Source organism: Crinia signifera, chromosome 12, assembly GCF_055691185.1.
Source record: "Crinia signifera chromosome 12, ASM5569118v1, whole genome shotgun sequence".
Lineage (NCBI taxonomy): Eukaryota > Metazoa > Chordata > Amphibia > Anura > Myobatrachidae > Crinia > Crinia signifera.
Genome location: NC_139228.1, coordinates 58315492 through 58455129, shown reverse-complemented (window position 1 = coordinate 58455129; position 139638 = coordinate 58315492). Strand labels below are relative to the sequence as shown.

The 139638-nt window shown below is 47.5% G+C and overlaps 2 protein-coding genes and 1 long non-coding RNA gene across 8 annotated transcripts; 2 read left to right on the top strand and 1 right to left on the bottom strand.

Annotated features, from left to right (window-relative positions):
• The first annotated feature begins 6369 nt into the window (after positions 1–6369).
• Positions 6370–19511, top strand: LOC146049636 (extracellular tyrosine-protein kinase PKDCC-like). The gene is made up of 7 exons (XM_083166199.1): positions 6370–7056; positions 8594–8716; positions 11841–12112; positions 12460–12539; positions 12612–12713; positions 14247–14426; positions 18236–19511. The coding sequence occupies exons 1-7, from the start codon at positions 6505–6507 to the stop codon at positions 18358–18360; spliced, it is 1434 nt and encodes a 477-aa protein (XP_083022325.1). The 5' UTR covers positions 6370–6504; the 3' UTR covers positions 18361–19511.
• Positions 19512–21385: 1874 nt separating this feature from the next.
• Positions 21386–113697, bottom strand: LOC146049623 (cholesterol 24-hydroxylase-like). 6 transcript variants are annotated; one of them, XM_083166185.1, is made up of 16 exons: positions 113404–113697; positions 88306–88421; positions 75906–75983; positions 74922–75003; positions 62917–62987; positions 61530–61616; positions 59458–59596; positions 58649–58759; positions 58181–58337; positions 57611–57673; positions 55657–55729; positions 55335–55419; positions 53846–53956; positions 53472–53560; positions 52342–52408; positions 50549–51270 (listed from the first exon to the last, which is right to left on the bottom strand). In XM_083166185.1, exons 2-16 carry the CDS (start codon positions 88365–88367, stop codon positions 51124–51126), a joined length of 1422 nt encoding a protein of 473 aa, XP_083022311.1. In that variant the 5' UTR covers positions 88368–88421; positions 113404–113697; the 3' UTR covers positions 50549–51123. The 6 variants fall into 6 exon arrangements, with proteins under 6 accessions (XP_083022310.1, XP_083022313.1, XP_083022311.1 ...); XM_083166184.1 differs by lacking the exons at positions 50549–51270; positions 88306–88421; positions 113404–113697 and adding exons at positions 21386–21520; positions 76977–77119; XM_083166187.1 differs by lacking the exons at positions 50549–51270; positions 88306–88421; positions 113404–113697 and adding exons at positions 21451–21520; positions 76977–77119 and having other exon boundaries at positions 53856–53956.
• LOC146049968 (uncharacterized) lies at positions 78496–79961 on the top strand. The gene is made up of 4 exons (XR_014466244.1): positions 78496–78538; positions 78640–78694; positions 78793–78826; positions 79926–79961. It is a non-coding gene; the product is annotated as an uncharacterized LOC146049968 (long non-coding RNA).
• Positions 113698–139638: the final 25941 nt, after the last annotated feature.

Sequence of the window (139638 nt, the reverse complement as noted above, 5' to 3'; positions counted from 1 at the left end):
TGGGGACGGTGGAGGTCCATCTTGGTCTAAAAATATAAGGAAAAAGAATACATTTTAAAAACATGCTATAATACAATGGATTAAAACAATACAACGCCACCTTTAACACTTACCTCCTAGTTCAGCAGCAAACACCTCCACTGGGAGCTCGCTGTCCATATTGGCTACTCCCCGGATCTCCTCCATTGTGACACAATCTTGTGCCTGGAGTTCCAGGGAGGTCAGTTGGTGGTTTCATAATCTGACATGGATTTCTTGTTGTTGTTTTGGCATTCTGTCAGCCCCGGAACTTTTGAAATCATGCCACCTAAGAAATACAAATGACCACTGAATACATAATATACCAATTGATCTCATTTTGTCAACATCATTTGCATTCAATGTAAACCATGCACATAGCATGTAATATGGTGTCTTTGTGGCGTTTACTTATTACATCCAATCCAAATACACATAGTTGTTGACGTGTTTAACCTGAACAAACCAATATGTTTCCTCCCATACTTAGAATCTTAGGACAGTAAGATGTGATACAGGCCATAGGCTCTTATTTGGTAACATGTAAAATAAATTTAACAGGTCCTGTTGGTATGGGCAACCAATCACATCCTGCTGTGACTGGGCCTGAGGTGCGTTGCCGCTCACTGCAGACGGCAGAAGCCGAAGGACAGGAGATGCCTGGTTCTGGCTCCTCTGTGCCCCCCCCCCTAGTGGCTAACGCCCAGCGGCCTCCATTGCCTCCAGGAGTTATGCCACTGTACACAACTGTCCTACATTATGATAAGAGATAGTATACATACATATATACGGTTGTAAAGCGCTAGTGCGGTGTGCACACAATGATATCCACGGAGTGTGGTTGTTGTGTGTGCAGAGAAGTGCAAGTATGCAGAGAGTATAACATGTGTGTGCAGCAGGCGACTGAGGTAGAGTGTGATGAGGTAATCAGTGTGTGTGTCGGGTAGATCTGAAAAGAAAGATTTTGAAAAGAAGGTCCCGGTACTAGGAGGTCTGGTTGAGGGCACGAATGGCCAGCAGGAAGAAGTTCCTTCTCATTAATTCTGTGATTGCCTTTAATGAACGGTAGCGTTTACCTGAACGCAACAGAGAGAAGAGTCCATTGTTGGGATGGCTGAGGTCCTTCATTATCTTCCTGGCTTTGGTCCAGCATCACTTGCTGTATAAAGTGTCCAGGTCTGGAAGCTCGGTAAAGCTGCCCATACACGGTCCGTTTAACGGATCCGTTCAGGACTTAAATAGCACACATCGCATTGCATGCCTTGTGCATGCCGTGTGCATGCATTGCGATCCGATGTGATGTGTAGCTAGTACAAAAAGTATGTGCAGCACATACTTTTTGTACCATACTATGTGATGCGGGGGAGCGCGCATCGCATAGTACAGAACGGAGCCGGTCCACAACAGACCGTGTATGGGCTCCTTAAGGATGGTACGCTCTGCTGATCGCACAACCCTCTGGAGAGCTTGCCTGTCATGTTTGGTGCTGTTTTCGAACCAAGCAGTGGTATTACCTGTCAGTATGCTCTCAATGGTGCAGGCATAGAAATTCTTTAGTACCCTTGAGGATAGTTTAAAGTCCTTCAGTCGTCTAAGATGATAAAGACACTGCCGAGCCTTCTTCGCCAAGGAGTTAACATGACAGGACCATGTCAGGTCCTATGAGATGTAGACACCTAGGTACCTGAAACTGTGTACTCTCTCCACTGGGGTCCCGTCGATGGTCAGGGGCTGGTAGCTCCTCTCCTGCTTCGTGCTGAAGTCCACTATTAGCTCCTTAATCTTGCTGATGTTCAGGTAGAGATTGTTGACATGGCACCAAGATTCCAGGTTGCTAACCTCCTGTTGTTAGAGATCAGGCCCACCACCACAGTGTCGTCTGAAAACTTAATGATGTTGGTGGAGCTCGAAGTGGCCATACAGTGGTAAGCAGGGCTATTTTTGTGCAGGCTCCAGCAGGAACTGTGGCCCTTATTCTAGTTCACTGTTTCTGACAAAATATTCCTCAGATGGACAAAACCATGTGCACTGCAGGTGAGGCAGGTGTTACTTGTGCAGAGATAATTAGATTTGGGTGGGGTTTTACACCTGCCTCACCTGCAGTGCACACGGTTTTGTCCATCTGAGGAATATTTTGTCAGAAACAGTGAACTAGAATAAGGGCCTCAGTTCCTGCTGGAGCCTGCACAAAAATAGCCCTGGTGGTAAGTATATAGAGAGTACAGCAGGGGGCTCAAAACACAGCCCTGTGGAGCTCCAGTGCTGAGGGTGAGCGAGGGTGAGACATGGCTGCCGACCCGTACTGCTTGTGGTCAGTCTGTCAGAAAGTTGGAGATCCAGCAACACAGGGAAGGGCTGAGGCCCAGGATCTCCAGCTTAGTGGTGAGTATGGAGGGAATTATTGTAGTAAATGCTGAACTGTAGTCAACAAACAGCATTATGCCATAATTCCCCCTTTTGATGTCCAGGTGGCTCAAGGCTGCATGATGGAGGTATGCAATGGCGTCCTTAGTAGATCGGTTAGGATGATATGCAAACTGTAGAGGGTCCAGGGTGGCCAGTAGGGAAGAAGTGATGAAGTCTATGGGCGGTATTCAATGACCTGAATCGTTGGTCACAGCGATTCAGATTTTACATTCGCCAGCCAATCGCCGGTTTTTTTACGGCGATTCGCCACGCGTAGGGATTCGTCGGAAGTCGCCGGGACTAGCTGTGTCACCCTATTCAACGTGGCTGAGAATCGCCGCCCCCAACGGCGATTCTCAGCCAATCCAGCGTTTCCCTAAACAGCTTCAGTACTGTAAGAAATTGCAGTGAAATGCAAGAAAAATGCAAATTACCCTGAAAAAACGATTCCAATACAGCAGACTGCAAAAGCTGTGTAATCTCCTCGAAGGCCAAACGAAGGAGTGAGGTGGGGAGGAGAATCATGGGTAAGTGAGGTGCACCATGGGTAAGAACAGTGCGTTGTGGAAGAAAAAAAAAATACCAGAAAAAATTAAATATATATTTGTATAGCACTTCTACAACCATCAAATCATACAAGGGCAGCAAATAATATTAGATTACACTTGCAGAGTGAAATTAAACACTTAAAACCAATTATTTCACAGGTTCATAACAAAGTTCACCATAAAAAGATGACGAGGGACACTCGGTGAGGAACGGCGATATGAAACAAGAAATAAGAATCGCCAACTTCTCATTGAATACACTTTTGGCGATTCATGGTGATTCCCGTCGACTACCGGCGAATCCCCATGAAAATTCCTATAGACAAAAAACGGCGATTTGTAGAGAATAACATTTGGCGATTGGTGGTTCATTCACCGGTCGTCATCGGCGAATAGACGTCGTTGAATAGGGTGATTCGCTTTTTCAGCTCAAAAAAACGCCGGCACACACGAAAAAAACACAGAATCGCCATAAAACTTGGCGATTCTGCCTCATTGAATACTGCCCTCTGACTAGTCATTCGAAGCACTTCATCACTACTGAGGTAAGGGCCACTGGGCAGAAGTCATTCAGGCAGGCAGGCTGTGGTTTCTTGGGAACCGGAACAACGATGGACTGTTTGAAGCATATCGGGATAATAGACTGATCCAGGGAGAGGTTGAATATCTCAGTGAACACTGGACTTCAGGACCTGATCCGTAATGCCATCTGGTCCTGCTGCCTTCCTCATGTTGTGCTCTGAGATGATGAATGAGTTAAATGAGTTAACCTCTCCAGAGCGCTCCACTAGTTGCGTTGGCACCGCTGGGTCTAGCCATGTCTTAGTGAAGCAGAGGAGATTGCAGTCCCGAGTGTGTCTTTGGAACTTTACCCTGGCCCTGAGGTCGTCGAGCTTGTTCTCCAGGGACTGGATATTGGCGAGTAGAACGCTAGGCAGAGGTGTGCGGTGTGCACGATCTCTCAGCCTGTTCCTGGTGCCGGCTCGTTTCCCCTGTGGCCGTTGCTTCGGGTCCCATCCTTTGTTCTCCCTCAGGATCTTGGGCCAGCTTGGATCTGGGGCTAAAACCGCTGAATTCGCTGAATTGTGAGTACATCGTGCACCGATTGTAGTAAGATTGTCTCTGCTGTAGCGAATGCACTCCATGCCGATTTTCTAAACTAAAAATTAACACAAACAAGAAAAGGTGTAGGAGCAGTCGTGAAGGCAGCCTACTCCGCCAGTGCCATTTTCAAAAACCGGGTTAATCTAATTACTCTGTGTAACAGTACATGCAAATAAAGTCAGAAACATGTATGGATGACGCAGATGTGTATTGATATGACAATGGTCTAGTACAATTTACAATGCAAAACACATAATTGAGTGATGGGCGCTTCTTTTAATGGAATACAGTTCTAAAAATCAAAAGTCTTTGGTAAAAGGTATTTCTGGTACTGCTAACAGAAAAACAGTTTTGCAGCCCCTATGCTGGGAACATGATTGGGCTGCATCAGAGCATATAATTATGCAAAAGATTAGCCAATATATTAACAGTTAAATACATTAAAGTGTATTATGATGTAATAAACAAATACATCTAATGTTTAGAAAATGAAAATCAATTGATTCAATAATAACAGGTTTCAAAGATGTTGCACATATAGTATTGTCTTCTTATTTTTTAATGTTGTGTTTCGAGTTCAGTTTTATACAAACCAATTGTGATTGATGTCCACTATTATTAGACTGTTAAATTGGGTCAATAAGCCCATAAAAAGGAAATAAAGTATTGCTGATCAATCCTGCCTGGTAATTAACACAGTGAATGGCATATATGTACTGCTGGACACCAGTCATACAATGATTAATCTGTTATTATTGTATCAATGTTCTTGATTTTATTTTTCTAAACATTAGATGTATTTGTTTATTACAGCATAATGCACTTTAACATATTTAACTGTTAATATATTGGCTTATCTTTTGCATAAATATGTGCTGTAATGCAGCCCAATCATGTTCCGAGCATAGGGGATGCAAAACTGTTTTTCAGACCAATTCATGTTTAAAATAAACTGCCACAAGTAAAGACAATAAACATAAGTGTTTAAAATACTAAAGAACAGAGTGTAATGCATTGTTACTGAACTTACTGGAGCATTCAGTAAAGAGTTTGTAGGACATTAGAAGACACAAGTGTGAATTATTCTATTAAGGGCAAACAAAAGGGATTTACCCTGATTTTTTGCCCCAAGATTTTATTCTTGGTCTCTTCAATTTCAGAGCATCCTCTCCAAAAAAAAAAAACACGTTCAGGAGAAAACACAATATTCACAATTGTGACCATGATGGGTTAATTATCAGGGATTTTTTTTCTCCCATCAAAGTCAGTCACTTTGCACTAGGACAAGCTCGTACTTTCTTTTCCTATGCTAAAGTATATTAATGAACCACTCTAAGACATCATGACAATTTTAACTAGATCGGAGCATCTTCATAGGTCACCTAAAAAGCAAAACTTTATGTCTCTTGCCAGAACAGAAGATGTTGACTCAGATCAAAATGCTTTTGCACGTTTCTTATTCCGGTCAAGTCACAACTTTTCCACACAAGCGATTTTGAATATCTCAATTTCAATTTTTTTACTCCGCCCTAATGACCATACTGCTTCCAGGGAAGCCTGCATTGGCCACTGCGAAACATGTCCAGCGTGCATCTGGCTTTGCGGCTATGCTGAGCAGCCAGTCATGTGCGAGCAATTGTTTCTGCACTTTAGCGATGTGCCTGCAAAATTTTGCTTCCACATTATGGGGAGGGACTCGAAGGTTCACAGACCAGCACATTATGGGGAGGGACTCAAAGGTTCACAGAGTATGAATCAGACCCTTTGGTGGGAATTCAATTGTTGTGCTCCTGTTCCTGCCCCTGTGCACACCCGCTGCCGGTATTCAAATGTTTCTGGAGAAGGGCACTCACAAATCTTTTCAGCTCGCTGAATATCAAAATATTTTTTTGCCATTCGCAAATTAAAGTCAGCCTAGACAATGACAAATGACCAACACAAGCAATAGGTCAACATGGCAATGGTTGACACACGAAAATGTTTTTTTTTCTAAAAAAAATTTCCTTCAGCCTTCATTTTTTTCCAAAAAATGCGAAAGGTATACACTACACTCAGAACTAATGTCGACTTAATGCATGTCGACTTTTTTATATGTCGCCTGTTTGACCCATCAACCAATAGTGGTCGACCATTTGACTGTCGACCTAATGACCACACTGAATCATCAGCCTTTGCCAACATGAGAGCTGCATTGTGCTTGTCGACCACTTGGTGGCAGCAGGGAGCTTAATTAACTGAAGTCAAGGTACTACAGAGCATTTAGGATGAGGTCAGACAGGGGGATGAATGCTCCGTGAGGCACTCCTCAGTGGGTGTCCACCCAGTCCTATTAACCCACCCATTAGCCAAACAGGGACAGGCAGCCCCCTCCTAATGAACTCATTTACAGTAAAGGCCAGAGGTGAGAAGCTTCCCTGAGCACAGCACTATGAGGGGACACTGTATATTCTGTGGATTTGCCCTCACCCTGATTGTGGCTTACCTGAAGCTTTCATCCTATGGGAGTTGCCCCCACAATACCAAGCGCAGGTCGCTGCTGCATTCTCACCCCAGCATGGAAATGAGAAGGGAAATCATGGAGTGGCAGAAGAGCTTGCTTTTCTTTTATAAAACTCTTCTGGGACTTAGATATACTTCGATGGAGCAGGAGGATGTCCTGAGGTTCCTGGAGGAACCGGCGGAGATGGACCTACCCGTCCCCCTGGATAGAACTGTGCCACCTGGGGCATTGACATGCCAGGATCTCGCCCGCATAACAGGAATTGATTATATCGGGTCTGGCTTTACCAAGCTAGTGCTGAAGGGAACACTAGGGAATGGCCAGGCGGTTGCCCTAAAGTCTGTCCACGCTGAGGGCAACGACATGAAACGTTGCATAGAACTCTACGGTGACTACGGCGGCTGCCACAGACTGGCCACCTACAAGCTGCAGAAGGAGGTGGCACTATTGCAGATCCTACATTCTCCCGGCATCATCCAGGTAGGACATGTGTTTTTTGGGGGGTGGCACAGGGGGTGGAGGGGTACAAGAAGCAGGCGGGATTACTGGGAGAAATTATTTGCAGGAGCGGAGTCCCCTTAGCAATGTGTTATCGTCAGTAAGCAAAGGGGATCTAGATAATGCTCTCAGGGGTCTGTGATATAAAGTGCTCATTACGGGTCACCCAGATTCAGTTTGCAGTCATAATGCCGACACTCAGAACTTCGACAGACACAATGGGGGTTATTCTGGTTCATTATTCTGGTTGAATAACCCCCAATGTCCGCAGCCCATGTTAGTGTTATGTTAGGGCTCAAGTACCTAAAACATGCTATGCAGACATTCCAGCTGTCGACACACGCACACAGTGGGCCATGTCGGCATTCTAAATGCTGCGCACCGGTCAGGTCCCTGTTTGGTACTGTTATGCGGCCTGGCTATGCCACGCGGCCAGTTTCCATCATTTGGGAATGAATACGGATAGCACCACGCCTAGGGGCCCGAACTGACCTCTCTCTCTCTGGGCAGCGGAGGAATGTGCACTCACTTGGGGTACATCCAAAATATCATCTTGGGGAAACATATATGGAAAATAGATTCTCATGGGAAGTGTACATAATACATAATACAGAGAGAAAAGATTGTCAGCTCTTTGGCACAGCTCAGCATTGGGCCGAATAATGATATACTATTAGCTTGACCTAGCAATGGCAGTGCCCAGAGATTGCCCAGGGTGGGAAGAAGTGACCAGAGCTATGTGAGATCTCACCAGGCAGAGGCCTTACCTCCATCTGACCTCACCTCGCGTCACCTCCTTACATAAACATGGGGCCTGGCTACTTTACATGTGTCACATTCTGCAGGAGAAACCTCACCAAATGTGAGGGATTCCCAATCTGGGACTTCTACACCCTTGCTGTCACCATGGCTGCATAGACCTCGGCTGTAGATACGCAGAACGGGCACCGTTGGATTGTGCCATGCTTGGAGATATGCACACATGTAGATAGCCGGGCAGCATCCATGTAGATGGGCACACACTATGGGGACATGCAGAGGCCAGTCAGCCTGGCAGGCGCACCTTGGCCATGCTCTGCAGCCTGATCTACACTTTGGGTGGGCTGAGCGATGTGTCACGGCCAGTGTTCTCTGGTATAAATCTAGTCAGGCGATGGTGACGCATGGGACCGTGCATCGCCATCACTCGGGGCGGCCTACACACGGAGTGATCCGTGCTTCAATTATAAACAATCTAGTCAGATCGCTTAGAAATAGCCTTTAGATCGTCCTGTGTGTATGGCCCATAACTCTGCACATGTTACATCTTCCCCATCTGCAGCGCAGCAAGTTTTTTCCCATTTTCAGAACAAATTTGTCCTGCTATCAGGTCTGAATAAGGCCCATTGTACTTCATGCCTCATTAATGCCCACAGCATGGTTGCCAATGTGAATGCCCACTGATGGGCTGTCTGATTGCTAACGATGTAACCCCCACAGTCACATTTGCATTGTAATCACCCTTCTCTTCTGCCTGCAGCTACGTGGACAGTGCTATGAGGACAGTCCACCCTCTGGCGTTAGGGTCACCGCTATGCTGGAGCTCGGCTCACCCCTGGAGATGATTCAGCTACTTCAGGCCCCCTGGGAAGAGAGATTTAAGGTAAGAAAAAGAGCAAACAATGGGGATTGTATCAGTGGCATTATGCCGTCAGCTGCTGGGGGCTACCTGCGGCTTCTAATCTCAGTGCATCTCTCTCCAGCTGTGACAGGGTTAATGAGCAGAGTCATGTGTGCAAACAGCCCATAGGTGTAACACAGGAGGTGTCCCTGCCACACACAGGTCACACCAGAGGTCACCACATACAGGTCACACCAGAGGTCAGAGGTCACAATGCGGCACAGCGCAGAATCCGCTATAGTGTTGCCCCGCGCCTCCAATTGCAGCGTAACATTGTATATACTGATGTGAATGTTCAAATATTCTCTGTAAAGCGCTGCGGAATATGTGTGCGATATATAAGAAACTGGTAATAATTAAATAAATATAGTTAGGAGCTGATTGGATGGATCACCATTTATCATTGATAATGAGTGATAACAAGAATATCACTCGTTAAATCTGTCTCCTATTCTGATCATATTTACACGCAGGGGGTTATATAATAGGTTCTGCGGTTACAGAACCGGTGGGATGCAGCGAGTTTGCTGCTACATTTAAAGCTGGATGTGCTCTTTAACTGATTGCCGCTTTAAATGTAGCAGCAAACTCTCTGGAATCCTGCTGGCTCTGTACACTCTGAACCTATTACATACATCCCCAACTCTGCACCGGGATCTGTATGTTACCTTGCTGGCCTGCCGTATTGTATACTGACCGCAGCTACCCTATACTGCCCTACTGTATACTGGCCATAGCTACCATATACTGCCCTACTGTATACTGCCCGCAGCTACCATATACTGTCTACTATACACACTATACTGCCAGCAGCCACCATATACTGTATACTAGCCGCATCTACCATAAACTGCCCTACTGCATACTGCCTGTAGCTACCATATACTGCCCTACTTTGTACTGTATACTGCCCGCAAACTACCATATACTGCCCTACTGTATACTGCCTGTAGCTACCATATACTGCTCTACTATATACTCTATACTGCCCACAGCTACCATATACTGCCATACTGTATACTGCCCGTGGCTACCATATACTGCTCTAATATATACTCTATACTGCCCTACTGTATACTGCCTATAGCTACCATATACTGCTCTACTATATACTCTATACTGCCCACAGCTACCATATACTGCCCTACTGTATACTGCCCGTAGCTAACATATACTGCCCTACTATATACTCTATATTGTCCACAGCTACCATATACTGCCCATAGCTACCATATACTGCTCTACTATATACTCTATACAGTCCACAGCTACCATATACTGCGGTACTGTATACTGCCCGTAGCTATCATGTACTGCCCTACTGTATACTGCCCGTAGCTACCATATACTGCCCTACTATTTACTATTTGCTACCATATACTGCACATTAACCACAGCTAAGATATACTGGGTATGGGTAATTGGGTCGCCCTACCAAAGGTTGACATGCATAGGTAGATGACAGGAGGTCGACATGGCTTAGGTCGACACCTCAAATAGGTTGACATGCTTAAGGCCGACATGGATGGGAGCTTGACACAAGCATTAGGTCCACAGTGTCTAGGCCGACAGTCTAAACATCAACGTGGGTTCTTCCTTTTTTTGTTTGTCCCGAATGTTGACATGGTCGACATGGACCCCATATCGGTGCACTGCGTTCCCTCGCCTGGCGAGCCATGCTCGCACACTATTCTATTCTCCCTCCATGCCGTAGTGGATGGTAGGGCATGAAATACCGCCTGTCGGCTCAATTTTTTTTTTACTCATGTCGACCTTTTGACTGTCAACCTGATGCTTGTGTCGACCTTTCAACCATGTCGCCCTTAAACATTCGACCTAAAGTGGTCGACCCAATGCATGTCGACCCAACGACCGTATACCGATATACTGCCCTATACTGTATACTGCCCGCAGCTACCATATACTGTATACTGCCCGCAGCTACCATATACTGTATACTGACTGCAGCTACCATATACTGTATACTGCCCGCAGCTACCATATACTGTATACTGACTGCAGCTACCATATACTGTATACTGACTGCAGCTACCATATACTGTATACTGACTGCAGCTACCATATACTGTATACTGACTGCAGCTACCATACACTGTATACTGACTGCAGCTACCATATACTGTATACTGACTGCAGCTACCATATACTGTATACTGACTGCAGCTACCATATACTGTATACTGACTGCAGCTACCATATACTGTATACTGACTGCAGCTACCATATACTGTATACTGACTGCAGCTACCATATACTGCCCTATTTGTTGTGTCACTGTAAACAGGTTCAGAATGTTTAGTTAACATTTAGATTATCGGCAGTCAAAATGTAGACTTCATTATGTTGTGTAGTCTATGTTGACATGTTCAAAACGACGGCACCCAATGTTATTGCTAACCATAGCTCTAATCCTAACACAACGCTACAGCTAACCCTAACATTGGTCATCATTTTGACCATGTAGACATATCATATGTCAACGTTGCAGGTGCCAACGTGTTAAATGCTGACATATTAACTACAGCGACATGGAAAAAAATTGACATTCTGGTGTCGACCTTTTGACTGTCTACGTTCTAGTTGTACAGTTGCTGACGCTATTCATGCCAGCACAGCACATAATGGCCCTTATTCAGATCTGATCGCAGTACAAATTTGTTCTCAAAATGGGCAAAACCATGTGCACTGCAGGGGGGCAGATGTAACGTGTAGAGAGAGTTAGATTTGTGTGAGTTATTTTGTTTCTGTGCAGGGTAAATACTGGCTGCATTACTTTTACACTGCAATTTAGATTTCAGTTTCAACACACCCCACCAAAATGTAACTCTCTCTGCACTTGTTACATCTGCCCCACCTGCAGTGCACATGGTTTTATCCATTTTGAGAACAAATTTGTACTGCGATCAGATCTAAGTAAGGGCCTGTGACCGAGGCCTTGCAATCAATGATGCATATATAGTAGACCTATACTGAGATATCAGGGCCACTATTGCCTTATCACCCCACACGATACAGTGGTGACACCACCCAATGTGTTAGAGATGGGGACCTTATATGACGCTGTCTCTCTCTCACTTGTGGACAGATCTGCTTGGAATTGGTGCAGCTGCTACATTATTTGGCCAACTCCCCCATGGGGTCCATCGCGCTCCTGGATTTCCAGCCACGGCAGTTTGTCCTGGTGAACAGGAGTCTGAAAGTGACGGACATGGATGATGCCACCAGCGACGAGTTGGCATGCAGCAGCGACGCTGACTGTGCCCTCACCTTCCCCGCCAGGACGTTCGCTGTCCGGTGCTCCGTCAGCGGGGTGTGTACAGGGGCCAACGAGAAGCGGAACCTCTACAATGCATACAGGTATTGCGACTGCAGTAAACGGCTGCTGTAAACACTCTGTGCTGCAAACCCTCTCAGGATTCCTTTGTTCATAGAGCATTAAATAACAGTGTCACTTTCAGTAAGTGAAGCCATCACCTTCATACAGTGTCGTGATGCATTATCTGGTTCGCTAGTGTGCCTCAACCCCTAGTGCCTCGTGCCTCTTGTTGCTAGTTCCTAATTAATCAACACTATTGGTGGAATCCACTATCAGAGTGTCTGTTCCTGCAGTGGGCGCTGCGTACAGGTGTTGGCGTCAGTTTATATTTGTTTTAATTAAGTGATTTCTTGGATAATTAATGTGCCTGTATCGTTTCACCTTCCAGATTCTTCTTCACTTACCTCTTACCTCACGCCTCACCTCCTGCCCTTCGACCGTTGCTCCAGGAGATCATGAACGCCACAGGTACGAGACAAAACAGTTGTCTGTGTCTCCCCATAGGTGCGGATGGGCCAATTCATGTATATTTTATTGCAGGTGATCTACGCTTTGGGATACGTGACACACTAGAGGCTTTTGAGGAGGTTTTGGATTTTTACAAGTCTGGGATGAATCGGAGCCAGGGTCCCGCAATGAGCGGTGAGTTACACAGTGGCCCATATTAAACGTATTTCCTTTACCTTTCCTCGCTACGGGTTATAGAGCCCAATTCATGTTTGTATGCAGAGGCTGATGTTCACGCTACTGCTGTGCAATTATCAGCAGACTCTGCCTGCGCCGCGATCGCAGTAGGTGCCAACTAAGGAACTTTTCATGGAGGATTATATTGCAAAATGATTGACAGGAAGGGCCTGGTTGGGGTGGTAACAGGAAGGGACCGGTTGGAGGTGGTAACATGAAGGGACCGGTTGGGGGCAGTAACAGGAAGTGGCATCAAAAAACAGAGGCGTAATATGGCCTTCAGCTTAAATCATGTACATCTAAAAACATGGCCCCATAGTTGCTGCTTGCACGGCCATAGACTCCCTCTGGGCTGTTCCTCGTTATTACGTTGGTACTGCCTATGGGCCTTATTCTGGTTCACTCCTTCTGGCAAATTCCTTCTTAGATGGACAAAACCATGTGCACTGCAGGTGGGGCAGATGTAACATGTGCAGAGAGAATTAGATTTGGGTGGGGTTTTGCTTCAAAGTGAGATCTATATTGCATTGTAAAAATAAAGCAGTCAGTATTTTCCCTGCACAGAAACAAAATAACTCACCCAAATCTAATTCTCTCTGCACATGTTACATCTGCCCCCCTGCAGTGCACATGCTTTTGTCCATCTAAGAAGGAACCTCCCCCATCATTCGATGGTCGCCGATAGCTGTTACGTTGACAAGTGTCATTGTTGACAGGTTTAATAGTGTTTTGCACACTGCACCCCTATGTACCCCTATACCCAACTAAAATTTAGACGCGGTAAGGGTCTAAATTTAGATGCACCCTTGTTAGCAGTTTGCAGAGCATTTATCTGTGGAACTACAAGTACCACAATGACCTGTCGGCGCTGGGCTGCCGTGGAGTCACTACGCTGACAATGTACTTCAAGCTGGAGCCATGAAACTACACAGGTAACGCTGACAGGTCATTGTGGCACCTGTAGTTCCACAGATAAATAGTTGAAGCTGGCGCCCATAGTTCAACTACGCTAACAGCGTACCGCTCAATCTACCAGCTGACTGACTACGCTAACTACGTACTTGTTAACGGACGCTGATAACGTAGATTACACAAGTAAGACAGACTCGCGGGATGCTGATAACGTAGATTACAGATGTAAAGCAGTTGGCAAACTGCCAGGATTCAAACAGGCGCTGCGCTGATAACATAGCTTAGTAAAGTAAGGCAGTCTTGCAAGCAGCCAAGTTTCAAAGACAGAGTGGCGCACGCTGGCGCCGTGAAACTACACAAGTACCGTCATTTCTCAAACACAGCCTGTAACATGGCAGTTACGAGCTGATTGGCTGGTGGTTTATCACTCTCCATTTTATCACTTTTCAAGCTTAGTACATCTGGCCCCCAATTAGCTGTGATCAGTGCAGCAGATGTCAGACTGACCACACCACGGTCCCATCGCTTGCAGTAGCGACCAGGAATGAACCTAATGGATATTGTGCTTTCATTACCCAGACTATACCGCGCTGAGAGGATTCCGGATGAATGACAGCGCCGGAGATTTCAGGTGCTGGCCGTCCTATCACTACCAGGGGTGCCTGCTGGCCGTACACGATGCCGCCGAAGCTGCGGAGATCTGTAACAGTCGCCCTCGCTGCCAGAGCTTTGTTATTGGTCAGCAGCGAACGTGGACCGGTAAGTACCCCGTGACTTTCAGACGTGATCGTTGCTTTACAAGACTGAGGGGGAAATGTACGAATATTGGAGTTCTATATCACATGGGATGTTGCTATGGGCAACCGATCAAAAAACTATCTATTATCTTCTAGAAGGTGCTAAATAAAGAAGTAGATTCTGTTTGGTTGCCCATAGCAACATCCCATGTGAAATAGAACTCATATTTTAGTACAATTTCCCCCTAATAGGTGTAGCATAAACTGAATATATTAATATATTTCTCTGTTATGGGGTTCAACTACAGTCTGCAAATACTCCCAGCAGGACATGTTTTCAGGATTTATGTATGTGGAAAAGTAGGGATAATTACTGGCAAGCAATATAGAATAAATCACCTATACCTGGTTAAAGAAATACAGAAAACATGACCTGTTTCTGGTATGTCAGATGCCTATTACACATCATCTATAAGCAGAATATAGGGGTGGAACGTTTTCTCAGCTGAAATCCCCCCCCTTTTTTTTTCTACTCCACTCCAAACTCTGCTTATCTACATTTAAAGACTCCACCCCCCAGCACCTCCCCCTACATCTAATCTAATAGCTATAACCTCATTACCTCTTCTGAAAGCAGTGGATACCTTATCTAGGGTGTACAGTAATTAGCATTTGGATTTTTAAGCCAATTTCCTTTTTCTTTTCTGCGGCTGAATGCCAACCTCATTGCACAAGATCCCCGTATTCCCAGTTACGGCGGCTGGCTTTCCCGGCAGCTCTCTGCTGTTCGGATCCTTATCTAAGCAGTTATCGCCTCTGTTATACGATGGATCATGCAGATAAGTGCAGGCCGGCAGTGAGGCATTGTGAATACATTTAAAAGGCTTTTATGCAATGCCAAGACTTATCGTGCCACAGGGCTTGTTGTGCTGACAATGTCGGAGAATTACTGTACACACTCTTAATCTTTGGGAAAGTGCTTAGTGTAGAAGACTGGAAAATCAGCCCCCAACTGTCTTTTTTTTCAATCCCCGACTGAAACATGACAGTAAGGAGGTGATTGGCTGGTTGATTATTACTCACTTAGGGGGAGATTCTCTAAGAATCTCCGCCCCCCTTCGCCGCCCATCGCATTTATAATTATCGCATATGTTGTAACATATGCGATAATTATAGCAAAGGACAGCTCTTGCGTTAAGAGCTGTCCTTTGCGGTGAGAGTCGCCGGGTCCCGGCGGCTCCCCCCTCCCTCACACACCCGGCGCTGCTGCTGCTGCGCCGGGCTCTCCTCCTCCCTGCACCCGGAAGAGGATCAGTGCAGGGAGGAGGTCACAGGTCCGGGCAGCACAGCTCTGTGCTGCCCGGACACAGGTGAGGGGGCGATGCGGGGGGTCGGCGCGGGGCGGCGGAGGGTTGCGGTAGAAGCCCATTGGCTTCTATGGGGCATCGCGGTAACCCGGCGGGGATGCTTACTGCATCCCAAAATGCGGTAAAAACCCCGATAACTGGGTTTTTACCGAACTTTTCGCTTAGAGAATCTCCCCCTTAATTTGAAGCTTGATACATCTGATCCTCTGTGTTGAAAATATGCACGTGTACAGGCAGAGTATCTGTACACACCAGCAGATACCTTACAACTACGAACAGCCCAGATACTTACTCATTGGAGAGTATAACAGTGAGTACAGCTATACTCACTGCTATACACACTGGTAGATAGAGAAACTGAGCTGTTGAACAATTGTCATACATCTCACCATTTGATGAGTATATATACAGTAGGTATTGGGTAGCTAGTGAAGGATGTTGGAACAGTGGTTTAATCAGCAGGTAATCGCAGGTCTCACTGGAACTACTGTGGCAATGTGGCACTCACACAGTCCCAAGATGGCACCGCACATGCTCATTAGTAGCCTCGGCGGCCATCTTAGTGCAGGAAATGAAACTTCCCTGAAGGAACAGCAACACGGCGGCTGCACAGTAGCATACCCTCCAACATGACCCATTCCATTAGGTACAAAATGCTCTGTTCCTGGACTTCCTTGCCAGTGGCAGTTGCAGAGGTTGGACTCCAGCACAGTCCAAAATTCAAAGAGGGGGGGGGGGGTCACATCAACTGTCAGTGAGCCCAGGATGTTTGGGGTGGCAGTACGTGTGGCTCCCCTTTTTGAATATTGGACTGTGCTGCAGGCTCACATCTGCAACTGCCATTGGCAGGGAAGTCCAAGAACAGAGCATTTTGTACCTAATGGAATGGGCCATGTTGGAGGGTATGCAGTAGGGCTGGGGCAATGTATGGTGGTGCAGCCAACGTTGCATCTCAATACGCACAGCAGCATGGGCATTGTGGCAGGAAGACAGAAGAAGCAGCTGCAACTGTGTCCAGTTCTAAATCATGATCTTTGGGGGAGATATATCCAGCCTTGGGGGTCAATTTACAAAAGCGCCTGAAAATGAAAAGTATTGGTGATGCCCATAGCAACCTATTAGATTCTAAGACCAAAATTGACTAAGATGGGAGTTCTATTTCACATGGGACATTGCTATGGGCAACCAATCAGAATCTACTTCTTATTTATATTGCACCTTCAAGAAGATAAAAGATAGTATCTGATTGGTTTCCCATAGCAACATCTCATGTGAATTAGAATGCCCGTCTTAGTACATTTTAGCCTAAGTGTCTTTTCTCTATTATATCCTACAAAATGACAGCTAGAATCTGGTTGCTATGGGAAACAGCCTTTTTTCATTTTCCAAATCTTTAGTGAACTTACTATTGGAGAGAGATTAAATAGAACAGTTGTCTATAGCAACGAATTAGCTTCTGTCTAGATCAGCGGTTCTCAAATTGTGGCTCCTGCTGCAGCCCCTCCAGTCAAAATCCCAACACCAGAGACACAGACAGACAGCACCAGAGCTCCGGTGCTTCACCCTGCGGGCAGGGCAGGCGACAGGGGGGGTCAAGGGGACACCTGTACCGGGCCCCAAGCTTGTGAGGGGCCCCAAAGTTCTGATGGGCTGTAAGCGTAGCTGCAGCAGTGCAGTGCCTAGAAATGGTTTATAAAGGCACCCACCTGGATTCCTGTAAGGGTACTTAACCAGACACCCCTCCAGTATTAGTGAATATTAATTGTGTCATTTATAAAAATAAAAAAAACACATTCAATAAGCGGTATACTAAAAATGTTCTGCTCAAGGGGGCGTTGTTAGGGGGCCCCAGAGATATCAGTGTACCGGGCCCCACCCCCACCTCCGGAGCTCTGGTGCTTACTGGCTGTGTCTCTGACATGCTGGTAACCTCCTCTCACCAGGCTCCATGAAGCAGCAGTGCAGACACAGCAACAGCCCAACCCTGTGGGGAGGAGTTCAGCATGTAGTAGATTCCTACTATTGGAAGCTGCTACTGCTCATCATGCACAGAGCCACAGGGCTGGAAACTCCTCCCCTTCTTGGGCTGTCAGTACATGAAGCGATGACAGCAATAGCTTTCCAGCAGGAAGCCATTCTGTGCAAATCTTCAGAGCTACAGTGCTTCTATGGGCTGCTGCCTGTGCAGCCCTGAAGCAATTCTCTACAGTGAGCATGCCCAGACTTCAGTGAGTCACTCAGTGTGATGCAGCTGAAGGAAGGTATGCATTGCACCAGAGAGGTGCATGGAAGTTTATTTTATTTTAACAATATTTATGTGTATATCTTTATTAAGAGTATCATTTTGTGTACTTTAATTAATATGAAAGTTAAAAAAAGTGTGTAATTTGTAAAAACTGGATGACACAAATGTAACGTTACTACCCCCAGCATTCAGGGTAACAGTATCTTATGTTGTTCACAGGTCGCTACCTGGTCGCGTTCACAGGGAATTTAGCACAACTGGTTCCCGACGAGGACTCCTGCGTCTACGTGAAACGGTCGGGGGACAGGGAAACGCTCTCTCCCCAGGACACACAGCATGGATGAAGTACAGCATCACTCGCTGGAACATCACTCGCTGGAACTGGAACATTAAGGGAGATTCACCCATTTTAAATATGATATTTTCCAAGAGCGGATGTGTTTATAAAACAATGGCTGGGGTACAGAAATGGAGACAACTGCGGATTTGTTACGTGATTGTGACATTTGGATATGTTCTGGAAAATTTCCGGGCAACCCAATACACCTCATGGGCCACATCAGTTCCCCTGTAATGTAAAACAGTACAATCAATCTGCTCCTTACTGCCAAGATGCCCCTTACAGCTTTCTTTACTCACCCCCGATTATTGTATATTTAATTACAAAGTGGGAATTGTAAACATTTGGTAACCCATAGCAACCAGTCAGCCATCTTGTCCTATTGTCTTGCTTGCACTAACTCTCTGAAAGCTATTGGGTGACTTGTTGCTATGGTTACTGCACTTTATTAGTACGAACACCCAGTTGCTTACTTGGCATAAACCTGCTGACACAGCATATGTAAATAGTAGCCTAGTATCCAGCATGGGGCAACCTGAGGTAGGGGGGGCATCGACCATCGAGAGTAAGCAAACATCGATGGTGACTGCGGCCCTTGTTACGCATATGTGCTGGGCTCAGTCTATGCATACACATAGCCTAACCACCAATAGTGGAAACCGATCGATCATCGGTTGTGGAGCTGTCGATGGTCACCCCTAACTTGAGCAAGCCAAATTTAGGGGGACAGCAGATGCCTAAAAATGCTAATATTTGTACAATTGTCCCCAACTCTTATCCAGATGTTTCCGGAAGTGTGCATGTGGGTTGGGCAGGGTGCCATCTGAGCATGCAGCAGAAGTAACACTGCACTGATTTCCCTGTATATATGTCATATTACATATCATATATGTATGCTGTAGGGGTATTTTACGAAGGTGCAGGCTTAAAAAAGACTAGATGTAGCAGCCAATCAGATTCTACTTATTTTATAGCACCTTCCAGAACAGGGATGGGCCCTCCAGCTGTTGTTGCCACTTGACATCCCAGGATGCCCTGCAACAGTGTTAGCATGGCCAAATAGCAAAACTGGAGCAGGGCATGCTGGGATGTGTAGTTCAACAACAGCTTGAGTGTGAAGGGTCTTCATCCCTGTTCAAAAGTGATAAAATGGAGAGTGACAAACAGCCAGCCAATCACCTCCTACCTGCCATGTCACAAACTGTGTTTGAAAAATGTCAGGTAGGAGCTGATTGGCTGGTTGTTTATCACTCTCCATTTTAAGGGCGGGATTCTCTAATACACATCGCCGGCATTCGCAGTTTTAATAATCGCATATGCAGTAACATATGCGATTATTAACGCCAAAGCGATGGGCGGCGATGTGTTGCGGTTCCCCCCTCCCTCCCTAAACCCTCACGGCTGTGTGAGGGCTCCTTTTCCTTTTCCCTGCACCCGGAAGCTGTGCAGGGAGGACAAGATCACTGGTCCGGGCAGCACAGCAGGAGGCTGCCCGGACACAGGTAAGGGGGGTGCGTCACGAATCGGCGGGGGGCGCGCAGGGGACGCGAAGGGAAGCCCATAGGCTTCCATGGGGTTACGTCATCTAGAACTGGCGTAACCCCCCGCAGCGAAGCCCCGGCGGTGGCGCTTTGCTGCATACGAAAATGCGGTAAACACTCCGAAAACAGGGTTTTTACGGCATTTTTAGTTTAGTGAATCTCGCCCGACACTTTTGAAGCTTAGTGCAACTGGTCCAATAGCTGCAACCTGATTGGTTGTTAGCTACAACATCACTTCTATAAAACTCCACCTTTGTAAATATAACCATAGATGTCTTATTACCTCATACTTTATTGTATTGCCTTATAGGCCGAAAATGTACTTTCAATGAAAGATGTTCCATGTAACAGAATAAATAAATATATATATAGCAATAAATTCTTTTTGTATTCAAAACCTATTTCCTGGTTCTGATTTTTGGAGCGTCTCTGACTGATATATGGAAAATGTTACCCACAGAGCCAGTCCTGCAGCTGGCAGGCTCACTGACAGGGAAATCTGGCCCCATTATAGTACAGTATACTTTTTCTTTGCTTTTCCCCGTGAATATTTCATATTGCTGATCCCACCAGATTTCCTCCGCTCCCCGTCTGTTTCTTTTCTCTACAACAGGATGTTAGTTAATTAACATCGGCTAAATTCAATTATCGATGGTAAAATAAACTTTCATTATTTCAGTAAACCAGTGTAAAGACACTGGAAATGTATTGGGCAGGCCAGGGGGAACTGTACTTGCCAGCTGGCGTGGTTGCAAAGCCGTTGTAAATAAGGTAAGGTGGGGGCCAACCACTGGGGGACACGCGGGGCCGTGACGATGTGGGATGGGGGTGAATGAACAGAGGTTGCTGGTTCATGACTGAAAGGCCTGTTAGTTCATTTGAATTAAATTGGGCTTTAAGCTACTCGGGATGAATGAGGTTTCCAGTTGCCCCACGTACCGGTATTAGCCGCTTTATAGAATGCAGCAATTTTTTTTTATTGTTTTTTTTCATGAGGTATTTTATTTTTTATCTTATTTTTTGACCCTACATTTAGTAATTTGTGCAATTAATGTACATTTGGCACTGACTGCAGGGAGCACGTGTAGAAAGTACCCGAGCCCAGGTTGTGTCCCCAACCCCTCCAGAGACCATGATCCCCTAGTACCTGGGCCCATCGCATGCCTCAGCAGCCCTGAGTGCACCTAATAATTCAGCTTGTGTATAATAAAGGGCTCATTCACAGCGCGCCTTCACTTCAGATTAAAAGAACAAATCGTGGGGCAGGTGCATAAGTCTTGGAGAAAGATAAAATGGAGAGAGAGAGAAAGCTCCCAACTGTCATTTTTTTCAAACACAGGCTGTAAAGAGATGATTAGCTGGTACTTTGAGACTGATTCAGATCCAATTATCGAGCAACCGCCCATGCACATGCTTTATAGTGGGCATGCACAAGGCCACCTTGCGATGACAGCCAGTGGTGGCTTTTCATTGCTAGCAAGATGATTGACAGCCGGCCGGCGATTACAGGGAGTGTCGGGGAAAACGAAGACTGATTCCGGTGCTGGAAGGTAGGACCAATGACGTCAGCTCCAGCCCCAGATCTTCCATTCTTGTTGAGAGTGGATTTCTGTACATAGGTGCCTAATATAATAACAATATAAGGATAAGTCACATTGAAAAATCTGCTAGAGAAAAAAAAAAGCTGCAATCTGAATTGTTGCTATGGGTTACAGCAAGTGCTTTAAACTGTTTCTGTAAGAGGTATCTAAGTATGTAGATTTGGACACAGTAATTATATGATACAGTCACAACATGTGCATATGGCTGAAGGGCGTGATTAATCAGCTTAATAGGTGCAAGCGCTTGAGCATTTTAGCCTCCAGTAATTAACTAAGATTACAGAATTAAATCAAAACCTCCCAAACTAGCAATAATTAATAGTGTAACCCAGTGGTTCCCAAACTGTGTGCCGTGCCACCCTGGGGTGCCTCAGGACACTTGTTGGTGTGCCACATGTGGGTGGTCCAGGACCAATTCTAATTATTTATGGTAAATGTAACAGGCAAAACCAGTGCTTGTGGCTTCCAATAATAACATATGTGGGCAAATCCTGTCCCTCTCCAGGTAACTGACCCTGAGGTGACCATACGCTTATACCATATGGCAGCTTTTCACACAATTTCGACCCATTGTGCCGATAAATCGCATGAAAAGTGCCATTTAGTTCAGTTTTTCCTTCAGATCTGGGGCGAGATTCTCTATTACAGAAATGCGGTAAAAACCCCGTTATCGGGGTTTTTACCGCATTTCTGTATTCTCTAATGTCCCTCCGCAGTGTCACCGCTGCGGAGGGAAACGCCAGCAAAAGCTGGCGGTTCCCTGCAGAAGCCTATGGGCTTCTTACCGCAGCAGTGTGTGAGGGATCCGTCACGGATCCCTCCCAGCATGCCCTGCGGCCGGCGCGTCAGTCTGCGCATGCGCAGACGGACTCCCGGGTCATAGACCCGGAAGTCCAGCAACGGCGCCGCATCGCAAGGGACAGCTCTTATCGCAAGAGCTGTCCCTTGCGTTAATGACCGCATATTTTAGAGAATATGCGGTCATTAGAAATGTGGTGGCCGGCGATACTGGGCTGTGGATTTTAGAGAATCCCGCACCTGATCTGTTGCGTGGTCCCGTTCTTATCGGATTGAGATTGCCATGGGTACCACAATGATTTCTCAGGTCCTGTGGCAGTCAGTGGCATCGCATTTGATACACTGTATGCAAAAAGAGTGTTATTATGTGACGTATGTGATCCTGCTGCCCGCAAAGCCTGGTGGCTTCCAATCGGGCAGTAGCTGAGGTAACGCATGTTAGTCTGTATGTACGTGTATTTAATTAATTTAATGTTTGTGTCTGAATTTTTTTCAATAACTAACATGCCGGCACGCGCAGGCTTATCAGTGATAATTAGATTGCCTCAGACATCCCCCTAAGTGAGTAACACCACAAGTAACGCACAGAACTCCATACTATTATGGTTTATATACATAGCATGACCATTTTATGGGCGTGGCCAGCCTCCAGAGTTCACAGTCTGTACCCTGATTCCTAGAGGAAGGGGTGGGTCTTCAGTTACTGAGCTCTCGGGGGAGTTCCTCTGTGTACCAGTGGACCAATCCAACCCTGCATTTAGCATTTTGCTTCTTGATGATGAGTGCACATGACATATAGTATATGGAATGTTTGGACATAAATTGACGCCTTATAAACCAACGTTTGTTCACTGATAAAATGTATAACTATGTGCCACGTTGCTGGGAAGCTCTTGCATAGCACACAATGGGCCTGATTCAGACCTGATCGCTAGGCTGCGTATACTCAGGGTTGCCGACTTTTACAGTCTCCTCTCCGGGAGAACCCTGGAGAGGAGACTGTCAGCAGCACTTCTGGGGGCAGGGCCTGGAGACATCATTAGTCCCTGCCCCCAGTAATGCATATCCCGCAATTCGCGGGTCTCCGGGGAGGGGGCGAGGCTAAATTGGCTTAATTTGCATATTTAGCCTCATCCCCTCTGACGGAAAGCCGCGGTTCGCGGCAATTTAAAACTCTGCCACCGGGGAACTGCGAGGGCCCGCCGGTATCCAGGAGGGTTGCTGTCCTTTTCAGGGGGCCGGGAGGGGGATCCGATTTTCAGGACCGGGAGGGTAGGCAACCCTGCGTATACTCGCAGCCCAGCAAATAGGTCAGCACCACCCGCTACCCCATGAAATGCGTGGAATACGAGTCTGAATGGGCCCCAATGCTGGAACCTGCTAATATGTAAATGTCTTTATATGTAATTAGTGATATTCTCAATTGTATTCATTCCAATTCTTTTCTTTCTATATGCAATGCCATTGGCTGTCCTCACTGCAGACAAACATCCAAGTGCCTCTATAGTTTTACAGAGTGTTCCTCATTGGCGCAGGATACACTATTAACAGTTCCAGGGCAGCACTTCTGCAAATGCCTAGTGCCAAAGTAAGCTTGGGAGAGCCAATGTTCCAGCGGACAGACGCCTCGCTGCTGGTGGCACTGTACTGGCTGTTCCTTACTGCAAACTATTGTATTTCAGCATCACCGCAGAAGTGCTGTTCTAGTGCATGGGAATTGTTATTAATACATACAGTGAAAGGAACAAAAAAATATCAGGACAAAGAGAAGGAAACGTCAAATTAAATTGAAAATAAGTTCTGCAACAATTAATTTCTTGTTGTAAAAAAACCCATTGCTTATTCTTTAAGCTTCAATGATTCAAGAAAGTTTGGGGAACCACTGAATTATTCCATAGTCGTTGCACTTGGGATTCCTTCCACCCTAGGAGATATTAGATGGTGAAGTCCCAAGGACAACGGTGGGGTGCGGAACACTGTGAATCACATCATAACGGACAAATCAGCCCACCCCACTGACTGCACAAAGCACATTCACTGTATTTTGTGGCAGGGGGCGGGGCTAATACATATGAGTGGGCGGGTTACGCTGGAGGAATGTCTCCTCTCCTGGGATTCGAGGAGGGCTCCCCAAGAGTCACTCTGAACAGAGTACTTCCCTTTGTCCAAATACCAGTATTTACTAACAATGAGGGGCGGGGATGGGAGAGTGCTTTCGATATAACAGCTGGAAAAGGGTTAGAGAGACCTACTCAGCAGCACAGAGTGAGAGACCCTGCTGGGCCGACACTGCTAGCCCACTACAGATCCATCCTCAGCTGGTCACACGTGGGTGATATCTACCGAAAGCCTTCCCCTCTCATGCTGAGTATCCCAACTTGGGGATGGCAGCGACAGTGGCTGCTGCTTTGCAAGTCTTCTCTTAATGGCTGCCAGGGGCCGCTTCTGGGTGCGGGTGGAGAAGTTCTGCGTTGTCGCCATTATCCTGCTGTGAGAGCCCCTCCCCCCTGCAAAATATAAAATGTGTCGACCACTGTGGTGTCAGTCTTTTTGAACCTGTTGAACTTTTATACCTGTCGATCTTAAGCACTGTTGACCCAACGCATGTCAATCATAGGTTGTTGACCCTTTTATCCATATAACTAGCCAGGTATCATACTATCACATACCCTGGTTGTAATGTGCGGTTTGCCAATGACTTATGCCAATGGGTTTTCCACTTTTGCCCGTATGGTGCCAGTATATAGCAGTAATAAAACAAGATATCTGGATGGCTGATAGGTAGGTTGACAGTCAGTAGACACCATATGGTCAAAAGCATGGTCTATGCTCAGCACGTGAAACGGTCAACGGGAGTTTTTTGGGATCTTATTTCAGTTCTGGGTGCATCGGGTGCAGCGGTACAGCAGCGAGGTTTTGGCAGAAGAGGGATGTTCCAATTTTTTAGTACCTTCTAGAAGACAATAGACACTGATTGGTTGCTACTGGCAACATCCCAACTTCAATAGAACTCCCATCTTAGTACATTTACCCTATGAGTGTAGCTCTGTTTATCTCTGCCTCCAGTAATAATACAAGACTACAATACAGGGATACAGTCAAAAGGTCGACAGGAGTATTGAAGTTTTTTTGGAGATGACATGTGTCGACAGGCGGTATTTCATACCCTACCATCCACTAGGGTGTGGTGTGAGAACAGAATAGTGTGCTGAGCGCAGTGAGGCACCGTGCCGGAACCATGGGGAGTTCAGCAAGCCAAGCAAGGGGACGTGGTAAAATTCAACGGTGTTCATGTCAACTATGTCGACATTTGGGTCAAAAAATGCAGGGGCAAAACATGTCGACTTTTTGACTATCACAGTGTGTGTCAACCTTCCAACCCTATCGACCTTAGTCATGTTGACCTATTTCAGGTGTCGACCTAAGCCCTGTCGACGTTCAGGGGTCAACGTAATGCATGTCGTCCTTCATGCAGTCGACCCTATGACCATTACCCAAAATAACAGACAAGGGGATCTATTTACTAAGCTTTGGAGAGAGCAAAAGTGGACAGAGATAAAGGGTCTGATTCTGGTCCACATGCAACGCTGCGAAAGTGTTGCATGTGGATGAAATGCTGCTCGCACCGCATGGCTGCGAATGGATGTTTTGCATAAACATCAATTCGCAGCTTTGCGTGCGGGGGCCAAATCATTTGATGGTTGCCGATCATTAAATGATTTGGAAGGTGCATGCAAAACTAAGACACTATCTGGTGTCTTACTTATAAGTGTTACCTGTACGGGAAGATGGAGGGCAGCTGACATCCGCTAACATCAACTGACTGTCCCCGGCAGCCGCGTCACTGCCTAATTTCCATGGGAAAATCCAGCGTTTTCATGGGAACACCCATGGAATGCTGGGCGAAACGCCCGTCGACGCCGCCCCCCGTAGCACTGCTAGGTCCGAACGGGACGGTGAACGGCCAGCTCACACCTAGCATAAGCACATGCACAAAAATGCGCATGCATGCGCAAAAGGAAAACATCCCCCCCCCCCCCCCCCCCCCCCGTGTGAACGTACACACCACAATCAGGCCCAAAGTATCAACCAGCCAGCTTCTGCTATTTTTCAAATGCAGCCTGTAACATGGCAGTTAGGAAACATAGAAACATAGAATTTGACGGCAGATAAGAACCACTTGGCCCATCTAGTCTGCCCCTTTTTTTAAACATGTTACCTCAAACCATATTTGATCCTTATTTTTTTGTAAGGATATCAATATACTTAGGAGCTGATTGGCTGGTTTATTTTTATCTCTCCCCAAAGCTAAGTACATAGGCCCCAATGTCATCAGTGCCAGTAACGGTTGTGCAACATTGTGGGGTAGAACCGAGCACCCTGCTATTTATCTGGTCCTGTATTGTTTATGCCCCTTTCAGACCGCACTTTTAAAACGGTAAATTGCCGTTTTTTTACCGTTTTAAAACGGTAATGTGTGCGGTCTGAAAGGTCCAGTCCCACTTAACCGGTTAGAAAATGCCGTTTTTTCTAACCGGTTAAAATGCAGGGTCCTACCCGTTTCTGAACCGGTATTTTAGCGCAAAAATCGGCTCAGAAACGGTATTTAGGACCCAGCCAATGAGCTGGGTCCTAAATTCAGCACAGTGAATACTTAATGAGCGCTCATTAAGTATTCACAGCACTGGAGCCCCCCCCCGCGCGCGTGTCGACACCCCCCGCGCGCGTGTCGACGCCCCCCCCGCGCGTGTCGACGGCCCCCCCGCGTGTCGACCCCCCGCGCGTGTCGGCGCCCCCCCCGTGTCGACTTACCCCGTGCCGGTATCTCCGTTGTGGTTCCCGGCACTGCAGCTCAGTATGCTCGGAAAGCACTTATGAAAAAAGTGTCTTTCAGAAAATGGCTGCCCCCCATACGGAAGACAGTTTTTTTAAACAGGGTTTCCTATGGGGCAGCCATTTTCTGGAAGACACTTTTTTCATAAGTGCTTTCCGAGCATACTGAGCTGCAGTCCACAACGGAGGTACCGGCACGGGGTAAGTCGACACGGGGGGGGGCGCCGACACGCGGGGTGGGGGGGGCGTCGACACGCGCGGGGGCGTCGACATGCGCGGGGGGCGTCGACATGCTCTCGGTCGACACGCGAGGGGGGGGGGGGAGCTGCACGGAGGGGAGGGCTGAAGGCTGCACTGGCTTTGACCCTGTATTTGGAAAGTTTCCAAAAACGGGTCTGCCAGTGTCAAAAAATCGGCACTTAAACGGTAATATACCGTTTAAGTGCTGCGGTGTGAAAGGGGTTTTATCTGGCAGACCCGTTTTTGGAAACGTTTCCAAATACAGGGTCAAAGCCAGTTATGCGGTCTGAAAGCAGCATTAATGAGTGAATTCCACAGCTATTGTCTGAACCACAGAAGGTCGCCCATTACACTGACACCTGGCCATATCCCTCACAAAGCCATTTACCTAAATGAGAAGATAATGAAAGACATCGTTGTGGAATTAATTATGCTGACTGCTTAGCACATGAACGGGGAAGTGCCCTAATTAATTCAGTGAATATACATTAGCAGTATTCCATAGGAAGGTAATGGGGGAGGGTTGGGCTTTTGTCCTGTATAATACCTGCTGGGCAGGGCGAGGGGCTCCGGGCTCCAGAACCTATTGTGTCATTACCCTGAGAGATAACATCACATTACTCATCTCTGCCTCTTATCACAATCTCCATTCACAGAGTTAATTGACTTACACGAGGTATATGAGCTCATCAGTAAACAGAAACTGTACCAGGCTTCCTGCTGGGGAACCACAAGTCCCAGGATGCAGCTTGAACACATACAGTACACGTGTGACTGGTTAAGGGTATTGAGAATCTCAGCGCATCATTTCATAGTACATAAATTGTATTTATAAGGTGCCATACATAGAGGCAGGGCCGGATTAAGGTCTGTGGGGGCCCTGGACACACATTAATGTGCCCCACACATTAATTTACTTACATGGGAAGGTGGGAGTGCGGCCGGGAGCAGGGCAGACATAAGCGGGAGCAGGGCAGACAGGAGCGGGCGGGTGGTGCCGGCAACAGCAGCAGCAGAGCCACCCGTAGGACAGGCGGCCGCAGCTGCAACAGGACTGGTGAGGTCTGAGGGATCACTCTGGAGCGGATATGGGCGGTGCGGCCTGCGCAGCGTAACGGTCAGAGGTCACGCTGCGCAGGTCGAACTGCCTATACCCTCTTCAGACTTCGGGCCGGGGATCGGGAACTCCTGGGCAACGTCTGAGCACTCGCTCAGATGCTGCCCGGCATCATTTGGTAGCGGCGCCGTGTGTGGGGGCCCCCTAATGTGTGCTAATGTGTACTAACATATGCGGCTGGCATCGCGATGCGGTGACGGAGGCCCCACGCGTCACCTGGAATGTGGTGTGGGGGGTCTCCGTCACCTCCCAGCCGGCTCCTGCATCCCTTACGCCGGGGACAGCTAAGCAAGCTGTCCCCGGCGCCTCCTCCTCCCCCCTGCAGCCGGAAGGACGTCCGGCTGCGTCACTAGGGGGAGGAGGGATTTACCTTCCAGGATCCAGAAGGACCCTTCAGGAAGGTAAGCGAGAGGGGGGGTCAGCGAGGCGGCGGGTTTGCCTCGGCGGGCGGCGAAAAGAAGCCCATAGGCTTCTATAGGGTATCGTCACCCAAAGGTGGCGATACCCTACACTGCGGTATCATTTTTGATACATTGTAAAATGCGGTAAAACCGGGGTTTTACCACATTTTCCATTTGATACATCTCGCCCTGAGACACTACACAGGTAACAGCAGCACAATGCTCAGTACACAATACAGCTGGGATGTAGGAAGCAGAGGAGGTGTCCGTGTACTACCAGGGGCAGCGCTGTACATAGGGCACACATTAGTACAATACAGGGGACACAGAACATTACAGTGACTGAGACACTAAAACAGCACAGGTAACAGCAGCACAATGCTCAGTACACAATACAGCTGGGATGTAGGGAAGCAGAGGAGCTGTCCGTGCACTACCAGGGGCAGCGCCATACATAGGGCACACATTAGTACAATACATACCTCCCAACTTTTCATGTGACGAAGTAGGGACACTCGCGCGGCCCGAAAAGGGGGCGTGGCATATGCAAATGAGGGCGCGGCTTATGCTAATTAGCCGCGACCTCATTTTCCTACGAGAATAGACGCTGTGCGCATGCGCACAGCGTCTATTCTACTACATTGGGGGGTCTCCCAACCGCCACCCCCCCGCAGCGGGACAATGCCTGCCGCGGGTGGGACGTCGGGACAGGACCCGAAAATCGGGACTGTCCCGACGGAATCGTGACAGTTGGGAGGTATCCAATACAGGGGACACAGAACATTACAGTGACTGTGACACTACAACAGCACAGGTAACAGCAGCACAATGCTCAGTACACAATACAGCTGGGATGTAGGGAAGCAGAGGAGGTGTCCGTGTACTACCAGGGGTGGCTGCCATTGGAAGAGATGAATGATTACGAGCGAGAAAAGATACCCTGCTCCAATAAGCTTGCAATCTACTACTGCCATTCTGCAAGCAGTCATTTTGCTCTCAAGATTTAATGTCACATTTTGCATCTAAGTATGGAATGAACAAAAAACGCGGTACTTGTGAGTTATCCGGGCGTCCGATTTTTAAATCGGGTCGGATCGGGACATCGCATCGCATCGCATGCGACCATCGGATGCGATGCGATGCGATGCGATGCGATGACCCGATTTTTCCATAGGAATCAATGTTAAAATGGACTGAGTCCATTTTAACATGGAATTCAATGGGAAAAAGGGTCCTTTTCATACCCCTACTATCCAAGTGGGCATGGAGTTGGATATAAACCTGTGGCGAGCGTAGCGAGCCACCGAGCCCGAAGCGTGGCGAGCGTAGCGAGCCCCGCGAGGGGACACGGAATACCGTCCCCTCGCGGGGCTCGCTTCGCTCGCCACGCTTCGGGCTCGGTGGCTCGCTACGCTCGCCACAGGTTTATATCCAACTCCATGCCCACTTGGATAGTAGGGGTATGAAAAGGACCCCTTTTTCCATAGGAATCATTTTAACATTGATTCCTATGGAAAAATCGGGTCATCGCATCCGATGGTCGCATGCGATGCGATGCGATGCGATGCGATATCGCATCGCATCTGATTGTATGCCTTAACTTAAGGCATACAATCAAAAAATCGGACGCCCGGATAACTCACAAGTACCAAAAACGCCACCAAGTTTTTAAAATTTGGATTTATATGCTGCCACCTACTGGCGGTTTGTATTATAACAGCTGTTTTATAGGTTGTGAGCCTCATTCCCTGCTAGCAGCGACAGGCTTATTTATTCATACAAGACATTGCTATACACACCCTACCCATTGAAAATTACACTCTGTGTTTCCCAAAGGATTATGGGACTGATTTGTTATTTTCCCTGGTGATTGTGGGCCTTATTCTAGTTCACTCTTTCTGACAAAATCCTTCTTAGATGGACAAAACCATGTGCACTGCAGGTGGGGCAGATGTTACTTGTGCAGAGAGAATTAGATTTGGGTGGGGTTTTACTTCAAAATGAGATCTATATTGCAGTGTAAAAATGAAGCAGTCAGTATTTACCCTGCACAGAAACAAAATAACTCACCCAAATCTAATTCTCTCTGCACAAGTAACATCTGCCCCACCTGCAGTGCACATGGTTTTGTCCATCTAAGAAGGAATTTGTCAGAAAGAGTGAACTAGACTAAGGCCCTGTGTCCAAGAAGACCCATGCAGTATATAAATCACATAGGGGCCCATTTGTTAACATTATTTTTACTAAAATAATGTGGGAAAAGGTGTTTTTACCTGAATGCATTAAAGGGCTTTTGGAGCAGTTTTTATGACCGATAATATTACATTACATCTGAGCATGTGGATCGTGATAAATCATCCCCTTAGGGCAGTGGTTCCCAAACTGTGCGCCTAGGTTCCCTGGGGTGCCTCAGAGCACTTGCAGGGGTGCCTCGGTTTGATGGTCCAGAACCAATTCAAATTATTTATGGTCAATGTACAAGGCAAAACCAGAGCTTGTGGCTTCCAGTTTTAAAATATGTGGATAAACAGAAGTGAACCCGGTCCCTCACCACATAACTGGACCTAAGGATGAAATAGTATAAGCACAACTTATTTATTTAATTCAGTTTAATATTGTTTTCTGAAATTCTTGGTAGCAAACTTTGCACCTAGGGGTGCCGTGACAAATATACTGATAATCTAGGGTGCCGTGATGCAAAAAAGTTTGGGAACCACTGCCTTAGATGTGATAAAGTTGCAGAGTGATAAAGTTGAGAGAGATAAAGTACCCGCCTATCAGCTCCTAACTTCTACGTTAAAGGCTATGTTTGAAAAATGGCAGTTGTCTGCAGATTGGCTGGTACTATACCTCTCTCTGACATAGTGCTGTATGTAAAGTTATGTAAAGCTGCGCTGGTACACCGTACAGGTCGGTGTTGGTATAGGACAGCAGGTCTGTTTGCAGACAGCTCAGCAGCCGTCACCCACTGTACACAGAGATTATCTCCGCCACAAACAAGGGAAGACCAAAGTCCTGGCTCTGCTGTGAGGTAACGACACGCTGTCACCTGGATGTGCACCATTTGTTTGCACATCTCGCTGATGGGCTGCGACACTTCCCACAAAGGGCTCCGCAAACACTAACACAAATGACAACATTTGTTCAAGCAGCTCACAGTGATGTATATGAGGCAGCGGCAGCAGGAATCCTCACACCCTCCCGCAGCCGCTGCACATAGAACAATCCACATTTCACAGTGGAATCATCCTCCTTTCATCAACAGAACTCTCAGGAACGGTTCCATATAATGAAACTACGGATGGCCATCGATGATCCAAAAACATTGATGGTTGATGGCCGATGTCGAATAGTTTTGCCTTCGATGGGGGAGAACCACATAGTTTCCCACCATCGATGTTAAGGTTAAACGAATAGTTTAGTTCTCCTTTTTCCTGGGACACGGAGCATAGCTCCGCCCAGGACACCCGTGAAGCTCCGCCCTCAATTTCTGATTGGCGCACAGGCCACTCAGTCAGAGAAAATGGATGTCCATCGATATGTAAAAACATCGATGGTCAACCATTGCCTATTAAACATCGATGGCATAGGCAACGATGGCCATGCCTAAATTAAACTGATTTACAATGGGGATCCGGTCACTTTAGGTCGACATGTATTGGGTTGACCACTGAAGATCAACAGGGCTTAGGTTGACAGGGTGGGAAGGTTGACACAAGCATTAGGTCGACAATGGCAAGGTCGATAGTCAAAAGGTCAACATGACTGTTGTGCCGACAGGCGGTTATTTTATGCCCTACCATCCACTACGGCATGATGGGAGAATAAAATAGTGAGCGCAGTGAGCCATGCGAGGGGACACAGTAAACGTTGATGGTGTCCATGTCGACAAAGTCGACATTTGGGTTAAAAAAACCATGAAAAACCTCATGACGACCTTTTTACTGTTGACCTTGCCATTGTCGACCTAATGCTTGTGTCAACCTTCCAACACTGTTGACCTGAACCATGTCAATCTATTTCAGGTGTTGACCTGAGCCCTGTAGACCTTTAGTGGTCGACCCAATGACCCATACCCTTACAATGAATTAGAGTCTATAGGATTCTGCATCAGGATTACAGCAGAGAATGGGGTCTATGTACTAAACCTTGGAGAGAGATAAAGTGGACTGAGATCAAGCCCCTAACTGCCATGTTACAGACTGTGGGGTAGATGTATGAAAGAGTGATCAGGGAGGAGAAGTGATAAGGTGCCTGGTACTTTATCACTGCCAAATCAGCTCCTAACTGTCCCTTTTTAAACCCAGCCTGTAGCTTAACAATCAGGAGCTGGTTGGCCGGTGATAAAGTACCAGGCACTTTATCGCTTCTCCTCTCTTATCTCTGCTTCATACATCTACACCTGAGTTAGAAAAATGACAGTTTGGGGCTGATTAACAAGTACACGTATCTCTCTTTAAGACCGTAGAGAGATAAAGTAGCAATACACCAGCTCCTAACTGATATTTTTCAAACTTGGCCTGTTAAATGACAGTTAGGGGCTGACTGGTCTGCACTTTGGGGGTTATTCAGACCTGCGATCAGATAGCCGGTGCCCGGCTAGAGTGAAGTCCTGCTCCACATGAAATTCGGTGAATGGCTTGTGAAAATATCGCTGATCCGTGGCCAGCTGCAAATCCATTCACAACTCACTCACCATCGAATGATTCCCCCACTATGTGCAGTCTGTGCATAACCCAGAACCTACTCTAACTGTGCGACAGATTCAGGCTGAACCCCCTTTATCTCTCTAAAGGCCCCCATACACTAGGGCGACTTGTCCTTAGGACAAGTCGCCCCCGACTTCCCCCTGAGCTTCCCCGGCTGCTCCCCGGGGGAGCTTGATTAGATTGGCACTTGATGTGCCATTTTTACATGTGATAAATCGTCTCGATTTATCACATGTAAAAAACCCGGGGAGCAGGGGGGGGGGGCTGCTGGCGGGAGCAGGGGGGCTGGGGACGCTGCGGGGACACAGACGCTGCGGGGGACACAGACGCTGCGGGGGACACAGGCGGCATAGAGCCGGGCAGAGGGAGCTGGGAGCTGTCAGTGCTAGAAAAAAAAGCCTACTGTATACAATGAATGGGCAGCCTGTGATTGGCTGAGCGCTCTCTCAGCCAATTGCTGACTGGCTGAGAGAGCGCTCAGCCAATCACAGGCCGCCCATTCATTGTATGGGCTTTTTTTTTTTTTCATCAATAAATTTTTATTAACACAGATTTAATATGGGGTACAGAAAAGAAAGAAGGGGGGGAACATGGGGGGGGGACAGCATTCTGGATTAAAAAGGATACAATCTTGTGATTAAAATACATTCTTGTAGATACAAAAGATGTCATACGGATAAAGTACGATAAATGAAACACAGCACAACACACCACTTCGCAGAGCGGGTTATACATAGTATAGGTCAGTGGTCTCCAACCTTTTTTGGGTCGGGAGCTACTCGCGACAAAATAAACCGCCCGAAGAGCTACTAAAGTAAAAAATGTAAAAAAATCTGCATAATATAAAAAAAAACACAATGCAATGCCCCAGACATAATATGGCACACACTGCAATGTCCAATATGTCACAAATATACTGTAGCTAGAGAAGAGACATCTGCGCGTGCCGAAGGCACGCGCCAAAAATTAGAGGGTTCAGCTACTACCGTGGAACTCCTGCGAGGCTACATCCCCCATTTTTTCCGCTATGGGGGCATGGTCAGCTCTCTAAGAGCTGTAGCCACATGGGGTGCGGCCATGGAAAATGTGGGTGTGATACACATATGCCCTCAATAGTGCAGTGCCAGATACACATGACCCCAATAGTGCAGTCCGTGATACCCATTATAAATATGCCCCACACGTGATACTCCACATTTTTTCCACTATTGGGACATGGCCAGCGCTCTGAGAGCTGCTGGCTATGCCCCCAGCCTCTCTGAATAGACACTGTGCCATATAAACCATGCCACCAGCAGTGCCAGTTACACAATGCCACCAATAACTGCAGTTATGCCATAAACACAATGCCCCCAGCAGTGCCAGATAAAAAATGCCTGCCCGATTGTGGTGCTGTGTGCGTGCACCATAGGCATGTGCTAAAAAATAGGTGTACACTGTAGCCACATGGAATGCGGCCAATGAAAATGGGGGTGTGATACACATGCCCCCAATAGTGCAGTGCCAGATACACATATGCCCCCAATAATACACATATGCCCCCAATAGTGCAGTGCCAGGTACACATATGCCCCCAATAATACACATATGCCCCCAATAGTACAGTGCCAGATACACATATGCCCCCAATAATACACATATGCCCCCAATAGTGCAGTGCCAGGTACACATATGCCCCCAATAATACACATATGCCCCCAATAGTGCAGTGCCAGATACACATATGCCCCCAATAATACATATGCCCCCAATAGTGCCAGAAACACATATGCTCTCACGCTGCCAGTTATGCCCCCACTGTGCCAGGTATGCTGCCCCCACTGTGCCAGGTATACCCCCACTGCCCCAGATATGCCCCCACCTTTGTTGTTGATCCTGCGGAGGGAGGAGAGTCTGGTGTCCCCCTGATGCCCGGCTAGTGTTCCCCTGCTGCCCACCCCCCACCCCAGCTGATCTCTTCCCCCACCATCCCATGGGGAATGTATGTGTACAGTAGTCGCACACATTTCCCACCGCAGCGCCTGAGCACAAACATCATTGCTGAGCTTGCTGGCTACACACGCTGCCTGCTACACTAAGAAAAAGTACTCACACGGCGCAGCTAGACTCCGGAGTCCGGGCGGTGCAGAGCTGGTCCGGCTCACTGTCAGTGTCACTCAGGTGACGTTCTGAGGGCAGGAGAGCACAGCTCGCTCGGCGCGCTTCTCGTTCCCCTCACTTTCTTCTCTGTGACTGACTGGGCGTAAGCAAGTCAAAGCTCGCGGGCCGGCTCCTGATTGGCTGCTGGCCCGCTAGCTCTGATTGGCTGACGGCCAATCAGTCACAGGGATACACGGTGAGGGGAAGGAGAAGCACAAGATACGCTCTCCTGAGTCTCCTCACCTCAGAAGGGAAGCGGGCAGCAGCGGCGGGCAATGAATGAGGGAGGGAGGAACGGTTGGGTGGATGGGCAGCAGTGGTCGAGCCACCCGCATCGCTGCCGCGAGCTACTGGTAGCTCGCGAGCGACGGGTTGGCGACCACTGGTATAGGTGATACAAAGGTCGAGTAAGACAACATGGCGAGCCGAAGCAGGCCTATCTGAGTAACCCCGGCTCACCTATTCTGGCCTAACCTAACTGATATCTAACACCTAGGGTGGAGGAGATTCTGGCTCTGGCGATTCGTTCAAACTGAACATGGGTGGTTGTCCGGGTGGGTCAGTGGGAGAGATCCTGGTCCCCGCTCCTTTTGTTATGTAGTCGTGCCACAGGGACCATCTAGAATGGGAAGGAGGGGTGTTGGTCGAGTGGGGATGGGAGCTGGTTTCCATCAAATAATGGTGGTTTGTTTTTATGATAACCTGGGGGAGGGCTGGTGGGGAAGGCTGTTTCCACTGCTGGGCGAGAGTTGCCCGAGCTGCGATGAGAATGTGTCCGAGCACATATGTTTTCTCCGTCGGGAGTTCCTGGGGGTATATGTGAAGTAGGGCTAGACGGGGATCAGGTGAAAGGTTTATCTGGATCACTATAGAGATCAGGTTGAAAACTTCTCCCCAATATTCCATGAGTTTGGGACAAGTCCAAAAGATGTGAAATATATTACCAACATTTCCACATTGACGCCAGCACATGTTGGAACATGTTGGCCAGAAGGTGTGGAGCCGGTCAGGGGTTAGGTAAAGACGATTAATTAATTTTATATGCATCTCAGTGTGATTGAGGCAGCGGGACATTTTATATGAAGACAAGAAAATCTTGCTCCATTGGGTGGCCGAAAACTGGATGCCTAGGTCTGTCTCCCATTTCTTATGAGCCGCTGTTTTGGCGAACTCAGGGGGGGTTATCAGTATCTTGTACCAGAAAGAGATGTCACCAGTAGAGAACGTCATGAGGGGGCGGGAGAGGGCCGTCTGGTGGTGAGCCTCTGGGGGGGGTCGTTTGGAGAAATTGGAATTCCACCAATGGGCCAACTGCAGATAATGGTAGTGCTCATGGGAGGGGAGGAAGTATGTTTCTTGAAGGGAGGCGAAAGGAAGAATCGTATTGACGTTGGTCACGTCACCTAGGGTTTTGATCCCATTCCGTTTCCAAGTGTTCAAGTTAAGATTAGGTATGATTTTTGCCACTGTGGTGATAGGAAGAGTAGTGATGAGGGTCGTATGGGCTCGAAGGGTAGTGAGTAGTTGATCCCATACATGCAGGGTGGCAACTGTCGCTGGGAGAAGGGCTGGGAGGGGAGGTCTGATATGCTTTGGGATCTTTAGTAGGTCGGAGAGGGGGATGTGCGGGGAATAAGATTGTTCGATGTCCACCCAGGCTCTGGATGAGGGGATTTCAAAGTAGTGTTTGGATGGGGCCAAGAGGCAGGCGACCTGGTACTGGGATAAGTCAGGGAGGTCGAGTCCTCCAAGCGCCCTAGGAAGGGACATTTTGGTGCGGGCCATAGCTGGGGGTTTTGTCAACCATATGTATTTTGTCAGGATAGAGGTGGCCATATGCAAGGATTTTTTCGGGAAACTATAAGGGATGGTACGAAACAAGTACATAAGTTTGGGTAGGAGCGACATTTTAAATGCTGCCATCCTTCCCATCCATGAGATTTCGAATGTCATCCATGATCTGGAAATTGACGTGAGGGAGGTGAGGAGGGGGGACAGGTTAACCTCAAATACGTCTTTCATGTTTGGGGGAATGTGTATGCCAAGGTATTTTATGGAATTGGGTTGCCAGTTGTAGTTGTAAGTGGATTTCAAAGAAGGGAGGGATTCCGCAAGGTTAATCGGGAGGGCGTCAGTCTTGGATGTGTTAAGCTTGTAATAAGAGGCAGCACTGTAGGAGGACAGCGTCGAGTAAATGTGGGGGAGTGTATTGGTGGGGTCTGTCACAAATAATAGGACATCATCTGCGAATAGACTCAGTTTATGGTTAGAGGGGCCTACCTGTAGACCTGGTATATTAGGGTTGTTGCGAATGGACATAGCTAGTGGTTCGATGGAGAGGACAAATACTAGTGGGGAAAGTGGGCAACCCTGCCTTGTGCCGTTGGAGATTGGGAAGGGGGTGGATAGAAATCCGTTGCTGAACACCCTGGCCAACGGAGAGCTATATAGAGACATAATTGAACTCAGAATCCGGTCTTTGAAACCAAAGCGCGACAGGACCTCTCGCATGTATTGCCAGTTAAGGCGGTCGAATGCCTTTTCGGCGTCGAGTGAGAGGAGGAGTAGGTCCTGACTCGAGGATAATGAGTCAACTAAGTTGATAACTCTTCTAGTGTTGTCCGGAGCTTGACGCCCAGGAACGAACCCCGTCTGGTCCGGGTGGACCAGCCCAGGTAGAAAGCGATTGATTCGGGATGCCATTAACTTAGCGAAGATTTTAATATCAGTGTTCAGCAAGGCTATCGGGCGGTAATTTTGGCACAACGCAGGGTTTTTGCCTGGTTTCGGAATGGTCACAATCCGAGCCTCCAACAGTTCTGGAGGGGCTTGACCTGCAGACGAAAGCTCATTAAATAGGTCTCTGAGGTATGGGGATAGCAGGTCACTAAAGGACTTATAGAATTCTGTGATAAAGCCATCAGGCCCAGGGGCTTTGTTGCTGGGGAGTGACTTAATGACTAGCTGGATTTCCTCCTGGGACCAAGGCGCATTAAGGGATTCTAGTTGTTCTGGAGAGAGCGAGGGGAATTGTAGGCTGTTTAGGAAGTCACATATAGTGGCCTCCGTGGGTTGTGGTGTGGCAGGGTCTAGGGAGAGATTGTAAAGCTTAGAGTAGTAATCTGCAAATTGATTTGCAATGGATTTAGGGTTGAGTATTTTTTCTTTACTGGGGGAGATGATGTATTTGATCCTATTTCTGGCCTGCTGAGCTCTTAGTTTTCGGGCCAACATTCTACCCGATCTATTGCTGGCAAAGTAGAATCTATGTCTTATCCTGTTTAGGGCTGATTGGGTTTGGGCAAGAAGTAGTTTCTGGAGTTGGCTTCGTACTGACACTAGCTCTATCTTCAGGGAAGGGGAGGGAGATATCTTATTCTTGTTATCTAGGTTGATTAGTTTGGCCTCTAGGGCTTTTTGCGTTGCAATGGTTTTGCGTTTCAATGAGGCTCCGGCTTGTATGGCTGCTCCTCTAGTGACCGCCTTAAAGGCACACCAATGGTTGGTCACCGAAGTATCTGCTGTGTGGTTATTAGACATATATGCTTCAATTGCATTCAATATGGTCTCCTTGGCTGAGGGGTCTTTTAATAAGTGGGGGAATAGGCGCCAGGGTCTGGGGGGGACTTTTGATGGGAGGAAGTTCCAATGCCATATTACAGGGGCATGGTCAGACCAGGTGATGGGGAGTATGTCAACTTTCGCGGAGTGTTGGAGGGACCATTTGTCACAGAGAATGTAGTCAATTCTGGAATAGGTGTTGTGGACTTGGGAGTGGAAAGTGTATTCTCGTCCCGTTGGGTAAGTTGTTCGCCAGGTGTCATACAGATCGAATTCTAAAAGTAAATTGCGAAGGGCTATCGATTGGTTATCTGCATGCGAATGGTGGGTGGGAGGGAGACGGGATTTATCTAAGCGGGGGTCGAGGACTAAATTAAAATCCCCAAGCAATATCAATGGGCCTTTTGATTTTTTTTGTACAAGGAGAAGGAGTTTGCGGAGGAAGGCAACTTGGTTGGTGTTGGGGGCGTAAATAGATACTATAGTCGTCGGTCTGTCTTCTAGTAAGCCGGTAAGGATCAGGTATCTGCCGTTCTTGTCAGCTGTTTGAGTATGGCATATAAAGGGAGTGTGGTGGTGAAAAAGGATAGCAACTCCATTACGTTTGAAAGGGCCATTTGCATAGTAGGCTGTCGGGTAGTTAGAGTCTTTGAACTTGGGCGGGTTCGGGGCGGCGAAGTGAGTCTCCTGGAGGGCCACTATGTCTGCCCTCTGTTTGTGAAAGTAGGATAGGGCCATCCTGCGTTTATGTGGGGAATTCAGTCCCTTAACATTTAAAGATAGTAGCTTGGGCATAGTACATCCTTAAAAGGTGCTTTGGGTATGTCGGCTGTGTCCACTGGGGGGGACAGTAGGTCAGGTGGGTTAGCGGTAAGGAATGCAGTCCGGAGGGGGGGGGGAGAGGGAGGAGACAGATAGAGAAGAAGGTAAAGGGAAAGGTAAAACAAAAGGGTCCGTCGACTAGGACCCGCATGACTACTGCAGGGGAAAGAGAAAAGATTTTCATGCAGTAGTATCGAGGGGTTGTGGGGGTGGCGGCCTGGCTTCTCTGTAGAGCAGGGAAGAGGGGGGGAGGCCACCTCTCCGGTAACAGCTTTTAACTTTTTTTTTTTTTTTTTTCTTCCCTTAGTAACTAAATAACATATCGTTTTTAACTAATGCACCACCTGTGGGCTTCAGGGGAAATGGATAAACCAACATTGTATATAGCTTCCTAACATGTGGACGTATGTTTCTCAACTGCTGTGAGGGTATGCTACTTACAGCCCAAAACTTTTAACGTGCTAACAACAGGTTAACAATCACTTACAACCATCATCAGTGTGTATCGTCCCATTGCCTAATAACCTGTAACCAATCAGAAGTAATAAAGACTGATACTTATCGTTTATGTCTCAACTCGTAGCGTGGAGGTGAGGAGGTAGGTTGGCTTGGGTGATCAAATAAAAAAAAAAAAAAAAAAGATGTCCTTGACAGCACCAAAGTCCTCAGGTATCTGCCCAGTCCTGACGGAGGGGCTGGGGACGCTTCTGACCTTGAGGGCCTGCAGTAGAAATGTCCCAATCCGACAGGAGCTTCATTCCTGCTTCCAGGGTGGGCACAGTGTAGGTGGTGTCTTCGTGGGTAATAATCAGCTTCACAGGGAACCCCCAACGGTACCGGATCTCGTGGGTGCGCAGTGCCATGGTGATAGGGGCGAAGGCTCTCCTGCTGGTCAGGGTCGCAGGGGACAGATCCTGGAACAGCTGGAGGCCTCCAAGGGCATCGGATTTCTTTGCCTCTCGGGCTGCTTTCAGCAGTTGCTCCTTAACGGTAAAGAAGTGGACCCGGAGGAGGGTGTCTTTGGGTAGATCGGCCGGGATTGATTTGGGTCTTGGCAGGCGGTGGATGCGGTCGATGAGGAGATCTTTAGGGTCAGCGGAGGGGAGGAGCCTTGAGAACAGTGCTGTGGCGTAGCCCTCAAGCTCGGAGTTGGTCACAGACTCTGGAATGCCCCTGATCTTGATATTATTCCGTCTGGATCTGTCCTCCAGGTCCGCCAGTTTGGTTTTGAATTGGGTGAGTTCAGTTTGCTGACGGTCATAAGAGGATACTAGGTCATTGTGGGATGCGACCAACTCCTCCATTTTCTTCTCTAGGTGATCCGTCCTGTCTCCGATTGCCACTAGTTCAGTTTTAACCTCGCGGATGGCTAGCTTTAGGTCTTTAGCTATCTCTGCTTGGAATGCAGAGAAGACCTGGCAGAGGGACTTTACTGTAACTGGTTCGTCGGATTCGGCATTTATGCCCTGTAGAGGGGTTTTGCGCTCCGTGGACCTCCAACGGAGTGTATGGCTTCTGCATGGGGCTTGTCTGCAGTTGTGAGGATTGGGAGGATTTCCCGGTTGGCATGCTTATTTTTGTTGGGGCTGCCTCCTTGGGTTTCTTTGGGGGCATATTTAAACGAGGCACTGACTATTGAAGTGGTGAGCAGATAAGGCTAGGCACCGCGGGGGGTAACGTGACAAGTCGTTACTTCCTGTACATCGCAAGCTGTAGTGGTCGTCCCGGAGAGGTGGTCATGGGGCGGAGGCGTTCACATTAAGACCCGGGTGGGGGGACGTGCAAGCAGGAGCTATGGATAGTGTCCTGTACTATAGCGCCCCCTGTGGTGAACAATTCTGCCCCCGGGGTGGACTGATAGAGGGGTTGTTGTTATGTCCTGGAGAGGGGGTGATGCAGGTACCGGGGCACAGCGCAATGATGTGCTGACAGTCAATGATTATTCAGTGAGTTATTTAATGCCTCCAGGGGGAGTGAGGAGGGGTGGGCAGCACTCAGAACTCAGTAATGCAGCTGACGTTGGTGGGGAGTAAGGGGTTTGCTGGCCCTGCAGGGTGCAGCACTTTGCCTTTGTCTGTGGCAGCCCCAGAAAGGGCTATGACCGCTAGGATGTAGCTGCAGGATACCTCTGGCTGTTGTGGGGATGCAGGGAAGATGGCGGAGCCGCGTGGTGGATGCGGGGGTGGCCAGGACCAGCCTCGGCCAGGGAGGGGGTGAGTGCAGCTAGGTTCTGTTCCCCTAATGGGGATGTGCTGTGGCTGAGGGTGTCTTTCCTTACCGAGTGGTTACAATGCTTGCGGCTCCCGGTATTGTGGCGGGCGGGGGGTCCCCTCCTGGACCGTCGCCGGCTTGAGGTGGGTTCCAGGCTGACCAACGGCGGGGTGGGAGGCAGCGGTGATAGCGGGCAGGAGACGTAAATGTAGCCGTCTCTCGGCTGCTTTGCGGTCGGCGCCCTCTGACGCGTCACCGCTCCGTCCGGCTCCCGGAAATTGAGGCCCCGGCTCCGCAACCCGGACCAGAGCAGGCGGGGGATATAGGTAGAGCAAGGGAGAGGGTGGGTAGATAGACTGGGGGGGATAAGGGCTGATTTGGGGGTGCAATTAGATCGAGGAAGCAGGAGCTCCGGTGCTGCACGTCCTCTCGGCCAGCTCGCCAGGCCACGCCCCCGGGCTTTTTTTTTTTTTTATTCAGTGCTGACAGCTCCCGGCTCCCCCCGCCCGGCTCTATGCCGCCTGTGTCCCTCGCAGCGTCCCCAGCCCCCCCCTACTCCCTCCACCGCCGCACCGCCCCACTAGGTCCCAAGTCGTGTGGTCGGACGTGCAGCAGGTCTGACCACCCGACGCAGATCCGACGCGCACGGGACCGCGCATCGGATCTGAGGGGACATCAAAACTAGCCGATTTTGGTCCGATTTAGGCCAGATCCGACTGATCTGGCCTAAATCTGACCAAAATCGGCTAGTGTATGGGGGCCTTAAGGGTACCACATACCTCCCAACTGTCCCATTTACCGCGGGAACATCCCAGGATTTGGGGACGTTCCCGTGTCCCGCCCGGGGCTGGTAGTGTCCCGTGGTGGTGGTGGGGGGGGGGGGGCAGTTGGGAGTCCCCACTATCACCACGAATAGACGCTGTGTGTCACAGCGTCTATTCATGCCCCACAGCACCAAAACAGGGCGTGGCCTCGCAGGAGAGCCGTGAGTATAGGCCACGCCACCTTTTGTTAGACCACCAAAATTTGTGGGTTAGCTTCGGGTCTGTGTCCCTCCTGCTGAGGACTGAAAGTTTGGAGGTATGGCACCAGGTACATTCCGCCACTGTACTAACATATGCGATTAGTATCACAAAGGGCAGATCTTGCAATAAGAGATGCCCTTTGTAAGCGGGTCTCCGTGGCTCTCCCCCTCCTCCTGTGCCCTGCAGCCCCCTGCACCCGGAAGGGGGACGTTCTGGTACTAGGGAGGCGGAGGTCACTGGTCCGGGTAGCACAGCAGGAGACTGACCGTAAACCAGTGTGTGTGTGTGGGGGGGTACAGGGTGCAGGGCGACGGGGGGCGCAGGTGGGGGGGCTATAGTGCATCTGAAAATGCGGCAAAAACCCAGCTAGCTGAGTTTTTCCTGCATTTTCTGTTTAGTACATCCAGCCCTCAAAGGCTTAGCACACAGGCTCAGCCCTAAACCTGTTTTGTATCCACATTTCTTGCCTTCACTGTGTGTCTTCACCTCCCACTAGGGGTTTTTGTCGTCCGCATGTTATTGTGTTTCCAGCTGTACACAGACCGCAGGTAATCAGATAAGGATGTCACGCCTAATCAGAATAAGATCACGCTTGTTACAGCATAGTACATGCCGATCATCACACACACAGCCCTATTAATTACATTTATTTAGTGTTTGCTTTGGAGCATCCTGTGCACCCCCCAGCTGTAAGCCGGTGAATGTAGCGCAGGATGATAAGCCTTTGGAAGGAATTAAGATGCACGTTTATTAATGAGAATTCGCAGCAGTAAAAAGTGATGATTCTCCCAATTTTTTCAGTTACATTTATACGGACAGGGGCTCTGGAAAGAGCTCGTCCCTGCGATGTGTAAGCAATGAAGGGCTTCCATTTTGCCTATACATCCGAGCAGATGCCTCCACCTTCTCTGCGGTGAGTGACCCGCGGCCTTGCAACACAGGTTGCGCATGCACACAAGCCAGACCCGGCACTGGTAAATATCGCGGCTACTGCTATAGCAGCGACTGACCCCAGGGACAGCTGCTTTCTCTCTTTGCTCTCTCTGTGCTAACTCTCTTTGCACATGTTACATCTGCAGCACCTGCAGTGCAGCATGGTTTTGTCCATTTGAGAAAAAATGCGCTTTATGATCAAAGCACTAAGGGCCTGTCTGCGATTGACACCCTGCAGGCATTTTGGGTGATCCCTCCTGCTCCCCTTGCATCCGCTTTCCCCATAGGGTCCCGGGGCTACCACCATTCTGGGATGCGGTAGCCCATTGTAGCCCAGGGTTGCCGACCCTCCCGGAATTTCCGGGAGTCTCCAGAAAATCGGGGCTCCCTCCCGGCCCCCCGGAAGGGTGGGCAACTTTCCCGGATTCAGGGGGGACCCCCACTGACCCCCGGATCGCGGCATTAAAATGCCGCAATCCTCGGGTCTCAGAGGAGGGGGCGGAGCTAAAATGTCACAATCGCCGCATTTTAGCCCCGCCCCCTCCACGGAGATCCCTGAATTCGCTGGTTTAACAGCATGGGGGCGGGGCTTAGTGATGTCACGCGTAAGCCCCGCCCCCTGAGCGGCTACTGAATCTCTCCTCTCCGGGCTTCTCCCGGAGAGGAGAATAAGAAAGTCGGCAACCCTGTTGTAGCCTATGGGCTACGGACCACACTGTCGGTGGGGCGGTGCTGTCAGCAGGATTGGTGCGGGGGTCAGCGCTGACCCCCCTCGGAGCCCCTGTCTCTGCGTGTGCAGAATGATAAATTTTCCCGAAAGAACCGCATATTGCATTGCAATCCAGGGTGGTAAATACCGCCCAGATCGCATTGCATATGCGATGCAATAATAAATGGGCCCTATAACACTAATACCCCTTTTAGACCAAAATCTCCATGAAGGCAAACGTCCGTCCACTACGCCCTGCAGCCAGTAGCCAGGTTGTGACCCATGACAACTATAAAAGATAAAAACAGGTGTTCCTAGCCATGGTATAATGTGCGTGTAATTATACGTCTGGCTGGTAGATCTCTTATATAGATATTACAGGCTGATATATGGTATGGAACCACCAGTCATGTGGTCTGAGAAAGGTACATTTATCCTAAGTATTACTTTGTGGTTATTTAACGTCTATGATATTATGTGTCTGACGTTGGTGCGGTTGCATTCTATGCGTCCATGCGCTCCCCTTCTGTCCCCTGCATTTAAAATATATATATATCAGTTTAACTCTTTGAGTGCCAACACTCTGTGAGAGATGCGTAAAATATCCGCAAAATATGCCGGCGTCACTCACATTTGTTATATAAAGTCAAATAAAAAATGTTGTGTAAAAAAATATGTTTCCTATATAAGGTAACATCACAGGTCATTATGATGAATACAAATGTTTGCTTGGCAACTTTTACACCTATTTTTTGACAAATGACTGGATGTCGACATGACTGAAGGTCGACAGGGCCGTTAGGGCAACATAAGCATTATGTCGACATGGGGAAGGCTGACAGTGAAAAGGTCGACATGGGGTTTTTCATGTTTTTTGTCTCGAATGTTGACATGGACACTGAAACGTAGCACCGTGTCCCCTCGCATGGCTTGCTTCGCTCGCCATGCTTTGGGCTCGGTGCCTTGTTACCCTCGGCACACTATGTTATTCTCCACACCCTAGTGGATGGTAGGGCATGAAATATCGCCTGTCGGCACATGTCGGCTCCAAAAGAAGTGAAAAACCCCATGTCAACCTTTTGACTATCGATCTTCCCCATGTTGACCTAATGCTTATGTCGACCGAATGACCCTGTCGACCTAATCCTTCAGTCATGTTGACCTTCATGCATGTCAACCTAGTGGTGTCGACCTAATGCTTGTAGACCTAGTGACCGTATCCCAGAGCCTCATGGGGCGAAAATCCTTCCAGTGCCTGAAACGCAAATCCTAGACATCCCCAGAATTGATCATAACCCTGATGTCCTGTGATAAATATAGTCACATTGTTACCTCCCATGATGATCTCATGTCATGTGACTCACGCTTCTGCCGCCATCCCCTGCAGCTACTTGTACAAGTGATTACATCATGGGCACGTGTCATCTTGGCAATAAGATCTGGCCAAGCGCTGAGACGGGTGATCTCATTATACCGTATTTATGTAATGAAATATATAGAACATTTATACTTCAACCTGTATGAATCAAGTAGATTAATGTAAATGAATATTAACCATATATTGCCCACCTTTCCGGGAGGGGGACCCGATTTTCAGGACCCTCCCAGCCATTCCGGGAGGGTGTGGGCAACCTGTCAAGTTACAGGCTGGGTTTGAAAAATGACAGGCGCTGATTGGCTGCTGCGTTATCACCTTTCGCTTTATCACTTCACCAGACTTAATAGATCCCGCTCTATTCTATATACATGATAGCTAGAAGCAACTCCTCTCTGTGAGGCTGGATAAATCACCCCTTCAATGAGCTTGTACAGAATGTCTCGTTGGCTCCAGGAAACTTCTATTGTGACATAAAATAACTCCAGGAGACGGCGGCTCTGAGATCACACTACATACAATAGCATTGTATACAGCACCTTCACAGCGGGTCCCCGCCCAGCAATTTATAGTCCCTTCTGTATACAAACTGGTTTTACTAAAGGTAAACTCATCAAAGGCTGATTACTGTATGGGTATTAATAAGCTGGCATTATAAAACATGAAAGATGGTGCACATGAAACACGATAGTGATATGCACGGGGGCGGAAGGTATACTAATGTCACCACAATATGGGACCTATTCATCAACACGTAATGGGGAAACGCTAGCTTCTGCATGTGCTATGGACAGGGCCAACTCATTATAAGGGGCCACCTAGAATACAGGTTCTTCACATGGGGCTTGTTCTCGAAGCTCTGCTCCTTTCTATGGGAAATGGTTCCAGAAATGCAAAGATCCCTTCAACGTGTCATCACTGTGTGACCAGCAGCACTGCGCATGTGTGAATTTGGGTCAGCTACAGAGAAGTGTTACTGATCCTGCGGTCAGAGCAGCTGTCCCCTCACTGGAGCAATGCTGAATTACTCTGGTCATATCTCCCACAATTCCCTGAAAACTATCTGGCCCACTATGCTGGATAGGCCCCTTAAGCAGGGCCGCCGACAGTGGGTTGCTATGGGGACAACTGTCCTGGGCCCCGCCGCTCTGACAGAGGGTAGGGCCCGGGCAGCTCTATCCCCAGCACCCTCACCCCTTCACTTGTCTACACTGCTGAGCCATGGCAGGCCGCGGTTGTTATATGCAGCCCGCCCCGCCACACATAAGGATTGATATGGGACATCACGGATGGTGTAATGGTTAGCATTACTGCCTCACAGCACTGAGGTCATGGGTTCAATACCCACCCTAACTGTGCGGAGTTGTATATTCTCCCCATGTTTGCATAGGTTTACTCCGGGTAGTCCGGTTTCCTCCCACAATCCAAAAATATACTGGTAGGTCAATTGGCTTCCAACAAAATTAACCCTAGAATGTCTGTGTGCGCGTGTACATGTGGTAGGGAATATAGATTGTAAGCTTCACTGGGCCAGGGACTGATGTGAAAGTTCAACTATACTAATATGTATGCGCTACATAAGAAACTGTTAATAAATAAAAATAAATAAATATGTTTAAGGTGTGTGTGACCTGGGGGTGGGGGTTTGGAAAGAAAGGGAAAGCAGACAGCTGTTGGTGGTAGGTGGACAGAAGTATAGCTGGAGGGTCTGTGCATGTGTGAGGCCTAATAAAACTGTCCACGAGAAGACGAAGAGGACCATGACAGACTCCTCTTGTCAGAAAGGCTGTCTTATCAGTGACTTTTCAGATTATTATCGTAAATTTCCACTGGATATTGCTGCTTAAAAGATGGCGGCAACATCGGGACCTCTCCCACGCATCACAGAACAGAGGAGATGTCACGGACAGCCCTGGGCAGAACAGAAGACATGTCACAGAACACCCTGGGCAGAACAGAGGACATGTCACGGACAGCCCTGGACAGAGCAGAGGACATGTCACGGACAGCCCTGGGCAGAACAGAGGACATGTCACGGACAGCCCTGGGCAGAACCGAGGACATGTCACGGACAGCCCTGGGCAGAACAGAGGACATGTCACGGACAGCCCTGGGCAGAACAGAGGACATGGTTTATGCCTGATTCTAGGCCAGGCCCATACCACGTGATGCCATGCATTATACCATTGGGCAGAACAGAGGACATGTCACGGAACGCCCTGGGCATAACAGAGGACATGTCACGGAACACCCTGGGCAGAACAGAGGACATGTCACGGAACACCCTGGGCAGAACAGAGGACATGTCACGGTACGCCCTGGGCAGAACAGAGGACATGTCACGGACAGCCCTGGGCAGAACCGAGGACATGTCACGGACAGCCCTGGGCAGAACCGAGGACATGTCACGGACAGCCCTGGGCAGAACAGAGGACATGTCATGGAACGCCCTGGGCAGAACAGAGGTCATGTCACGGACAGCTCTGGGCAGAACAGAGGACATGTCACGGAACGCCCTGGGCAGAACAGAGGACATGTCACGGACAGCCCTGGGCAGAACCGAGGACATGTCACGGACAGCCCTGGGCAGAACAGAGGACATGTCACGGACAGCCCTGGGCAGAACAGAGGACATGTCATGGAACGCCCTGGGCAGAACAGAGGTCATGTCACGGACAGCTCTGGGCAGAACAGAGGACATGTCACGGAACGCCCTGGGCAGAACAGAGGACATGTCACGGACAGCCCTGGGCAGAACAGAGGACATGTCACGGACAGCCCTGGGCAGAACAGAGGACATGTCACGGACAGCCCTGGGCAGAACAGAGGACATGTCACGGACAGCCCTGGGCAGAACAGAGGACATGTCATGGAACGCCCTGGGCAGAACAGAGGTCATGTCACGGACAGCTCTGGGCAGAACAGAGGACATGTCACGGAACGCCCTGGGCAGAACAGAGGACATGTCACGGAACGCCCTGGGCAGAACAGAGGACATGTCACGGAACACCCTGGGCAGAACAGAGGACATGTCACGGAACACCCTGGGCAGAACAGAGGACATGTCACGGAACACCCTGGGCAGAACAGAGGACATGTCACGGACAGCCCTGGGCAGAACAGAGGACATGGTTTATGCCTGATTCTAGGCCAGGCCCATACCACGTGATGCCATGCATTATACCATTGGGCAGAACAGAGGACATGTCACGGAACGCCCTGGGCATAACAGAGGACATGTCACGGAACACCCTGGGCAGAACAGAGGACATGTCACGGAACACCCTGGGCAGAACAGAGGACATGTCACGGTACGCCCTGGGCAGAACAGAGGACATGTCACGGAACGCCCTGGGCAGAACAGAGGACATGTCACGGAACACCCTGGGCAGAACAGAGGACATGTCACGGACAGCCCTGGGCAGAACAGAGGACATGGTTTATGCCTCATTCTAGGCCTGGCCCATACCACGTGATGCCATGCATTATGCCATTTTGCAGCCCCCTCACACTTAGACCAGGATCATCCCCTGCAGACGCCCCCGAAGAGGGGCAGCAAGAAGTTTGTCAGTATGTGTTTGGTGGAGAGATGAGGACTCACTGGGAAAGCCTGAAGACCCAGTAGTTTGCTCATCCCTGATTTACCAAATGTGAAATACATTATGACTTCGACTGAAGAGGCATTGCGGCAGAAAGTGGCGCTAACAGTGGAGATGGCGCAGCGCCTGTAATTGCAGACACGTTAAAATGGCTTTTGCACTGCCATAGGACCATTTGTTCCTCTATACATGTATAATGGGTGTATGTTTTACCAACAGAAAAAAAGTGTTCACTAGCCCAGTAAGCTTGCAATCTACTGTAACCTGCACCTGCTATTGGTACTGACACCTATTATTATCACAAGGTTCTGACAGGCGCAGTATGGATGTTGGAAAAGGGTTAATAAAACCAGATCATCGTACAGAGACTTCAAAGTCTCAAAACTTTAATTGTAACGTAGCACCCTGAGCAGTGAGCGCTCATTGCAGATCCACCTAACAATTAGCTGTGGAGGATTTTGGGCCATGGATGATTCCTGGTGTGACCTGACCTCAGGCTGAGGACCTGTCAGATCACAGTCTCCAACAAACAATTGTTCAGGATTTATTATTATTATTGTTTATTTATATGGCGCCACAAGGGTTCCGCAGCGCCTGACAATACATAGATGAGCAAAAAAACTAAAAAAATTGTGATTTACAGAACAAATGCAAATGGCAGAGATATATTCTTAGAAAATCACATGAGGAGAGAGGGCCCTGCTCGTTAGAGCTTACATTCTAAAGGGAAGGGGCAGACTGACTGGGTGACACAGAATGGATAAAGATATAAATATTCAGAAGTGGGAGAGTTTGCTTTCAGTTTTTGCAAATCAATTAACTTCAAAATTCATTTGAATGAAAATGAAAAATATAATTAATGTTCTAAAACCAGCTCTCATTTCAGGTGCTGGATGACTGACAGACAGTCGGAATTCCAACAGTCATTACACATCAGAATCCTGACTGTTAAAACCCAGCCACTTGGGATCCCGACAGCCACCGGCTATTCTCCCTCGTCCACGACCGCCATAGAGGGAGAACAGAATAGGCGAGCAATAGGACCGCAAGGGGCTTTGTTGCGCTACCCCGGCTGTCTGAGTCCGGGCAGTTGGGATCCAGACGTCGGGCTAATGACTGTCGGGATCCCAACTATACCACACCCTTCATTTCTTTACTGCTCTGTTCGGGGTGTAAGTCGACACCTCACCCCGTCCATGGGGCGCAGAGTTCCTGCATCCAGAACCTTGAACGTCTGACCCTCCACCAGCCGGAACTCAAACCTCTGCAGCAGTTTCGCCATCATGATTTTGGCCTCCATCTGCATTCACGTAAGAAATATGAGAGTTCAATAGGGGGAGTTGGTCTTATTGATTACATTTATGATGTCATTAGGAATAGTGTTGTAGAGCTGTGCTACTATGTAAGCAAAGAAACAATGACAGCACCTATCACTTCTAGCGCCAATTTTGCATTCAGCCGTTCACAATTGGTTTGCTAGAGCCAATCGCCATACCCACCATCACTGTGTATTTGTACATGACCTCAAGATCCCACAAATAAAGCTGGTTAAATGTGTGTCCATTCCGGTCTGCATCTTGCCACAGTTACAGGCTCATGTGGTACATGGCCCCTCCCTAGCTCTACAGGGGAGGGGCCATGAAACCCCAATGTCTACCTTTTCCCATGTTGACCTATTGATTGTGTTAACCCTTTAGTCGACCTTTTGACTGTTGATTTGGACGCGGTCGACCTAATAATCCATACCCTCTCCAGGTACAGGCTGGTGTGCAGGCAGTCGTACCTAGGTGAGTGCGTGCTGCATCTTGTGACGAGTATTAAGATGCACTGAGTGGCTATTTCTGCGTCTTTGGATGCGGCTGCTGTGTGAAAATAAATATATGCAAATGCAGCAGGAGGCGTCTTGTGTATAAAGAGGTCTCCTGTCAGTGTCTGTGATTCGCTGCGGAGTCTGAAGATGCTGTCAGGACTATTAATGATGTATCAGAAGACTCACCCTCTAGAACGCTTTCCTGTCACCGCCCCCAAATGGCTGCATTGCTCTTTTGGGGAGCTAAATAATAAAACAGTCGAAAGCGCAAACAATTGAATTGCGGTCTTTCAGCGCACATGCAGCATTCACATGCCTGGTGCAAGATGTGTGTTGGAATACGTCGCATCTTATGGTTTGTAGATCATAGTTGCAATTCTGTGGCCACCATACCAATGCCCCCTTGCACGTTTAGATGTGGCCCCATATCACACACAGGTGACATACGGCATACGCTCAGCCTGCGATAATCATTTGCGGGCCCCATTACACTTTTGCCTCCAGAAGTAATAATTTTAAAGGTTGAAAATATAAATGTTGCCATTTTGGGTGTTTCTGTACCTGTGCAAAGGCCTGTCCTATACAGGAACGTGGGCCAAGGGAAAACGGGAAGTAGGTGAAGTACGGCCTGTTGGGAAACAACACATGTTATACACCAATAATACAAATCCATTTATATGCACATGGACACTCCGCACTGCACACAGACGCTATCAAAGCACAGGTGCAGCCCAGAGCTTCCGCTAAAGCCCATACCTGCCTACCTGACCCTCTCCATGGGGGAGAAAATGCTCTGGACCTGGACTTCCCTGGTAATGTATGATTGCCATCACCTGTGGTGAAACACCTTACTTATCAATTACCTAGCTCCCCACAGGTGATGGCAATCATACATTACCAGGGAAGTCCAGGAACAGAGCATTGTCTCCCTCAAAAGCCCCGTACACACGGTGGAGATATATTGCTAGCAATATATGGCTGAGCAATATATTGCTCAGTGTCTCCCTTTCATCAGCGACCAGAGATGGTCGCTGATGAAAGGGAACCTCTGCCGGCGGTGTCGCAGAGGTAATCAGCTGGTCGAAAGGGGCTGAAAATGGGAGCACGCACCCGGCGATTTATAGCTTGGGCACACTCCCATCACTGGAAATATGGTCGCCTGCGACCATATTTCCAGCGATTTCAGCCCCTATCGCCCCCGTGTGTACACAGCTATACAAAGAGTCAGGTAGGTAAGCATGCCCCCCTCCCCCCCTTATGCCAGGCTCATGAGTTTTTCATGTTTTCTTTTGAGCCGACAGGTGGTATTTCATGCCCTACCATCCACTAGGCCTAGGGCATGGTGGGAGGATATACTAGTGTGCCGAGTGCAGGAAGGCCCCATGCCCAAAGCATGGCGAGCACAGCAGTACACTGATAGTGTGAATGTCGACTTATGTCGAAATTCGGGTCCACAAAATTGTGAAAAACTCATGTCGACCTTTTGACTGCCGACCAAATACTTGTGTCAACGTTCCAATGCTGTCAATCCTATCCATGTCGACATATTGTATGTGTTGACCTAAGCAATTCTGTATATAGGACTAGCACATGCAATATATAGGACTGGCACATGCTGCCACATGGGTGAACCGGAAACACCTGTCTTGGTTGATAAACTTTTGGTTTAACTCATTTCCTTCACAACTCACTTTGTGGCGTCCCGGTTGAATCTGTCTGGGTCGAAGGTGGTCGGATCTGGGAAGAACTGCTCCATCCTCGCTGTGACATAGGAGTAGGTCTACACAGGGAACAGATGGCGACAGGTGTCACAGAAACCACCGCGGAACATAGAGATGTACAACAACGCCATGCACATGACATTACTCCATAAGCATTTGTCCAGATTATGCAGCGCCAGAGATATCCGCAATCCCTGGACAAAGTGGAGCTGAGAGGCTGCAGACACAGTCAGTAAGCCGACATAGTCTCTCAGCATGGTCTGGTGGATCATCCTATGGCACCAGTAATGTTAGTGATAGGACTAGCTATATACAGGCACATTCATATCTATCTTGAGTCATACCACCACTGACGTATGCTTTGGAATCCTGATTCCATCCACAACAAGATCTTCTTCTAGGAAACGAGCGGTCCCTGGGGCGGTGGGATACAATCTCAGGGTCTCCTTCAGTACCTGGATAGACAGTGAGGAATACAGATATGTGAGGGCTGCACTGGTGCTACAAGTATGTCTGCAGCCTCAGTGTATCCTGGTCCAGGATTAAGGTGGGTACTCAATCCCCCGCCGCTATTTCCGTCGGGGGAAATAGCAGCGGGTGCCTATTCAATGCGGTCTTTCCTAACAGCATTGAAGAGGCATCTCTGCAGAATGGACCTGACTTTAAAAGCAGTCGGGCTCATTTTGCCAAGAACGGGTGTTGATTGTCGAGGTCTCGGCCGGAAAAAAAAAAAGAATAGTGTAAAACAAACACCAGATAAACACCTGGGGAAAACAATGGAGCATGAATCTCAAAAGTTCCTCCTTTAGTGCTTATAATGCTGGATAGAGTTCCTTATTGTAGTGTCCAATTCCAACGCGTTTCATACTTCTGTCTGTGCTATTCCTCAGGACAATGCCCCTGAGCCAGCACTCACATAGAAGCTCGAAACGTGTTGGGTGCTTGGACCTCATCTCGTCCAGTTTCATAGTATATTTTAATATAATGTTCTATTACAATGTCTACTTTACAAAATATAATGCACTAATATATATATATATATATATATATATTGAAAGAAGACGATGTCACTCCAGGTCTTATAACTCAAAACCAGCGTTTACTGATGCCTACGGCGTTTCGGGTCTAGCCCGTCTTCAGGACATAATCGATTATGTCCTGAAGACGGGCTAGACCCGAAACGCCGTAGGCATCAGTAAACGCTGGTTTTGAGTTATAAGACCTGGAGTGACATCGTCTTCTTTCAATGTATGCAAGTGAATTAATTTTCACCTCCGATGGGCACCCGGGCCAGCTGATTAATGTAACCGGAGAGGGGCAGTGCCGGACTTGACACACAGCATATATATATATATATATATATATATATATATATATATATATATATATATATATATATCTCATTAAGTTCACCTACTGCAGAAGCAGGGGGGTCAAAACAAGGTACTACGGTAGATGTACTAAGCCTTCGAGAGTAATACAGTGGAGAGAGAGAGAGATAGAAACCGGATGCATTTATAAAGTGGCAATCATTTACAAGGCAAATCCAGGTTGGTTTTGCTTTGTAAATGATTGGCACTTTAAAAAAATACAGCCATTCTCAGATTAAGTTTCAGACCTCCAGCTTCAGGCACTCCATTACATTTACCCCACAGAATAAAATGCATTTTCTTCTTGTAAATACTTATCACAGTTCTCTCATGCCGTGGCGGATTCAGGAGGGGGAGGGAATGGCATGGATTTTCCAGGATCGCCCCTTGATCTCATGCTACAAACTGGTGGGAGATTTTCATGCATATAATCATCATACTGTAATAAGCCATATGACCTTACCTGGGACAGGTACTTGAGTTTGCCAAGATCTTCATACTCAATGTCTCGTTTGGAACCGATGACCTCATCAACCTCTTTCCTCGCCCTAAAACGATTGCCCAAATATTTGCGGCTCAATCGGGTGAACTGAACTTGTTACTCTTTATAACTTTAGAAATATTATTTTGCTTAATTAAAACAATGTTTCCAAGAAATCTTTAAACTAGTCTGTAATAGTCTCCATGTAATAACTATAATACATATGTGCAGCAGGTCTGGAGCCTGGAGCCTTAAATGCTCCGCCCGTCCCTTTACCCCTCTTGGTACGTGATAAGGAACTCACTTTCTCAGTATCTCTGGATGCAGCGCCAATTCCTGGACAGCGAACGCCAGCTGATTGGCCGTTGTTTCCTGGCCTGAAGAACAACACTGTTATATTTATACTGTATAATGTATGAAAGAGAGAAGGTGTTCCCGGCCCCATTGTCTGTACAATAGATAATTATCTATCACTGCCACCTGTGTCGGTATACATGGTTGTAGGAGGCATTGCATCAGCAGTGAGGCACTAGTATGGTAATGCAGCAGCCAGGCACTAAATGGTAATGCAGCAGCGAGGCACTAGTATGGTAATGCAGCAGCCAGGCACTAGTACGGTAATGCAGCAGCCAGGCACTAGTACGGTAATGCAGCAGCCAGGCACTAGTATGGTAATGCAGCAGCCAGGCACTAGTATGGTAATGCGGCAGCCAGGCACTAGTATGGTAATGCAGCAGCCAGGCACTAGTATGGTAATGCAGCAGCCAGGCACTAGTATGGTAATGCAGCAGCCAGGCACTAGTACGGTAATGCAGCAGCCAGGCACTAGTACGGTAATGCGGCAGCCAGGCACTAGTTCGGTAATGCAGCAGCCAGGCACTAGTACGGTAATGCAGCAGCCAGGCACTAGTACGGTAATGCGGCAGCCAGGCACTAGTACGGTAATGCAGCAGCCAGGCACTAGTACGGTAATGCGGCAGCCAGGCACTAGTACGGTAATAAGGCAGCCAGGCACTAGTACGGTAATGCAGCAGCCAGGCACTAGTACGGTAATGCAGCAGCCAGGCACTAGTACGGTAATGCAGCAGCCAGGCACTAGTATGGTAATGCAGCAGCCAGGCACTAGTATGGTAATGCAGCAGTCAGGCACTAGTATGGTAATGCAGCAGCCAGGCACTAGTATGGTAATGCAGCAGTCAGGCACTAGTATGGTAATGCAGCAGCCAGGCACTAGTATGGTAATGCAGCAGTCAGGCACTAGTATGGTAATGCAGCAGCCAGGCACTAGTATGGTAATGCGGCAGCCAGGCACTAGTACGGTAATGCAGCAGCCAGGCACTAGTACGGTAATGCGGCAGCCAGGCACTATTATGGTAATGCGGCAGCCAGGCACTAGTACGGTAATGCGGCAGCCAGGCACTAGTACGGTAATGCAGCAGCCAGGCACTAGTACGGTAATGCAGCAGCCAGGCACTAGTACGGTAATGCAGCAGCCAGGCACTAGTATGGTAATGCGGCAGCCAGGCACTAGTATGGTAATGCGGCAGCCAGGCACTAGTATGGTAATGCAGCAGCCAGGCACTAGTACAGTAATGCAGCAGCCAGGCACTAGTACGGTAATGCAGCAGCCAGGCACTAGTATGGTAATGCAGCAGCCAGGCACTAGTATGGTAATGCAGCAGCCAGGCACTAGTACGGTAATGCAGCAGCCAGGCACTAGTATGGTAATGCAGCAGTCAGGCACTAGTATGGTAATGCAACAGCCAGGCACTAGTATGGTAATGCGGCAGCCAGGCACTAGTATGGTAATGCAGCAGTCAGGCACTAGTATGGTAATGCAGCCTGTCCGACCTCCGACTCTGATCTGATGCGCACTGGACCGCACATTGGATCAGATGGCATACACATGCGATTTGGTCTGATTTCACCTGATTCCTTGGCCTTTAGTGATCCAGGCAGCTTTATACGTCTACTGCAATTTAGATTTAAGCTTGAACACACCCAACCTAAATCTAACTGTGCACCTGTAACATCTGCCCCACCCGCAGTGCAGCATGGTTTTGCCTATTTGTAGCTTTGCTAACAAACCTGAATCAGGCCCTTGGTATGGGTATGACGCATGTGCACAGTACTAAACATTACTACCGTGCGCTATGTGACACAGATCCAACAGGTTAGGCCCCATGTAAGTAAAGGTTTGTCTGCAGCACGATGTATACAGGGAATTACTTATTATTCTATATTATTACTATACACACCAGCGATGAAGAAAGTGACAAAGTTGTCTATGAGCATCTCGTTGTCGCAGTCATCGTCCAGCACTGTGAAAACAGGAGGCGAACATGAAGGTCACACTTGTACTATAGGTCAGGTTGTACAGTATGTGCCCTACTCCTGCATATCTCCCAATATTTCAGCGGCGGCCTGCAGGACAGGCAAAAGTGTAGGGGCATGGCCGAATGGAAATGGGCGTGGCCTGCAATCGCTCCGCTGTCGCGAGGCCATGCCCCCTTTTTTGCTGCTGGTGGGGGCATGCTCAGTATTTCCGTGAGCTGCTGGCTATGCCCCCAGCCACCCCCCCCCCTTGCTGATTGCAGGAATAGAGCGTCTATTCGTGGATGACAGGGGGAAACTCCTAACTGCCCACCCCGCCGTGAGACACTGTCGGCCTCGGGAGGGATGTGGGAACGTCCCGAAAAACCAGGACGTTCCCGCGATAAGCGTTATATAGTGGGTCCCCAGCAGCACAGAGGATATCAGGAGATGAGGCAGCAGGATGGATTTCTTCGTATCGACACAAACAGTGAGCTTTAGCATACAACACCTACCGCTTCCCCTGAGTATCTGTGTCAATATATCACCGGGCACCTCTGCACCCTCCTGTACCATCCTCTGCCGGTTCTCGATACACTCCTTCCCTGTGTTACGGAGCAGCAGGACAGAGTCCCGGATTTCTTGGATAATTTTCCTTTTTGAAGGGCGAATCTATATATAAAAACAGAACGCAGATTAAGGACAACACTTTACCCAGGATGTAATTAACGCAGGGTTGAGTCAGGACTCACTCAGCGCTATGAAGGCCGTGGGGAGAAGGAGGGAGCTTGTGATGTCAGCGGCCCTCCCTCCTGAATAGAAATGCCAGCATTTTCTGGCCACGCCCCTAAACGCCCACAAGGTGTCAATCACTCTCAGGCAGACGGCTTGCATGTGTTCACAGTGTACCATGCACAGACATAATCGGATTGGTTTTCTTTTTTAGAAGCTAAGTTTACCCCTTAGCAATAGGAAATACCCACCCGTGCCCAAGGGTCTCTCATTTCAACCATCCCTTGTAAAGCCATGAAAATGGCCCTTGGGAAAGGGGTCCGATCATCGTGTAGGGAATTCAGGTCTATATCAAACGCCACCTGTGGAAAACACACAACAACATGACAAGACAGACAATGATAAAACAGCACACAACAACTGAGATACACGTGACCTGTCAGCAATCTTCCCCCTGTACCTTTATTTGATTGAGTTTATTTATTAAGCTGAGAAAGACCCTTTTCTCTGGGGTTGTGTGTGCCAAAAATATACTCAAATACACTTGCACAGACGGGTCAATAGCGGCCATCTTGTGACTGCAGCTATCCACAGGCCTGGGAGATGCCGATACAATTATCCAACATCACAGCTGCCATACTGCGTCCTGTGTGGCTAACAAGGCAGATAAGGCACCCAGATATTATTATTATCTGTCATTTATCTGGGGCCACGGTAGCGGAATGTGTGGGTGATAAGCTCAGTGCAAAAATATAATAACACCTCATCCACCCCATCCCAATATGCAACACAGCAGTGGGAGACAGAGGGGGGGGGGGGGGGCTTAGAGCATGACAGAGAAAAACAGTGGGTGACAGGGAGAGGCAGAGGGTGACAGGGGGAGGCAGCTTAGAGCATGAGAGAAAAACAGTGGGTGAAAAGAAAAGAAGAGGGCGACAGTGGGCCTCATAGTCGTCACTGATCACTGTCACCCAATCATGGCTACGTTCTGTCCACCTCCATCCACTAAGCGCCACCAGACCGAGGTCTGCATAGCGGCACAGACGTACATGAGCCTCACCTTGGCAATCACATCCAGGGTCACTCTGTTCAGCAAGTTATGCATTTTGACCTCGGATTTCTCCTCTGCCTTTTCTGCGAGCTTCTCCATGAGCTCCTCCGCCTTTTCGTTGAAAGTTCCCACCAAACCCATCAGATATCTGCACCAGGAAAAGCTTGCAATCAGAAGGGTTCTATCATGTACTATATTTTATATATAGTGATGCAGTGATCCAGTGCATTCTGGGTTGAGGAGAGTGGAACTGATTTCAACCAACCAACTGTCCAACTAAACAGAGACTCCAAACACTTTCCCTACGTAAAAGTAGTAAAAACTAATTTTTGGTGGGGAACTACAGGTCCCAGCATGGCTCAACTGCCAAAAATGGCTGCTGGTACACGCTGTTATGAAGAAATCCAGATCTGTAGTTCACCCCGCCCACCAGTGGCGTAACTATAAATTTTGCTCCCCCCTGCCAAAAAGTTTGTGCCCCCCCTCCCCGGGCTCCTCTTCAGCGTGTTTCCCAAGCGTGTGACGTGATGATGTCACACACATAACGGAGAAGCTGAAGCAGGATAGAGGAAGAGAGACCAGCAGACACTGCTGCTTCCCTTGGCTCCGATGCGTCCCAGGCCACCCTAGCATGCCCATCCACCCGCCAATCCTGTACACAGTAGCCAATAGCCATCTCTGTGTACAGTCAATTGAATCAGTGTGGGGGGGGGGGGGGGATGATTTGTCGTCTCTGCCATGTCCGCACCTGCGCTGCAGCTGACTCGCCTCCAGTGCTCAGCCAGTGGGCAGCAGCATGTCAGTGCGTCGAGCAGGTGCCAGCGCCTACACAGACCCCGCTGCCACTTGCTCCCCCAAGCGGCAGCTGGGGCTGCCTTACAGTAGTTACGCCACTGCCGTCCACCCCACCCCCCAAAAAAAGCATTTAAAAACTGATAGTTTAATGAAGTATTGTATTAAATAACAGTGGAGCATACTGTAAAGTTTATGTTCAGTTGCTTTTGTTTCCTAATTATTGGAAGGTGCGGAAGACTCCCTATTGTCCCCCCGCTCACCTGCATCCCACACTCTTCCCAGAGACGTTTGTAGGATGAGAAGATAATACAGGAACTGCGGGTTCTTAGCGAGCGAGTGGGTCCAATATAATGTGATGCACATGATTTTAGCCCCTCCCAATGGACCACTGATACAAATGATTTTAGCCCCTCTCATTGGACCGGTGATTCACATGATTTTAGCCCCTCCCAATGGACCGTTGATTCACATGATTTTAGCCCCTCCCAATGGACCGCTGATACAAATGATTTTAGCCCCTCTCATTGGACCGGTGATTCACATGATTTTAGCCCCTCCCAATGGACCGTGATTCACATGATTTTAGCCCTTCCCAATGGACCGCTGATACAAATGATTTTAGCCCCTCTCAATGGACCGGTGATTCACGTAATTTAGTTGATACGGGAGCCCGGCCTAATAATATGAAGAGCCCAGGCCTACCCCTGGTAGGGACTGGGAGACAAGCATATATCTATCTATCTACTCCTCCTCACCTCAATAAGGTGACGTACTGCTACTGACCACTAGAGGCCACTCAACAGACCAAAATATAGAAAGTGAAAGCAATTTCTGCAGGGACACTGATCTGTTTCAAACTTGCTGGATATGGAGAGAGGGAGCTGCGAAGACAGAGATTGGATGCAGGAGCATATAGGGACTAGGGGTTGGGTGGAGAGCTTGTGGGCTAAAAAGTGTCACAGCTTAAAGTAAAAACTGTCACAGTTTAGTGAAGGTACACTGCAGAAGCCGTCATTTTTACAGGCTTTTAACGAGTGATGGAATAATCAATGGGAAGAGGGGCATGTGAGGGAATAAGTGGTGGGCAGAGGGTATGTGAGGGAATATCTGGTGGGCAGAGGGTATGTGAGGGAATAAATGGTGGCGATTCTGTAGCACCGATCACATTGCGGACGCCTCTCTGGACAATACCTAATACTTTTTAAATACGCTCTTAGGAAACAACCGTTGAACGTTACTAAGTCACTTAGGGTGACAGCTCTTGATTGTCGACTTATTGCACTTACGGTCTGCTGAACGCGGGATCCATGATCCGTCGCTGTTTGTGCCAGCGATCGTAGTGTCTGTCAGTCAGTAATCCTTTTCCAAGGAATCTGCCATAGGGATGAGTAAAAGTGGCCAAACAATGGGTAAGATCATGAAACAAAGGAAATCTGAAAATCTCATTGAGCTTTGAGAGTTGAGACATTACAATATTCTATTACAGCCCAGTTACACCTCTACCCTATTCCTCAATCACCCCTTGACTCAACACACACACACTTGTTCCTTACTACTAGCATTCAGGAGTCAATTCAATTATGTGCAAGTTGTGTTGATGAATACTATTCCACCTTGCGTATTCACCGCATCAATGAAGGTGCGCACTATTCTGTGCTGCTTCTGCAATGTTGGGGGTAACGTATATACAGTATAGCACTGTATCACTCCCATTGTTCTGAATCCACAATTACTAATGGCTATTACTATGTTTGTGCACACACTGGGGTGAAAGGTCAAACGTGTTTCACCTGCCTGAGACTCCTGAGGAAGCCAAACTGATGAAACGCGTCGGTTCTTTCACCCAAGTGTTTCTTATTTACTTATAAACAACACGTTTAAAGGACCTGCTGGATCTCACATAGACTTCTCATCACTCCTAAACATTGGAAGTTAAACGCACCATTCTTTACTTGTAGAACGTGCACGCATATGTAAGGGTGGTCTGAGGCACTCTTACAATATCGTGCATGTTCAGAAAGAAATGGGCGGGCAGCTGACATCCGGTGATGTCCGCTGCACGCCGCCATCGGCCACGTAATGGCCTCATTAGCATGAGAACGTCAAGCATTCTCATGGGAACGCCCATAAAACACTGTGCATTCACATATGCTAATGGAGCCACCCCACGCCCACTGTCTGCGTATTCACGGTGCTAATATATATAACAGGTGCTAATGTATATATATATATATATATATATATATATATATATATATATATATATATACACACACACACACACACACACACGTACATACATATTTGCACCTGTTTGTTCATTGGTTGTATAAATAAGTGGTCTCATTTGATATTCATATATGTCACATTGCGGTGAACTTTCTGATCATCATTGAGGAATGCTAAATAAGTCCTGACCGCTGCAAAGACCCAGGATTGACTACGGGAGCGGTTTTTTTTAATGTGCTATGAACTATTTTATACATACATACATACATACACACACACACATACATACATACACACACACACACACACAATTATTTCCCTGCACATTACAGCAGTTATAGAATTATAGCCAATTTGCGCCCCTCTGCACTGGCCCCAGGATGTGTAAAGGGCCTCACACTTGAACGAGCGGATCAGAGCAGTGCGGACTTCTGTGTCACTCACCTTACTCCAAATATGTTAAATATATCTTCATAAAATTTGTCCTTTGGGTGCTTGGTTGACATCAGAAGTTCCTAGAACATTTATGTCATATAATTACTATTTACAAGCAATTATCAACTTTTATTCCTCGAGGTCAGCCCAGTGGATACAACAGCTTATTTCCAAATGAACTTTGTGATGAAATGTAATGGAAATAAAAAGTAATAGATCTAGCGGGAAATCTACACCGTGATGTAGAGTTACGGTAGGTACCGCCCCACTCCATACCTGGCAGGGGACAGCTAGCAGGGGGACACGTGTACAAACTACGTTTATGTGGGTCTATCGGGGTAAGTCCTGGTTGGGTACTAGGTTAGCATTTTCAAATCTATGAATAAATGGTATTTCGTAGTGAAGGGAGATATTAGGGTAATTGTGGACACATAAGATCTTACAAGTATCTGATACAAAGCTACACACATAGCGATCCCCGGGCAGATTCTACACTACCTCACTAGATTGCTTAGTAAATGCCCCTACATCACTCTGTGTGTAGGGACCATAGGGCCTTATTTTGGTTCATTCTTAGAAATCCTTCTTAGATGGACAAAACCATGTGCACTGCAGGGGGGCAGATGTAACATGTGCAGAGAGAATTAGATTTGGGTGAGTAATTTTGTTTATGTGCAGGGAAAATACTGACTGCTTTATTTTTACACTGCAATATAGATCTCACTTTGAAGTAAAACCCCACCCAAATCTAATTCTCTCTGCACAAGTTATATCTGCCCTACCCGCAGTGCACATGGTTTTGTCCATCTAAGAAGGATTTTGTCAGAAAGAATGAACCAAAATAAGGCCCATAGTGACAGCGATGCGCGGCCCCGCGTGCAGCTATGGGTATGGGTCATAGGCTCGACAGCACTAAGGTCAACCACTAAGGGGGAAATTTACCAATATGAAAAACCTAGTTTTTCGTATTGGTATTTTCCCTACGACTGCATACGACTGTTTAACCCCTTCCCGACATTTGACGTACATTTACGTCATGGTCGGGAAGCACTTCCCGACACATGGCGTAAATGTACGTCATGGATTTAAACTGTCACCGCGTCTATAGACGCGGTGACAGTTTCAACATGTCTGCTGTCCCTGACAGCAGACATGTCCGTGCATGCCCAGGGGGGGCTGCGATGCCGCCCCCCCGTCGGCGATCGCTGTGATTGGCTGTTCAGTGTGAACAGCCATTCACAGCGTTTTCCTGTGTCACCGGCGAATAACGTTCGCCGGTGACACGGGATCAGAGGTGATTGGTGCTGTAAAGTACAGCACCAATCACCGCGGGGTGTAAGGGTGACACTGGTGTCACCCCACCTCACCCCGCCCGCCCCCAAAGGCCGTGATTGGTTCGTCGGACCGACGGACCAATCACAGCCAAGGAGGGGGATTTAAACTAACGGTGACTGCACTGCAGACGCCATTCCGGTCTGGAATAGCGTGCAGTGCGGTCACCGTACCCCCCTGCCGCCATACTGACCAGAACCTTGCTCCATACTTGCTCCATACTTACCTGATCGCTGCTTCATCACTGCTTCCTGGATCCTGTTGCTACTTGTGCCTTCCTGTGAAATTGTGCTGCTGCAGTGTACTAGCTAGATAGAGAGATAGAGAGATAGAGAGATAGAGAGAGATAGAGAGAGATAGAGAGAGATAGAGAGAGATAGAGAGAGAGATAGTGTCAGAGAGTGCTATATTTTGTGCTGCTGCAGTGTGATATAGTTATAGATAGAGAGAGAGATAGAGAGAGAGAGATAGATAGAGAGGCCTAGTGACAGAGTGCTATATTTTGTGCTGCTGCAGTGTGATAGTTATAGAGAGATAGAGAGAGATAGAGAGAGAGAGATAGAGAGAGATAGTGACAGATTGTGCTATATATTTTTTATATAACTGACTGCTGCCCCCTCCTTTTGTGCTGATCAGTATAAATTAACTGATCAGCAACTTTTTGGGGGCGCAGGTTTTTTTTTATATATAGATATACCTGTCAGTGCTGCTGCTGCAGTGTCATAGAGTGATAGATAGTGAGAGATAGAGAGATAGAGAGAGATAGTGACAGAGAGTGATAGAGAGTGCTAAATTTTGTGTCTGCTGCCCCCGCCTTTTGTGCTGATCACTATATCTGAGGTGATCAGCAACTTTTTTGGGGGTACAGAGGTTTTTTTTTTTTTATATATACCTGTCAGTTGCACCAAAGGTTGTGCACCTGCTGCACCTCACTGGTAATCAGTGTCGCATCACTGATCACCTTTTTTTTTTGTGTGTGTGCTGTGGGGTCTTTTTTTAATTTTTTTTTTACACACACTGTGATTTTGTGGGTGTCCTGTGGCCGCTGTGCGCTGATCAGTGACGTACATCACTGATCATCTTTTTCGGCACAGGGTTGATCTATTTTTTTTTTTTTTGATCAAATTCCTGTTGCCTTTGAGCGCTGTTCAGTGACAGACGTTACTGACCAACATCTGTGCTCAATTTTTTGCGCAGGACCTTTTTTTTTTTTTTTTAACCCCTTAACTTTTTTATTTTTAACCCCTTCATTTTTTTTTTTTTTATTGGTATAAAGTATTTTTTTTTTTCTGCACCACATACACACTACACACTACATACCCCCCGGATTGAAATAAAGTTTGTACCCCCCCCCCCTACACTATACACGTGTTGAAACATTTCACTACCAGTAACACAAAAATAAAAATGGCATCCCAAATGTCCTCCCAAATGTCCTCCCAAATGTCCTCCCAGTCATCCAGGAGAATGTATTCAGTGGAGGAGGCATATGCCATGCTTGCTTCTGACTCTGACACAGCCAGTGATGCAAGCGGGGAATTTGAAGGATTCGCCTTAACCTCATCTTCCTCCTCTAGTGATGAGGGACCCCCTCAAAGACGCCCCCGTAGAGCAGCTGAGACCCCCCCCCCAATAATTGATCTCGTATGGACCCCACCACCAGACAATTTTGAGCCCCAGGTTCCTGAGTTTTTGGCCATGCCAGGAATCCAATTTGATTCCACAGGTCTCAGAGAAATTGACTTTTTCAAATTATTTTTCTCTGATGATTTTATAAATTTAATGGTGGACCAAACTAATTTATATGCCCAGCAGTTTATTGCTCAAAACCCCACGTCATCATTTGCTAGGTGGACCCCTGTAGATGCAGTAGAGATGATGACGTTTTGGGGTCTGGTGTTTCATATGGGCATAGTAAAAAAGCCAGAAATTAGGCAATATTGGAGTACAGATGTTCTGTACAGTACTCCATTTTACCGTATGGCCATGCCCCGGACTCGATTTGAGACAATTCTTAAATTTATACATTACACCGATAATGCACAGTGCCCACCCAGAGATGATCCCACCTTTGACCGGCTATTCAAAGTCAGGCCGGTCATTGATCATTTCAGTGCCAAATTTGAAGAGGTGTACATCCCTGAAAAATTTATTTGTATCGACGAGTCCCTTATACATTTTAAAGGAAGGGTTAAATTCCGCCAGTACCTTCCCAGTAAGAGGGCAAGGTATGGCATAAAAATGTATAAACTGTGTGAAAGCACCTCAGGGTACACCCACAGGTTTAGGGTTTATGAAGGGAAGGATTCAAGAATTCAACCGCCAGAATGCCCCCCCTCCCTCGTAGGTGTTAGTGGGAAAATTGTCTGGGATTTAGTGCACCCCTTCCTGGATAAAGGTTATCACCTCTATGTGGATAACTTTTACACTAGCATCCCCCTGTTTAAGGCCCTTGGTTCAAGAGGTACAGCAGCTTGCGGTACTGTGCGCAAGAACCAAAGAGGCCTCCCAAAAACGCACATTGCCCAAGTAATGAGAAGGGGTGAAAGCAGGGGAATATGCAACGAAAATATGTTGTTGGTCAAATATAAGGACAAGAGGGATGTCCTTATACTGACAACAATTCACGGAGACAGTACCACCTCCGTCCCTGTACGAGGTACCAGTACCCACACCTCCAAACCTAATTGTATCCTGGATTACAATAGGTACATGGGCGGAGTGGATCTTTCAGATCAGGTACTGAAGCCGTACAGTGCCCTGCGGAAAACAAAAATCTGGTACAAGAAGGTGGCCGTGTATATCATCCAGATGGCACTGTATAACGCTTACGTGCTATTCCGTTCTACCGGCCAGAGGGGGACATTTATGCACTTTCAAGAGGAAGTCATAAAGGGCCTAATATTTGGGAACCAGCAGGCAGAGGGCCCCAGTACTTCTAGTACTGGCCCCCGTATTGTACCAGGGCAGCATTTTCCTGATGAAATCCCCTCCACTGGAAAAAAGGGCAGGACACAAAAAAGGTGCAAAGCTTGCTATAAAAAGGGAATAAGAAAGCAAACTATTTTCCAGTGTGACACTTGCCCCGACAAACCCGGCCTATGTATAAAGGAGTGTTTTAAAATATACCACACATCTATGGAATATTAGGTTCATAATTTCACCGTGCTTCGGGGGTCTTGCTAATGCCACATAGCACCCACCATTCATTCCACCAGAATCTGAGCCGCAAAATCCAAAAATCACTCCTTCCCTTCTGAGTCCTGCCATGCACCCAACTGGTATTTTTTGGTCACATGTGAGGCATTGCCGTACTCGGGAGAAATTGGGGCACAGATTTTGGGGTGCTTTGTCTCCTTCATTCCTTGTGAAAATGAAAAATTTTGAGCCAGAACTGCATTTTTGTGTAAAAAAATTTAATTTTTCATGTTCACTGCCCAGTTTTATCAAAATTGGTGAAACCCCTGGGGGTTTGAAATGTACACTATACCCCTAGATGAATTCCCTGAGGGGTGTAGTTTGCAAAATGGGGTCACTTGTGGGGGGGTTCCACTGTATTGGTGCTTTGGGGGTCTTGCTAATGCGACATAGCACCCACCATCATTCCACCAGAATTTGTGCTGCAAAATCCAAATATCACTCCTTCCCTTCTGAGTCCTGCCACTTTTTGGTCACACATGAGGCATTGCCGTACTCGGGAGAAATTGGGGCACAGATTTTGGGGTGCTTTGTCTCCTTCATTCCTTCTGAAAATGAAAAATTTTGAGCCAGAACTGCATTTTTGTGTAAAAAAATGTAATTTTTCATTTTCACTGCCCACTTGTATCAAAATTGGTGAAACCCCTGGGGGTTTGAAATGTACACTATACCCCTAGATGAATTCCCTGAGGGGTGTAGTTTGCAAAATGGGGTGACTTGTGGGGGGGTTCCACTGTATTGGTGCAACATAGCACCCACCATTCATTCCACCAGAATCTGTGCTGCAAAATCCAAAAATCACTCCTTCCCTTCTGAGTCCTGCCATGCACCCAACTGGTATTTTTTGGTCACATGTGAGGCATTGCCGTACTCGGGAGAAATTGGGGCACAGATTTTGGGGTGCTTTTTCTCCTTCATACCTTCTGAAAATGAAAAATTTTGAGCCAGAACTGCATTTTTGTGTAAAAAAATGTAATTTTTCATGTTCACTGCCCACTTGTATCAAAATTGGTGAAACCCCTGGGGGTTTTAAATGTACACTATACCCCTAGATGAATTCCCTGAGGGGTGTAGTTTGCAAAATGGGGTCACTTGTGGGGGGGTTCCACTGTATTGGTGCTTGGGGGGTCTTGCTAATGCGACATAGCACCCACCAAAATTCCACCAGAATCTGAGCTGCAAAATCCAAAAATCACTCCTTCCCTTTTGAGTCCTGCTATGCACCCAACTGGTATTTTTTGGTCACATGTGAGGCATTGCCGTACTCGGGAGAAATTGGGGCACAGATTTTGGGGTGCTTTTTCTCCTTCATACCTTCTGAAAATGAAAAATTTTGAGCCAGAACTGCATTTTTGTGTAAAAAAATGTAATTTTTCATTTTCACTGCCCACTTGTATCAAAATTGGTGAAACCCCTGGGGGTTTGAAATGTACACTATACCCCTAGATGAATTCCCTGAGGGGTGTAGTTTTCAAAATGGGGTGACTTGTGGGGGGGTTCCACTGTATTGGTGCTTGGGGGGTCTTGCTAATGCGACATAGCACCCACCAAAATTCCACCAGAATCTGAGCTGCAAAATCCAAAAATCACTCCTTCCGTTCTGAGTCCTGCCATGCACCCAACTGGTATTTTTTGGTCACATGTGAGGCATTGCCGTACTCGGGAGAAATTGGGGCACAGATTTTGGGGTGCTTTTTCTCCTTCATACCTTCTGAAAATGAAAAATTTCGAGCCAGAACTGCATTTTTGTGTAAAAAATGTAATTTTTCATTTTCACTGCCCACTTGTATCAAAATTGGTGAAACCCCTGGGGGTTTGAAATGTACACTATACCCCTAGATGAATTCCCTGAGGGGTGTAGTTTTCAAAATGGGGTGACTTGTGGGGGGGTTCCACTGTATTGGTGCTTGGGGGGTCTTGCTAATGCGACATAGCACCCACCAAAATTCCACCAGAATCTGAGCCGCAAAATCCAAAAATCACTCCTTCCGTTCTGAGTCCTGCCATGCACCCAAATGGTATTTTTTGGTCACATGTGAGGCATTTCCGTACTCGGGAGAAATTGGGGCACATATTTTGGGGTGCTTTTTCTCCTTCATACCTTCTGAAAATGAAAAATTTTGAGCCAGAACTGCATTTTTGTGTAAAAAAATGTAATTTTTCATTTTCACTGCCCACTTGTATCAAAATTGGTGAAACCCCTGGGGGTTTGAAATGTACACTATACCCCTAGATGAATTCCCTGAGGGGTGTACTTTGCAAAATGGGGTGACTTGTGGGGGGGTTCCACTGTATTGGTGCAACATAGCACCCACCATTCATTCCACCAGAATCTGTGCTGCAAAATCCAAAAATCACTCCTTCCCTTCTGAGTCCTGCCATGCACCCAACTGGTATTTTTTGGTCACATGTGAGGCATTGCCGTACTCGGGAGAAATTGGGGCACAGATTTTGGGGTGCTTTTTCTCCTTCATACCTTCTGAAAATGAAAAATTTTGAGCCAGAACTGCATTTTTGTGTAAAAAAATTTAATTTTTCATTTTCACTGCCCACTTGTATCAAAATTGGTGAAACCCCTGGGGGTTTGAAATGTACACTATACCCCTAGATGAATTCCCTGAGGGGTGTAGTTTTCAAAATGGGGTGACTTGTGGGGGGGTTCCACTGTATTGGTGCTTTGGGGGTCTTGCTAATGCGACATAGCACCCACCAAAATTCCACCAGAATCTGAGCTGCAAAATCCAAAAATCACTCCTTCCCTTCTGAGTCCTGCCATGCACCCAACTGGTATTTTTTGGTCACATGTGAGGCATTGCCGTACTCGGGAGAAATTGGGGCACAGATTTTGGGGTGCTTTGTCTCCTTCATACCTTCTGAAAATGACAAATTTGGAGCCAGAACTGTATTTTTGTGTAAAAAAAATAATTTTTCATTTTCACTGCCCAGTTGTACCACAATTGGTGAAACCCCTGGGGGTTTGAAATGTACACTATACCCCTAGATGAATTCCCTGAGGGGTGTAGTTTGCAAAATGGGGTCACTTGTGGGGGGGTTCCTAACTTTTAGCATCTTATGGTGCCTAGAAACCTACATGGTGCCTAAAAAATAATCTCATAAAAAGGAGGCTCCAAAATCAAGTAGGTGCTCCTTCTATTATGAAGCCTGTGGTTTGGTCACCGTGCACACTAGGGACACATATAGGATATTTATGAAAACAAAAGAATTGGGGGAATCAATTTTCAGTCACATTTCTCTAGTAAAATGTACTGTGTTCCTTAGAAAAATGTATTAAAATTGCAAATCTGCAAAAAAAAAGAAATTTTGAAATTTCACCTACACTTTGTTTTAATTCCTGTGAAACACCTAAAGGGTTAACAAACTTCCAAAATGCTGTTTTGAATACTGTGAGGGGTGCAGTTTTTGAAATGGCATCATTTATGGGGGTGTCTCACATACAAGTCCCTCAAAGTCACATCAGAACTGAACTGGTCCCTAAAAAAATCAGTGTTTGAAATTTTCTTGAAAATTTGAGAATTTGCTATTCATATTGTAAGCCTCCTAGTGTCCCAAAAAATTAAAAGGAAGTTGAAATAATGATGTCAACATAAAGTAGACATATGGTCTATGTTAGTTATTCACTATTTTGAGTGGTAAGATTATTTGTCTCACAAGCAGAAAATTTAACATTTTGCAAATCGCTAAATTTTCCATTTTTTCACGATATTTTGGTATTTTTCACAAAAAAACACAGACTGTATCGACCCAAATTTACCACTAATTTGAAGTACAATGTGTCACGAAAAAACAATCTCAAAATCACTGGGATAAGTAAAAGCAAAAAAAAGTTATCCCCACTTAAGTGAGACATGTCAGATTTGAAAAAAAGGGCTCTGTCAGGAACGCAAAAACTGGCTCTGTCAGGAAGGGGTTAAGTCGTATGCAAAGTCGTGTTCCGGAGGATCAGTTACAAAGCAGTCATATACGACTGCTTTGTAACCCTCCGATGGTGTAATGATTCGTATTAGCGGCCGTATATACGGCCGCTAATACGAATGTTTCTGGCAGTCTGCACGGATCAGTCAGATCCGTGCAGGCTGCAAGGTGTAAAAAAAAATAGAAAAAATAAATAAATAAAAAAAACAACGGCGTGGGGTCCCCCCCACAGCCGAAACCAGCACCAGGCTGAAGGAGCCGGGGCCGGTAATTAAAAATCAGGGAACCCGACAAATAGGGGTTCCCCGATTTTTAACAACCAGCCCCAGGCTCCAGGTCCGGGGCTGGTTCCCAAAATACGGGGGACAAAATGAGTAGGGGTCCCCCGTATTTTAAGAACCAGCCCCAGGCACAACCAGCCGGCAGGGTAATGTCACAGCCGGGGGACACTTATAATATAAGGTCCCGCGGCCAAAACATTCTCCCTACCGACCAGTCAGCCTGGCCAGGGGCCCTGGGGGAGTGGGGACCCCCCCAATGAAGGGGTCCCCCCCCTCCAGGACTTACCTGACCAGGCTGAAGCCTGGTGCTGTCCTCGATGCCCCTGGGCGGTGGGCATCGAGCTGATAAATGGTGTAAAAAAAAGATGAACCTATTGTTTTTTACTGTGGCACTACAAGTGCCAGCAAGCCTCCCCAGCAAGCTGGGACTTGGAGAACCACAAGTCCCAGCCTGCTGGGCATTAAAGGGCCCGCTGGCACTTGTAGTTCTACAGTTAAAAAAATAGTGCACAAAACACACTGATACACTTTTAAAATAAAACTTTATTACACACAAAGCCCACACATACTAATACTTACCTATCTTCTCTCCGTAGGTAGCCCTGATGTCCTGTGTCGGCGTCTTCTGGTCCTGTGTCGTCTTCTTCCTCCATGTCGACCGTCGCTGTCGCCGTCCGGATCCGACGAAATCCATTTGGGAAGCTGTGGAAGGAAACCATACTCACCTGTCCCAGCGCGACGTAGTCCAGGTAAGGGTCTTTGCAAAAAAACAAACCGACACCCCGAAACCAGACCGGACTGACGGAGACGCACGTGTGTTTGTTTACATCGTGTGGCTCCGCCTCCCGAATGCCGCTATTGGCCGCCTTGCGGCCTAGCGGCTCCTGATTGGCCGCTAGGCCGCAAGGCGGCCAATAGCGGCATTCGGGAGGCGGAGCCGCACGATGTAAACACCGTGCGTCTCCGTCAGTCCGGTCTGGTTTCGGGGTGTCGGTTTGTTTTTTTGCAAAGACCCTTACCTGGACTACGTCGCGCTGGGACAGGTGAGTATGGTTTCCTTCCACAGCTTCCCAAATGGATTTCGTCGGATCCGGACGGCGACAGCGACGGTCGACATGGAGGAAGAAGACGACACAGGACCAGAAGACGCCGACACAGGACATCAGGGCTACCTACGGAGAGAAGATAGGTAAGTATTAGTATGTGTGGGCTTTGTGTGTAATAAAGTTTTATTTTAAAAGTGTATCAGTGTGTTTTGTGCACTATTTTTTTAACTGTAGAACTACAAGTGCCAGCGGGCCCTTTAATGCCCAGCAGGCTGGGACTTGTGGTTCTCCAAGTCCCAGCTTGCTGGGGAGGCTTGCTGGCACTTGTAGTGCCACAGTAAAAAACAATAGGTTCATCTTTTTTTTACACCATTTATCAGCTCGATGCCCACCGCCCAGGGGCATCGAGGACAGCACCAGGCTTCAGCCTGGTCAGGTAAGTCCTGGAGGGGGGGGACCCCTTCATTGGGGGGGTCCCCACTCCCCCAGGGCCCCTGGCCAGGCTGACTGGTCGGTAGGGAGAATGTTTTGGCCGCGGGACCTTATATTATAAGTGTCCCCCGGCTGTGACATTACCCTGCCGGCTGGTTGTGCCTGGGGCTGGTTCTTAAAATACGGGGGACCCCTACTCATTTTGTCCCCCGTATTTTGGGAACCAGCCCCGGACCTGGAGCCTGGGGCTGGTTGTTAAAAATCGGGGAGCCCCTATTTGTCGGGCTCCCTGATTTTTAATTACCGGCCCCGGCTCCTTCAGCCTGGTGCTGGTTATGGCTGTGGGGGGGACCCCACGCCGTTTTTTTTTTTATTTATTTATTTTTCTATTTTTTTACACTGTAGCCTGCACGGATCTGACTGATCCGTGCAGGCTAAAACGCAAATAGAACAGGAAAATGGTGTTCTATTTTCCTGTCGTATTTGCGTGGGTGTTTCACACCACTAAGCAGCCGTATTGTCAGTACGGCTGCTTAGTAAATCAGAAACCACCATTCTTTTGAATGGTGATTTCTGTCGTATCCTATCGATGGTGTAGGGCATTCGTATTTGTAACTACAAATACGAATGTTCCATCTTTAGGACTACGAATTGTTGTATTTTTGGGATTGTAAATCCCGAAAATACAAATTCGTAAAAAAAAGGTGTATTTCTCCCTACGAATACACCTTTTTTCTACGAATCCATTTTGGTAAATGTCCCCCTAAAGGTCTACCCAAATGTGGACATGGACATCATATCGCTGCACTTGGCACACTATTTTATTCTCCCACCATGCCCTAGTGCAGTGATGTCTAACCTTGACACTCCAGCTGTTGTTGAACTACACATCCCAGCATACCCTGCATCAGTTTTAGCATAGCCAAATAGTAAAACTGTAGCAGAGCATGCTGGGATGTGTAGTTCAACAACAGCTGGAGTGTCAAGGTTAGCCATCACTGCCCTAGTGGTTGGTAGGGAATGAAAAATTCCATGTCGACCTCGACCTTTTGACTGAAGACCTAACCCATGTCAACCTATTGTTTGTGTTGACCTAATGACATGCCGACCCAAGAACATGTTGACCTTAGTGCTGTCAATGTCAACCTAACGGCCGTATACTGTCGCTATTGGCCCAGCGATTAATATCCATCATGCTGGATGAATCTATAATCACTGTTGTCAGGGCCAGTGTTCTCACCAAAGAACACTGGCCCCAACAGATTGCTCAGCGTCAAAACACTGTGCAGCCAGGGCCGGCGCCACCACTAGGCAGGACTAGGCATTTGCCTGGGGCGCCGGCCACTGGAGGGCGGTACTGAGCTGCCGAGGTACCAGAAAGCAGGGAGCAGGTGAGTCTGTAATCCTCCCTCTCCCCTCCTCGACCCCCATCCCGCCCGTTAATCAACGCTGCCCCCCCGGCGCCGCCCGCCGCCTACTCCCCGCTGGGGGGATTTCATCGCGGCAGTATCGCCTGCCGCAGTATCGTCCGAACCCTCCCCCCCGGCGGGCGGCGGGGGGTTTTGCCTGGGGCGGGCGGGGGGCTTGCACCGGCCCTGTGTGCAGCGCTGTGTGCTGAATGATCTAGTATTGCTCAGAATGCTCATCTCCCTGTGTGTAAGCCTCGGTTTTAACTGACAGACTCAGTCACCGCAGTCACTCACGCATGCAGGGGGGAGGGGGGGGTCTGAATAGCCAGAAACACTCCCAACAGAGGAAAGAGGACAAATGTGCAGTCAGCACCAGTGCTTACCTTTATACCATCAGGGCTGGCCACAAGCACCATGGGAACATGAAAACCATAGAAGCGCACAACTGGCCCATACTTTTGTATCCTAGATAAGAAGAAATAATCATATAGAGCATTGGTAGTTAATACTCATAGCCAGAGGTGTTATTTCCCATTATTAGGGGTGTGTAATCAGAGTCACCACCCACAAAGCATCATGGCCACTATCTTTGGGGCACTACTGCGGCGACGCATTCAAATCCGGCTTTGGTCTGTAATATTGGGTCCATAGTCTTGCTCTCTGTTACTATAAACGCTCTCAGATTAGAAACGAGTTTAGCTCTTCCAAAGCTATGAATGTGAAAGTGAAGGGAGATATTCTGACTTTACCTGCTGAGACCGATGGTCGGTGATCCAGGAGAGCAACCCCAGTGCTGTAAAGTGAGATCGCTTAACTGCACCTAGAACACAGGTTCTCAAACTCGGTCCTCAGGACCCCACATTCAGTGCATGTTTTGCCGGTCTCCTCACAGAATCAAAAGTGAAATAATTAGCTCCACCTGTGGTTCAAATGTATCCGTGAGTAATGAGTGCACCTGTGCACCAGCCGAGTGACCTACAAAACGTGCACTGTGCGGGGTCCTGAGGACCGAGTTTGAGAACCACTGACCTAGAGTCACAGCAAGAGCACAGCGATCAGATGACCAATTGCCCTCACCAGTCCCTGGGTGTAGGAGAGTTCTACTCACCTGTGCACAGCGTCTAGTCCTCGGAGACAGAGGCGGCAGCTTACAGAGCACTGGGAATGCCCACATAGTGGCAAAAGCAGGGGGAGGGGCGTGGCTTGCGAGTTTGCCTTTCTCGTGAAACCGCACCTCATTTTATGAGGCCACACCCATTTTTCAGGAGCATCGCGTGCAAGAGTCCCGACTTCACTTACTACATGCAGTGCTGGGGGTATGGAATAGATATGTATGTGATGATGGCATGAGTGAAATCTCCACTTACCAGTTCAGGAAATAATCATAGATGAGCTCATTGTTCTTGGTCACCTTGGTTATTGTTGGATAATGCCCCATTAAGAAGCTGGGAAATAAAGCAGCAGTATATGAGTAGAGTACAAGAAACAAGGACTAAAGTACCAGCCTCACATATGGAACACAAGTTCAGGTTATTACACAGGGGAAGCAAATAGTGTTTACACCAAGGCAGAGTTTCCCAAACTCCGCCATCACAGTCCACGTTTTAGGGATATCCTTGCTTGATCACAGGTGACTTAATTAGTACCTCAGTCAATTTGATTGAACCTTCTAGACCTGGCATGTCCAAACTGTGGCCCTAAAGCTGTTGTGAAACTACACATCCCATAGTTTTAGCATTCCCTAATAGCAAAACTGTGGCAAGGCATGGAGGGCCATCGTTTGGACATGAATGCTCTAGACCCCAATATTTGTTGCTGTTCCATGCACCGTGCTAGCTACATGCAGGTACCACGCAACAGAGGTGGGGCTGCCACAAGTGTCCTGCAACATGAGCCCCCTGTATGACTATACACACAATATAATTACTGTGGGGTTGACCCTAAATAAAAGACACAATGCCATATACCCCATACTTACCTACTTTTGAAAATTAGTTTCAGGGAGATTATAGTTGGTAGCAGAATTTTACACAGCGCCTCATTGTGGGGGGGGGGTGTCATGCTCCACTTAAAGGGCGTGGCTAGTTCCTTATATGGAAAAGAGATTGTGAACGTGGCACCTAGAAGCGTTAGTGTGTACTGCTACATCATTTTAAAATGAATTATATCCATATGATGTAACAGTGTAATGTGGGCTAGGTGAAATGAGGGAGATTGCTAGACCAATGAGGGAGAGAGGAGATTGCTGCTATTTCAGGGAGTCTCCTGCAGAATGCAGGAGGGTAGACAACTATGATATACCCATCTCAGGACCACGCCCCTGATCAGCCCATCTTCCCACTGGCCACGCCCCCTATACACTGGCAAGAATATTATAATCTAAAAATATATTATAATCAACACTTTGTTCTAGCATAATAGCAGTGCAGACTCCTCACCTGTCTCTGGGGGGCCCCGGGATGTGGTCATACTTCATATGGATGTACTGGATATAGGCGCAGTACAGGAGGAAGCTGGCAGCAGCCAGGCCCAGTAGCAGCAGGAAGGCCCAGGAAATGAGAACCCACAGCCCCATAGTGACTGCACAGTGCACACAGAGAGGCCGAGGCTGGAGCTCAGGCGTGTGAGGGCTGCATGTACAGTATCCCTTATATAGGAGCAGAGACTCCTATCTACAGCCAGGGAGTGTCCTGTGTCGTGAGAAGGGGAGCGTTACATTTGCTAAGTCATTCTCTACAAGTGAGTGCAGGTCTGATAGTCCCGGCAATGCTCCTACTGAGAGTCACACTGGTAAACCACTCTTTGTGGCCCATTTACCAATGAATGCAATGTAATACAATCCTGGGTGCTAGAAATATGCCCAGATCGCATTGTTTAGTGCGCAGGTTCACAAACTCGGTCCCCAGGACCCCACACAGTGCACGTTTTGCAGGTCTCCTCACAGAATCACATGTGAAATAATTAGCTCCATCTGTGTCAGTGAGTAATGAATGCACCTGTGCACCTGTCGGATGACGTGGAAAAGTGAACTGTGTGGGGTCCTGAGGACCGAGTTTGAGATCTCCTGGTTTAGTGCGATCATATCAGGTGATATTTGGGATATTCGGTCAGCGAGTTGACAGTAATTAAGTCGACAGTCAAGAAGTTGACCACTATTGGTTGACAGGCAATAGGTAAATATGTGAAAAAGGTTGACATGATATAAGTCGACATTGACACAATGTCAACACAAGGAAAATGTAGACAAGTTGATGGTCGACACGTGAAAAGGAGCACCATGAGTTTTTCATGATTTTTTATAACTGAGTTGTTCTCACTTCACAATCCAAGTGTGTCCAAAGCGTGGGGACGCAGTGCACTTATACGGTATCCATGGCAACAGATTTTGACATAGACCCAAAAAATACTCATGTCGACCTTTCCCTGCGTCAATCATTTCCATGTCGACATTTGCTTGTGTCAACATTTTGCCAATGTCAACCCAGACTGTGCAGACCTTTTTCATGTGTCGACCTATTGCTGCTACTTTACCTCTCTCTTAGTACATAGGGTGCTGTTTGTTAGTGCCCAGCTCCTGTACGCAGCATTGACGCTGTATCATTTACTTTGTATCTCTTGGTTCCAGAAACAGGAATAAATCTGATTATTCCAGAAATGACTGTAAAAAGCAGCTGACAATCTGCTGAGATGGCAGCTACTACTCTGGGACAATAGCTTTATCTGACGACCGGCACATGTTCTCCATGGAAACAACACTACAGTATTTGCAATGTTCATGTTTTACTTATAAGGACATATATAACGCCAGCAGGGAAATACACAGGTAATCAGTCATATGACAGACACACGGCTGCAGTTCTGACATAGTGCTGCACGTGTGACAAAGTCCACAGATATCACTAACATGCTGATGACAGACTGAACACGTTACACTCATGCCCATAAATGACCATAATTGTCTGTCTCTCTGCTACGCTCAGCGCTGGAGATGTAACAGGCAGTAATTATACCTTTAATGTCCATTATCAGAGCCAATAGAAAAATATAATGCTTTCAGGTAACAGTCCTCAGGTAACAGTCCTCATTGCTGATGTTTTACAGACTTATTATCTATGACAGATGACGGAACAGTTCTGATTGGCTGCCCATCTATTAGGTAGGCAGGGATACTGGACTGTAACGCATTTCGCATCAGTAGCTCAGAGTTGGGCCGCCCGTCTCACCCCAATGGGGTTTTCTCCTTTTATCCAACAGATTACATTGGATCAAGCTCACAAGAAAAGTGCAGGTAAGTACTTGCTGATAACGCTGCACTATGGATAACTTTAAGGGGAAATAGGTGCTGGTATAAGGGATCTATTTTAGCAATAATAAGGGGGCAATAGTAATATTAATTATATAATAAAAATAATAATAATATATAAAAGGCTAACTACTCCTCATCTCTATCTATGAGATGAAGTACCACCACTGACCACTAGAGGCCGCATGACAGACCAAATTACTCCTTTGTGTGCTAAAAGATGTCATAGCCAAAAGTGAAAGGAATTTTTGCAGGGACACGGATCTGTTTCAAACTTGCTGGATATGGTGAGAGGGAGCTGTGAAGACAGATTGAAGGTAGGAACAGATAGGGACTGCGTATGTGAAAGCTCTGATTTCCTCTGATTTCAAAGCAGGATCTTATTGTCTATCAACTGTCAACAACTGTCATGTGATTTGGGATAGCCAATAAGCTCCTGCTTTGAAATCAGAGTAAATCAGAACCTACACATCTCTACTAAAAACTGTCACAGCTCAAAGTGAAAGTAAAAACTGTCACAGCTCAAAGTGAAAGTACATTGCAGAAGCCGTCATTTTGATGGGCTTATAACTAGAGTTATTAATACTTTAGGAACAAAATTGATCAAAACTGTAAAATAAAACCCAAGGGTCCGCACACATGTCTACTATATAACACGTTGCCGTTTCATAAACTAAAGGCAAGCCTGCTGGGAAAGTGTGTGGTATTCTGGCTCCAGTCGGGATTCTTATGGTTATATACCGACATCGGAACATCTAAATCCCGACCGCTGAATAGCCCCTGTCCGTTGGAATCCCGACTGGGTCATCCGGCATCCCTGGAAAAATGACCCAGTGATACATTTACCCGCTGTGAGTAGCGTCGCATCTATAATCCCTCTTGCCAGAAAGCTTGGGGCGAACTAACAGCCAATAGCGCACGCATATTTTACAGCACCGTACAGACAATACCTGACCATTCACATCAGTCCCTGCCCCAGTGGAGCTTACAATCTATATTCCCTACCACATGTACACACACACATTCACGCCAGGTAACATTTTTGGGAGCCAATTAACCTACCAGTATTTTTTGATTGCGGAAGGAAACCGGAGCACCCAGAGGAACCCCACGCAACCACGGGGAGAATATACAAATTCTGCACAGTTGGGGCCATCGTGGGATTGGAACCCATGACCTCATTGCTGTGAGGCAGTAATGCTAACCATTACACTGTCAGTGATTCATTATCTGTTATAACAATACATTAATTGTATTATAAATTTAATATATTATTTATATATATATTTATTATCATCTAGTTATTTTCATTTTCTTTTTTAAACATGGTAATGCATTTGTGTTTTGTAAATTTGAGCGTATATACAGTGTGTGTGTGTGTATATATATATATATACCACCTCTAACACTGTGATTAAAGAAACACATCCCGACAATTGTTCTGAGACTTCAAAGCCTCTGTAATTGTGTAACTAGCACTGTGAGTGAGAACTTATTGTAGGACCACCTAACAATCAGCTGTAAAGAGCTGGTGGACCATGGCGGATTCCTGGGGTGACCTGACCTCAGGCTGACGTGATATTTATTGGCCAGTCAGGTCATAGCCTTTGCTTATTACACTCTAGTGCTGTATAATCTTATAATTAGCTGTCCCACATGTGCAGGGGCAGCCGAAGGCTTTGAAGACTTTTCCCTTGAAATTGTATATAGCAGCATTTTATGTTATATCATAGTTACCTCCCCTCTGCATTCTGCAGGAGACTCCCTGACATAGCAGCAATCTCCCTCTCTCCCTCATTAGTCTAGCAATCTCCCTCATGTCACCTAGCCCACATTACACTGTTACATCATAGTTACCTCCCCTCCTGCATTCTGCAGGAGACTCCCTGATAAAGCAGCAATCTCCCTCTCTCCCTCATTAGTCTAGCAATCCCCCTCATGTCACCTAGCCCACATTACACTGTTACATCATAGTTACCTCCCCTCCTGCATTCTGCAGGAGACTCCCTGACATAGCAGCAATCTCCCTCTCTCCCTGATTAGTCTAGCAATCTCCCTCATGTCACCTAGCCCACATTACACTGTTACATTATAGTTACCTCCCCTCCTGCATTCTGCAGGAGACTACCTGACATAGCAGCAATCTCCCTCTCTCCCTCATTAGTCTAGCAATCTCCCTCCTGTCACCTAGTCCACATTACACTGTTACATCATAGTTACCTACCCTCCTGTATTCTGCAGGAGACTCCCTGACATAGCAGCAATCTCCCTCTCTCCCTCATTAGTCTAGCAATCTCCCTAATGTCACCTAGCCCACATTACACAGTTACATCATAGTTACCTCCCCTCCTGCATTCTGCAGGAGACTACCTGACATAGCAGCAATCTCCCTCTCTCCCTCATTAGTCTAGCAATCTCCCTCCTGTCACCTAGTCCACATTACACTGTTACATCATAGTTACCTACCCTCCTGTATTCTGCAGGAGACTCCCTGACATAGCAGCAATCTCCCTCTCTCCCTCATTAGTCTAGCAATCTCCCTCATGTCACCTAGCCCACATTACACTGTTACATCATAGTTACCTCCCCTCCAGCATTCTGAAGGAGACTCCCTGACATAGCAGCAATCTCCCTCTCTCCCTCATTAGTCCAGCAATCTCCCTCATGTCACCTAGCCCACATTACACTGTTACATCATAGTTACCTCCCCTCCTGCATTCTGAAGGAGACTCCCTGACATAGCAGCAATCTCCCTCTCTCCCTCATTAGTCCAGCAATCTCCCTCATGTCACCTAGCCCACATTACACTGTTGCATTATAGTTACCTCCCCTCCTGCATTCTGCAGGAGACTCCCTGATATAGCAGCAATCTCCCTCTCTCCCTCATTAGTCTAGCAATCTCCCTCATGTCACCTAGCCCACATTACACTGTTACATCATAGTTACCTCCCCTCCTGCATTCTGCAGGAGACTCCCTGACATAGCAGCAATCTCCCTCTCTCCCTCATTAGTCTAGCAATCTCCCTCCTGTCACCTAGTCCACATTACACTGTTACATTATAGTTACCTCCCCTCCTGCATTCTGAAGGAGACTCCCTGACATAGCAGCAATCTCCCTCTCTCCCTCATTAGTCTAGCATTCTCCCTCATGTCACCTAGCCCACATTACACTGTTACATCATAGTTACCTCCCCTCCTGCATTCTGAAGGAGACTCCCTGACATAGCAGCAATCTCCCTCTCTCCCTCATTAGTCTAGCAATCTCCCTCATGTCACCTAGCCCACATTACACTGTTACATCAGAGTTACCTCCCCTCCTGCATTCTGAAGGAGACTCCCTGACATAGCAGCAATCTCCCTCTCTCCCTCATTAGTCCAGCAATCTCCCTCATGTCACCTAGCCCACATTACACTGTTACATCATAGTTACCTCCCCTCCTGCATTCTGAAGGAGACTCCCTGACATAGCAGCAATCTCCCTCTCTCCCTCATTAGTCCAGCAATCTCCCTCATGTCACCTAGCCCACATTACACTGTTGCATTATAGTTACCTCCCCTCCTGCATTCTGCAGGAGACTCCCTGATATAGCAGCAATCTCCCTCTCTCCCTCATTAGTCTAGCAATCTCCCTCATGTCACCTAGCCCACATTACACTGTTACATCATAGTTACCTCCCCTCCTGCATTCTGCAGGAGACTCCCTGACATAGCAGCAATCTCCCTCTCTCCCTCATTAGTCTAGCAATCTCCCTCCTGTCACCTAGTCCACATTACACTGTTACATTATAGTTACCTCCCCTCCTGCATTCTGCAGGAGACTCCCTGAAATAGCAGTAATCTCCCTCTCTCCCTCATCAGTCTTGTAATCTCCCTCATGTCACCTAGCCCACATTACACTGTTACATCATAGTTACCTCCCCTCCTGCATTCTGCAGGAGACTCCCTGACATAGCAGCAATCTCCCTCTCTCCCTCATTAGTCTAGCAATCTCCCTCATGTCACCTAGCCCACATTACACAGTTACATCATAGTTACCTCCCCTCCTGCATTCTGCAGGAGACTACCTGACATAGCAGCAATCTCCCTCTCTCCCTCATTAGTCTAGCAATCTCCCTCCTGTCACCTAGTCCACATTACACTGTTACATCATAGTTACCTCCCCTCCTGCATTCTGCAGGAGACTCCCTGACATAGCAGCAATCTCCCTCTCTCCCTCATTAGTCTAGCAATCTCCCTCATGTCACCTAGCCCACATTACACAGTTACATCATAGTTACCTCCCCTCCTGCATTCTGCAGGAGACTACCTGACATAGCAGCAATCTCCCTCTCTCCCTCATTAGTCTAGCAATCCCCCTCATGTCACCTAGCCCACATTACACTGTTACATCATAGTTACCTCCCCTCCTGCATTCTGCAGGAGACTCCCTGTAATAGCAGCAATCTCCCTCTCTCCCTCATTAGTCTAGCAATGTCAACACAGTTGATATGGACACTGAAACGTGTCCATGTTAGGGTGCTCGCCATGCTTCGGGCACGGTGCCTTGCTATGCTCGGCACACTATTTTATTCTCCCAGCACGCCCAAGTGGATGGTAGTGCATGAAATACCGCCTGTCGGCACATGTCAGCTCAAAAAAATGTGAAAAAAACCATGTCGACCTTTTGACTGTCGACTTAACCCATGTTGACCTAGACTCAGGTACTTATGTATTATCACGGCGCCCACTAAGCTATTTGCCTAGTGGCCAATTCTGCGTAGGGAAATCGCATCGCATCGCATGGGCCATTGTAAGTGCTGTGCGATGCGATACAATTTTCCTATGTAATGTATTCAGTGCTCTTTTATTTATATTGTATAGGGTGTGCAATGCCATTAGGTATACAATAATGACATACAATGAGGTCTTACCCCCCCCCCCCACTATCCACGCCACCCCAAAGCTTGGCGAGTTCAGCGAGACCCGCGAGAGGCGGCGTAATGTGTCCACCAAACTTTTCATATCCCTACTATCCACATCGGCTTGGAGTTGATTTTATATACTGTGGAGAGCGCAGCTCGCCACCGAGCCCGAAGCGTGGCGAGGGGACGCGGAATACATGTAAAGTAATCCGCTTCCCCTCATGGGGCGCGCTGCGCTCGCCACACTATATACAATCAACTCGACGCCGACGTGTATAGTAGGGGTATGAAAAGGTCGGAGGACGTGTTCCGCGGCCGCTCGCCGCGCTTCGGGGTGGCGTGGATAGTGCCTAAAACCTCATTGTGTCATACAATGGTAATGTAGTGCCATCGTAAACCCTATATATGCCTCCCGCACAGGGGCTAATTTAGGGGTGAGGGCGCCCGTAGGCACATTAATGGCCGCCCCCCCCTGCCCAATTGTATTATTTTTATTGATTAGTTATAAGCCCTCATTTAATGATTGCCAATTTAATATCAGACATGCCACTCTTTTCAAGATGGAATATAGTATAGTACAGTGGATATTTTACAGTTACTGGTAAATTTCAGGCTGACAGTACTATCACATGCATCCAAGTGCCGCCCCCAAACATGTGCCGCCCCTAGGCACGTGCCTCACGTGCCTAATGGGAAATTCAGCACTGCTCCCGCACGCAATGCAGTGAATAAATTACATAGGAAAACCTCATTGTATGTCATACAATGGTAATGTAGTGCCATTGTACACCCTATATATGCGGGAGGTGCGATGCAATGCGATTCGGTGCGATGCGATCCCCCAGGGCTAAGAGAGCAGTGAATAAATTACATAGGAAAATTGGATCGGATCGCTTTGCACGGCCATTACAATGGCCCATGCGATGCCATTTACCTATGGTGCCGTACGTAAGAAACTTGGGCGCCGTGATAATACGCAAGTACCTAGACTCATGTCAACCTTCCTGCATGTCGACCTAGACTCATGTCGACCTAAATGCATGTTGACCAACATGCTGGTGACCCAATGACCGTATCCCAGTTGGGTCATATGATTAGTATGTTCAAATACAGGATTGGGAATAATATGGAATTGGGAGATTATTTGTTCACTAACAGGCCTATACTTTTTCTGGAACACATTGTCGGTGGGGTGATTACAACTACTGTTAATTAATTTAAATCAAAACTGGATATATTTTTGCCCACTAAGGGAATCCTATAGATATGACTTACTCAAGTCAGTAGTTACAAGTTAAATAGGTTGAAATCGATGTACTAACGTCTTTATTCAACCATAATTACTATGTTACTATGACCTGTTCCAGGACACACACAACTCTCTCTACACCAGGCATTCCCAACCACGGTCCTCAAGGCACACCAGCAGTGCACGTTTTAGTGATATGTGCCCCATACATCAGCAATCACAATTTATGGATTTTCAGATATAGGGATATTTTGGCCAGATAAATGGATTTTCAGATCTATCCGACTTTGCCCACACATTACAGATTTTTTCAGTGATCGGCAGATTTTTCCATCTAAAGATTGCATCTTCATATCTGGAAATTGCATCTTCATATCTGGAAATTGCCCCAATCGATTGTCATTTCAGCTGTTCATAATGTAAATAGATGAAGAAGACGAATTGGGAATGCCCACACATCTAAAAAAGATCTGCAGATAATACCAGATTATTAAACATGTTTAAAAACCTGATTAAGCAATCGATTGGCGATTGTGATTGGGATTGCCAAAAGGGGGAGCCCACACATCTAAAATTAATTGTGGCAATCATCTCCATATCTGAAAATTGTCACAATTAATTGCTGATGTATGGGGCCCTATATCCAGGCTTCAGCACAGATGGTTTAATCAGAATCCCTCAGATACTAATTAAGTCACCTGTGCTTGAGTCTGGATATCACTAAAACCTGCACTGTTGGTGTGCCTTGAGGACCGTGGTTGGGAATGCCTGCTCTACACAGTCTACGTGGATTTTCTACTTCATTGTGATTTCTGTCACCTGTGGTGAAGCGCCTTAAGGGCCCCATACATCAGCAATTAATTGTGACAATTTTCAGATATGGAGATGATTGCCACAATTAATTTTAGATGTGTGGGCTCCCCCTTTTGGCAATCCCAATCAAAATCGCCAATCGATTGCTTAATCAGGTTTTTAAACATGTTTAATAATCTGTATTATCTGCAGATCTTTTTTATATGTGTGGGCATTCCCAATTCGTCTTCTTCATCTATTTACATTATGAACAGCAATCGATTGGGCAATTTCCAGATATGAAGATGCAATCTTTAGATGGAAAAATCTGCCGATCACTGAAATACATCTGTAATGTGTGGGCAAGTCAGATAGATTGTAAAATCCATTTATCTGGCCAAAATATCACTGGATCTGAAAATCCATTAATTGTGATTGCTGATGTATGGGGCCCATTACTTATCAATTATATAGTTCAACACAGGTGATATATTAGGGAAGTTCAGGTGGAGAGCATTTGTCTCTCCTGGAATGGGTCATGTTGGAGATACCTTGTGATCTTTGCAGATGGAAAGGTCGCCATCTAGTGTTTACTTTTCATAACGGCATGTATTATTTATTTGGTACTTGTTTAGTTTCACGGCGGAAGCTCTACGCTATGCTATGTTTGAATCTTGGCAGCACGCCAACGGCTGCCTTACTTCTCTAAGCTACGTTATCAGCGTAGCGTCAGCAGCAGCGCTACGCTAATTTTTTACTACGTTATCAGCCTAACGGCTGCCTTACTGCTGTAGTTAATATGAAGCTACTTTATCAGCATAGCTCATAGGCTGCCTTACTTGTGTAGTTTTATGGCAGCAGCATAAGCTACGATATCAGCGTAGGCTGGCGCCGTGAAACTACACAATTATTATTATTATTATTATTATTGATAAAGCGCAACGGAAGCTAAATAAATGTTTGGTACTTGTTTAGTTTCACGGCGGCAGTTACGTACTTAGCGTAGTGTCCCTTTCAGAATCGGCTTCCTGTTCCCGTGCCCAGCGCTCTCTTTGGTGGAGAGGTGATCATGCTGGGGCCGGCGGAGAGGCACTCCATCTGTTTGACACGCAGGAGCGTCGCAGACGCTCTTGCAATGATACGCTCCTGCGTCTGAGTAGCTATTGCTGAGATGTATGATATGGCAGGTGTGAATGTGTTCCTGAAACACCCCCACCACACCCCCACTATCCACAGCTGCCCAAAGTGTGGCGTGCGGACACGTTACGTGTCCTCCCGACCTTTTCACACCCCATATATAGTGTGTGGCGAGCCCGAAGCGTGGCGAGCGGATGCGGATTACATGTAAGGTAATCCACGTCCCCTCGCTGGGTTCGCTGCGCTCGCCACGCTTCGGGCTTGGTAGCTCGCTGCGCTCACCACACTACATAAAATCAACTCCACGCCGACGTGGATAGTGGGGGTATGAGAAAAGGTCGGGGGACGCGTAACGCACCCCCCATAGAGTTGGAGCCACAGCGCTGAAAGCTCGATCCCCAGATGAATTCAGGGAAATTCTGGGTACTTTTAGTACTTCATAAACCGATCGTCGTAATCGAGTGGGACAATAAGGGCTCAGAAGCTGCTGCAGGTACCTTGGGCCCTGGTCATGTACAGCTTTAAAAGTCAGTAAGCCAATCTTGAAAATTATTTGTCATCTTATAGGCAGTGAAGGGAGTATAGAATGGGTGTTATGTGGTTGCAGCTGGGCTGATTGGTTAATAGCCTGGCAGCTGTATTTTGTACCATCTGCAAGCGTCGCAATTCTTTTGCTAGGAGACTTTAGGCAGGTCTTCTGAGGAAATTAAGTGCTTGATTCTGGCTATATTCCTTAGATGATAGAATGAGGATTTAATTGTGTCTGATACCTGATGTTTAAGTGTCAAGCCACTATCCAGGACAACACCAAGATTCTGCACATGTTCCGTATTTTGAAGTTATGCACCCCCAAGTGTAAGTCCTGTTGGTTGGCTCTTCTGAAGTCTTGTCCTGTGACCTATAATAAGCACCTCTGTTTTATCAGGGTTCAGTCGCAGCCCACTGGCACTCATCCACTCCTGCAGCTCAGCTAGACAGCCATTTAGAGTTGGTATTGGGTTCTCAGCGCCTGGAGCAAAGGACAGGTATAGTTGTGTATCATCTGCATAGCAGTGGTAAACCAGGCCATGATGTCTGATTATTTCACCAAGTGGTAGCATGTAAACAGCAAAAAGCATGGGAGATAATATGGAACCCTGCGGGACACCACATGGAAGTGGCACTGGTGATGAGGAATACACTCCAGATGAAACTCTCTGTGACCTACCAGTGAGAAATGATTTGAACCAGCTAAGAACGGTGCCATCCAACCCACAGAAATTTTTCAGGCACTGAATTAGAATATCATGGTCCACAGTATCAAAAGCAGCTGAGAGATCCAGAAGGATTAAGAATGAGCAGTCACCTCTGTCTCTTGCCATCAGAAGATCATTAGGAACACATACCAGGGCTGTGTCAGTGCTGTGTCTTCTCCTGAATCCTGACTGGAATGGATCATACATATCATGGGCTGACAGGCGGGTTTCTAGTTGAGTTGCTACCATTTTCTCAATAACCTTTCCTAGAAAAGAAAGGTTTGATACCGGTCTGTAGTTGCTAATGCAGTTGGGGTCTAAATTTTTTTTTTTTTTTTTTTTTTTTTTTCAAGAAGTGGTCTAACAATTGCTTCCTTTAGTGGCTCAGGAAAAATCATACTTGCCTACTTTTGAAAAACTGTTTCAGGGAGATTCCAGGTGCTGCGTGCGCCCGACCTAATGCTACATCACCCACAGCATACTTACCATCAGGATACTGGATGTTGATATTCCGGCCCGGTTTCTTTGCTGGTGTCTGGATTCCGGCCCTGTTATTCAGGCTGCCAGTCAGGATTCCAGAGCTGGGATTTTGACAGCTTCCCCACACAGCCCCATATTACATTATACACAGCCCCCCATATTACACATCAGTATACACAGCCCCATATACATTACACATAGCCACCGTTTCTCATATTGCACCCAGTAAACAGCACCAGAGTCCACTATAACTGCACATAGCCCCCCTCCACATATTACACCCAGTATACATATATAGCACCATCCTACATTAAAGAGAATGAGCTGCAAATAGCAACGAATGAGTATAAACGCTCAGCCTGTGCCCCACAAAAAAGAGACATAATTGCTGCAGGGGGGAATGCAGGTAGGGTAGGTGCCAGCTTAAAGCAAGAGGGAAGATAAGGGGAAGGACAAAAGGTAAATGGCCCCTCCCTAGGGGATAGGCCATACTTAAGGAAGGGGGAGGATGGGGGTCATTACACTCAGAAGCAACCCCAGCAAGGATCATCCAGCAGCAAGAAAAAGGAACCAGAAATTATCCTAAGTATTATTTATTTACAAGTATTCCTTCTTATTCTTTTACTTAATCTCCTATTCGGCACCCTGCCACCCTCTATAGTTGCCCGTCACAATCTCCCAATGTATGTTATGAATTCAATAGTCAATGCAGCACACAGAGGTTCTGGTTCTGCCTGGTCACGGTGGGCATTTTGCCTTTGCTGCTCTCGTATTATGCATCTGTCCTCTCTCAGTAATACCACATGCTGTTTGGGCAACTTTACCCTAAGGAATAAAGGCACCTTATAGGGTTTGTGCACCAATTACCTAACAGTACAGTGGGGATTCAGGGCAGGAGTAGTTCAATGCTGCTTAATAGGAGGTTACTACAAGGGACAAGGCCAAAATAAAAGTACTTTATATATATAAGGGATTTAAGATTATACTCCCTGCAACCTTTAGCAAGGCAGCAGAGAATTAGGCCCAATGGAGACAAGCAAGTTTAAAACAAGTCTCATGATCCCCCCCCCCCTTAATGAAATTACTGAGGGCTTGTCTTGGTGACCCCCTACACACACAGCTTTCGCTCTGCTGCACACAGGACTCTCAGACACACACACCTCTCACTCAGATGCACACACACACACACACACACACACACTTCTCACTCGGAGGCACAAACGCCTTTCACTCAGACACACACACACACACCTTTCACGCAGACACACACACACACACCTTTCACGCAGACACACACACACACAAATGCCTCTCACTCAGACACACACTCCTTTCACACCTCTCAATCAGACGCACACACCTCTAACTCAGACACACACCTCGTGTAAATGTTGATGTGGTATATATACACCATAAGTTCACAAAAAATTACATTTGAAATGTTTACCCACTCATAATTATCATACTGTGGCACAATGTATGTCCGCTTGTGTAATGCTCCTAGTCTTGTAACATACTCATAACAACAATGGGGGGTATTCAATGCCGTGGGCAAGCAGTGACAGCGAGTAGGATTTTCTGCTTGCTGTCACTGCTCACCCTGTCAGTATTCCACTGACCCCCCTCATACGCAAATTCCCCCTCGCTCCGTTTATTGAGCGAGGGGGAATTTGCGTATGTGACTGCAGAAGCTGCGAGACTCGCGGCTAATTACAGCTGCAGGTCTCGCTGTTTAGGGGAATCCTCGCTGTCCTGTGACGGTGAGGATTCCCCTGGAATGTTGAATAGTGCGACCGGCCAGCGCAGGGGTTAAACAGCGAGCATGGCTGGTTTTCTGTGATCCACTCTGTTTAAACCCCACGCAGCGGCATTGAATACATGCCATAGTTGCAACTCCAAGATGGAACAAGCTGTAAACAGCGCCCTAGACATTGGCCATCATAGTTAAAAGAAATACCACAACCTTACTTATTGCAAGCCCAGGAGTAGTACAGTAGACCACAATATATAGGAAACACTTTCCACAACAAATGAAGAGGCCACCATATCTTACAAGTTTATAGAGTCCTGGACTGTACTGGACATTTCTCACTGCTCAATAAAGGTGGTTCCAAAATCACATCTCTCACTCAGAGACACACAAACCTCTCACTCACATGCATACACACACACACACACACACCTCTCACTCGCATGCATGCACACACACCTCTCACTCACATGCATGCACACACCTCTCACTCACATGCATGCACACACACCTCTCACATGCATGCACACACCTCTCACATGCATGCACGCGTGCGCGCGCGCACACACCTCACTCACATGCATGCATGCATACACACACACACACACACACACACACCTCTCACTCACATGCATGCACGCACACACACACCTCTCACTCACATGCACACACACACACACACACCTCTCACTCACATGCATGCACACACACACACACACACACACCCCTCATTCACATGCATGCACACACACACCTCTCACTCACATGCATGCGCACACACACACACACACACACACACCTCTCACTCACATGCATGCACACACACACCTCTCACTCAGAGACACACACACACACCTCTCACTCACATGCATGCACACACACACCTCTCACTCAGATGCACACACCTGTTTTATTAAACACACACTCCTATTTCAACTAAATAAACAAAACTTCCCCTAAGAAAACAAACACACACTTCACATAAAAAATGTACAAACATATCAAATCATTGCTCCGTTCGTCCCCCCCCCCCCCCCCCCCCCCACACACACACACACTGTAACATGAACCAGGTGGCTGTCAGTGCCCCTACCTGTGGCTATATTCCCCACACGGTGCAGGAGAGCACTCCAGCCAGCCAGCTACTGCAGCATTGGAGCCCAGAGGAGCTGTGCGCAGCAGCTCCCCCTAGTGTCAGTCGGCTGCCAGCTCATTCTCTATGTGAGAAAAGAAGGCGTCACCTGCACTGGCGGCCATGTTTGTGTAGCTGCGGCCATGATCTGAAAGCCGCGGCTAGGAGGATGAATAAAGGAAGGGGAGGACAATGCACGGATCACCAGGCTGGCGGCATGAATTTCGACTCGTGGAGGTTTCTGGTCACTTCCAGGCTGCTGCTCTTCCACCCACTGTGCACAGATCTGTTCGATAATCTGGAGGTTTCTTACAGCATTTAATGCAAATCGCATTCGATGTGATCTCTGCCCAATTTTATTATAGCAAGGTGCATTCGATGCATCGCAGGATTGTATGCACAATTCTACGCCAAACAAAAAGCATTTTTGATGCGATTTATCAAAAGGTGATCTTCAAGGGAAATCGAGGTACTGGTTTCCTAGCACGGCGCCACCAATTTTAATTGTAAGCCATCGGGTCGGAAAAATCGGGTCGATCGCTTCACATGCGATGCGACGGACCCGAATTTTACATTGGACACAATTTTAAATGCCCCCCAGACCCCAATTTTCATTGTATACACACCATGATGGGTCAAATGCCCCCCCCCCCCATTGTTAACGCCACCCCATGATGAATGCCAACCCAAAGCGTGGCGAGCGCAGCGGTACGCGTCCTCCGACCTTTTCATACCCCCGTCGGCGTGGAGTTGATCTTATATAGTGTGGCGAGCGCAGCGAGCCATCGAGCCCAAAGTGTTGGGAGCGGACGCACATTATTTCACAGGTATTACACGTGCGCTCGTCACACAGCGGGCTCGGTGGCTCGCCACACTATATAAAATCAACTCCATGCCGACGTGGATAGTGGGGGTATGAAAAGGTCGTAGGATGCGTACCGCCGCCGCTCGCCAAGCTTCGGGTTGGCGTTCATCGTGGGGTGGAGTTAACAATGGGGGGCATTTCAAATACAAATTACCCATCAGGGTGGGTATACAAGCAAAAATCGGGTCCATTTGGGCCATTTAACATTGTTCCTTATGTAAAATCGTGTCCATCGGATTGGTCGCATCGCATGCCATTATAATGGCATGCGATGGACCCGATTTTACATTTGTTGGGAAAGCAGTAAAAAAGCCCAAAATCAGGTCGGTCTGGTCCCTGAATGTAATCGCACAAGTGTATGGGTAGCATAAGACTTATGAGACTATTCTCACATGTGCAGATCGAGGACGCTATTGCCAATGTACGTCAGTGGGAGCCCCCCATCCACGGCAATACTACTTGCTATCACAATTGCACCATCAATGGTTGTTTAGCATTATGGTCATGACCGTCGCCTTCCCTACTCTTCAGCACAGAACGCGCTTATGCAATCAGGGAATTGTTACTGTCCACAGATATCATCTAAAACACGTCTTCAACCTGTGGCCCTCCAGATGTTGTAGAACTACATGTCCCAGCATGCCCTGACAGTTTTGGCATGCTGTCATAGGAAATATGTGGCAATGCATGTTGGAACATGTAGTTTCACAACATCTGGAGGGCCGTAGGTTGAAGACCCATGATCTAATACAAAAAAAAATAAATAAAACAATTATCTATGGATGTTCGGTGGGGCGGGGAGCGGCGCAGACCTGTTCGAATGAACACAACCTAAGTACCAACCTGTCATTTTTCAAACACAGCCTGTAACAGGCCAGTTAGGAGCTGATTGGCTGGTACTTTATCAATGTCCACTAAATCTCTCTCCAAGTGTTAGTACATAGGGGCAGATTTATTAAGCTTGGTGAAGTGATAAAGTGTCTGGTTTTTATCACCGGCCAATCAGCTTCTACCGTTGAAGTTACAGGCTTGGCTAGAAAAATGACAGGTAGGATCTGATTGGCTGGTGATAAAAACCAGACACTTTATCACTTCACCGAGCTTAATAAATCTACCCCACAGTTCCCTAAGAAATGTGGAATGAAAACATGAAGGGCCTAGTGACAGCAGGTAGCCAGGTACAGAACACGTCAGAATAGGGACAATTTATCCTATTCTAATGCCACAAATACAATATGAGAAGGAATTATTATTTTAGGCATTATTCATTTTGAAGTATTAGTAAATAAAAGTGCTCATAGAACCCATAGTTACTATTACCCCTATCACACCGCTCCTCGGACCCAGGCAATTGCCGGCTTGGAGAACACAGCGCATCAGCTCAGCGCAGACATGCGGTGACTCCCTGCTCAGCCAGCTGTAGTGCGCATGTGCGAGATCCCCAGAACCAGCACCACCACAGCTAGGGACAGCAGTACTACATCCAGGGACAGCACTACACCTGCAGCTGCCAAACTGTCGGCCTTGCTAACCATACATACACTGCCCTGCAAATTACCGTGCATATAGCATAATACCGTGTATATAGACAGCAGTGCTGATATAGACTTTCATTTGCCACACACACCGCCAGTGTAATACATGGGAGGGGGGAGCTTTACAGAGAATATTTGGCCATTCACACCCGTCCCTGCCCCAGTGGACGTTACAATCTATACACCCTACAATATCTACACACACATACACTAGGACTGCTAGAAACCAATGTACCTACTAGAATGTTTTCAGGCTGTGGAAGGAAACCCACAAAGGGAGAACATCGCTACTCTACACACATGGAGCCTTTGGAGAAATTGTACCCGTGAGGCAGTAATGCTAACCACTGTGCCATCAGTGCTGTCCAACAATTGAGACAAGAGGAGCGAGATGTAGCGAAGGTGGTAGATTTATCGATCCTTCGAAAAGAGGTCAAGTTGACGAGTTGCAAATAGCAACCAAATAGACTTGAGATATTCTGTAGAATTAGAACTGTGACGCCAGAAGTGATGTACAGAGAGATGGATCAAATCTTGTAACTTTACCGGGGTGAGAAGTATCCCATAGCAACCAACCTGCATCTAGCCATCAATTGTATTCTAGTACATTATATAGAATGCTAGCTGAATGCCGATTGGTTGATATGGGGAAAGGGAGTTTTTGTCTTACCAGTAAAATAATTATCTGTGGCACCATTTAGGGGTCGAGCCGCCCCCTAGACACAACACTTTCAATTGCACCAATAAAGTCATTGCTCTACTCAATGCCCTCCTTCCATCAAGTGTCACTCCCATAGCTCCCAGCATGACCCATTCAAGGAGGGACAAAATGCTCTGCTGCTGGACTTGCTGCCAGTGGCAGTTGCAGAGATAGGACTGCACTAATGTACAAAATTCAAATAGGGGAGCCCACTTGCCAGTGAGTCCCAGACTGTGGTGTTTGGGGTGTCAGTTGGTGGCACTCCCCTATCTGAATGTTAGACTGTGCTGCAGCCAAGCATCTGCAACTGCCACTGGCATGGAAGTCCAGAAACAGCATCTTGTCCCTCCTGGAACGGGTCATGTTGGGAGTGCCTAATGGGAAATCCACCACTGGTCTCCTGTATGTCTGAAAGGCACCAACTCGGAACATGTATGTAAATAAAGATATCACAGGACTGGAGGAGTTGGTGTACACCATGAAATACTAGCCAATTCATTATGCAGCAATGCTAGTCTGCTCATGAGATAGAAGCCACATTTAGCAATCGATTCCTCGTATGACAGGTGGAAAACGGTGGCCAGATTAGAGAACAAATTTAGGTTCTCTAATATTTATTTTTACTAGTTGCGATATTAAGTTTAGAATTTAGAAAGGATAAAAAAAAATTCCTATAGATCAGTTGCATAATGTAGGTGCCATTCAAGACTATGCTTTGTTCCATTATGACATCACAGTTACTGATGACATCACAGTTACTGATGACATCACAAAGCTACTTACACAGCTGCTGAAGTCACTGAGGCTCAGATTACAGACACTCATAGCCGTATACACATCTTGTGATATTGCTGGTCTGATTTTTTTCTCTGAGACCCCCTATTCTTGTCTTTGGACATAACATGGGACGTAAAAGGAGAAAGCAAGCGAAGGAGAAACCATGGAGATGTAGATCATGGAGATATAGAGGAAGGAAGATGCATTGGAGAAGGAGACAGTGCAGGAAAAGAGAGCAGTCAGCAAGAATGGTGAGAAGAGATGCATTTGTGGCATGTGTAAGAAGAGGTTGGCGGAGAATTGCGAAATTTATGACAAAGAAAAGAGATCAGGTCATAAACTCATGTCGCAAATTTCAAAGATTTTGGCATTTGAGAGACAGGAGAAACACGATCATTACTGAAGACCCAGGTGAAGGATGCAGCCATTGGGCAGGCCAAATGAACTTGCCAAACAGAGAGAAAACCGAAAAAAAATCAAGCAAAGCAGCCCCCCAAACACACTGGGAACGATTTGCTGGTTTTCTTACAAAGAAAAAACAACGATTTTTAACAGCAATTGGCAGAAGACAACCAGACATCCCACCGGCTCAGCAAACTGCAGAGAAAAGCGCCACTGCCCCCTTAACCGTGGAAACATTTACTTTTCACTTGCTACTTGGAAAGGGGAGTTATGGCAAAGTAATGCTCGCGACAGAGGCCATTCATAAGGAAAGAGTGGCAGTTAAGATCTTACGGAAGAGAGCCCTTATTGAAAAATCAAAGGAGAGAGCATTACTAGAACAAGAGGACATTTTGACAGAGTGTCGTGTTCTTCAGTTGGCACATGAGAGTCCATTTCTGACCCATGGATTTGCAGCCTTCCACACATACAGTTATCTGTACTATATCATGGAATTGGCTGGTGGAGGGGATTTGTTCCATTATGTGAAAGCAAAGTATCCGTTGATGCCAACCACAATAACATTCATTGCAGCAGAACTGGTCTGTGGCCTTCAGTTCTTACATTCCAGAGGCATAATACATAGAGACCTAAAATTGAACAACGTTTTGCTGACCACAGATGGCCATATAAAGATCACAGACTTTGGCCTGGCCTTAATGAATGCATATGGAGAGGACAATACCACAGAACCTGTTGGGACACCTGCCTACGTGGCTCCAGAAATGATAAAATGCCAGTCATACAGCGCAGGGGTAGACTGGTTCGCATTTGGGGTCATGTTATATATCCTCACCCTAGGGCACTTCCCTTTTCATGGGAAGGACAAAAAAGCGACTCTCAGTAGGGTCCTTGATCAAGAACCATCGTATTCAGGGCTTACTGATCCCATAACAAAAGACATTCTATCTCAGCTCCTGTGCAAAGATCAGACCCTTCGGCTCGGGGTGCATGGAAATGTGCGTAAACACCCCTTCTTCTCTTCTGTTAAATGGAAAAGGATAGAGACTGGAAAAGCAGCATCTCCAGTAGTCCAAACGCACAATCCCTTCAGTGATCTAGATCAAGTTCCTTTGCCCTGCAGTGAAGCTGACAAAAAAATGCCAATTCGTTACATGCACCACCGCATGTTTGATGACGTTCAATTTGTGTGCCCTAAATGGGGTGAAACGTACCATAATGCGTCAATGGAGCCAGATATTATACCACCACCTGACTTCGACCTGCACAAAAAACAATAAAAAAAAAAAAGTGAAGCTGACAAATCGCAATTCGTTACATGGACCACCGCATGTTTGATGACATTCAGTTTGTGTGCCCTAAATGGGGTGAAACGTACCATAATGCGCCAATGGAGCCAGATATTATACCACCACCTGACTTCGACCTGCACAAAAAACAACAGTAAAAAAAAAAAAAATCTTGTACAGGTGCCCATACACCTTACAATTATTGTATACAATATCACATGTCATTGCATCTCGGTTTTGCGATGATCATCGCAAAACCAAGATGCGATAAGATGCGATATTGTATACAATATCCATGATCTTTACTCTGGTATGAACTCCACTGTAAACTGGGGATTAGGGCTACTGGCGACACCCCACAAAAAAAAACGACACCAGGCAGCCACCTCACGGGTGTGTTGGAAGAGCCGCTAAGCATTTTTAAGATGTTGACAGTGACATCCACCTCATGAATAACTTAATAAATTGAAGATTTTATCCCAGGCAATGGTACAGATGGAGCCTCCACCGCCAGGGGTGCGTGCGCACGAGACTCTCGCGCGCCCCGTGGCAACGGAGCCTGCCGCCTGTCCCCGCTGCCTCCCCCGCAGTCGTCCCCCCCCCGGAACTTGGCAGTGTCTCCCTGAAGCGGAGACGGGCAGGGAGACGCTGCCCATCCGCCGCAATACTGGGACGCGTGTGTGAGACGCACGCGCATCCCAGTCCCTATCACCAGCGCTCGCCAGTGACAGGGATCTGGTGGGCGCTGGCCAAGGATGAGCGGCGCTACAGGGGCTATCTAATTAGCCCCAAGAACGCATGCTTTAAGTCATTAAAGAGGAAAGGGTACTTGTGTAGTTTCAATATACACCCAATATATCGGATGCGATATCGGCCAATATACGCCCAATATATCGGATGCGATATCGGCCGATATATCGATATTTTGACCTGTTCATAACCCCACTATCCACTACGCATGGAGATGATTTTATTTAGTGTGGCGAGAGCAGCGAGCCACCGAGCCCGAAGCGTGGCGAGCCCCGTGAGGGGACTCCGATTACTGCGCTCGCCACCAGGGCCGCCACTAGGAATCTTGGGGCCCGGGATGTGCCGATGTGGGCAGCTGCCCGGGCCCCTCCAGAGGCCAGGGACAGCTGTACCAACAGCATCCTGATGTCGGCGGCCTTGCTCGCCACACTATATAAAATCAAATCCATGCGTAATGGATAGTGGGGTTATGAACAGGTCAAAAATCGCATCGATATATCGGCCGATATTGCATCCGATATATCGGACGTCGTGAAACTACACTTTACTTGAAAACGCCACTAGGCCTGGCCACATTTCTTGAGTTGGACAAACTGAAAGCCACACGGTGACGTTACCAAATAATTCCTGCATCTGCCTCTGCCTGTGGTAGGTAGATGTACCCAGAAACGCGCTGGACGCCCTCCAACTATACAGAAGCACAGACACTCGGGAAAACAGTTTGTCAGTTTGTAGTATAAAAGCAGCGCAAGACGAGTCTGGTCTGGATCAAACATTACTTCATTTATACTTTACTGACAGATAATTCATTCTGACAGGGTTGATTGCAATCGGTTACCCAACAAGACCCTCACTGCCACTAGAAACACATACATACACAATGATTTAATAGTGGACCGGTCACTCCAAAAATATAACTGCTTTGCCATCTATAAACAAGAAATACTTACCCAGCCAGAATGCAAAGCACCAATGAAATGGTGTGCAAGCGCTGGAGCCGCAAGTCGGCTGAGGTAAAAGCGATTCAGGGGTAGATGTATGAAACGGTGATAAGGGAGGAGGAGTGGCCCATGGCAACCAATCAGCTGCTCTGTATAATGTTATATTATGCAAATTATAGATGTTACGTCAGTGCTGATTGGTTGCCATGGGCCACTTCTCCTGTGGCTCACTGCTCCCTTATCACTGCTTCATACACCTACCCCTCAGTGACATCAGTAGTGGTGGCATCACTTAGCACTGGTGTACTGATAATGTATGTGTGGTATACACTGCACATGGGTGCCAGAGTCAGAGAGAGCCCTGTGCCACCCACCCTGCTGCTACTGCCTGGCACACAAACAGTATAAAAACACAGCACAGAAAACAAAGTTGAACTCTGCAATATTCAGGATCTGCCCAGCTCGCAGGCTTCACCCCCCCTCCCCCTGGAATATCTCTTACCTACATTAGCCAGGTGAGGACACAGGCCGCCGCTGTGATATGTGGCTGGGTCCTCCACTTGTGGGAACTGGGAGAACAACGAAGGCGCAACCAGGGGCTGGCTGGCAACTTTTAGCCTGGGGGGCCAGTCCAGAGCACTGGCCCATAAGTAACAGCGCATCGTTAAATTTAGGTTTTGCAGTTTAAAAATATGTATTAATAAAAAATAAAAAAAAAATAATAGGACACCACAGGCTGCTCCCCTGTATAACATCAGGACACCACAGGCTGCTCCCCTGTATAATATCAGGACACCACAGGCTACTCCCCGTCTTATAATAATAACAGGACAACAGAGGCTGCTCCCCCTGTATAATATCCGTACACCACAGGCTACTCCCCGTCTTATAATAATAACAGGACAACAGAGGCTGCTCCCCCTGTATAATATCAGGACACCACAGGCTACTCCCCATCTTATAATAACAGGACAACAGAGGCTGCTCCCCTGTATAATAATGGGACCCCCACAGGCTGCTACTCCTGTATAATAAAAGTACACCACAGGCTGCTACCCCTGTATAATAGGACACAACAGGCTGCACCCCCTGTCTTATAATCATAACAGGACCCCACAGGCTTCTACCCCTGTATAATAATAATGGGACCCCCACAGGCTGCTCCCCCTGTATAATAACGGGACCCCCACAGGCTGCTCCCGCTGTATAATAACTGGACCCCCACAGGCTGCTCCCGCTGTATAATAACGGGTCCCCCACAGGCTGCTCCCGCTGTATAATAACTGGACCCCCACAGGCTGCTCCCCCTTAAAATAATAACTGGACCCCCACAGGCTGCTCCCCCTGTATAATAACGGGTCCCCCACAGGCTGCTCCCGCTGTATAATAACTGGACCCCCACAGGCTGCTCCCCCTTAAAATAATAACTGGACCCCCACAGGCTGCTCCCCCCTGTATAATAACTGAACCTTACAGGCTGCTCAGCCTGTAGAGTCCCACTCCCTCTTAAGGTGGCCATACATTAGAAAGATATTGTACCCAATCATACAATCTCAATTGATTGTAAAATGGATTGTATGCAGATTGTGTGCACATTGTGTGTCCAAAAACCACCAAGGACTGCCGAAGAATTGAAGGGAAATTGGACACAATCATGAGCGCAATCGATCTTAAGATCAATCTTTCTGATGTATGGCCAGCATTACCTTGATGCCAGACAGCGAGGCAGGCTGCAGCATAGGGAAGAAAGTGTAACGCACAGGCAGGAAGTAGGTGGAACATACGGAGTCTCTGTAGTGGCCTCCTGCACTAGACATGTCCTCAGTGCAGGAGGCCGGCGGCCATGTTTATGGAAACTGGTCAGTCTGGCTGCAGCAGCAGCCTCAGAACAATGGCGGCCCGCACGCAAAACGATTCAGCGGCCCGGGGGGGCACATGGCACCCTGCCCCCCAGGACAGCCCGCCCCTGGACGCAACCCAGTAAAATCATGGCACCTCTCCCTTCCTGCTCATTAAGGAGCCACCTCAGCGCTTTCCCCTATGTCCTGGGTCTTGTGCAGCTCTGTACCTACTAACTGCCCCCACTCCCAACTGTCACTGTCATGTGACCTGCTCCTGTCTGCTGCTGCTGCGGAGATTTATCCACCAGCGTAATAATGTACACTATTATTATTATTATTATTATTATTTTATTTATAAGGCGCCACAAGTGTTTCGCAGCGCCGTACAAAGGAACAATACAGGGAGACAAAACTTGGCATAACATTGAATAAATAACAAAAATACAGTACAAATAAAGAGCACCACAGTTCAATACACATTACAGCTTAAATGTAAGTAGTGAGGACCCAATCAACATACAACTAGAGGCTTGAGGCCAATGATGGAGATGAGTATGAAGATGGTCACTGAGTGTTGGAGTATAGGAGAGCTGTGAGTGAAATGTGAAGAGAAGTGGGCTTTGACAACAGGAGGGAAGAGGGCCCTACTCGGAGGAGCTTACAATCTAGTAGGAAGGGGAGACAGATTACAAGAGGTGCAAGCAAGTGGGTGGTGGTTAGATAGCAGGATGTAAACAGGCAAGGGGTCGGAGAACCAGCTGGTTTATGCAGTGGAAGGGTACGCTTTGATGCTTAGGTGAGTTTTCAGTGCCCGTTTGAAGCTTTTACTATACCTACATAAGGGCAGATGTAGTAAGCAGTGATCAGGCTGAGTGAAAAATAAACAATGTGTGGGTCCCAGGGACCCCACATCTTAGTAAATTGGTGCTCTCCTCTCGAGGGTACCTCCCATGTGTTTCAGCCTGAGGCACCCTCGAGAGGAGAGGGACCCCTTTATTTTGGGGATTCCCCACCTCCACAAGAATCTCCGTCCGGGGGTGACCATTTATTGTGGATTAATGTGGGTGCAGGGTTTATAGCTTGTGTAAAATGATATATTGCCAACCAGAGGGGACTGGCCAATGACGAAGCGAGCCTCGAATGGCTTGGGTCGGAGCGGCCGTTTATTCCCCGCCCCAGCCGCAGATGGGACCCCTGACCTCCATCGCTGCAGTTGGGACCCCAGACCACCACTGAGACCATAGGACCTACTATAGTGCATTTAGTGTAAAAATGCACTATATGTCCACCAATTCCATGTCATTGGTGGAAAACTGGTTGGCTCTTACAGTGGATTGCCTACTCTCCATCTTGTTTGGTGCAGAAGATAGCAACCATGAACTTCCATCAGGGGTCCTGGGAGATTAGCAGGAGGGCTGCCTGCCAATCTCGCTGTTTAAAATACGAAGAACTCAGATATAAAATAAACACGGTGGATCTGATTATGTATCATGGAAGGATAGATTTCCTTCAAAGGATTACCAGATGATCCTCCTCATAAGCGCTGCTTATAAACACTTTATGTAAAGCGAGCACCGCATTCACGCACCACAGTCAAACCCTCCATTTGTTCATGCAGTCTGATTCTATACAAAGATAGTCACATTTCATTGGCTGTTTCACGATCCGGCCCTACCCGAACGCCATCATGGCCTAGCGATGCCACACACGTCCTTTGTCACAACTTCTCGAGGTGTGATAATATTCTCACAATATAATAAGTATGACAGCACAGATATTCAAACTACTGAGTAGAGAAGTCAAACAATGGAAACTCTACACACTGCTCTGCAAGCAAATAAACTAGCGCCAACACTGAACGAAGGAAAGATCTATAAGAATGGCAGGGTGCAAAATCACCATCAATACCAACCATCGATGGCGTCTGCAGCAATGGCCACCCCTACTCTGCAACAGGCAAAAACCTTTACTACCCCTCATTCCCACACACTTCTATCACTGCCCTGCCTCCTGTTCTCCTGCTCCGTAACATCTGCCAGTGGTGACCCGCTCCACCAGTAGGAGGAGACACTGACTCAGGGGCACCGTCCTGTGCTCCTGTGCTGCCACGGTGGACCCTCACCCACTGGCAGAAGTTGCACAGTGTCCCCCACCTCCTCTTTAGTCCCCCATATGCCCACACACCCCAATCACTACCCAGCTTCCTGCTCTCTTGAACCGTAACTTCCACCACTGGGGAGTCGCTGACGCGGTGTTGCCCACATACCCCTATCATGCCTCATAGCCCAGCCTCCTGCTCTTATGCACCCTAACTCCCACCCAGTAGGAAGAAACACTGACTCAGGGCCACCATCCTGTACTGCCACGCTGGACCCTCACCCACTGGCAGAAGCTGCACAGTGTCCCACACCCACCTCTTTAGTCCCCCGTATGCCCACACACCCCTATCACTACCCAGCCTCCTGTTTTCCTGTATAGTGATCTCCGCCAGTGGGGAGACGTTGATTGGAAAACACCCTACTATACTATTGCCCACATAATGTACATCTTACTCTGTAACCGCTTTTTGATTAAAAAGATAAACTTGTCAAAAGCTGCCTTGACGTGATGCCCCGAACTAGTGACCGCACGAAGGGGTTCCACCGTTGTGGAATGTGCCTGATGTGTAGAACAGCTAAGGGCATAAGCAAAACCAAAGAATTCACTTTTAATTGCACCAGTTTTAAAATCAATGATTTTATCACATGTAATTCCAAAAATGTGATTTATTTTTTACAATGTGACTGTGGCTTATTTTATGTGGGCAAGACCACCAGGAACCTGAAGACACGCTTAGCGGAACATGTATATAATATAAGAAAAGGTTTGGAAACCCAAACAGTTCCAGCTCATTTTAAAAAGGTCCACAACTGTAAAGAATGTTGTATTAAAGCTTTTGGTGGTCTTGAAGTTATCACACCCACGTGGCGAAATAAAAATATAGAAACTTGTTTAGCCCAGTCAGAAATGAGATGGATTTTTAAGCTTAATACCCTGGTGCTAAAATGGTCTTAATAGTGACTTTGAAATTAAATGGTTTTTATAATTTTTGCCCTTTTAGCTGTTCTTAAATTATATTCTGTTTTTATCTGCTGTTATATTTTATAAGTGTATGTTTTTTAATGTGTTATGAAAATGTACGGATTTCTGAAAAATGATTAACTGCCCTTTATTCTCCTCCATCTCCCTCTTGTTTCTTGTATATGGACTGATAAAAAATACGGACCTATGTAGGGTACTCCACTGAATGGGCAGTGTGCAATACATCAATCCTTCCGTACCGGAAGTGACCTTCTGGTATTTTGGAACGCATGAGAAGCACCCTGTGGAACGCAAATGACGGCGTTCCACTTCCGGTTGCGGCTCAAATCACTTCGGCATCCTGTATAGCGTCAGGGCAGCGTAATGCTGTTTTGGCACCCTTTTCTGCTATTTATATCCCACCAGCCACGGGAAACATTATGCTTCTGAAGAAGGACCCCAATGGTCCGAAATGCATTAAGCAGGTGTTCCCGTGGCTGGTAGAACCGATGCTTGTTTTTTACTTGTGCTGTTTGGAGTGGAGGACCCCTGGAGTCTCCATCCCGAGGAGAAAGGTGTCCGGAACCTGGAAACATCGGTGAAGGGATTCCTGGGTGTAACCTCCCACATGTTATCACCGGCTGGTGATTATATGCTGTTTTTAAATCTGGAAATTGTGAGTGCAAAATAAATTGTTTTCCCTTTGAAAAAAGGTGTTGCAATATTTTTCTGTTTCCGTTTTAGAGCATTTGGACATCCAACAGTTATTGAAGATTTTGGTGACCTTCCCCTCTTGTGAATAACTTTAGGAGTGACCCAAGTTTAAAAGAACTTGTCCCACCTACAATAAGGACACTTATGTACCATTAGTGTAAGTCAGACCTGGAAAGCGCTTTATGCAGTGGTACTTCCAATTTCTGTATCCTATGTTTTGAGAAAGTTGGTGAACTTTCTTTTACCAGTACTAGCTGCTTCCTAGGCATCAGCGCAAAGGAATTGCACATTTTCTGTTCTTGTATTCGCACATTTTCTGTTCTTGTATTCGCTTTTTTATTAAACAAAACAATACACACCCCTTCCAAATCATATGCTCTCTATTTAACACATTTCACCTATAACTCAAGTTGCAATAGAGGCATCTTTCATACAATTCTAACCACACTGTATTTCTCACAATACAAACGTTAACAAATTAAGGGGGCGCAGCCCCTTACGACGGTGTGAAGAGCGCCCGTAGGGCGCGATGAAACACATAGTCTCTTATATATTTGGCTATATGTGTCAATCATCCTCAGAGTGTGTCTATAACGCTGGGCGGGGTCACACATGAAACTCCACCCCCCACCCAACCTTATACACGCACACCAAATATAAAATGTTGCCAAATGTAGCCACATATATAGGAGATATTGCCCCTGCACTACACCACCCCCCCATCCCCCCACAATAACGTACACCTATAATACACCCCCCCCCCCCCCGCAATAAATACACACATAAAACACAGACACGATCACTCTGCCCCGGCACCTGAGCTCTGTGAAGTCTTGCGGGATCTTGCGCTGCGCACACACACTTTAAAGGCAGCACAATCCAAGTCTCGCGGGAACTCCCTGTGCCACCCCAGCACACGCTCCGCACAGACAGTGCAGACCCATGCGCCCGCTGCCTCCTACTTCCTCCTGCCGCCATCCTGAAGCGCTTATCCCGGCACAGGCTCCTTTACCCTGCGCCCGCTGCCTGGCACCCCCTCCGGCCACAATAGTACTGTGCCCGATGCCTGCCACCCAGCACACGCTCCGCACAGACAGTGCAGACCCATGCGCCCGCTGCCTCCTACTTCCTCCTGCCGCCATCCCGAAGCGCTCATCCCGGCACAGGCTCCTTTACCCTGCACCCGCTGCCTGGCACCCCCTCCGGCCACAATAGTACTGTGCCCAATGCCTGCCACCCAGCACACACTCCGCACAGACAGTGCAGAGCCATGCACCCGCTGCCTCCTACTTCCTCCTGCCGCCATCCCGAAGCGCTCATCCTGGCACAGGCTCCTTTACCCTGCGACCGCTGCTGGCACTCCCTCCGGCCGCAATAGTACTGTGCCCGATACCTGCCACCACCGGCCGCCGCTGACACTAAGCTCCCACTCCCCTCGAACCTGCCTGTCCACCGACACCAGTCCAGCACCCAAGGACAGAACACTGCCCACTATACCACCAACGGATAACAGGTACCTTTTGGCTATATTGTAACTAAGCCTTCACTGTTCACATATGCTACCTAGCCTGCAGCACAACAACTAACACCCCTGCATGGTCCCACAATCCACCCTCCATACAAAATTAATACCCCACACCCACTCTCTTTCCACGGGAAACGGTCATCTGTCAGAACACACTTCGGTCGACCCCGGAAGGTCGACTGGCCCCAAAGACGACAGGGTTAAAGGTTGACATGGGTCAAGGTCGACATGGTTCTAGGTCTACAGTCATTAGGTTGACATGAGTTTTCACTGTTTTTTGAGCCGACATGTGCCGACTGGCGGTATTTCATGCCCGAAGCATTGCGAGCGAAGCGAGGGGCTGCGGTTCAACTCCAACTGTGTCCATGTCGACTGTGTCGACATTCGGGACAAAAAAACAGTGAAAAACTCATGTTGACCTAATGACTGTCGACCTAGAACCATGTCGACCTTGGGGCCAGTCGACCTTCCGGGGTCGACCTAATGACTAAAGATCTAAGTCTGTTCTGACAGATGTACAGATTCCCTTTCCACCACTATAGCACCAACCCATGCACTTTACACCTACCTAAACTTACAGCACAGCAACAAAATCCTTAACCCAACATACCCCTACACCACAACACCACACCACCGCCACACACAATTCAACCACACACACTATCTTTGCATCACTATAGCAACAACGCTTCCACTCTACACACAGCCAAAGGCCCACATTTCTCAATATCGCATTTACAATGCAATCTGCCCAGAACATTCACGTTCACGATTGTGCAGCACATACTTTTTGTACTTTGCGATGAGATGCCGCGGGAGCACGCATCTCATTGCACCGGGAAAATCGGTGCGTGTATGGGCACCTTTACAATTTTATATTCTCTGCCACCCTAGTAATTGCTTCAGTGTCCCGTAAAGCAGCTGTGTATATTGACCATGTAATTGTCCTAATACTGCAATTAGTTATTTTCTTGTGCTTTGCTCATTTATGTATTGTTAGGCGTGTGGAACCTCTGAAGCTCCATATATAACTAAACGATCATAATAAACTGGACGATATTCTGATTTTATTGTTCCAACCCGTCATAATCGCCAATATTGTTTAGAACGTTGTCCAGTGCGTACGCACCTTATAAAACAGCACTAGTTTGCTTCGCTGAAACCTAGGAAAACCTCTTCCAACATACAAACAAATGATACAAGTACACGTAGAATTTCCCCCTGGCCAGCATCAATATTCACCATGATTTATTAGTCTTTCCATCAACCATAGCCGAGGAAATGTCATTAACATTAATAGTGTTACGTTATTATACCAACCAAGGGGTCTATGCACTAAGTCTTGGTGAGAGAATTCAGACTTGGTGGTAGGACAAATTTGTTCTCAAAATGGGCAAAATCATGCTGCACTGCATGGTAGTACCAGCCAGTCAGCTTCTAGCTGCCATGTTACATTATAAACGTCCAGACCTATGAACGTCTGTCATTTATCTAGCAAATTGAAATGACAGAAGCGGACTGGTTAATTTGGGCAACAACGCAACTTTACCTCTTTCCAAGGTTTGATACATATCCATAGGCGAATCTAGAATTATGGTATTGGGTGGTCCCAGATCTAGACATAACAGCAGGGGAGGCTTTGCGCGGCTGCGCCGCGCGTCAAAAAGGGGGAGTGGTCTCATGGGAAGGAGGCGTGGCATCACAAAAAGGGGTGTGGTATTACACTTTAGACCATACACAGTAATGCCCATTACACATTTTAGCAAACTCCGTAATACCCATTACACATAAAGCCACACGCCGTAATGCCAATTACACATAAGGCCACACACCATAGTGCCCATTACACATTGTGCCACATATCATGATGCCCATTACATACTATATAACAAACCGTAATGCCCATTACATATTTGCCACATAAGTGCTGCTTACCTACGTGCTCATTGCTAGGGGGTTCTTGCTTGATGGCACCATAGTACCCATTACACATGATGCCGCACAACATAGTACCCATTACACATGATGCCGCGCACCATAGTACCCATTACACTTGATGCCGCGCACCATAGTACCCATTACACATGATGCCACACACCATAGTACCCATTACACATGATGCTGCACACCATAGTACCCATTACACATGATGCCACACACCATAGTACCCATTACACATGATGCCGTGTACCATAGTACCCATTACACATGATGCTGCACACATAATGTACCTTACACATGATGCTGCACACATAATGCCGCTTACACATGATGCTGCACACCGTAATGCCCCTTTGAAATAATACCCCTTTCACAACAGAAAATGCAGGGATTTTCCCAGGAATATGGTCCCAGGATCATGCAGGGACATTCCCAGGCTGGTGTATAAGGGGTCAGCCTGGGAATGTCCCTGCATTTTCTGGTGTGAGGGGGAGAGACAACCACTCTCCTCTCCCTACTCCCCTTTAACAAACCAGCTATATCTTCGGAACCAACTGACCCATTTACATGAGACCAGTATCATATTGAAGAACTTTTGAGTTGGCTTCGAATGATTTTGGTCCCATTAAACTGGGCTGTTTGGTTCCAGAGAAATCTGCCCTCAAAAAACATAAACAGTCATGAAATTACATTTAAGAAATGAAAAAAAAAAACGGTTTAACCTCAATATCCCTGGAACCAATTAATCCATATAGATCCAGCCTGGTATCAGATTGAAGGCCCAGCGATTTGGGTTCGACTGAGATCAACCTCGAGCTTCAGTGATGCCGAAGGGGGAACTGGCAGCCGTTGAACTGGGTGGGGGTCCCATGTTATCCTATAGGGAAAACGTTCCAGCTTTGCCTGGCCGTATCTCCGGTTCCCAGAGGGCTAGAGACACGGGGCTGGGCTCGTTGGAAAGCCCCATCCATCAGCTACAAAATGGGCTAATGGGTGGTCCTGTGCACCCCCGGACCACCCCCTAGATTCGCCTATGTACATATCCCTCATTGGTATAAAATGAATTAATGCTGAATCCATTCGCTCTTTGGAGTGTTTAGGATAAAACGGATATTCCTTTCTTTCAATGTTTTAACCTGTACCCAGTGGCGTAGCTACAGGGGTCGCAGCGGTCGCACCTGCGACCGGGCCTCTGAGCCAGGGGGGCCCAACCCCCGCCACTGTTGGAGAGGTGCCCAGAGCCGGCCCTAGGCATAGGCATACTAGGCAATTGCCTAGGGCAGCAGCCTATGCCTAGGGGCAGCACTTCGGCAGCTTTACCGGGTGTTCACTGTGGGCTAATGCGATGTTATGCGGCAGGGCGACGAGTGACGGTTCGGCACTTTGTTGTGTCCAATCCGCGGCACTGCTCCCGCCTGTGACAGGCAGCTCCCGGCGCAGGCTGCCCAATCAAAGAGCTCAGAAGACAGCCGTCACTGAATCTCCAGCGCCAGCGGCTGGGACGGGCGGCTGACTTCTGAGCTCTGTGATTGGGCAGCCTGCGCCGGGTTGGCAGCCTGCGCCGGGAGTGCAGGAAGAAGCCCAGCCTGCGCCGCAGCGCCAGGAAAGTGACCCTTCGGGAAGGACAGAGTGACAGCCAGTTAGCTAACAACATCCTGCCCGGGTCCCCCAGATGCACTGGTAAGTCATTGTCAGTGACTACCTTCAAGAAGGGGGACCATGCAGCTGCCGTGTGAGCAGTGGCGGAACTACCGTGGGTGCAGGGGGTGCAGCTGCTATGGGGCCCGGCGACTGGGGGGGCCCGGGCCCCATGGACAGCAAGCAAGCACCCCCTGCACCGTGAACGTCAGTAATATTGCCAGCCGCCGCTGCCGCTGTGCAGTCAGTAACTCACTGTGCAGTGTGCTGGGCTGGCCAGGGGAGAAGCCTGCCGGGGGAGGACGCCGCCGACGTGAACTCTGACCCGCGAGATGTAGCGTCATCATTCTCGCGGGTCTGCAGCAGCAGGAGCTGCTGCTGCTGGTATTAGCCCTGGCAGCGGACCGATAACCTGCTGACCCATATTGATGACCGCGCGCACCCGGCGTCCGCAGATCTTTACTGTGAGTCTGGGAGGTAGGGGACGTGACAGCCGCACCAATGGCCAGTACTGACGCAACCAATATGCCGGGCACGTGTTGAGTACGGCGCCACAGGCAGGAGGGTGCAGGGAAGGAAGCTGTTGAAACTAAGCACCGCTGTGTGCTGTATTTGAAAAGTACCGCCGCTGTCAGCCTGCAAGGTAATTGTAGATTTCAGTCAGGCAGCCAATCAGGAAGCGGCGGCTTCTGATTGACTCCCGACGACTGCAAGCACCGATTAAATTGGTTTACACTCTGTCACTTCATGGCAGAGCAGCTCCAATCCCCGCATGCTGCCTTGTTCAGCCAGTAATGCCTCAAGATTACATGGCATGTCTGTGCACTGCACAGTTTTTGAGAGGTGAAGGGGGAAGTTACTGGGCCCATGCACCAGCAGGGCTTTAACAGGGCAGACACAGGTCACACACTGTGCACTGTCCTGTCCCCCACTGGAGAGACCTGGATGCCTGGTCCTCCCTTCACCTTTATTGCTCCCTTTCTCCATGTTCAATGGTGCCAGAGCGGTGTACATATCCCAACACCCTCTCTGACCGTCTTTTTCCTAACTCTACCTGGCACTGTTTCTCTCCCGACACTCTTTCTTCTGGCGCCCCTTCCCCCATGGGCACTGTAGTGACAATGGGGGGCCCCGTCCAAGATTTTGCTATGGGGCCCACATCGTTCTAGTTACGCCTCTGCGTGTGAGGTCCTGCATACAAGCATAAAAGAGGTCACCACCCAGGTGTGGGATGTGAGAGGGGGGGGGGGGGGGTGTATTTGAAATGAACAGGGGGGCTAGGGTGTATATGGGAGTAGTAAAGGATTATAGGGTGTATGAAGGTGGAATAGGGTATTTTTGGTGGGGATAAAGGGTTATGGGATGTATTTTGGGTAACAGGGACTGAAGTGCAGGATGTGTGGGGGGTAGCGGTATATGGGTTTTATGTTCGGTCAGTAGGTGGTGTGTAATGGAGGAGAGGAACATGGAGCATACTGTATGTGGGATGAAGAGGGGGAATAGGGTATATGGGAGAAAAGGATTTTAGGGTATGTGGGTGGAATAGGGTGCGTGGTGCGTATAGAGGGTTATGTATTAAAATATAAACAGACCGAGATTTTAATTTTGTTGTATGTAGGGGGGCCCCAAGCTGACCTTTCGCACCAGGGCCCATGAACCCTTAGCTACGCCCCTGCCTGTACCTGTTCCTATGTGGTCATTATTATTGTAATAAAGGACCTGATGTGGGATTGGTGGGTAACCAGCAAACAACTTACCGAGCGCCAGAGGGGCCGCCCTGCCGAATAAACCCCCCGCCGTCATTTCTGGGAGGGGTATGTGTAATGAAGACACATCCCCTTTGCATGCCGATTCAGAAGAAAATACCATTGAATCATTTCTCCTGCCTAAAACTCAGGTCTCAACCGACTTATTTGCGGGCCCCGGGACACAGACAGGGCTGGCGAATGATATCATGCGATGTCAGCCGCCAACCCCCAACAGGCATTGGCCGGCCTGTGTATTTATAGGGATGCCCCAGCAACGCCACCGCCCCGGCGAGTGGGTAACCCTCACCATCGGGGCGGGCCTAATTTGGGTCACTGCATGTGATCCAGAATCGGCCTCAAAGTTCCTTATGATACATGATCAGAGAAATTTTGCTTAGTAAAATAAGTGAATCTTAAAGTAAATGGTCTGCAAACAACACAAGGAAATTCTAAGGGGTGTGGGATTACACAGCGAAAGCCCGACGTCGGAATCCCGACTGCACAGCGGGGGGGCGCAATGAAGATCCTTCTCGTGGACCCCTACGAGGGAGCAGCCGGGATTCCGACGTCGGGGTAATGACTGTCGGATCCCGACTGTTGGTGAGTCGTCCGACACCCATTCTAAGAGATATTGGTCAAAACCAGTGCTAGAAATCAGACTAAGGGGGAGATTCTCTAAACTAAAAATGCGGTAAAAACCCCGTTATCGGGTTTTTACCACATTTTGGGATACACTAAGCATCCCCCGCCGGCAGGGGCTGGCTGGCAACTTTTAGCCTGCGGGCAAGTCCAGAGCAGTGGCCCATAAGTAACAGTGCATCGTTAAATGGAGGTTTTTAGTTTAAAAAATATGTATTAATAAACAAAACATTAGGCCTGGAGTTGATTATAGCACCACAGGCTGCTCCCCCTGCATAGTAACAGGATAACACCACAGGCTGCGAATGGCAGAAATATTATATATTTGTAGATAATGAATGTCAGTAAAATGTTGGGCGTCAGAGTTGGCAGTGCCTAATTCTAATTATCAGTATGTAATGCTGTGCAGTTTGTAGACACTGTTAGTGTTGTGAATGAGTTGGTTGGTGTGTAAGAATGAAGTAGATGCAGAATATCACAGTGCATTTGTAAAGACAGAAAACTGGGAAAACAATTGAGATGGGTTAATGGGAGGGGAAAAGTTGCAGGGCAATGGTAGATAAAATATATTGTTCTCCATTATCTACCATTTCCCTGCAACTCATTCACAACACTAACAGTATCTACAAACTGTACAGCACAACATTACATACTGATAATTAGAATTCCGCACTGGCAGTGCTGACACCCAACATTTTACTTGTAATCAACCACAAGAGTTTTGGGACACCCTTAAGACAATAGCAGCTCCAAATACCCAACTGACCACCACCATAGGTCAGCGCAGTGTACCCACTTGTTAATGATTGTCATCTGTCCTGGGATTTGTCCGGGTGCTGCTGTGGCTCAGAATCCTGCCTTTCTGTCCTCCACCACAGTCCTCCGCCCAGGGATGCCATCAGAAATTGATGGGCCCGGGATTGGCATAATTGTTTGGGCCCCCATTCAACAGTGCCCTCAATTCATAATACCAAACACACTCGCACAAACAAATATATAGAATAATCTTAAATATAGAGAACATAATGAAAAGTGCTAAAGGTGAACAATGAAACAAAAATCTGTGTAGCCCTATACATCTTCAATTAAGATCAAATTAATTTTAAATGATATACACTGCCTGTTACATAAATGGTATATATGAAGCCTATTACATTAGGTATTCCCTTAAACTGTATATGAATTATAATATACAGTATATATATATATATATATATATATATATATATATATATATACATACATACATACATACATACATACATACATACATACACACACACATCCAGTGGGCCCGGCACTCAGACCCCCCCATGGGGTAACTTGCTCAGGGGCCCTCAGTGCAAGTGAAATCACTTGAAAACGTACAATGCTGGAACAAACCGCGACACTCTGAGAATTCCAAACTGTGCAAACCAAGTGAAACTTTTTAATTGTCTACATTTTTCGGGGATTCTTCCCCTTCTTCAGGACAACCAGAATACAAAAACAAAGTGCAATAAATAACCACACCAAACTTACCCCACCCTCCGGCATTCCCGCGTCCCCGATGTCGCGTCCCCGTCTCTCCGGGCATCAACCGGAAGTGTTGCTGTACCAGGAAGTGTGCGCGCTGACCCCAGCGGTAACCAGGAGACTCTAACTCCCCTGGTACTTCCGGCCTCCGTCTCACGTCACTCCACCTCCGTCCTCTGACTGCCGGGATACCCGTACACATCCGGGTGGTAACCAGGGCGACCCGGCTGCCTCTGCAAAATATAAACAAACAATCTAAATACTGTTGCTAAAACGTGAACATTCATGGTATATATTAAAATACAAAACAGTTAATGTATTGTGATACAGTGATGAACACATAACATCAGATGCTCCCCATAAAAATGTTAAATATTAAAACATTAAGAGAAATGGTTCAATTCATAAACTTATACTGTGTGTGGGGAGCAAAGCAGTGCATCTTGTGGTCGGAGAGAAGCCTTAAAGCTCCCCCTATTGCTATATCTATAAAAGTGCTTAGTGCAAAACGATATTTAAAATGACACATATCGAATGCTGGCTGAAACTAATTTGCATAAAAAAGACCAGCATCAACCATGAACTGTGTTTTTCTCAAAAGAGCTAAAACTAGAGTCCTTGCTGCCGGAATAAAGCTGCACTTGCCACTTTCCCTACCTCCAGTGGTGTAAGTTTGCCCCATTCGCCCAGAGGCATGATAAATGTTGGCAGGGGTGCCGAGAGAGGGGGGGGAGCAGGTACAATTTACCCGGGCCCGGGCCTGTCAGGGGGGCCCTGGTCTGGACACACAGGGTTTTTTTTATTTGGTGGCAAGTACCCCCAACATGACCCATTCCATTAGGTACAAAATGCTCTGTTCCTGGACTTCCCTGCCAGTGGCAGTTACAGAGGTTGGACTCCAGCACAGTCCAAAATTCAAAGAGGGGCAGTCACATCAACTGCCAATGAGTCCAGGACAGTGATGCTTGGGGTGGCAGTATATATGACCCCCCCTTTTTGAATATTGGACTGTGCTTACATCTGTAACTGCCACTGGCAGGGAAGTCCAGGAACAGAGCATTTTGTAACTAATGGAATGGGCCATGTTGGAGGGTATGTGTAAATCCTTTGCAAAGAGCATGTAACCCCTGGCAGAGCATGTTAACCCCTGGCAGAGCATGTAAATCAGGGCAGACAGGTTAATCCCTGGCAGAGAATGTTAACCCCTGGCAGAGCATGTTAACCCCTTAATATGCAATGAGCATTACGGTGTGTGGCATAACGTGTAATGAGCATTATGGCATGTGGTATAATATGTAATGGGTGTGTGACATGTGTAATAGGCATTACAGTGTAAATTGTTGTACGTGTATCCACCTTGGAAGCAGTGGCGTAACAACGGGTCCGTAGATTGTGCGGGAGCTCCGTCCGTGGGGGCCCCAGGAAGTTGTTGTACCGGGGCCCAGGATTTCTCTTGGTGGCCCTGAATGTTGGTGACCCCCTACACACACAGCTTTCGCTCTGCTGCACACAGGACTCTCACTTAGACACACACACCTCTCACTCAGATGCACACACACACACACACTTCTCACTCGGAGGCACAAACGCCTTTCACTCAGACACACACACACACCTTTCACGCAGACACACACACACACACACAAATGCCTCTCACTCAGACACACACTCCTTTCACACCTCTCAATCAGACGCACACACCTCTAACTCAGACACACACCTCGTGTAAATCTTGATGTGGTATATATACACCATAAGTTCACAAAAAATTACATTTGAAATGTTTACCCACTCATAATTAGCATACTGTGGCACAATGTATGTCTGCTTGTGTAATGCTCCTAGTCTTGTAACATACTCATAACAACAATGGGGGGTATTCAATGCCGTGGGCAAGCAGTGACAGCGAGTAGGACTTTCTGCTTGCTGTCACTGCTCACCCTGTCAGTATTCCACTGACCCCCCTCATACGCAAATTCCCCCTCGCTCCGTTTATTGAGGGAGGGGGAATTTGCGTATGTGACTGCAGAAGCTGCGAGACTCGCGGCTAATTACAGCTGCAGGTCTCGCTGTTTAGGGGAATCCTCGCTGTCCTGTGACGGTGAGGATTCCCCTGGAATGTTGAATAGTGCGACCGGCCAGCGCAGGGGTTAAACAGCGAGCATGGCTGGTTTTCTGTGATCCACTCTGTTTAAACCCCACGCAGCGGCATTGAATACATGCCATAGTTGCAACTCCAAGATGGAACAAGCTGTAAACAGCGCCCTAGACATTGGCCATCATAGTTAAAAGAAATACCACAACCTTACTTATTGCAAGCCCAGGAGTAGTACAGTAGACCACAATATATAGGAAACACTTTCCACAACAAATGAAGAGGCCACCATATCTTACAAGTTTATAGAGTCCTGGACTGTACTGGACATTTCTCACTGCTCAATAAAGGTGGTTCCAAAATCACATCTCTCACTCAGAGACACACAAACCTCTCACTCACATGCATATACACACACACACACACACACACACCTCTCACTCACATGCATGCATGCACACACACCTCTCACTCACATGCATGCACACACACACCTCTCACTCACATGCATGCACACACACCTCTCACATGCATGCACACACCTCTCACATGCATGCACACACCTCTCACATGCATGCATGCATGCGTGCGTGCGCGCGCGCGCGCACACACACACCTCACTCACATGCATGCATGCATGCATGCATACACACACCTCTCACTCACATGCATGCACGCACACACACACCTCTCACTCACATACACACACACACCTCTCACTCACATGCATGCACACACACCCCTCATTCACATGCATGCACACACACACCTCTCACTCACAAGCATACACACACACACACACCTCTCACTCACATGCATGCACACACACACACCTCTCACTCACATGCATGCACACACACACACACACACACACACACACACACCTCTCACTCACATGCATGCACACACACACCTCTCACTCAGACGCATGCACACGCACACACCTCTCACTCAGACACACACACACACCTCTCACTCAGAGACACACACACACACACCTCTCACTCAGAGACACACACACACACCTCTCACTCACATGCATGCATGCACACACACCTCTCACTCACATGCATGCACACACACACCTCTCACTCACATGCATGCACACACCTCTCACATGCATGCACACACACACACACACACACACACACACACACACACACACCTCTCACTCACATGCATGCACACACACACACACACACACACACACACCTCTCACTCACATGCATGCACACACACACACACACACCTCTCACTCACATGCATGCACACACACACCTCTCACTCAGACACACACACACACACCTCACTCAGAGACACACACGCACACACACCTCTCACTCAGAGACACACACACACACCTCTCACTCACATGCATGCACACACACACACACCTCTCACTCAGAGACACACACACCTCTCACTCAGATGCACACACCTGTTTTATTAAACACACACTCCTATTTCAACTAAATAAACAAAACTTCCCCTAAGAAAACAAACACACACTTCACATAAAAAATGTACAAACATATCAAATCATTGCTCCGTTCCCCCCCCCCCCCCCACCCCACCCACCCCACACACACACTGTAACATGAACCAGGTGGCTGTCAGTGCCCCTACCTGTGGCTATATTCCCCACACGGTGCAGGAGAGCACTCCAGCCAGCCAGCTACTGCAGCATTGGAGCCCAGAGGAGCGGTGCGTAGCAGCTCCCCCTAGTGTCAGTCGGCTGCCAGCTCATTCTCTATGTGAGAAAAGAAGGCGTCACCTGCACTGGCGGCCATGTTTGTGTAGCGGCGGCCATGATCTGAAAGCCGCGGCTAGGAGGATGAATAAAGGAAGGGGAGGACAATGCACGGATCACCAGGCTGGCGGCATGAATTTCGACTCGTGGAGGTTTCTGGTCACTTCCAGGCCGCTGCTCTTCCACCCACTGTGCACAGATCTGTTCGATAATCTGGAGGTTTCTTACAGCATTTAATGCAAATCGCATTCGATGTGATCTCTGCCCGATTTTATTATAGCAAGGTGCATTCGATGCATCGCAGGATTGTATGCACAATTCTACGCCAAACAAAAAGCATTTTTGATGCGATTTATCAAAAGGTGATCTTCAAGGGAAATCGAGGTACTGGTTTCCTAGCACGGCGCCACCAATTTTAATTGTAAGCCATCGGGTCGGAAAAATCGGGTCGATCGCTTCACATGCGATGCGACGGACCCGATTTTTACATTGGACCCGATTTTAAATGCCCCCCAGACCCCAATTTTCATTGTATACACACCATGATGGGTCAAATGCCCCCCCCCCCCCATTGTTAACGCCACCCCATGATGAATGCCAACCCAAAGCGTGGCGAGCGCAGCGGTACGCGTCCTCCGACCTTTTCATACCCCCGTGGGCGTGGAGTTGATCTTATATAGTGTGGCGAGCGCAGCGAGCCATCGAGCCCGAAGTGTTGGGAGCGGAGGCGCATTACTTCACAGGTATTACACGTGCGCTCGTCACACAGCGGGCTCGGTGGCTCGCCACACTATATAAAATCAACTCCATGCCGACGTGGATAGTGGGGATATGAAAAGGTCGTAGGACGCGTACCACCGCCGCTCGCCAAGCTTCGGGTTGGCGTTCATCGTGGGGTGGAGTTAACAATGGGGGGCATTTCACATACAAATTACCCATCAGGGTGGGTATACAAGCAAAAATCGGGTCCATTTGGGCCATTTAACATTGTTCCTTATGTAAAATCGTGTCCATCGCATTGGTCGCATCGCATGCCATTATAATGGTATACAATGGACCCGATTTTACATAGGAATTTAACATTGAATACAATGCATACAATGTAAAATCGCGTCAGACACATCGCATGCCATTATAATGGCATGCGATGGACCCGATTTTACATTTGTTGGGAAAGCAGTAAAAAAGCCCAAAATCAGGTCGGTCTGGTCCCTGAATGTAATCGCACAAGTGTATGGGTAGCATAAGACTTATGAGACTATTCTCACATGTGCAGATCGAGGACGCTATTGCCAATGTACGTCAGTGGGAGCCCCCCATCCACGGCAATACTACTTGCTATCACAATTGCACCATCAATGGTTGTTTAGCATTATGGTCATGACCGTCGCCTTCCCTACTCTTCAGCACAGAACGCGCTTATGCAATCAGGGAATTGTTACTGTCCACAGATATCATCTAAAACACGTCTTCAACCTGTGGCCCTCCAGATGTTGTAGAACTACATGTCCCAGCATGCCCTGACAGTTTTGGCATGCTGTCATAGGAAATATGTGGCAATGCATGTTGGAACATGTAGTTTCACAACATCTGGAGGGCCGTAGGTTGAAGACCCATGATCTAAAACAAACAAAAAAAAAAAAAAAAAAATTATCTATGGATGTTCGGTGGGGCGGGGAGCGGCGCAGACCTGTTCGAATGAACACAACCTAAGTACCAACCTGTCATTTTTCAAACACAGCCTGTAACAGGCCAGTTAGGAGCTGATTGGCTGGTACTTTATCAATGTCCACTAAATCTCTCTCCAAGTGTTAGTACATAGGGGCAGATTTATTAAGCTTGGTGAAGTGATAAAGTGTCTGGTTTTTATCACCGGCCAATCAGCTTCTACCGTTGAAGTTACAGGCTTGGCTAGAAAAATGACAGGTAGGATCTGATTGGCTGGTGATAAAAACCAGACACTTTATCACTTCACCGAGCTTAATAAATCTACCCCACAGTTCCCTAAGAAATGTGGAATGAAAACATGAAGGGCCTAGTGACAGCAGGTAGCCAGGTACAGAACACGTCAGAATAGGGACAATTTATCCTATTCTAATGCCACAAATACAATATGAGAAGGAATTATTATTTTAGGCATTATTCATTTTGAAGTATTAGTAAATAAAAGTGCTCATAGAACCCATAGTTACTATTACCCCTATCACACCGCTCCTCGGACCCAGGCAATTGCCGGCTTGGAGAAAACAGCGCATCAGCTCAGCGCAGCCATGCGGTGACTCCCTGCTCAGCCAGCTGTAGTGCGCATGTGCGAGATCCCCAGAACCAGCACCACCACAGCCAGGGACAGCAGTACTACATCCAGGGACAGCACTACACCTGCAGCTGCCAAACTGTCGGCCTTGCTAACCATACATACACTGCCCTGCAAATTACCGTGCATATAGCATAATACCGTGTATATAGACAGCAGTGCTGATATAGACTTTCATTTGCCACACACACCGCCAGTGTAATACATGGGAGGGGGGAGCTTTACAGAGAATATTTGGCCATTCACACCCGTCCCTGCCCCAGTGGACGTTACAATCTATACACCCTACAATATCTACACACACATACACTAGGACTGCTAGAAACCAATGTACCTACTAGAATGTTTTCAGGCTGTGGAAGGAAACCCACAAAGGGAGAACATCGCTACTCTACACACATGGAGCCTTTGGAGAAATTGTACCCGTGAGGCAGTAATGCTAACCACTGTGCCATCAGTGCTGTCCAACAATTAAGACAAGAGGAGCGAGATGTAGCGAAGGTGGTAGATTTATCGATCCTTCGAAAAGAGGTCAAGTTGACGAGTTGCAAATAGCAACCAAATAGACTTGAGATATTCTGTAGAATTAGAACTGTGACGCCAGAAGTGATGTACAGAGAGATGGATCAAATCTTGTAACTTTACCGGGGTGAGAAGTATCCCATAGCAACCAACCTGCATCTAGCCATCAATTGTATTCTAGTACATTATATAGAATGCTAGCTGAATGCCGATTGGTTGATATGGGGAAAGGGAGTTTTTGTCTTACCAGTAAAATAATTATCTGTGGCACCATTTAGGGGTCGAGCCGCCCCCTAGACACAACACTTTCAATTGCACCAATAAAGTCATTGCTCTACTCAATGCCCTCCTTCCATCAAGTGTCACTCCCATAGCTCCCAGCATGACCCATTCAAGGAGGGACAAAATGCTCTGCTGCTGGACTTGCTGCCAGTGGCAGTTGCAGAGATAGGACTGCACTAATGTACAAAATTCAAATAGGGGAGCCCACTTGCCAGTGAGTCCCAGACTGTGGTGTTTGGGGTGTCAGTTGGTGGCACTCCCCTATCTGAATGTTAGACTGTGCTGCAGCCAAGCATCTGCAACTGCCACTGGCATGGAAGTCCAGAAACAGCATCTTGTCCCTCCTGGAACGGGTCATGTTGGGAGTGCCTAATGGGAAATCCACCACTGGTCTCCTGTATGTCTGAAAGGCACCAACTCGGAACATGTATGTAAATAAAGATATCACAGGACTGGAGGAGTTGGTGTACACCATGAAATACTAGCCAATTCATTATGCAGCAATGCTAGTCTGCTCATGAGATAGAAGCCACATTTAGCAATCGATTCCTCGTATGACAGGTGGAAAACGGTGGCCAGATTAGAGAACAAATTTAGGTTCTCTAATATTTATTTTTACTAGTTGCGATATTAAGTTTAGAATTTAGAAAGGATAAAAAAAAATTCCTATAGATCAGTTGCATAATGTAGGTGCCATTCAAGACTATGCTTTGTTCCATTATGACATCACAGTTACTGATGACATCACAGTTACTGATGACATCACAAAGCTACTTACACAGCTGCTGAAGTCACTGAGGCTCAGATTACAGACACTCATAGCCGTATACACATCTTGTGATATTGCTGGTCTGATTTTTTTCTCTGAGACCCCCTATTCTTGTCTTTGGACATAACATGGGACGTAAAAGGAGAAAGCAAGCGAAGGAGAAACCATGGAGATGTAGATCATGGAGATATAGAGGAAGGAAGATGCATTGGAGAAGGAGACAGTGCAGGAAAAGAGAGCAGTCAGCAAGAATGGTGAGAAGAGATGCATTTGTGGCATGTGTAAGAAGAGGTTGGCGGAGAATTGCGAAATTTATGACAAAGAAAAGAGATCAGGTCATAAACTCATGTCGCAAATTTCAAAGATTTTGGCATTTGAGAGACAGGAGAAACACGATCATTACTGAAGACCCAGGTGAAGGATGCAGCCATTGGGCAGGCCAAATGAACTTGCCAAACAGAGAGAAAACCGAAAAAAAATCAAGCAAAGCAGCCCCCCAAACACACTGGGAACGATTTGCTGGTTTTCTTACAAAGAAAAAACAACGATTTTTAACAGCAATTGGCAGAAGACAACCAGACATCCCACCGGCTCAGCAAACTGCAGAGAAAAGCGCCACTGCCCCCTTAACCGTGGAAACATTTACTTTTCACTTGCTACTTGGAAAGGGGAGTTATGGCAAAGTAATGCTCGCGACAGAGGCCATTCATAAGGAAAGAGTGGCAGTTAAGATCTTACGGAAGAGAGCCCTTATTGAAAAATCAAAGGAGAGAGCATTACTAGAACAAGAGGACATTTTGACAGAGTGTCGTGTTCTTCAGTTGGCACATGAGAGTCCATTTCTGACCCATGGATTTGCAGCCTTCCACACATACAGTTATCTGTACTATATCATGGAATTGGCTGGTGGAGGGGATTTGTTCCATTATGTGAAAGCAAAGTATCCGTTGATGCCAACCACAATAACATTCATTGCAGCAGAACTGGTCTGTGGCCTTCAGTTCTTACATTCCAGAGGCATAATACATAGAGACCTAAAATTGAACAACGTTTTGCTGACCACAGATGGCCATATAAAGATCACAGACTTTGGCCTGGCCTTAATGAATGCATATGGAGAGGACAATACCACAGAACCTGTTGGGACACCTGCCTACGTGGCTCCAGAAATGATAAAATGCCAGTCATACAGCGCAGGGGTAGACTGGTTCGCATTTGGGGTCATGTTATATATCCTCACCCTAGGGCACTTCCCTTTTCATGGGAAGGACAAAAAAGCGACTCTCAGTAGGGTCCTTGATCAAGAACCATCGTATTCAGGGCTTACTGATCCCATAACAAAAGACATTCTATCTCAGCTCCTGTGCAAAGATCAGACCCTTCGGCTCGGGGTGCATGGAAATGTGCGTAAACACCCCTTCTTCTCTTCTGTTAAATGGAAAAGGATAGAGACTGGAAAAGCAGCATCTCCAGTAGTCCAAACGCACAATCCCTTCAGTGATCTAGATCAAGTTCCTTTGCCCTGCAGTGAAGCTGACAAAAAAATGCCAATTCGTTACATGCACCACCGCATGTTTGATGACGTTCAATTTGTGTGCCCTAAATGGGGTGAAACGTACCATAATGCGTCAATGGAGCCAGATATTATACCACCACCTGACTTCGACCTGCACAAAAAACAATAAAAAAAAAAAAAGTGAAGCTGACAAATCGCAATTCGTTACATGGACCACCGCATGTTTGATGACATTCAGTTTGTGTGCCCTAAATGGGGTGAAACGTACCATAATGCGCCAATGGAGCCAGATATTATACCACCACCTGACTTCGACCTGCACAAAAAACAACAGTAAAAAAAAAAAAAATCTTGTACAGGTGCCCATACACCTTACAATTATTGTATACAATATCACATGTCATTGCATCTCGGTTTTGCGATGATCATCGCAAAACCAAGATGCGATAAGATGCGATATTGTATACAATATCCATGATCTTTACTCTGGTATGAACTCCACTGTAAACTGGGGATTAGGGCTACTGGCGACACCCCACAAAAAAAAACGACACCAGGCAGCCACCTCACGGGTGTGTTGGAAGAGCCGCTAAGCATTTTTAAGATGTTGACAGTGACATCCACCTCATGAATAACTTAATAAATTGAAGATTTTATCCCAGGCAATGGTACAGATGGAGCCTCCACCGCCAGGGGTGCGTGCGCACGAGACTCTCGCGCGCCCCGTGGCAACGGAGCCTGCCGCCTGTCCCCGCTGCCTCCCCCGCAGTCGTCCCCCCCCGGAACTTGGCAGTGTCTCCCTGAAGCGGAGACGGGCAGGGAGACGCTGCCCATCCGCCGCAATACTGGGACGCGTGTGTGAGACGCACGCGCATCCCAGTCCCTATCACCAGCGCTCGCCAGTGACAGGGATCTGGTGGGCGCTGGCCAAGGATGAGCGGCGCTACAGGGGCTATCTAATTAGCCCCAAGAACGCATGCTTTAAGTCATTAAAGAGGAAAGGGTACTTGTGTAGTTTCAATATACACCCAATATATCGGATGCGATATCGGCCAATATACGCCCAATATATCGGATGCGATATCGGCCGATATATCGATATTTTGACCTGTTCATAACCCCACTATCCACTACGCATGGAGATGATTTTATTTAGTGTGGCGAGAGCAGCGAGCCACCGAGCCCGAAGCGTGGCGAGCCCCGTGAGGGGACTCCGATTACTGCGCTCGCCACCAGGGCCGCCACTAGGAATCTTGGGGCCCGGGATGTGCCGATGTGGGCAGCTGCCCGGGCCCCTCCAGAGGCCAGGGACAGCTGTACCAACAGCATCCTGATGTCGGCGGCCTTGCTCGCCACACTATATAAAATCAAATCCATGCGTAATGGATAGTGGGGTTATGAACAGGTCAAAAATCGCATCGATATATCGGCCGATATTGCATCCGATATATCGGACGTCGTGAAACTACACTTTACTTGAAAACGCCACTAGGCCTGGCCACATTTCTTGAGTTGGACAAACTGAAAGCCACACGGTGACGTTACCAAATAATTCCTGCATCTGCCTCTGCCTGTGGTAGGTAGATGTACCCAGAAACGCGCTGGACGCCCTCCAACTATACAGAAGCACAGACACTCGGGAAAACAGTTTGTCAGTTTGTAGTATAAAAGCAGCGCAAGACGAGTCTGGTCTGGATCAAACATTACTTCATTTATACTTTACTGACAGATAATTCATTCTGACAGGGTTGATTGCAATCGGTTACCCAACAAGACCCTCACTGCCACTAGAAACACATACATACACAATGATTTAATAGTGGACCGGTCACTCCAAAAATATAACTGCTTTGCCATCTATAAACAAGAAATACTTACCCAGCCAGAATGCAAAGCACCAATGAAATGGTGTGCAAGCGCTGGAGCCGCAAGTCGGCTGAGGTAAAAGCGATTCAGGGGTAGATGTATGAAACGGTGATAAGGGAGGAGGAGTGGCCCATGGCAACCAATCAGCTGCTCTGTATAATGTTATATTATGCAAATTATAGATGTTACGTCAGTGCTGATTGGTTGCCATGGGCCACTTCTCCTGTGGCTCACTGCTCCCTTATCACTGCTTCATACACCTACCCCTCAGTGACATCAGTAGTGGTGGCATCACTTAGCACTGGTGTACTGATAATGTATGTGTGGTATACACTGCACATGGGTGCCAGAGTCAGAGAGAGCCCTGTGCCACCCACCCTGCTGCTACTGCCTGGCACACAAACAGTATAAAAACACAGCACAGAAAACAAAGTTGAACTCTGCAATATTCAGGATCTGCCCAGCTCGCAGGCTTCACCCCCCCTCCCCCTGGAATATCTCTTACCTACATTAGCCAGGTGAGGACACAGGCCGCCGCTGTGATATGTGGCTGGGTCCTCCACTTGTGGGAACTGGGAGAACAACGAAGGCGCAACCAGGGGCTGGCTGGCAACTTTTAGCCTGGGGGGCCAGTCCAGAGCACTGGCCCATAAGTAACAGCGCATCGTTAAATTTAGGTTTTGCAGTTTAAAAATATGTATTAATAAAAAATAAAAAAAAAATAATAGGACACCACAGGCTGCTCCCCTGTATAACATCAGGACACCACAGGCTGCTCCCCTGTATAATATCAGGACACCACAGGCTACTCCCCGTCTTATAATAATAACAGGACAACAGAGGCTGCTCCCCCTGTATAATATCCGTACACCACAGGCTACTCCCCGTCTTATAATAATAACAGGACAACAGAGGCTGCTCCCCCTGTATAATATCAGGACACCACAGGCTACTCCCCATCTTATAATAACAGGACAACAGAGGCTGCTCCCCTGTATAATAATGGGACCCCCACAGGCTGCTACTCCTGTATAATAAAAGTACACCACAGGCTGCTACCCCTGTATAATAGGACACAACAGGCTGCACCCCCTGTCTTATAATCATAACAGGACCCCACAGGCTTCTACCCCTGTATAATAATAATGGGACCCCCACAGGCTGCTCCCCCTGTATAATAACGGGACCCCCACAGGCTGCTCCCGCTGTATAATAACTGGACCCCCACAGGCTGCTCCCCCTTAAAATAATAACTGGACCCCCACAGGCTGCTCCCCCTGTATAATAACGGGTCCCCCACAGGCTGCTCCCGCTGTATAATAACTGGACCCCCACAGGCTGCTCCCCCTTAAAATAATAACTGGACCCCCACAGGCTGCTCCCCCCTGTATAATAACTGAACCTTACAGGCTGCTCAGCCTGTAGAGTCCCACTCCCTCTTAAGGTGGCCATACATTAGAAAGATATTGTACACAATCATACAATCTCAATTGATTGTAAAATGGATTGTATGCAGATTGTGTGCACATTGTGTGTCCAAAAACCACCAAGGACTGCCGAAGAATTGAAGGGAAATTGGACACAATCATGAGCGCAATCGATCTTAAGATCAATCTTTCTGATGTATGGCCAGCATTACCTTGATGCCAGACAGTGAGGCAGGCTGCAGCATAGGGAAGAAAGTGTAACGCACAGGCAGGAAGTAGGTGGAACATACGGAGTCTCTGTAGTGGCCTCCTGCACTAGACATGTCCTCAGTGCAGGAGGCCGGCGGCCATGTTTATGGAAACTGGTCAGTCTGGCTGCAGCAGCAGCCTCAGAACAATGGCGGCCCGCACGCAAAACGATTCAGCGGCCCGGGGGGGCACATGGCACCCTGCCCCCCAGGACAGCCCGCCCCTGGACGCAACCCAGTAAAATCATGGCACCTCTCCCTTCCTGCTCATTAAGGAGCCACCTCAGCGCTTTCCCCTATGTCCTGGGTCTTGTGCAGCTCTGTACCTACTAACTGCCCCCACTCCCAACTGTCACTGTCATGTGACCTGCTCCTGTCTGCTGCTGCTGCGGAGATTTATCCACCAGCGTAATAATGTACACTATTATTATTATTATTATTATTATTATTTTATTTATAAGGCGCCACAAGTGTTTCGCAGCGCCGTACAAAGGAACAATACAGGGAGACAAAACTTGGCATAACATTGAATAAATAACAAAAATACAGTACAAATAAAGAGCACCACAGTTCAATACACATTACAGCTTAAATGTAAGTAGTGAGGACCCAATCAACATACAACTAGAGGCTTGAGGCCAATGATGGAGATGAGTATGAAGATGGTCACTGAGTGTTGGAGTATAGGAGAGCTGTGAGTGAAATGTGAAGAGAAGTGGGCTTTGACAACAGGAGGGAAGAGGGCCCTACTCGGAGGAGCTTACAATCTAGTAGGAAGGGGAGACAGATTACAAGAGGTGCAAGCAAGTGGGTGGTGGTTAGATAGCAGGATGTAAACAGGCAAGGGGTCGGAGAACCAGCTGGTTTATGCAGTGGAAGGGTACGCTTTGATGCTTAGGTGAGTTTTCAGTGCCCGTTTGAAGCTTTTACTATACCTACATAAGGGCAGATGTAGTAAGCAGTGATCAGGCTGAGTGAAAAATAAACAATGTGTGGGTCCCAGGGACCCCACATCTTAGTAAATTGGTGCTCTCCTCTCGAGGGTACCTCCCATGTGTTTCAGCCTGAGGCACCCTCGAGAGGAGAGGGACCCCTTTATTTTGGGGATTCCCCACCTCCACAAGAATCTCCGTCCGGGGGTGACCATTTATTGTGGATTAATGTGGGTGCAGGGTTTATAGCTTGTGTAAAATGATATATTGCCAACCAGAGGGGACTGGCCAATGACGAAGCGAGCCTCGAATGGCTTGGGTCGGAGCGGCCGTTTATTCCCCGCCCCAGCCGCAGATGGGACCCCTGACCTCCATCGCTGCAGTTGGGACCCCAGACCACCACTGAGACCATAGGACCTACTATAGTGCATTTAGTGTAAAAATGCACTATATGTCCACCAATTCCATGTCATTGGTGGAAAACTGGTTGGCTCTTACAGTGGATTGCCTACTCTCCATCTTGTTTGGTGCAGAAGATAGCAACCATGAACTTCCATCAGGGGTCCTGGGAGATTAGCAGGAGGGCTGCCTGCCAATCTCGCTGTTTAAAATACGAAGAACTCAGATATAAAATAAACACGGTGGATCTGATTATGTATCATGGAAGGATAGATTTCCTTCAAAGGATTACCAGATGATCCTCCTCATAAGCGCTGCTTATAAACACTTTATGTAAAGCGAGCACCGCATTCACGCACCACAGTCAAACCCTCCATTTGTTCATGCAGTCTGATTCTATACAAAGATAGTCACATTTCATTGGCTGTTTCACGATCCGGCCCTACCCGAACGCCATCATGGCCTAGCGATGCCACACACGTCCTTTGTCACAACTTCTCGAGGTGTGATAATATTCTCACAATATAATAAGTATGACAGCACAGATATTCAAACTACTGAGTAGAGAAGTCAAACAATGGAAACTCTACACACTGCTCTGCAAGCAAATAAACTAGCGCCAACACTGAACGAAGGAAAGATCTATAAGAATGGCAGGGTGCAAAATCACCATCAATACCAACCATCGATGGCGTCTGCAGCAATGGCCATCCCTACTCTGCAACAGGCAAAAACCTTTACTACCCCTCATTCCCACACACTTCTATCACTGCCCTGCCTCCTGTTCTCCTGCTCCGTAACATCTGCCAGTGGTGACCCGCTCCACCAGTAGGAGGAGACACTGACTCAGGGGCACCGTCCTGTGCTCCTGTGCTGCCACGGTGGACCCTCACCCACTGGCAGAAGTTGCACAGTGTCCCCCACCTCCTCTTTAGTCCCCCATATGCCCACACACCCCAATCACTACCCAGCTTCCTGCTCTCTTGAACCGTAACTTCCACCACTGGGGAGTCGCTGACGCGGTGTTGCCCACATACCCCTATCATGCCTCATAGCCCAGCCTCCTGCTCTTATGCACCCTAACTCCCACCCAGTAGGAAGAAACACTGACTCAGGGCCACCATCCTGTACTGCCACGCTGGACCCTCACCCACTGGCAGAAGCTGCACAGTGTCCCACACCCACCTCTTTAGTCCCCCGTATGCCCACACACCCCTATCACTACCCAGCCTCCTGTTTTCCTGTATAGTGATCTCCGCCAGTGGGGAGACGTTGATTGGAAAACACCCTACTATACTATTGCCCACATAATGTACATCTTACTCTGTAACCGCTTTTTGATTAAAAAGATAAACTTGTCAAAAGCTGCCTTGACGTGATGCCCCGAACTAGTGACCGCACGAAGGGGTTCCACCGTTGTGGAATGTGCCTGATGTGTAGAACAGCTAAGGGCATAAGCAAAACCAAAGAATTCACTTTTAATTGCACCAGTTTTAAAATCAATGATTTTATCACATGTAATTCCAAAAATGTGATTTATTTTTTACAATGTGACTGTGGCTTATTTTATGTGGGCAAGACCACCAGGAACCTGAAGACACGCTTAGCGGAACATGTATATAATATAAGAAAAGGTTTGGAAACCCAAACAGTTCCAGCTCATTTTAAAAAGGTCCACAACTGTAAAGAATGTTGTATTAAAGCTTTTGGTGGTCTTGAAGTTATCACACCCACGTGGCGAAATAAAAATATAGAAACTTGTTTAGCCCAGTCAGAAATGAGATGGATTTTTAAGCTTAATACCCTGGTGCTAAAATGGTCTTAATAGTGACTTTGAAATTAAATGGTTTTTATAATTTTTGCCCTTTTAGCTGTTCTTAAATTATATTCTGTTTTTATCTGCTGTTATATTTTATAAGTGTATGTTTTTTAATGTGTTATGAAAATGTACGGATTTCTGAAAAATGATTAACTGCCCTTTATTCTCCTCCATCTCCCTCTTGTTTCTTGTATATGGACTGATAAAAAATACGGACCTATGTAGGGTACTCCACTGAATGGGCAGTGTGCAATACATCAATCCTTCCGTACCGGAAGTGACCTTCTGGTATTTTGGAACGCATGAGAAGCACCCTGTGGAACGCAAATGACGGCGTTCCACTTCCGGTTGCGGCTCAAATCACTTCGGCATCCTGTATAGCGTCAGGGCAGCGTAATGCTGTTTTGGCACCCTTTTCTGCTATTTATATCCCACCAGCCACGGGAAACATTATGCTTCTGAAGAAGGACCCCAATGGTCCGAAATGCATTAAGCAGGTGTTCCCGTGGCTGGTAGAACCGATGCTTGTTTTTTACTTGTGCTGTTTGGAGTGGAGGACCCCTGGAGTCTCCATCCCGAGGAGAAAGGTGTCCGGAACCTGGAAACATCGGTGAAGGGATTCCTGGGTGTAACCTCCCACATGTTATCACCGGCTGGTGATTATATGCTGTTTTTAAATCTGGAAATTGTGAGTGCAAAATAAATTGTTTTCCCTTTGAAAAAAGGTGTTGCAATATTTTTCTGTTTCCGTTTTAGAGCATTTGGACATCCAACAGTTATTGAAGATTTTGGTGACCTTCCCCTCTTGTGAATAACTTTAGGAGTGACCCAAGTTTAAAAGAACTTGTCCCACCTACAATAAGGACACTTATGTACCATTAGTGTAAGTCAGACCTGGAAAGCGCTTTATGCAGTGGTACTTCCAATTTCTGTATCCTATGTTTTGAGAAAGTTGGTGAACTTTCTTTTACCAGTACTAGCTGCTTCCTAGGCATCAGCGCAAAGGAATTGCACATTTTCTGTTCTTGTATTCGCTTTTTTATTAAACAAAACAATACACACCCCTTCCAAATCATATGCTCTCTATTTAACACATTTCACCTATAACTCAAGTTGCAATAGAGGCATCTTTCATACAATTCTAACCACACTGTATTTCTCACAATACAAACGTTAACAAATTAAGGGGGCGCAGCCCCTTACGACGGTGTGAAGAGCGCCCGTAGGGCGCGATGAAACACATAGTCTCTTATATATTTGGCTATATGTGTCAATCATCCTCAGAGTGTGTCTATAACGCTGGGCGGGGTCACACATGAAACTCCACCCCCCACCCAACCTTATACACGCACACCAAATATAAAATGTTGCCAAATGTAGCCACATATATAGGAGATATTGCCCCTGCACTACACCACCCCCCCATCCCCCCACAATAACGTACACCTATAATACACCCCCCCCCCCCCCCCCGCAATAAATACACACATAAAACACAGACACGATCACTCTGCCCCGGCACCTGAGCTCTGTGAAGTCTCGCGGGATCTTGCGCTGCGCACACACACTTTAAAGGCAGCACAATCCAAGTCTCGCGGGAACTCCCTGTGCCACCCCAGCACACGCTCCGCACAGACAGTGCAGACCCATGCGCCCGCTGCCTCCTACTTCCTCCTGCCGCCATCCTGAAGCGCTTATCCCGGCACAGGCTCCTTTACCCTGCGCCCGCTGCCTGGCACCCCCTCCGGCCACAATAGTACTGTGCCCGATGCCTGCCACCCAGCACACGCTCCGCACAGACAGTGCAGACCCATGCGCCCGCTGCCTCCTACTTCCTCCTGCCGCCATCCCGAAGCGCTCATCCCGGCACAGGCTCCTTTACCCTGCACCCGCTGCCTGGCACCCCCTCCGGCCACAATAGTACTGTGCCCAATGCCTGCCACCCAGCACACACTCCGCACAGACAGTGCAGAGCCATGCACCCGCTGCCTCCTACTTCCTCCTGCCGCCATCCCGAAGCGCTCATCCTGGCACAGGCTCCTTTACCCTGCGACCGCTGCTGGCACTCCCTCCGGCCGCAATAGTACTGTGCCCGATACCTGCCACCACCGGCCGCCGCTGACACTAAGCTCCCACTCCCCTCGAACCTGCCTGTCCACCGACACCAGTCCAGCACCCAAGGACAGAACACTGCCCACTATACCACCAACGGATAACAGGTACCTTTTGGCTATATTGTAACTAAGCCTTCACTGTTCACATATGCTACCTAGCCTGCAGCACAACAACTAACACCCCTGCATGGTCCCACAATCCACCCTCCATACAAAATTAATACCCCACACCCACTCTCTTTCCACGGGAAACGGTCATCTGTCAGAACACACTTCGGTCGACCCCGGAAGGTCGACTGGCCCCAAAGACGACAGGGTTAAAGGTTGACATGGGTCAAGGTCGACATGGTTCTAGGTCTACAGTCATTAGGTTGACATGAGTTTTCACTGTTTTTTGAGCCGACATGTGCCGACTGGCGGTATTTCATGCCCGAAGCATTGCGAGCGAAGCGAGGGGCTGCGGTTCAACTCCAACTGTGTCCATGTCGACTGTGTCGACATTCGGGACAAAAAAACAGTGAAAAACTCATGTTGACCTAATGACTGTCGACCTAGAACCATGTCGACCTTGGGGCCAGTCGACCTTCCGGGGTCGACCTAATGACTAAAGATCTAAGTCTGTTCTGACAGATGTACAGATTTCCTTTCCACCACTATAGCACCAACCCATGCACTTTACACCTACCTAAACTTACAGCACAGCAACAAAATCCTTAACCCAACATACCCCTACACCACAACACCACACCACCGCCACACACAATTCAACCACACACACTATCTTTGCATCACTATAGCAACAACGCTTCCACTCTACACACAGCCAAAGGCCCACATTTCTCAATATCGCATTTACAATGCAATCTGCCCAGAACATTCACGTTCACGATTGTGCAGCACATACTTTTTGTACTTTGCGATGAGATGCCGCGGGAGCACGCATCTCATTGCACCGGGAAAATCGGTGCGTGTATGGGCACCTTTACAATTTTATATTCTCTGCCACCCTAGTAATTGCTTCAGTGTCCCGTAAAGCAGCTGTGTATATTGACCATGTAATTGTCCTAATACTGCAATTAGTTATTTTCTTGTGCTTTGCTCATTTATGTATTGTTAGGCGTGTGGAACCTCTGAAGCTCCATATATAACTAAACGATCATAATAAACTGGACGATATTCTGATTTTATTGTTCCAACCCGTCATAATCGCCAATATTGTTTAGAACGTTGTCCAGTGCGTACGCACCTTATAAAACAGCACTAGTTTGCTTCGCTGAAACCTAGGAAAACCTCTTCCAACATACAAACAAATGATACAAGTACACGTAGAATTTCCCCCTGGCCAGCATCAATATTCACCATGATTTATTAGTCTTTCCATCAACCATAGCCGAGGAAATGTCATTAACATTAATAGTGTTACGTTATTATACCAACCAAGGGGTCTATGCACTAAGTCTTGGTGAGAGAATTCAGACTTGGTGGTAGGACAAATTTGTTCTCAAAATGGGCAAAATCATGCTGCACTGCATGGTAGTACCAGCCAGTCAGCTTCTAGCTGCCATGTTACATTATAAACGTCCAGACCTATGAACGTCTGTCATTTATCTAGCAAATTGAAATGACAGAAGCGGACTGGTTAATTTGGGCAACAACGCAACTTTACCTCTTTCCAAGGTTTGATACATATCCATAGGCGAATCTAGAATTATGGTATTGGGTGGTCCCAGATCTAGACATAACAGCAGGGGAGGCTTTGCGCGGCTGCGCCGCGCGTCAAAAAGGGGGAGTGGTCTCATGGGAAGGAGGCGTGGCATCACAAAAAGGGGTGTGGTATTACACTTTAGACCATACACAGTAATGCCCATTACACATTTTAGCAAACTCCGTAATACCCATTACACATAAAGCCACACGCCGTAATGCCAATTACACATAAGGCCACACACCATAGTGCCCATTACACATTGTGCCACATATCATGATGCCCATTACATACTATATAACAAACCGTAATGCCCATTACATATTTGCCACATAAGTGCTGCTTACCTACGTGCTCATTGCTAGGGGGTTCTTGCTTGATGGCACCATAGTACCCATTACACATGATGCCGCACAACATAGTACCCATTACACATGATGCCGCGCACCATAGTACCCATTACACTTGATGCCGCGCACCATAGTACCCATTACACATGATGCCACACACCATAGTACCCATTACACATGATGCTGCACACCATAGTACCCATTACACATGATGCCACACACCATAGTACCCATTACACATGATGCCGTGTACCATAGTACCCATTACACATGATGCTGCACACATAATGTACCTTACACATGATGCTGCACACATAATGCCGCTTACACATGATGCTGCACACCGTAATGCCCCTTTGAAATAATACCCCTTTCACAACAGAAAATGCAGGGATTTTCCCAGGAATATGGTCCCAGGATCATGCAGGGACATTCCCAGGCTGGTGTATAAGGGGTCAGCCTGGGAATGTCCCTGCATTTTCTGGTGTGAGGGGGAGAGACAACCACTCTCCTCTCCTTACTCCCCTTTAACAAACCAGCTATATCTTCGGAACCAACTGACCCATTTACATGAGACCAGTATCATATTGAAGAACTTTTGAGTTGGCTTCGAATGATTTTGGTCCCATTAAACTGGGCTGTTTGGTTCCAGAGAAATCTGCCCTCAAAAAACATAAACAGTCATGAAATTACATTTAAGAAATGAAAAAAAAAAACGGTTTAACCTCAATATCCCTGGAACCAATTAATCCATATAGATCCAGCCTGGTATCAGATTGAAGGCTTAGCGATTTGGGTTCGACTGAGATCAACCTCGAGCTTCAGTGATGCCGAAGGGGGAACTGGCAGCCGTTGAACTGGGTGGGGGTCCCATGTTATCCTATAGGGAAAACGTTCCAGCTTTGCCTGGCCGTATCTCCGGTTCCCAGAGGGCTAGAGACACGGGGCTGGGCTCGTTGGAAAGCCCCATCCATCAGCTACAAAATGGGCTAATGGGTGGTCCTGTGCACCCCCGGACCACCCCCTAGATTCGCCTATGTACATATCCCTCATTGGTATAAAATGAATTAATGCTGAATCCATTCGCTCTTTGGAGTGTTTAGGATAAAACGGATATTCCTTTCTTTCAATGTTTTAACCTGTACCCAGTGGCGTAGCTACAGGGGTCGCAGCGGTCGCACCTGCGACCGGGCCTCTGAGCCAGGGGGGCCCAACCCCCGCCACTGTTGGAGAGGTGCCCAGAGCCGGCCCTAGGCATAGGCATACTAGGCAATTGCCTAGGGCAGCAGCCTATGCCTAGGGGCAGCACTTCGGCAGCTTTACCGGGTGTTCACTGTGGGCTAATGCGATGTTATGCGGCAGGGCGACGAGTGACGGTTCGGCACTTTGTTGTGTCCAATCCGCGGCACTGCTCCCGCCTGTGACAGGCAGCTCCCGGCGCAGGCTGCCCAATCAAAGAGCTCAGAAGACAGCCGTCACTGAATCTCCAGCGCCAGCGGCTGGGACGGGCGGCTGACTTCTGAGCTCTGTGATTGGGCAGCCTGCGCCGGGTTGGCAGCCTGCGCCGGGAGTGCAGGAAGAAGCCCAGCCTGCGCCGCAGCGCCAGGAAAGTGACCCTTCGGGAAGGACAGAGTGACAGCCAGTTAGCTAACAACATCCTGCCCGGGTCCCCCAGATGCACTGGTAAGTCATTGTCAGTGACTACCTTCAAGAAGGGGGACCATGCAGCTGCCGTGTGAGCAGTGGCGGAACTACCGTGGGTGCAGGGGGTGCAGCTGCTATGGGGCCCGGCGACTGGGGGGGCCCGGGCCCCATGGACAGCAAGCAAGCACCCCCTGCACCGTGAACGTCAGTAATATTGCCAGCCGCCGCTGCCGCTGTGCAGTCAGTAACTCACTGTGCAGTGTGCTGGGCTGGCCAGGGGAGAAGCCTGCCGGGGGAGGACGCCGCCGACGTGAACTCTGACCCGCGAGATGTAGCGTCATCATTCTCGCGGGTCTGCAGCAGCAGGAGCTGCTGCTGCTGGTATTAGCCCTGGCAGCGGACCGATAACCTGCTGACCCATATTGATGACCGCGCGCACCCGGCGTCCGCAGATCTTTACTGTGAGTCTGGGAGGTAGGGGACGTGACAGCCGCACCAATGGCCAGTACTGACGCAACCAATATGCCGGGCACGTGTTGAGTACGGCGCCACAGGCAGGAGGGTGCAGGGAAGGAAGCTGTTGAAACTAAGCACCGCTGTGTGCTGTATTTGAAAAGTACCGCCGCTGTCAGCCTGCAAGGTAATTGTAGATTTCAGTCAGGCAGCCAATCAGGAAGCGGCGGCTTCTGATTGACTCCCGACGACTGCAAGCACCGATTAAATTGGTTTACACTCTGTCACTTCATGGCAGAGCAGCTCCAATCCCCGCATGCTGCCTTGTTCAGCCAGTAATGCCTCAAGATTACATGGCATGTCTGTGCACTGCACAGTTTTTGAGAGGTGAAGGGGGAAGTTACTGGGCCCATGCACCAGCAGGGCTTTAACAGGGCAGACACAGGTCACACACTGTGCACTGTCCTGTCCCCCACTGGAGAGACCTGGATGCCTGGTCCTCCCTTCACCTTTATTGCTCCCTTTCTCCATGTTCAATGGTGCCAGAGCGGTGTACATATCCCAACACCCTCTCTGACCGTCTTTTTCCTAACTCTACCTGGCACTGTTTCTCTCCCGACACTCTTTCTTCTGGCGCCCCTTCCCCCATGGGCACTGTAGTGACAATGGGGGGCCCCGTCCAAGATTTTGCTATGGGGCCCACATCGTTCTAGTTACGCCTCTGCGTGTGAGGTCCTGCATACAAGCATAAAAGAGGTCACCACCCAGGTGTGGGATGTGAGAGGGGGGGGGGGTGTATTTGAAATGAACAGGGGGGCTAGGGTGTATATGGGAGTAGTAAAGGATTATAGGGTGTATGAAGGTGGAATAGGGTATTTTTGGTGGGGATAAAGGGTTATGGGATGTATTTTGGGTAACAGGGACTGAAGTGCAGGATGTGTGGGGGGTAGCGGTATATGGGTTTTATGTTCGGTCAGTAGGTGGTGTGTAATGGAGGAGAGGAACATGGAGCATACTGTATGTGGGATGAAGAGGGGGAATAGGGTATATGGGAGAAAAGGATTTTAGGGTATGTGGGTGGAATAGGGTGCGTGGTGCGTATAGAGGGTTATGTATTAAAATATAAACAGACCGAGATTTTAATTTTGTTGTATGTAGGGGGGCCCCAAGCTGACCTTTCGCACCAGGGCCCATGAACCCTTAGCTACGCCCCTGCCTGTACCTGTTCCTATGTGGTCATTATTATTGTAATAAAGGACCTGATGTGGGATTGGTGGGTAACCAGCAAACAACTTACCGAGCGCCAGAGGGGCCGCCCTGCCGAATAAACCCCCCGCCGTCATTTCTGGGAGGGGTATGTGTAATGAAGACACATCCCCTTTGCATGCCGATTCAGAAGAAAATACCATTGAATCATTTCTCCTGCCTAAAACTCAGGTCTCAACCGACTTATTTGCGGGCCCCGGGACACAGACAGGGCTGGCGAATGATATCATGCGATGTCAGCCGCCAACCCCCAACAGGCATTGGCCGGCCTGTGTATTTATAGGGATGCCCCAGCAACGCCACCGCCCCGGCGAGTGGGTAACCCTCACCATCGGGGCGGGCCTAATTTGGGTCACTGCATGTGATCCAGAATCGGCCTCAAAGTTCCTTATGATACATGATCAGAGAAAATTTTGCTTAGTAAAATAAGTGAATCTTAAAGTAAATGGTCTGCAAACAACACAAGGAAATTCTAAGGGGTGTGGGATTACACAGCGAAAGCCCGACGTCGGAATCCCGACTGCACAGCGGGGGGGCGCAATGAAGATCCTTCTCGTGGACCCCTACGAGGGAGCAGCCGGGATTCCGACGTCGGGGTAATGACTGTCGGATCCCGACTGTTGGTGAGTCGTCCGACACCCATTCTAAGAGATATTGGTCAAAACCAGTGCTAGAAATCAGACTAAGGGGGAGATTCTCTAAACTAAAAATGCGGTAAAAACCCCGTTATCGGGTTTTTACCACATTTTGGGATACACTAAGCATCCCCCGCCGGCAGGGGCTGGCTGGCAACTTTTAGCCTGCGGGCAAGTCCAGAGCAGTGGCCCATAAGTAACAGTGCATCGTTAAATGGAGGTTTTTAGTTTAAAAAATATGTATTAATAAACAAAACATTAGGCCTGGAGTTGATTATAGCACCACAGGCTGCTCCCCCTGCATAGTAACAGGATAACACCACAGGCTGCGAATGGCAGAAATATTATATATTTGTAGATAATGAATGTCAGTAAAATGTTGGGCGTCAGAGTTGGCAGTGCCTAATTCTAATTATCAGTATGTAATGCTGTGCAGTTTGTAGACACTGTTAGTGTTGTGAATGAGTTGGTTGGTGTGTAAGAATGAAGTAGATGCAGAATATCACAGTGCATTTGTAAAGACAGAAAACTGGGAAAACAATTGAGATGGGTTAATGGGAGGGGAAAAGTTGCAGGGCAATGGTAGATAAAATATATTGTTCTCCATTATCTACCATTTCCCTGCAACTCATTCACAACACTAACAGTATCTACAAACTGTACAGCACAACATTACATACTGATAATTAGAATTCCGCACTGGCAGTGCTGACACCCAACATTTTACTTGTAATCAACCACAAGAGTTTTGGGACACCCTTAAGACAATAGCAGCTCCAAATACCCAACTGACCACCACCATAGGTCAGCGCAGTGTACCCACTTGTTAATGATTGTCATCTGTCCTGGGATTTGTCCGGGTGCTGCTGTGGCTCAGAATCCTGCCTTTCTGTCCTCCACCACAGTCCTCCGCCCAGGGATGCCATCAGAAATTGATGGGCCCGGGATTGGCATAATTGTTTGGGCCCCCATTCAACAGTGCCCTCAATTCATAATACCAAACACACGCGCACAAACAAATATATAGAATAATCTTAAATATAGAGAACATAATGAAAAGTGCTAAAGGTGAACAATGAAACAAAAATCTGTGTAGCCCTATACATCTTCAATTAAGATCAAATTAATTTTAAATGATATACACTGCCTGTTACATAAATGGTATATATGAAGCCTATTACATTAGGTATTCCCTTAAACTGTATATGAATTATAATATACAGTATATATATATATATATATATATATATATATATATATATATATATATATATATATACATACATACATACATACATTTTAGAACCCCTAAAAACTAGTGAGGATTTTAAGATTAATGAAACAGTGCTAATAAAAAAGATGGAGAGGATAGAGAAAGAGGTGATTCAAAGAAAGGAGAAGAAATTTCTCAGAGATAAACAGGATTATCAAAATAACAAAATAAAAAACTGGAATAGAAACACCATTAAACCTAGGACACATAGAAACTATTTCATAGATCGACCTAATCAATCACAGTATGAAGAGGGATGGGAAACAATCCCCTTCAAATCACAGAGGCAAAATCATAGAAAAAACGTCACACCTAGACAAAGAGATCTATCCGTTAAAAACAGGTATACAACACTAAATCGCCTCAACTCAGAAAGTGACAGCGATTTTTTATCACCAGGCACCCCGCACTGGAGAGACAGATACAGGCGGAACACAATAAAAGAAAATGTATATATAGCCTCTCCCTTAAAAAGAACAGTAAGAGAAGAAGAGGAAGAAGAGCAGGAAGACCAAAATCAGAGAAAAAGAAACCGCCACTAAATACACAGAAAGAGAATGGTATCTTTAACCTATCAAGTAGATCCCTAACCAACTCAGAAATATCAGTCCTTAGTAAAGGACTTTCATTTGCACCAACGGCAAAACAAAATAAATTCCAACTCTTTATAGATCTGAATAAATATATTCGCAAACTCACGCTTCAAAGGCACTTCCTTAGAAAAGACACAGCTTTGATAAAAAACTTTGAAACAAGGATAGAAACAGGAAATGAAACCAAAGAGAACAAATCAGGACTAAAAAATAAATCAAAATACTATCCCATAGAATCCAGAAGTAGTCAAATTGACTTATTTTATGAA

What these genes read in the sequence shown, in the direction of transcription:
- LOC146049636 (XM_083166199.1), top strand. Translation starts at nt 6,505, where the DNA reads ATGAGGGGACACTGTATATTCTGTGGATTTGCCCTCACCCTGATTGTG. An exon ending in ATTCTCCCGGCATCATCCAG is followed by an intron (nt 7,057 to 8,593) that starts GTAGGACATGTG and finishes TTCTGCCTGCAG; the next exon opens with CTACGTGGACAGTGCTATGA. An exon ending in AACCTCTACAATGCATACAG is followed by an intron (nt 12,113 to 12,459) that starts GTATTGCGACTG and finishes TTCACCTTCCAG; the next exon opens with ATTCTTCTTCACTTACCTCT.
- LOC146049623 (XM_083166183.1), bottom strand. Translation starts at nt 77,113, where the DNA reads ATGGGGCTGTGGGTTCTCATTTCCTGGGCCTTCCTGCTGCTACTGGGC. An exon ending in GATCCCGCGTTCAGCAGACC is followed by an intron (nt 59,597 to 61,529) that starts GTAAGTGCAATA and finishes TTCCTGGTGCAG; the next exon opens with ATATCTGATGGGTTTGGTGG. An exon ending in TGAGAGACCCTTGGGCACGG is followed by an intron (nt 58,338 to 58,648) that starts GTGGGTATTTCC and finishes TTTTATATATAG; the next exon opens with ATTCGCCCTTCAAAAAGGAA.